The 142,117-nt window shown below is 39.7% G+C and overlaps 11 protein-coding genes across 13 annotated transcripts in view; 5 read left to right on the top strand and 6 right to left on the bottom strand.

Moving 5' to 3' along the window:
• Positions 1 to 21,446: 21,446 nt before the first annotated feature.
• LOC130165197 (sterile alpha motif domain-containing protein 3-like) lies at positions 21,447 to 26,844 on the bottom strand. Its single transcript, XM_056370210.1, has 7 exons — positions 26,708 to 26,844; positions 25,944 to 26,045; positions 25,485 to 25,515; positions 23,626 to 24,607; positions 23,255 to 23,413; positions 22,956 to 23,045; positions 21,447 to 22,249 (listed from the first exon to the last, which is right to left on the bottom strand). Coding segments are annotated over exons 3-7 (1,536 nt in total). The 5' UTR covers positions 25,487 to 25,515; positions 25,944 to 26,045; positions 26,708 to 26,844; the 3' UTR covers positions 21,447 to 21,946.
• An 11,728-nt stretch (positions 26,845 to 38,572) lies between these two features.
• LOC130166671 (CCN family member 1-like) lies at positions 38,573 to 44,817 on the top strand. The gene is made up of 6 exons (XM_056372376.1): positions 38,573 to 38,752; positions 39,752 to 39,965; positions 40,774 to 41,021; positions 41,731 to 41,869; positions 42,348 to 42,529; positions 43,476 to 44,817. Exons 1-6 carry the CDS (start codon positions 38,702 to 38,704, stop codon positions 43,779 to 43,781), a joined length of 1,140 nt encoding a protein of 379 aa, XP_056228351.1. The 5' UTR covers positions 38,573 to 38,701; the 3' UTR covers positions 43,782 to 44,817.
• Positions 44,818 to 45,085: 268 nt separating this feature from the next.
• On the bottom strand, positions 45,086 to 51,855 carry LOC130166670 (ATP-dependent RNA helicase DDX39A-like). The gene is made up of 10 exons (XM_056372375.1): positions 51,755 to 51,855; positions 50,614 to 50,821; positions 50,264 to 50,391; positions 49,042 to 49,318; positions 48,594 to 48,712; positions 47,314 to 47,445; positions 46,986 to 47,095; positions 46,488 to 46,632; positions 46,249 to 46,396; positions 45,086 to 45,355 (listed from the first exon to the last, which is right to left on the bottom strand). Exons 2-10 carry the CDS (start codon positions 50,819 to 50,821, stop codon positions 45,339 to 45,341), a joined length of 1,284 nt encoding a protein of 427 aa, XP_056228350.1. The 5' UTR covers positions 51,755 to 51,855; the 3' UTR covers positions 45,086 to 45,338.
• Positions 51,856 to 53,851: 1,996 nt separating this feature from the next.
• evi5l (ecotropic viral integration site 5 like) lies at positions 53,852 to 91,683 on the top strand. 2 transcript variants are annotated; one of them, XM_056372008.1, is made up of 20 exons: positions 53,852 to 54,223; positions 65,241 to 65,636; positions 68,812 to 69,001; positions 69,868 to 70,092; positions 71,258 to 71,332; positions 71,643 to 71,768; positions 71,932 to 72,075; positions 72,181 to 72,270; positions 73,836 to 73,933; positions 74,267 to 74,327; positions 74,586 to 74,639; positions 75,241 to 75,273; positions 76,243 to 76,383; positions 80,216 to 80,332; positions 81,303 to 81,443; positions 81,557 to 81,733; positions 82,205 to 82,351; positions 82,780 to 82,875; positions 83,230 to 83,325; positions 86,968 to 91,683. In XM_056372008.1, the coding sequence occupies exons 2-20, from the start codon at positions 65,395 to 65,397 to the stop codon at positions 87,283 to 87,285; spliced, it is 2,571 nt and encodes an 856-aa protein (XP_056227983.1). In that variant the 5' UTR covers positions 53,852 to 54,223; positions 65,241 to 65,394; the 3' UTR covers positions 87,286 to 91,683. The 2 variants fall into 2 exon arrangements, with proteins under 2 accessions (XP_056227983.1, XP_056227984.1); XM_056372009.1 differs by lacking the exon at positions 75,241 to 75,273.
• A 2,141-nt stretch (positions 91,684 to 93,824) lies between these two features.
• On the top strand, positions 93,825 to 100,443 carry LOC130166418 (zinc finger protein Gfi-1b-like). The gene is made up of 6 exons (XM_056372010.1): positions 93,825 to 94,149; positions 97,290 to 97,598; positions 97,805 to 98,049; positions 98,816 to 98,935; positions 99,048 to 99,213; positions 99,894 to 100,443. The coding sequence occupies exons 2-6, from the start codon at positions 97,334 to 97,336 to the stop codon at positions 100,070 to 100,072; spliced, it is 975 nt and encodes a 324-aa protein (XP_056227985.1). The 5' UTR covers positions 93,825 to 94,149; positions 97,290 to 97,333; the 3' UTR covers positions 100,073 to 100,443.
• A 1,493-nt stretch (positions 100,444 to 101,936) lies between these two features.
• On the bottom strand, positions 101,937 to 106,573 carry LOC130162773 (lysozyme g-like). Its single transcript, XM_056366587.1, has 5 exons — positions 106,369 to 106,573; positions 106,097 to 106,216; positions 103,710 to 103,930; positions 103,457 to 103,607; positions 101,937 to 103,366 (listed from the first exon to the last, which is right to left on the bottom strand). Exons 1-5 carry the CDS (start codon positions 106,370 to 106,372, stop codon positions 103,230 to 103,232), a joined length of 633 nt encoding a protein of 210 aa, XP_056222562.1. The 5' UTR covers positions 106,373 to 106,573; the 3' UTR covers positions 101,937 to 103,229.
• Positions 106,574 to 108,871: 2,298 nt separating this feature from the next.
• On the bottom strand, positions 108,872 to 110,464 carry LOC130166410 (lysozyme g-like). The gene is made up of 5 exons (XM_056371993.1): positions 110,260 to 110,464; positions 109,837 to 109,914; positions 109,473 to 109,669; positions 109,220 to 109,370; positions 108,872 to 109,125 (listed from the first exon to the last, which is right to left on the bottom strand). Exons 1-5 carry the CDS (start codon positions 110,261 to 110,263, stop codon positions 108,995 to 108,997), a joined length of 561 nt encoding a protein of 186 aa, XP_056227968.1. The 5' UTR covers positions 110,264 to 110,464; the 3' UTR covers positions 108,872 to 108,994.
• Positions 110,465 to 113,823: 3,359 nt separating this feature from the next.
• On the bottom strand, positions 113,824 to 116,714 carry LOC130166576 (lysozyme g-like). Its single transcript, XM_056372263.1, has 6 exons — positions 116,364 to 116,714; positions 115,019 to 115,057; positions 114,828 to 114,905; positions 114,503 to 114,717; positions 114,256 to 114,406; positions 113,824 to 114,177 (listed from the first exon to the last, which is right to left on the bottom strand). Exons 1-6 carry the CDS (start codon positions 116,614 to 116,616, stop codon positions 114,041 to 114,043), a joined length of 873 nt encoding a protein of 290 aa, XP_056228238.1. The 5' UTR covers positions 116,617 to 116,714; the 3' UTR covers positions 113,824 to 114,040.
• A 1,675-nt stretch (positions 116,715 to 118,389) lies between these two features.
• Positions 118,390 to 122,926, bottom strand: LOC130166575 (N-acetylmuramoyl-L-alanine amidase-like). Its single transcript, XM_056372262.1, has 5 exons — positions 122,663 to 122,926; positions 121,262 to 122,116; positions 119,871 to 120,081; positions 119,098 to 119,436; positions 118,390 to 118,459 (listed from the first exon to the last, which is right to left on the bottom strand). Exons 1-4 carry the CDS (start codon positions 122,745 to 122,747, stop codon positions 119,133 to 119,135), a joined length of 1,455 nt encoding a protein of 484 aa, XP_056228237.1. The 5' UTR covers positions 122,748 to 122,926; the 3' UTR covers positions 118,390 to 118,459; positions 119,098 to 119,132.
• An 853-nt stretch (positions 122,927 to 123,779) lies between these two features.
• trappc5 (trafficking protein particle complex subunit 5) lies at positions 123,780 to 127,435 on the top strand. 2 transcript variants are annotated; one of them, XM_056372265.1, is made up of 3 exons: positions 123,780 to 123,828; positions 124,078 to 124,365; positions 125,403 to 127,435. In XM_056372265.1, exons 2-3 carry the CDS (start codon positions 124,096 to 124,098, stop codon positions 125,697 to 125,699), a joined length of 567 nt encoding a protein of 188 aa, XP_056228240.1. In that variant the 5' UTR covers positions 123,780 to 123,828; positions 124,078 to 124,095; the 3' UTR covers positions 125,700 to 127,435. The 2 variants fall into 2 exon arrangements, with proteins under 2 accessions (XP_056228240.1, XP_056228239.1); XM_056372264.1 differs by lacking the exon at positions 123,780 to 123,828 and adding an exon at positions 123,838 to 123,853.
• A 471-nt stretch (positions 127,436 to 127,906) lies between these two features.
• mcoln1a (mucolipin TRP cation channel 1a) overlaps positions 127,907 to 142,117 on the top strand; it is an 18,177-nt gene continuing 3,966 nt past the window's right edge. The window contains exons 1-8 of the mRNA XM_056372837.1: positions 127,907 to 128,071; positions 135,842 to 136,119; positions 137,076 to 137,243; positions 137,793 to 137,949; positions 139,980 to 140,061; positions 140,615 to 140,711; positions 141,372 to 141,471; positions 141,785 to 141,891. Of these exons, the coding sequence (XP_056228812.1) occupies positions 128,041 to 128,071; positions 135,842 to 136,119; positions 137,076 to 137,243; positions 137,793 to 137,949; positions 139,980 to 140,061; positions 140,615 to 140,711; positions 141,372 to 141,471; positions 141,785 to 141,891 (1,020 nt within the window). The 5' untranslated portion in view covers positions 127,907 to 128,040. The remainder of the gene's footprint in view (positions 128,072 to 135,841; positions 136,120 to 137,075; positions 137,244 to 137,792; positions 137,950 to 139,979; positions 140,062 to 140,614; positions 140,712 to 141,371; positions 141,472 to 141,784; positions 141,892 to 142,117) is intronic.

Here is a 142,117-nt window from a genome sequence, read left to right as displayed (position 1 = left end):
ACTATCTTAACCACCGCACCACCATGGTGAACTAGTACAAAGGTAGTATATAAATAGGTATGAAAACATTTTAATATAGTAAGGTATAAAATGTCAAAATACGTCATAGTATAGTAAGGCATAGAATGCTCACAGTGGGATTTGAACCAAGAATTCAGTGGATGAGGGATAACTATCTTAACCACTGCACCACCATGGTGAACTAGTACAAAGGTAGTATATAAATAGGCATGAAAACATTTTAATATAGTAAGGCATAAAAATGTAAAAAACTGTCACAGTATAGTAAGGTACAAAAATGCCAAAAAAATATCATGGTATAGTAAGGCAGGAAATTGCCACAAAACGTCATAGTATCACGAGGCATAAAAAGGTCAAAGAATAGTATAGTACGGCATAAAAAGTCTTAATATTGTAATGTACAGAAATGTTAAAAAAAACATCATAGTAAACTAAGGCATAAAAACGTCATAGGCATGAAAACATTTTAATATAGTAAGGCATAAAATGTCAAAAAAACATCATAGTATATTATGATATAAAAGGTTGTGAAAACGTCATAGTATGGCAAGGAATACAACAAAATAGCGTAGAAAGGTATAAAAATACCAAGAAATGTCCTAGTATAGTATGGAAAAAATGTCAAAAAAACATCATATTATATTATGGCATAAAAGGTCTTAAAAACCTCATAGTATGGTAAGACATAATACGACATAGTATAGTAAGGCATAAAAATGCCAAAAATCGTCATAGTATAGTATGGCATAAAACGTAAAAAAAACATCATAGTATATTATGGCATAAAAGGTCACAAAAACGTCATGGTAAGGCAAGGAATACAACGACATGGTGTAGAAAGGCATAAAAATGCCAAGAAACGTCATAGTTTAGTATGGCATAAAACGTCAAAAAAACATCATAGTTCATTAAGGCATAAAAGGTCATAAAAAATGTCATAGTATGGCAAGGAATAAAATGACAGTATATTAAGGCATAAAAATGTCAAAAAATTTCATAGTTTAGTATGGCATAAAAATGCAAAAAAAAACGTCATAGTATAGCATGGCATAAAATGTCAAAAAAACATCATAGTATATTATGGCATAAAAGGACACAAAAACATCATAGTATGGCAAGGAATACAACGACATAGTATATTAAGGCATAAAAATGTCAAAAAATTTCATAGTTTAGTATGGCACAAAAATGCAAAAAAAACGTCATAGTATAGTATGGCATAAAATGTCAAGAAAACATCATAGTACATTATGGCATAAAAGGTCATAAAAATGTCAAAGTATGTCAAGGAATACAACGAGATAGTGTAGAAAGGAATAAAAATGCCAAGAAACGTCATAGTTTAGTATGGCATAAAAATGCAAAAAAAAATGTCATAGTATAGTATGGCATAAAATGTCAAAAAAACATCATAGTATATTATGGCATAAAAGGTCACAAAAACGTCATAGTATGGCAAGGAATACAACGACATAGTATATTAAGGCATAAAAATGTCAAACAATTTCATAGTTTAGTATGGCACAAAAATGCAAAAAAAACGTCATAGTATAGTGTGGCATAAAACGTCAAAAAAACATCATAGTACATTAAGGCATAAAAGGTCATAAAAATGACATACTATGACATTTTTATGACCTTTTATGCCTTAATGTACTATGATGTTTTTTTGTCGGAATAAAACGACGGAATAAAACAACATAGTATATTAAGGCATAAAAATGTAAAAAAAAAATGTCATAGTTTAGTATGGCATCAAAATGCAAAAAAAATGTTTTAGTATAGTATGGCATAAAACGTCAAAAAAACATCATAGTATATTATGGCATAAAAGGTCATAAAAACGTCATAGTATGTCAAGGAATACAACGACATAGTATATTAAGGCAGAAAAATGTCAAACAATTTCATAGTTTAGTATGGCACAAAAATGCAAAAAAAACGTCATAGTATAGTATGGCATAAAATGTCAAGAAAACATCATAGTACATTATGGCATAAAAGGTCATAAAAATGTCAAAGTATGTCAAGGAATACAACGAGATAGTGTAGAAAGGAATAAAAATGCCAAGAAACGTCATAGTTTAGTATGGCATAAAAATGCAAAAAAAAATGTCATAGTATACTATGGCATAAAATGTCAAAAAAACATCATAGTATATTATGGCATAAAAGGTCACAAAAACGTCATAGTATGGCAAGGAATACAACGACATAGTATATTAAGGCATAAAAATGTCAAACAATTTCATAGTTTAGTATGGCACAAAAATGCAAAAAAAACGTCATAGTATAGTGTGGCATAAAACGTCAAAAAAACATCATAGTACATTAAGGCATAAAAGGTCATAAAAATGACATACTATGACATTTTTATGACCTTTTATGCCTTAATGTACTATGATGTTTTTTTGTCGGAATAAAACGACGGAATAAAACAACATAGTATATTAAGGCATAAAAATGTAAAAAAAAAATGTCATAGTTTAGTATGGCATCAAAATGCAAAAAAAATGTTATAGTATAGTATGGCATAAAACGTCAAAAAAACATCATAGTATATTATGGCATAAAAGGTCATAAAAACGTCATAGTATGTCAAGGAATACAACGACATAGTATATTAAGGCAGAAAAATGTCAAACAATTTCATAGTTTAGTATGGCACAAAAATGCAAAAAAAACGTCATAGTATAGTATGGCATAAAATGTCAAAAAAACATCATAGTATATTATGGCATAAAAGGTCACAAAAACGTCATAGTATGGCAAGGAATACAACGACATAGTATATTAAGGCATAAAAATGTCAAACAATTTCATAGTTTAGTATGGCACAAAAATGCAAAAAAAACGTCATAGTATAGTGTGGCATAAAACGTCAAAAAAACATCATAGTACATTAAGGCATAAAAGGTCATAAAAATGACATACTATGACATTTTTATGACCTTTTATGCCTTAATGTACTATGATGTTTTTTTGACGGAATAAAACGACGGAATAAAACAACATAGTATATTAAGGCATAAAAATGTAAAAAAAAAATGTCATAGTTTAGTATGGCATCAAAATGCAAAAAAAATGTTATAGTATAGTATGGCATAAAACGTCAAAAAAACATCATAGTATATTATGGCATAAAAGGTCATAAAAACGTCATAGTATGTCAAGGAATACAACGACATAGTATATTAAGGCAGAAAAATGTCAAACAATTTCATAGTTTAGTATGGCACAAAAATGCAAAAAAAACGTCATAGTATAGTATGGCATAAAACGTCAAGAAAACATAAAAGGTCATAAAACGTCATAGTATGTCAAGGAATACAACGACATAGTATATTAAGGCATAAAAATGTAAAAAAAATGTCATAGTTTAGTATGGCATCAAAATGCAAAAAAAAACGTCATAGTATAGTATGGCATAAAACATAAAAAAAAACATCATATTATATTATGGCATAAAAGGTCTTAAAAACCTCATAGTATGGCAAGGAATACAAAGACAGTATATTAAGGCCTAACATATGAAATTACATCATACTATAGTAAGGCATAAAATGCTCCCAGTGGTATTCGAGCCAAGAACTCAGTAGATGAGAGACAACTAGCTCAACCACTGCACCACCATGTGAACAACTGCAATGACACTATATAGTTAGGCATAGAAAGGTTTTAATATAGTAAGGCATAAAAATGTCAAAAAATGTCATAGTATATTAAGACATAAACAAATCATAGTATAATAAGGCAAAAAAATATCATGGTATAGTAAAGCATGAAATTGCCACAAAACGTCATAGGATCACAAGGCACAAAAACGTCAAAATATGTCATAGTATAGTAAGGCATGAAAATGTCAAAATATGTTATAGTATAGTAAAGCATAAAAACGTCAAAAACTGTCATAGAATAGTAAAGCGTAAAAAACGTCAAAAACCTTCATAGAATAGTAAGGCATAAAAATGTCAAAAACATCATAGTATGGTAAGGCATGAAAATATCATAAAAGGTCATAGTATAGTTAGGCATAAAAACATCAAAAAACGTCATAGTATAGTAAGGCATAGAACCGTCAAAAAACTGTCATAGTATATGGAGGCATAAACACATCATAGAATAAAAAAGGCAAAATAATATCACGGTATAGTAAGGCATGAAATTGCCACAAAACGTCTTAGTATCACATGAAAACTAAAATTCATAGTATGGCATAAAATGTCTTACTATTGTAATGTGCAGAAATGTCAAAAAACATCATAGCATAGTAAGGCATAAAAACGTTACAGTGTTGTAACGTCCCTCGTCAAACAGACGATGAGACGTTAGCCAGTTGTCGCTGCAACTTTATTGCGCACAATAACACAGGCTACTGTGGGCCGTAGCCAACGCCAACATAACACAAGAGCTGCCGTAACTTTTTCCAACTAGCCTCTCGTACATACGCTAACACACCGAGCGCCAAAAACAGGGACCAGAGAGAGGGACAACCCCCCCTCACTCTCAGCCAATTACAGGTGTGCTATCTCCCGCCGATCACTGTTACAGGTAGCTCACATGACGGACAGGCTTCACAGTGTCTAAGCTGACACATGTTCACTGATAGTCTTGAAATAGCAGTACTGTGACTCAGACTTATGACTGAACTAAACTATCATTTCTTACAGAAACGATCATTACAGTTAAACATTACCATGAACACAGTGCGTTACACTACCCCCGTCTCAAAGTCCCTCGCCCCCGAGCGGTGGCCTGAGATCCCTCCAAGGGCGTGCCCGAACTGGAGATGGGGGGGGGGAAGGCCCGGGGCAGAGCTCAAGGAAGGCAGTGTCCAAAGTTTCTTGTGTCCCACACCCCGGAGCTGGTGGAGAGGCTGTACCCTGATAGGAGGCCAACCTATCTTTATGCAGGGCGACTCTCCTTCCCCTTGGCGACAGCTGGACCCTATACACAACCTCACTAAGTCTCTCCAGGACCCGGCAAGGTCCCACCCATTCACTGCCCAGCTTTGGGCACCTGCCTTTCTTCCTCTGCGGGCTGTGCACCCAGACCAACTCCTCCTCCTCCTCCTCCTTGAAATGCCGTCCTCTGGCCCGCACGTCGTAGTTCCTCTTTTGTTTTGCCCCTGCACTCCGTAGCTGTTCTCTGGCGAATTCGTGAGCGGACTCCAAGCGGTCCTGGAGCTTCCGGGCATCGTCAGGCCCAGGAGGGTCCCCCTGGGCGTCAGGTGGTTTATCCACCATCATCTCAGCCGGAGTCCGGATCTCCCTGCTAAGCATGAGAAGGGCGGGGGAGCAGGAAGTGGAGTCCTGTGCAGCGGACCGGTACGCCATTAGCACAAGGGGCACATGGGTATCCTAGTTTGGTTGATGTTTAGCCGTCACAATGACCAGCTGTTGTGCCAGCGTGCGGTTAAATCTCTCGACCAGGCCATCGCTCTGCGAGTGGAGGGGTGTGGTGCGGGTCTTGTGGGAGCAAGTTTTCAGACATGGCTGCAAACACACGGTACTCAAAGTTCCTGCCCTGGTCACTGTGAATGACTTCAGGCACCCCAAACCTGCTGAACAGTCCCTCCACCAGTGTATCCACTATGGTCCCTGCTTCCTGGTCTGGCCGACAGTATACCTCGGGCCACTTAGTGAAATAGTCCATGGCAGTGAGGATGTAGCGGTTACCTCCCTCTGTGTGAGGAAATGGACCGAGGACCCACTCTCTCCATTGTGCACCCCGCTGGAAACTGCTGGAGCGGGACATGAGATCTGTTTGTGGGCCCCTTACGGGCCGTGCAGCTGTCGCAGTGTCGGCAGTAGTCCTCCACACCTCGCTTGTGCTGGCCCCAGTAGAATCCCTGACGGAGGCGGCGTAGCGTTTTGTTGACCCCGAAGTGACCAGATCCCGGGGCTCCATGTACCGCCCGGAGCACCACCTCCCTCAGGGCCCTGGGCACCACCACCTGCCAACAGCACTCAGTCGCACAGGCGCAAGGCTTCAAACATTGACCAGAGTCCTTTTGTGGCTCGAGAGCACATTCCGACCTCCTCCCATGAGGGTCGGGACTGCATTGCCACCCACCTGAGTACTGTCCTAATGTCGACGTCGTCCTCCTGTTTGCGCCTCCACTCTGCTGGACCCATAGCTGTTAGTTCATGCTCAGCCAGCTGCCCCTCCGGCCCCGCCGCCGCGCATTTCACCTCATTTTGCAGCTGTTCAGCCTCCTGTGCTTCTTTCCTCTCACAGTAGCGGCAGTCATCAGCAACGCAGGGCCGGCGGGACAGTGCATCCGCGTTTTTATGTTGTGTACCTGGCCTGTGGACCACGGAGAAGTCATATGCCTGCAGCTCTTCAATCCAGCGTGCCAGCTGGCCCTCCGGCTCTCTGAACGAAATGAGCCACTGCAGGGCCGAGTGGTCAGTCCTGAACGTGAAGCGGAGACCTCCGAGGTAGTATTTAAACTGTCGGATGGCACTGACCACTGCGAGCAGCTCCCGCCTGGTGACACAGTAGCGACGTTTGGCTTTGCTGAATGTCTTGCTGTGATATGCCACCACCTTCTCTCCTCCGGATGTCACCTGGGTCAGCACAGCCCCTGAGCCGACGCTGCTGGCGTCAGTGTCGAGGACGAAAGGCAAGGTGGGGTCTGGCGGGGAAAGGACCGGGGCCTCCACGAGGGCTCTCTGTAGTGTGGTGAATGCTGTCTGACACTCCGCTGACCACACAAACGTCTCCCCCTTCTGCAGCAGGCGGAACAGGGGTGCAGCAGGAGAACCCCCTCACAAACCTTCTGTAGTAGGGTGACAGCCCCAGGAAGCTTTTCAGATCCTGCACAGAGCAGGGGGTGGGCCAGTCCTTTACAGCCTGCACCTTGTCGTCCATGGTTCTAACACCTCCGTCTCTGAGTCTGTGGCCCAGGAACGTGACCTCCCGCCTCAAAAAGCGGCATTTCTGGGGATGCAGTTTCAGTCCCGCTGCTGACAGCCTCTCCAGCACCCGCCTGAGGGCCTTCAGAGCCGACTCAAAGGACCCACCATGAACAAGAATGTCGTCCAGGTACACAACACATTCACCCACACAGAACCGTCATCCTCGACACTGACGCCAGCAGCGTCGGCTCAGGGGCTGTGCTGACCCAGGTGACATCCGGAGGAGAGCAGGTGGTGGCATATCACAGCAAGACATTCAGCTCACCAGGCGGGAGCTGCTTGCAGTGGTCAGTCCCATCCGACAGTTTAAATACTACCTCAGAGGTCTCCACTTCACGGTCTGGTGGCGGGGGGAGCGGCGGAGCACAGAGAGCGGGTGAGAGGGATGACTGTCAAAATGGCTGCCGAGGCCGGCCTTGGCTGCTTTAGCTTCTCGGACAACTGTGAGGAAACAGCGGCCACCAGGATTATTGTTATCAAGCCGCACTGTGAACTGGGACCGCCCTCAGTAGATTCCCAGGTATGATGGCAAGGACCCTGCGATGGACTGTCTTCCAGTGAACAGGGTCTGCTGTGGCAGCTCCTACTGGAGTTCAAGGACTGTTTTTCACTGTCAGAAGATGACGTTGGCCGGACAGATCTCATCCAACACAACATTTAAAAAAAAAAAAAAAAAAAAAAAAAAAACTTCATAGTACAGTAAGAAATAAAAAGGTTGCAGTGATTTGACCTGGAACCTTATGAATGAAAAACAACTGTCCTAATCACCACAGTTAACTTGACAAACTATGTATTTAGCCATAAAAATGTCAAAGTAAAGTATGGTATAAATTTGTCAAAAGATATACTATATTAAAAAGGCATAAACCGTCATAGTGTAGTTAGGAATAAAAAAATCATAGTATACTAAGGCATAAAATGCCAAAAAAAAACATCACAGCATAGTAAGGGTTATCATAATGGGAGGCTGGAGACGTCTTCGAGGGAGCAGGAGGATCGGAACCAGGTGAGCAGTTAGCGGCGCAGACCAACCAGGAAGGAGCAGGCAGGCGGGTAATCAGAGCCTGACGAAGGATCGGGAAACCAGCAGGGAAGCACTCACGTGGCTACGTCCGAGCTGGAGAATGCCAAACAGCCACAGGGACAGGCAGACGGGAACCAGGAAGTGCACAGGCAGAACTCGTTGTCGGGGATAGAAGGCTTAGGCGGTTACCAGGGCAGGATGGTCAAAGACGAGCAGAGTCGATACCAGGAAGTCAGTCTGGAGATGAACGCTATAAAGTCTTGCATGAGTACTGAGAACAATCTGGCAACGAGTGAATGAACCGGGGATGGATACATATTGGCTTGATGAGTGATGAGATGCAGCTGAGAGCCCAAGGTGGAGCTGAAGGTGCTGATGAGGTAGGTGTGGCCGGCCGGTGGGGTAAGACGGAGGCGGGGTAAGTGGAAAAAACACTGAAGTACCAGGTGATGGCAGAGCAGGCTGTGACAGTCATAGTATAGTAAGGCATAAAAAGGGCACACTGAGATTTGAACCAAGAACCTTGTTTCTTAGAGATAACTGTCCTATCCACTGCACCACCATCGTGAACAGTCACGGAGGCATTATAAAGGGGATAAAAATGTCATAGTATAGTAAGGTATAAAAATGCCAAAAGTATGGAAATGCTACAAAACATCATAGGCACAAGGCATAAAGTCATAAAACGTCATAGTATTGTAATGTAAAAAAATGTCAAAAAACGTCATAGTAAATTAGGTCATAAAAACGTCAAAAAATGTCACATTATGTGGAGGCATAAAAATGCCAAAAAATGCCATAGTATATAGTAAGTTATAAATTGACATAGTAAAATGGTCGTAGTATAGTAATACATAAAAATGTCATTGAGTAAGGCATAAAAATGTCAAAAAACATTATGGTATAGTAAGGCATAAAGAGGTCATAGAGGGATTTGAATCCTTATGTTTCAGGGTGGAAAACAACTGTCTTAACCACTGCACCAACATGGTGTACCATCAGAAACTCATTATATAGTTAGCCATAAAAACGTCGTAGTATAGCAAGGCATAAAGACATAATTGTATAGTTACGCAAAAAAACCAACATGGGATTTGAACCCAAACCTTCTGACAATTGTCCTAACCAGTCCACCACTATGGTGAACTAACACAAGCTTATTATATAGTCAGGGAGAAAAAAGTAATTGTACAGTACAGCATAATATGTCATAGTATAGTGAGGCACAAAAAGGTCATAGAATCACCAATAAAATTAATGAGCATGTTTCAACTATAGTTTCTAGCAGCAACGCAGCACAGATGCAGCCAGTGTGAACACACACTGCATCAGGTCAATGACACCAGCCACCACACCCACGCAATGCAGGGAGACAAAACCAACCAGTGTTCAGTCTTTATGTTTATAGAGACCAGCAATGTTGTAGCCAATCGATCGATTCAAAGGCAGATTAAAATGTGCAGTGTGAGTTAATGTGATGCACAAGATTAATAAATAAATACCATGTCAGTCCACCTTAACTATGGCTCCTTCTTATGGTCATTTCAGTGTGTTTCCTGAAAAAATATTATTGGGCTCGCCATTACTGATAAGCCTTAAGAGGAAAGCATCCAGAATCTGAATCTCTGTGGGTTCTTCTGCCCTTCATGCAATGTTTTGCCTTTGAAGGTTATTCAGTAGGCTATCAGATGGCCACTCTAGTGGAGTGTTTGTGTGTCTGTGGATGTCTTTGTCCATGTGTGTGTGTGTGTGCGTGGGTGGGTGCGTGCATGCGTGTGTGTGTGTAAGCTTGCTGAGGTTAAGTCCTATCACAAAGTGTGGAGCCTCTTATCTTTATACTGAATAATGCAGTTGTCCCAGGGGCCAGAGAGCAGTCAGACCCCCTGACTCTTTACACACACACGCACACTCACTCACTCACTCACTCACTCACTCATACTCATAAATAAACACACTCATAATCAAACATAATGGACGGATACACTCACCTGCTTCACAGTTGATCTTTATCTTTGCTGTGCCTCACTTGGTTGGGAGCAGAGGAAAAACAGGAATAGGAAGTAAAAAGTGATTCTTTATCTCAAAGTCAGTTGATTTTACTCACTTCTTTTGAAGCTGACCTTTCACTTTAAGGGTTAGGGTTACTCCTGTCTGACCAGGAGACAGAAATGTGTTCAATACAATTATGATTTCATTCAAAACCCAATTAGCATCATTAAGTTGTTGTTATGGTGCTCAGCACTCTGGCAGCTCTAAGAGCAGAGCAGAGGAATAAATGTGCTTATGAGTCAGCCTACAGGTCCATGAGCTCAGAGCACCTAAATTACACGGCATGCTTTAATCCCATTTGACCTCTGAGCCTCTATTTTCACAAATCAATTGCACATGGAGCAAACTGTAGTCGATGACAACAATTTGATTATGGTTTCCAGTAATTTGTTTGGTTAGATTAAATAAAGCTCCTATCAGTATCTGTCATGTTTCATATATGTGAAGATATGTAACATATTCTCTATGTTTATATATATTACATTTACAGTAATTATTGGCTGGACTGCAACAGAGCGGGGCCAGCCCTATAATCACGAATGTCACTGACTGACTAACTGACTGACTGGGTGATGATATTTCCACCATTAAGAAAGAGAGAGGTCATCGGTAACGAGGCTTTGTACTAACCGCTATTACCAATTCTACAAATCAAACAGAGGGAGTTAGACAAAAAGACCTTCCTCTAATAAAAGTCTGTTACATTCTGGAGTTGAAAGTAAATAAAGGCTAAACTATTGTTGATCCCAGATGAAGGCTGTGCTCTGTTTGAGAGACAAAGTAAGATATATAGTCTATATAAACTCTATCTCAGGGTGGCTGCCTCGTGGCTTACCTGGTGGAACACGTGCCATTTGGGGGCATCCTCTTTCTCTCTCTCCCTCCAATTTTTTTATCTCTCTTTTACTATGGTTGAAATAAAGATAAAAGCCTTAAAACATAACTTTAAAAAAAAGAAACATAGTCTTTATTTGTTGGTGTTGTGGTGATTTTGTAAGACGATGTCGCAGTTATAAAATCAGGATTTGACTGTAGGTGGTCCAGCCATATACAAGGTTTTGACCTAGTCTTGTTACATCATTGTTGCAATGCTGCAATACACAGGTAATATGTCTTAAAACATCACTGCCACGAGTCTATGTTTATACCCTTGATTGTCTTTTGTGTTTTTTCCTTTAAAAAACACTTCCCACGTCTGTCAGATCACAATTATTCTTCTTATATTTTCTCCATTATTGATAATTGTTCTGCAGAGCTGAATGTTTTCATTTTATCCTAACTATTTTTGAGATTCCATAACATGAGCTATTATTGATAATTATTTTCCAGAGAGCAGGAGAACATCACTTTGTTGTCCAAGGCCCTGACTAGTGTGTCAATCCAGGAAAGAGCCTCTTAAGTGCCAATAGTACCCATGTGATTTACTTGTCACATTGATAGACCAAGTCTGTGAAACTTTAAACAGTAGTTTCTTCATCCTGTACAATATATTTATGGCACTGGTGTCAGAAGACACTTAAACTAATGGTGCGGACTCAGACATAATATTTTTTAAAAAGAAAGTGTGGGGTAATTATATTGTGTTGATTAATAATGTTAATGGTGCAACAATTATTGTGAATTAATCAACACAGAGGCAAAAACCAAAGTGTGAACTGTGTTTTTAATTCAACATGCCCCAGTTCTACTGTAAATTTAGCACACGACAGGGGCCCAAAATGTTTCTCATATTACCAAGTGTTACAGATGCCCAGTGGCATTTTCTTGCAAACAAACAAAAGTTATATTCAAAATAATTTTTTGGGTTTTTTTTTTTTTTACCAAAATGTATTTTGTGTATGCATTCTTGAGGTCCAGCAAATGTGTCAAATGCATTTCATTCCTCATAAACCTTTTTTAAAGTAAATTTTCCTAATATTTTATATCATGCATAAATATTTTCTTGCTATCAATTTCAGGCTTCTTTGTGTGCTACCAGAACCAAATTTTAACCTATTTCAAAACCATAATATATAAAAGGTAGTGTTATTAGGCAGAAGGGAAGCTGGTATTAAACAAATGGCTGCAATGAAAGCTAAGATGTAATTTCTGAGATCTGTTCTTAAAGGGGACCTATTATGCTTTTCTGAGTTTTCCCTTACTTACAATGTGTTATATAGATTTTTGTGCATGTAAATGGTCTACAGAGTCATAAGGATCAAAGTTTACACCAAAGGGAGTAACTGTGTTAGGGTAAAAACCCAATTTTCTCCTTTGAATGAAAAGCCTTGTTGGGGGCCCAGACATCGACACCTCTCTTGGTGCTGCCCACCTGCAACCTGGACACCCCCTGCAAGCTCGGCACGCCCCCACACAAGGTAAAGACTTTTCTTTAGTTTTGTAGCCATGCCAAAAAGACAGTGTTATCAATTGCCTGCAGAAATCAATATAATTTTTCCACGGTTCTCCACTGCTCCAAACATTATAGGAGAACTGTCTCAGAAAAAAGTTAGACACTTCATTTTCATAACAATTATTTCTGTAATTCACACTTAATGTAGTTGACACTTAATGTGGCCAAACAGGGGACTCAGTTCACACCATGTCAGTCTGCATGCTGACATGCGTTACTGCGACCTGATCATGTTAGTAAGAAGCAGCACAGCAAAGATATAAATGCTTATACGTTTGTATTAGCATGCTGTACCTCGTTAGCTCAGATAAATTATCCATAATTTAACCGCTGAGTTCATTTTTCAGTAGCTATGCACACTAAATTTTAATTCATTCAGATTTACTGGCATTGTAAACCAGCAGGAGGTGACATGTTGGAGACTCCCTATCTGTCACTATCTGTCTGTTCCTCCATTATTTATATTCCTTTAGTCTGGAATTGTCCATACATAAGAAAACCAGCAGGGTTTCTCATAAAAGTATTCCAAGTTATGAATATTGTCATCTGAAGTCTTTGCAGACTGTCCAGCATCTTGATTCGCAGCGCTCTTCATATTTCTCCCTCCTTCCGGCTGCCTGACAGTGGGTAGGCTTGTTTTCTGCTCCAGTCCAGCTTGTGAAGGTGGATCGGGTCTGTCATCTTCTGGTTCAGGACAGGACTCTTGCTCAAACCAATAAGGCAGAGCCGAAGCCGCCACAACCATTTGTTTACACAAGACATACGGATCGTGTTGTTGCCATGGTAGTTACCAGCAAGCTGTTTCAGAGGGAGGAGGGGGCTTTAAAGAGCCCTGAGTGTTTCAGACAGAATGTGAATAGAGTACAGTATAAAATGTACAGAAGAAGAAAACTAATGTCTTTTCAGAACATTAAAGCATGTACATCTATTTTAGTAGACACCAAGAATGAAATGATTAACACTAAAAATGGCCATAATAGGTCCTCTTTAATATTGTCACTGCCTCTTCTGTATACAGATACCAATTGCTCCATGATACCACTCCTATCAATGTCCAAAACCATTGAGTATATATGCAATGCCCAGTTTCACTGTCTAGATATTGTGATAAATATTGCATTTGTGTAAATCCTTTGTTTCTAAGTCTACCAAGAAGATGATTTGCTTGCCCAAACAAACCACAGTGCATGCAAACACATGTCCCTAGCAACTCTCAGACTTAAGCAATACCATTAGAGCTAAGAAACAGCAATCTCTGCTTGTGCTACAGAGCACTGACCACCATCTTCTTAATTTTTCTTTGAACAGCTGTTAAGGGGAAATAGGAAAACATAAAGTATTATTTATACAAATAAGAATTGGCTTGATGCTCAGACTCACTGTAGACAATATGTCATTGATCTTTCCTTTGTTAGTAGCCAGAGTGATCAAGACAAGCTCCTAAGAGCTGCAGGTAACAATAATAACAAGAAAAATTCCATGCCGTTTTAATGCATCAATATTACTGTGTTGGAAATGTCCTGGGATGAGGCTTTGGAGCACTCTGAGACAGAGCGCCTACTGGCCCAGAAAGTGATCCAGAAAGTTGACATCACTGACCCTGTTGGATCGGCCTGCGTTATTTGAATGACTGCTGGATATGGATGAACAGTGACCCTCTAATGTATCAGGACTGGCCCCAAGGATGAGATCAGGACCACCAGTGTCCAATACAAAATCGCTTAGGTGCTTTCACCAAAAAGGAAGGGTGGGAGAAGTCCAACAGCCCGGAGAGACTCAAATTCATCTGTGTCTCAGAGATTCACAATATTATATCTGGTGTATTACTTATATTGAAATCTATCATTGTTACTGTCTTCTATGACAACAAAGGAACTGCAACATATAGAATATAGAGGTCAAATGTCTAATGAAGAAATAATATCTCTCTGCAGAAGACTTAAAAATCTAAATCTAAATCATCATTTTATATAGCTTTTTTGTTGAAGCAGGGTTGGACAGGGTTGTATTTTCCTTCTTGACCACCATCCCCTTAGCTTGGTTTCCATATTGGTTACACCTTTGCTTTGTTATTTCACAAGTAAGACTGTGTAAGCCTGCAAATACTTAATTTTTTAACATGAAATAAAGTTGTTCTGTGTAAGTTGAGCTTCCCTTTAATATAGAAAAATGTATAGCTAAATGTCATTTATTGACATTTAGAGATTGTTATGATGAGCTGACTATAGTTGGCCTGATTTGATATCAGGTCTGTCTTCATTTTATTTGAAATGGCTGGACAGAAACTAAGTTGGAATCTAGTGCTGTTAATAGTTATTTGGTCGTGTGATTGAGCTGAAAACTTTTATATTGTTTTGAATATATTTATTTATGAAAACTGGCCACACAGCAGCACTCTGTGCATCCAAACAACAAAAGTCTGAAGTGTAGTTTAGTTTTTAGTATAGTAGCAAAACTTTTGTATTGTATAGTATCAATGCTAATCATTTACAGGGACATCAGCAGGTGACTGTTTTTTATGTTTGTGCTTTCAGGAAGCTAGACTGTGCACTGGGGTTTCTGTTGGATTAGGAACAGCCTACATAAACACACACCAAAAGAAAGCTATAGTCATTCTCATGAAAGGAGGGGTTTACAATCCAATCTGCTACAAACACTTGATGACTTTACAAGAGGATAATGTCAGCAGGAAAAAAAACACTGACACAAGCACAGCAACAATAGAAACCACACTTTGTGTCTGGCTGACTGCCAGGCATCAGGCAATCCAGCTGTCTCCAAATATGGGAACAGAAACCAAAAACCAAGTCCAGCAAATCTGAACTTTCATCTTCAATTATGCCAGCTGCTTACAGGACAAAGATTCACCAATACAGGTTAAGTGCAACAAATGACATTATGTTTACATGTTGTATAGAGCTGATAATAATGCATGCATGCAGAAAATGTGACTGTCGGTAGGTCTAATCAAGCTTTCAAAGCCCAAAGCCTCATATCTTACTGCAACCAGTCCTCCAAATTAGACAACAAAATAATACATCGTTGGTTCATGTCCTCCTCCTCCTCCCGCATGTCCTGTCTGATGTCACTGTTGTCAAGTGTTTTCTGATCTCACACCTCTGTAGTTAAGGTTTGATTTAGTTTAGGCAAAAAGACAACTTAGTTAGGGTTAGGGACTTTCTATGGGTAGGAGGCGTCATCATCATGGTCATAACAATAACCATGTGGTTAAGTTTAGGGAACGATCAGGGTCATGGTTAAAAGAAATAATGTTGAAAGCCAGAAGGAAATGGGAAGCAATGCCCATCCACCCCCACCTCCTCACTCACCCCCTCAGCTCTCTTATATCATCACCTGAGTGCCTCTTTTACTCACCACAAGCAAGAGTCATAATTACTAGAGGGCTTGTTGTTACTTGGACGTAAACATATGTAGCTTTTGGACCTACTCTGAAATATTTGATACCATAATTTTTAATGGGAGGACAGTCTCCTTATTGATATCACAGATTGAACAGAACTGAGATAAAAACTTGCAATAATCATGTAAGAATAAGTAACAAGTCCTTTGCGTATTTAAGTACAAAGAAGCAGTAAGCAGTTCCCCAGTCCCACTGGGGAATAAATTGGTTTAGTAGAGTTGCCAAATTGCCTTGGTGCTAAGCGGCTGACAGGTGGACAGTAAAACTTAGCTTCTGATTTGAAGTGGGTCTTTGAGGCCAACAGCTGATAGGCCTATAGCAAATTGCCTACAAAGAGCACCAACAGGGAGCATGGTGTAGACAGAAATCCTCAGCTCCTGAGGTCCTTCTGTTTGCAGGTAAGCTGATATACTGTGGCTTCAGACTTGTTATTTGCCCATCAATCTGCACTCAGTAATCCATAATGACAAATTGAAAACGTGGTCTTAGATATTTTTGCAAATCTATTAGATCTTAAAAGCTCAAATCTCAGATTTACAAAACTATTCAGAGCCTTTGCTGTGGCACTCCAAATTTTTAGAAAGTTTAAAAAGGCATACACGTGTGTTTATTAAGGTCCCACAGTTCACGCTGCATGTCAGCACATAAAAGCCATTAAGTCCAAGGAACTCCCCAAATACTTCTGCTATAAAATTCTGACAAGACATAGATCAGGGCAAGAGTATAAAACCATTTCTGTTCAGTTTGTAACGACCTGGACTCTGAGTGACCAACCAGTGACTCTAACAGGAGTCTTCAGAAGTCCTCTGCAGTGATGGGATAATCTGCCGGAAGGACGAGCATCTCAGAAGCACTCCATCAATCAGGCTTTTATGGTAGAGTGGCTTGACAGAAGCCACTTTGAGTAAAAGGCATATGACAGCCTGCTTACAGTTTGTCAAACACAATTAAAATGACTCTGAGAGCATGAGGAAAATTATTCTTTTGTCTAATGAGACAGAAATTGAACTCCTTGTGCTGAACTCCAAGCACAATGTCTGCAAACACAAGGAACTGCTCATCACCTGGCTAATACCATCCCTTCAGTGAAGCATGGTGGTGGCAGCATCATGCTATGAGGGGTCTTCTCCACAGTATGGTCAAGGAGACTGGTCAGAACTGAGCGAAGGAGGAATGCAGCCAAATACAGAGAGGTCCTTGAAGAAAACCTGCTCCAGAGTACATGTGACCTGAGACAGGGGAGACGGTTCACATTTCAACACGACAATGGCCTGAAGCAATGCTGGAGTGGCTTTGGGACAAGCCTCTGACTGTCCTTGAGTGGCTCAGCCAAAGCCCAGACTTAAACCTGACGATAGTAGTTCGCAGACGCTTCCCATCCAATCTGACGGAGCTTGAGACGAACTGACACAAAGAATGACATAAAATGCCCAAATCCATGTTTGTAAAGATTGTAGAGACTTACCCAAGAAGACGCTAAGCTGCAATTGTTACCGCTAAGCAGCTTTTAAGGATCTGAATATTATGTTATTGAGAGATTTCCTTTTTTGATTTTTAATAAATCTGCAAAAACTTCTAAAAACATGTTTTCACTTTGTCATTATGAGCTATTGAACGTCACAAAAATTTCTCAATAACAAATAAAAGAATTTGGTGTGAGGCTTTCATTTTTCCATTAAATAAATGACTTTGTAAGTTCATCACACTGACAGAATTTGTATGAGCATGCAATGCAACCACAAAAACTCTGAAAAGTGTCCTCTCGTTTGTTCATGGAAAACATTAAACCAAGTGTTGAGTTACCCTTTAACACCCTGTGTTGTGATACCCAAAATAATTTCTAAAATGTCACTCAACAAGTTCAAATCAGAAAATCTGCCATCACTCCGCAATCCCTGCTGTGTGTTTTTGTCATTGTGTGTGTGTGAACATAGACACATGCTGGCAGCGCCTTCTAATGATTTTCAAAGCCATTACTGAATCCAACATGCTGTGTTATGTTAGTTCAGTAAGTCCAGTATGAAGTAAGCTTTCCGAAAAACAATAAATGTGCATGAGGACACAGAAATGTGAACTATTAAACCATGTGTTTCAGTTGTATAGGAGCCACACGCATCCATGGCAACCACCAATCTCCAAGTTTGTAGCTGAAGAGATGTTTGACCCTCTGCAGGTCAAGTGTCAACACCTCTGTTTATGGAAACCACCAACAGCGTGGTCACGAGGCAAAGCCTGTTATAAGACCCAGCAGCTCTAGTTGTAGCAGTTGACCTCTAAAAGCAGTGGCAGCCTAAGGTTAAAGAAGTGGGCTTGTGGCTGTTGGCAGTTTAATCCCTGGGCAGTCCAGATAAATCTGAGTGGATAAGGTGAAACTGCATTGCTTGACCCTCCCTCATTAATGCCAGGTCAAGTTTATTTGTATAGCAGAATCTCATACAAAAGCATAGCGATAAAATAGTAGTCTACAGACAAGTTGGAACACAGACACAGACAAATAACTAATTAAAAAGCTAAACTAAACAAACATGTCTTGAATTTGTTCTTAAAGGGCAGGAATAGGGATGCAAATCTAAAGTTGTCAGGCAGGTTGACTCATTACAACCACTGAGCTGCCCTTGTGCAAGACCCGAAAGGCCCAACTGCTCCAGTGAAGCAGCTCAGTGGCCAGCCAGTCAGACTGTGGATGCACTGGGCTGCTTTTAACTGTGAATGTGTGTAACTGAGTATGGCAAAGGAAAGGGGAAAAAAAAACATGTCATCAAACTTCAGCCAGTACAGTAAAACCAAAATCTCCTGCATCGCTATATTAAGCTAGGGGTAAGTAAGAAACTATGTTCTTTTTTGTTTGGGTGAATCAGCTGTTAAGTAATTCATTGTTTCAGTATCTACTCAGAGCATGTTTATCCTCATGCAAAATTTAATTGAATAAATGGCTTGTTTGCGGTTGCCAGTAATTTACGGAGAGGGTAACATCAAGGGGAAGGTTGCATTTGTCAGACGAAGATGTGTTGCATTGTATCTTCATTGATTTCAGACGTGAAATCAGATGGAACATCTGCCCTCACAGAAAACCTGACTGGCAGCTGCTGAGGCTTGAAATCCCTCCTCACACTGCTCCTCTTCTCTGTGTCAACACCAAGCTATTACTTATGTTTTTGTGTGCATTCACCTTTGGTCCACCTCCTACAGATCTACGTTTCTAAGAGCAAAAGGAGAAGAAGAGCTGCCAGGAGCCTCACCTTACTGTATATTTCTCTCCTCTCACTCTGCCTGGCCAAGGAGGCCTCGACATAGAGATCAAAAAGTGCAGCGATGGATGCAAGCTCAAAATAAGCACTATATCAAACACTCCTCTCAGTCATTTCATAATTGTGTGCACACACACAAATTCCATATAAAAGCATTTATCACACACTTTGCTCCAAGCTCACCATCACTGTATGAGCTACTTCCAAGCATCAGCTCTTCACATCAAAGGAAATCAAATGAATCTATTGACAAATGTTCTCATTTCTACCGTCTTTCAATTGCAGCTAAAGGAAAAGAAAAATATTGCACATCTCAATGTGCCCATTGAGTGGTGCCATTAACCAAGGCGGCCAGCATAGCCTTCATTCCCACTCCTGCCCTTCTCATTCCTTTCTCATCCAGAGTTTTTCACTTCTGCAATTATAGCTGGTGCAAGTTATGAACCTGCCATTGCACCTGTATGTGTATTTACATATGTTTTATTATAAGAATGATTTCTGCTCACCACAGACTTGGAACTGTGTAGGATGCTTTATTATTTTATTCACTTAACAAATTTTACTACATTTAAAAAAAAGTAAAACAGGCCCAACATCAAGTGCAGAGGTATCAGTCTGTGTGTCCATTTTGTCTCTACAGTTCTGTTTACTTCCCGTTCACCACATTGCATGAAGCGGAAAATGAAGCGGAAAATGAAGCTCTCTGGACTAATGAGTTTATTAGTTTAGCTCAATCCCTAATGCGACAATAAATCCATACGGTTTGTTCAAAAGAAACACAGAAGTTTCACCAAAGTTGATTTTTACATATTCACAAGGATTAGTTTCATCTCCTCGAGGGAATCCATTCATCACACCAATTCTATTGAATTGACCTGTGAAAGTGAAAAATTTCAACATGCATCCTGGTGTGATCAGGCCTTTAGTTCCTTCCATTACAACCATCTCTGAGCCAGACCTAATAAAATATGAGTAGCATGATGCAAACTAACATTGTGCACATAAGAAATCTGTCTCAAAAGTACACTGTAAATTCTAACAAGTTGAGTTTACTTAAACAAATTTAGGAAACCGATTACCTTGGGAAAATTAAGTAAACGAACTTAATTGTGTGAAGTAGTGTGAAATTATTGGATTTAAGTGAGCTCTACTTTTTTTGAAGTTGTGATTACTTAATGGATCTCAGTGTAGTTAAATTCAAATCAAGCTGTTACAACTCATATATTTTGAGTCAGAGTAACTTAATATATTCTGTCAAAACAAGTGGCCATCACTTGAAATTTGTCAAAAACTACACTTGAAGTATCTTAGTGTAAGCCACTTCAATAAAGTTGACCGTAACTCAATAAAGATAAGTTACATTAACTTTATGTATACTGTGCCAAAGTAAGTGAGCAGTACTTAATTTCAAATAAATGCACTTAACATACCTTAGTTAAGCTAACTTAGAAAATAAGAATTCACAAAATGGCATTATTAAAATTTTTATTTCAGTATTTGTAAACAACAACAATCAACATGCTGTTCATTCTGAAACTTGCCAAGACCATCAAATGTCGAGTTTGGCTGAGCATTTAACACAACATGAATTTATTTACTAAATTTGACCTTCATCCAAAAATTGCATATATTGTATTGAATTATAGTAGGCCAAACCCTTCTGTTAGCAGAGAACCAGGCCAGTCAGTGCAGGGCAGAGAAAACAGGGAATAAATTATGCTATAGCCAGTTCGAGGCAAATCCTTCCTTGCAGTTTGCGGATTGGTTCAAATTCTTGTAAAATTATGTATTTGCTCATGTGTTTGTGAGAGGGACTGAGTGTATGAGCGTGTATGCATGCGAGTGAGTGCTAGACAAAAGTATGTCAGAGAGTATGAGTGAAAATCAGAATGTGATGTATGACAGAATGAGTTAGACTTAAGAGAATGAGTGTAAGAGTGAGGTGGTGTGCTGGTTGGTCTGGGTATAAGCTAACAGAAGGCTCTTGATGGACACTTTTCTGAACGTCTCAGAGCAACAGACACTTGGGAACATTTAGTCCAGATTATTACATTGAACAGCACTTGTACAAACATCATCAATACATCAAAGCAGCTAAATCTAAGTCAGCTCTTTAGCAACTTTGATTTTTTTCAACCCGTGTTGCAAAAGCACACTACATTCTAATACTAAACATCATATACGGTATGCTCTTTTTCAACAGTTTTAACTCACTGGAAATTACTTAACACCTGCGCTGATGGCAGGGTCATGTGACCTACATAAGGATGTCTTCTGCTGCCTTTAAACTTTTTTTATGCTTTCCAATCGCAAATGCAAAAATCAGCAAACAAATACAACAAGTAAGTATCTCAATAGATACTTATACTAAGTTTACTTCTGGTTTTATTAACTTTGTTTTACACTGTTGGCTCACCAAGTACCTCCACCCTTTTTGCAATTGTGAGGTAACAGTAACTGCACACCCATAATACTGAGTCAGATTAGTATGGAATGAAATGAGGCTGAACAAAAAAAACAACAAAGACATTGCAATTCTTTTGACAGTTATTGTGACGATTCATTCATTTTTGTTAGAGGGATCAATCTCACTGTGTTGTGTATTTTCTTATTTGTTCAGAATACAATATCAAGACCTCTTCAGCTCCACAAAAAAAAAAAAAAAAGAGTATTCTGTCATAGTTTCATTACCACAACATCAAAAAAAAAAGCAGCAAGCAAAATATAATATTCAATACATTAAAAATAAATACTTATCATACTAAATAACGCTTTGTTTAATTGTTCAGCCCCATCACACTCACACTGATTCACACACCACAGTTGGGTAAAAAAACAGTAGGCTATAGCTATCCCTAGCCATAACATCTAGCTCAACAGAGCATTTTTTAATGTTTGGAGTTTTGGGCTGAGCTTTTGTTGTCCAAGGTTCAACAATGTCTTCTGGATGAACTCAAATGTGTTCTTCATACCTTTTGGGTAATCCAGATGGAGTGCATATATCAAGCCGAACAGAAGACAAAGTCCTAGAGAGGTTGTGGGAATCTCATCCATGACTATGTTTCCTTCAAGGATGATTGCAATGCTGTTAATCACTGGTGGCGTGTCATCAGTCATGACTCTAAGAACCCCAACAGGCACCTGGGAGAAGTCTTGTGCAGTGTCCGAATCCTGCATTCAAAATAAAAGAACACAAATAAATTTAGGTAGGATGTTAAGACCCGTGGTTATAGTGTGTTCACTCTTATGATCAAAGTGTCTGCAGCACTCTGGAATACTGTTTTTGAGAGCTCTTAAGATTATGAGCAGGTAGAAATGGCTGGATTTCAGCACTACACCTTAACAAAAAGCATTTTAAAAAAGCTGTACAACTTATTCTGGGAAGCTCAGATTTGGCTCAAACGTTGAATGCATTGAAAATCATATAAAACACATATGTGTGATTGCAATTTAGTGATATAACCCTCTAAACCCAAATTTTATATCAGGCAGAAATGGAAATTAAACATTTTCACCTTTCACTAAGATGGAAAATTACTTTCCTTCAGCATCACATGTGAGGCAACAAATTTGTTTATAACTCCCAACTTATTAAAAATTTGTCCCTTGTTTAATGTTGTAACATCCCCACTTAAATATGTTTGGTTTGGTCAAGTGTGAATACAGGCTATAATACCTAACTTGACCTTAGTTTGGGGGAATTTAATAATAGTTAAGTTCAGGTGCACTACACCTAAACCTTGACAAAAGTTTTTTTTGTTTTTTTTTTCGTAAATCAGACCCGAACAAATGAAAACTGAGAACTGAACCTGAGGTATGATGTCCTAAAATGTACATTGTACGATGGTCATATCATTGTCATTATAAATGTACTTACTGAGCAACTGAGGAAGAATTCGCTGGAATTATCTCCAAGATACAGGGGCAGACATTGCAGGACAGCAGTGCGTGTTGTGGTGATGTCAGTCTCATGGAAAAGATGACAAAAAAACAATAAGCAGAAGAATATATGAAAGAAAAATATGAGAAAAAAAATCTGTGGATATACGTGTGCTCGAGTTCCAACATTGAATTCTAAAGAATTACTTGTACTTTTGTAGCAGCTGTAAGCCTACTTGATGCTTGCAAGCACACTACTGTAAGGTGGTAATGATGAAAATCAGAAACAATACTTACTTGTGTATTGATTGACTGGAGGAGGTGATCAAGTGATTGGCCTACAGCTCCTTTTCTGGATTTGAAGAGGTCAATGAGACGAGCGGTATGGTGGTCCAGAGCTTCATAGAAGTCTTTCTTGAGGTTCTTACTGCCAATTCTGTAGAACTCTGCAAACACCTTAAACAAAAAAAGAAAAGAAAAAACACATCCAAAGGATTGTTTACTCCACCATGGCAGTCATTTAACACCAATAGTCTATTTGACTGTCATATACAATACATTTGTGATACATCAATTAATCATTAAAAGAACCGAAACAACAGTGAAACAATGAAAATATTGATTACTTGTGGTGTGGTTCAGTATAGTGCAGTATAAGTGAGCCATACCTGACTTTCTGTGAACAGCACAGGCCAGCGTTCCATCATCCTTTTAACTGGAGGCTGTTCCTCCACAACTTCTTTGCGTCGCAAAGCAAATGTCTTGTCCATCATTTTCTTCACATCAGCTGAGTCCGGAAGCCTCTTTTTTGCTTCATTTTCAAGCTGTCTTCTAACAGACTCGAGCGAATCTGCATTTTCACCATCAGGAAAATTTGGCAAGAAATTCGTTTCACTTCTTTTTGCCCTTTTTATGTTACTACATGATGGTGCTCCTTCTGGGAAATCCCTTTTTCGCTTGTTGCCATTCACTGTGACATCGGCCATTCCTGATCTTCTCATTTTTGTACGAAAATTCCCCATCTTGAATTTAATGCTATTTTTCCATCCACAATATCCTGTGGGTGATCCAGCTTCTTTCAGACAGGGATGTTTCGCAATCAGTGCAGCGGCAACTTCTTGACAGTGTTCTTCTGTGGGGTATGCTGTGTACTTGTACATTGCCTCTGCAAGTCTTTCTAAGATCACATGTTTCATGTCCCGAGAAACATCCATTCGAATTCCTTCCTGCATACAGGCAAGGTCTCCCTGTCTCAGTCGGAAATTTACATCCACAGAGAAATCTGGAATATCAAACGCAGAAGGCCAAGGATCCGGCCTCATCATTGGAGATTTTTCTTCACTTGTATATAGTATATCTGTGTCAGATGTGCGTGGTGAGGACAGTGTGCTAGAGACTGAAGAGAAGGACTCAAGACTTATAATTTTCAGCGTGGCTCGATCTGGTAGTTCTGATACATCTGTCAGATTACAGAGGGCATTGTTAAACAGTGGGTCTTCAAACTGTAGTGTGAAGTCATATGGTAGTGCCAGTTTAACTTTCAAATGATCCAAGAGAGACTCAAGGTTGCCTGGTTTCTGATCAAGACTGATTCTTCTAATGTCACAATCAGTGACGATGACTCTGATTGGCCACTTCTGTTCCATCATCCTACAAAAAAGAGAGCCGTAAAGTTAGTGTTAGGCTAGCATAATATGTAATGCTTCAAAGAAACAAACAGTGTGCCTCTCACTCGGTAGGCTGACAAAGGAAAAATATCATTGAACTCAGTCAACTGAGTGGCAACCAAGCCTGTGCCGCTTTGTGTCAATTCATAAGCACGAAGATGCTCATGATACCACGCAATCATTGGTTTGCACAAGAAAACAATGTCTGCATTAATCACTAGCACTTGCTTAATCTGCCTGAACTCTGGAAGCCCTCCACATGAACCTACAGAAACCACCATATCTGCAGCATAGTTCATTCCATCAATATTGACAGACACAGCTGACAGAACTGTGTTTTGGAGCCCACATCTTCGGTGCAAAATGCCTTGAATGTTCCCTGGGAGGGAAAAAATCATTATACTCTTTACTTTGTTTGCTTGAAGTGTTGGTTTGAAAAAGGAAGCACAGTCCAAATGGTACGCCATCATCTTTTGATGTCGTATGGTCATGGTTCCTACTTTTGTGTGTGTTAAAAGTAGAGTACACATTTGTCTCAAAGTCACAATACAGATAGGGGCACTGCACTTTTTGCATCAACTTCAGATGCTTGCGTGAATGTGTAAAAAAATCATTTTCACTGCAGGGCTCGTTAAACTCACACACTTGACAATTAAATGTTTGCACATCATCTTTTTCACTGGTCACCTGCGAGTGAGATCTGGATGAATGAACCTTCAGTGCATTGAATGATTTGAATGTGCAAATACACTGCTGATGAAGACATGGTATTGGGGAGGTTCTTGTGAAGCCACCATGCTTTAATCTATAATGCTTTAATAGATGGCCTCGTTTTGGAGAGACAAAAGTGCAGAACTTACATGTCCACTGCATCCCTCTTCCAGTAGACACCTGAAAAAAAAAAAAAAATTGAATTAAAGAGACCACCTATTGTTGTGTCTAATGTTGAAAAATTTGGGATTAGAAAACTGTTACAAATGATTTATCATTGGTATTATTTGTCAACATATTTTATATTTAAAAGCAGCCACAGGAAAAAAAAAAGTATTATATTAAGACTGTAGTCACCTATATTGTACAGTCATTAAATCAGTTTGCTCTGCTAAATTTTGAGGTAATGTGAAAATACAATATACTTCAAATGAGCTGCAATATCAGTGATTTAATTGTATTACCTTGTTATATTTGCCTACATCTTATTTTACTGATAGCATGAATAAAATAATTAAAATGCTTAAATTTGAAATGCAGCACAATAATAATAAATGAATAATTTCACAGAAGTCATGAAAAGAATTCCTAAATGAATAACAACAAACCTGATTTTCTCCTCGGGTGAGGACAGTTCGCCACAATCCAAAACTTTTTTTTTGAGGATGGTCCCTTCTTTACTTGTGAACAGTACAGTCTGGAATCTGGATCTGTTTCGGAAAAAGCAAACAGTTGTCTAAGACAATAGCAAAAAACTTTTGTTACATTATCATTATTTTTCTTACAAAGGTTTTTAATGTAATAATTTTGCAATGGCGGATCAAATTAAGACACAAAAATAAAGTAGGGTCATAGCACTTTTACTCGGAGTCCTCAGGTTGAGCTGCTGCGAACGTCTGCTCTGTGAATCCACGTGTAGACACGGCAATGAACAAACCTTTACCTTACTGACGTACACACACACACACCGTCAGGACGTCTGACCTGAAATTATTTTTACAGCCCAGCAAGAGTTCTGCTTCGGAGTGAAATAGGAAGCCGCAGCCCGCCACCGCCGTTACTCCCCCGAACATGTTAAACGGGCTTAATTCACAGCTAAATTAGCAGCGGAAAAAAGCTAAATTAGCAGCGTGCGCTAATACAACAGCTAACAAATTAACAGACAGGAACCGGCCGAGTCAAAGCACTTCTATTCGCATTCGCTCATGTTGAGCTGCTGCTAACTTCTGCTCTGTGAACCCATGTGCATACACACACAAGTAAACATGCTAACAGACGGTCGGAGAGGCGGAGTGTTGTTGTTCGAAACAACTCTCATTTCAAACATTACATTATATTGCCAAGTTTACAAAAAATAAAGGTGTACACTTACCGAAATCAGTGTTAGAGAAAAACTGCCGTTAGAGCGCTGGGACCATGTGCTTGGCTTTGACCTCTCCTGCATCAGTTTGCCTCCAGTGGTAAATGGCGCTAACCGGAAATGGACATGCGCACTGGGGTGCACAGCTCAGTAACTTAAGTCTCATACCACGAACCATGCCACACACTCAAAAAAACTAAGTTCATATACCTTAATGAAACAAGTATGTATATAAAAAGTGCAGAAAACTTGATGTAAGTAAGTAAACTTAAAAAACTAGTATGAATTAAGTTAAATGCACTGTTTCATCTTAAGTCAGGACAATGTTTGCATTTACAGTGTAAGCAAACAAATATATTGAAAATATTACCCAGGGATAAAGTCAAAAATTTAAAACCTGAAAAAAACAATTAAAGGAATAAAGTCATACACATATAGCAACTAATGGCAATCAACTGGGAATTGAATGACACACACTCAGTTTGATGCCTCTGTACCAGATAAAGAGTCATCATCGTTCACACTCAGCACCTGGCCAGGAAAGATGCGTGTGTGTGTGTGTGTGTGTGTGTGTGTGTGTGTGTGTCTGTCTGTGTCTGTGTCTGTGTATGTGTGTGTTTTACAGATTATTATAAGAAAGACTCAGAAAGAGACAGAGGGAGGATGTTCTGTTTGTTGAACTCACTGATGCGCTTTCGCATCTATCCCATCTTTATCTATCTACAACACAGAAAAAAGCTTTTTATTCATCAAGCCAGTTCAGCCCTAACATTCACTGATCTAACTGCAGTGACTGCTGGTTCATCACTATGTGATACGTGTCGGCTCTAGCATAAACTATCCATGACATAGTGCCTCATCAAGACTGTGAATGTATTATCACTTTTCACTGAGCAAAAGAGAGGCCACACTGAGTCCTTGATACATTTTTTGAGCTTCAGGGTTACTGCCTCTGTAAGTAGCTCAAGGTGCCTGGGTGAGTGGAATAGGCTGTTTTCCTCGGAGGCAGTTCTCTGTCTTCATTTTAAATTAAACATTCCCTCTCCATCTCATAAATTCACTTACATATCCCCACATGCACACCAGCCCTCCTGACTACAGACTTGTAAGGAGTTTGCTCATTCTTTGATTTATTCATGCCCTACTGCTCAATGGGTGGAAAGGGGAATTAAAGAAACAACATGGCAATTTTTGTCTCATCCCTTCGTTCAAGTATCAAATTCACCGTGAAACTGTCTTCAGGTATAGTACATGGTCTGAGTACATTTTATAAATCTAGAACATTTTCTCTAAAGCTGGGCATGCACTGTACAATTTCAGAAATGTTATTAAATTTCAATTCATACTGTACGAGTGATTCGATTTTAGTTTTTAAAGGTACTTTGCCCTAGTCAGTGGCGGTTACAGCTTCTATAATAATATTCCTGTGATATTATTCCTGAAAACAAGCTGTTAATCCTGCAAATATCTCTGCTAAAGTTCTTAAATATTCTGATAATATTCCTGTTAATCTGGTAAAATATTACCGAAAATATTCTTGTAACAAATTATCATAACTTTTAAAAACGAAATAAATGATAGATACCAATTATGTTTTTTGTCAGGCCTGGACTTGAAAGAGGACTCAGATGCAGAGTAACAATTGGCAGACTTTATTTATCTATTCCAACCTCAAGAGAGAGAGGGACGAAATAAAAACAGCTATGAAAATTATGCTATAGAGAAAAATCTAATAAACAAAAAACCACTCCAGATGGAGGGACAAAACTGCTAAAACAAAAGGAATAAACCAACAGAAAATCACTCCAAAAGGAGGCAACTAAAACTGCTACAAACTTGACAAACAGAAAACTCTAGACTATGAAAATACAAACAAAAATCACTCACTTGGAGGTAAAGAATAAGTGCGATAATGCAGAGACAAAGGCAAGGCATGGACTGGACTGTGATAGTAGGCCGGGGATGCACGACAGGATGAGACACTCTGGCACAAGACAAAGGGAGACGCAGACTATAAGACACATTAGGGCAAATGGGGAACAGGTGGACACAATCAGGAATCAGGGAAGACACTCAGACAGGTGACACATGAGGAAGGGCAAGTGACCTGAAACGAGAGGAGAGTTAACCTTTCAAAATAAAACAGGAAATGACAAGACATGGAGACAGGACAAACCCAAACTTGACCTCACCGTGTGACATTTTTTACTAAAAAGCACAAATCCTTCATCCCACAAATAGATGAATAGAAAGAGCATCTACTTATTATTATTATTATTTTTACACTATCACACACTTCAAACAAGACATCTCATTCTAAATTGCACAACTGTCATTTAAAGCCTGCATAAATACCAAAATATAAAATATAATATAGATCTGGCTTTCTCTCCAAATCAAAGAAATTGCTGCAATAATTTAGACATGGATTTTTCAATTTACATTGCTTGATTTGTTTTAGTTTTACATCACTCAATCATAGGCTTGAAATCTGAAAAAAAAAACAAAAAGAAATCACTAAGAGGATTGAGGCCCTTCAGTTTCTAGCTTCAGACTGATCCCCTCATGTTAAAGGAATAGTTTGCCATTTATGGATAATTAAATAAGGGGATTGATGCCACTCTTATATAGTTAAATAGCAAGCAGTCAATTTGCTTAACTTAGCATAAAGACTGGAAAGTCATTTTACACTTCAGTTTTCGAGTTGCTGGTAGGAAGACTGATGTCTTCAGACTGATCCAGGCTAGCTCTTTTCCCCAGTTTTCAGGGCTAAACTGACAAGCTACTGGCTGAAGCCTTAAATTTACTATACCGAGTGATATCAATTTTCTCATATAACTCTGAATGAATGCATTTCCCCAGATGTTAAACTGTTACACTGTTTAAGTGCCTGATCTAATACCAAAGAGTAAGATGTAGGCCACCTGATTTTAACTGCATTGTCTCTTTATCTGCCAAGTCACATCAGAGGTGTGGTGCCAGAAAAATATTCAGTAACCTTGATTATCAATAGCCTCTTCAGATTTTCACTTCATTTCCTCCGTAATTGAAACGTGATGAGCTTCAAGCTTCTGAATCATTATCATGGCAGCCTAATGTCTTCAGCTGCTCCTGTAAGCCAGGTATGGGCCTTTCTCACTGTTCCTCCTGGACAAAAAATTATGCTGTGAACCTGCCAGGCAGGAAGACACTCTGAGGAATGAGTGAATTCCAGGGGAATTCCCCACCGCAACCATGAAGGAAGCAGAGGGGAGTAGGGTCTGGAAGCTGAGAGGCGTCATTTATCTTCATAAGACTCTCATTTCATCAGGGTAGGAAGGAAGCAGAGGAAGAGGAAAAAGGGGAGAGGGAAATGAAGGATGGAGGGAGGAGGAAAGGGAGATGTGGGTTATCTGTAACTGTTGCAGACTGAGATATCTGTGTTAGTCTGTGTTAGTTAGCCACTGCTGAGGGAAGGTTGCCTTCGTTGTCAGCTTGTAGTGCATCTCCATGGGGATGTGGAGAAACGGATGTGTGCATGTGAAGAATGGAAAGAGGAGATGGATGAGGAAGAGGGAAAGGACAGAAGCAGCAAGAGAGGGTGGGATGCGTAGCTGGGAACAGATGGAGGGGGCTCAGCAGTAACGAAAAGAAGACAGCTAAGGAGAGGGAGCATGAAGTGTAGTTCACTTCACCTTTATTGTCAGTGCATTTGCAAGTGAACCTATGGTCATTCCAAGACAGTGCAACTCTAGAAAGTATTCAAAGATAAGGACTGTGTGCTCTGTTTACACTGCTACCGTGCTGTATATACAGGTTAGTGTAACACGACTCACCAGCCATGCAAGCGTCGCTGTGAGACTGTACTTCAGTAATTTGAGCCAAAAGCTAATGTCAGCATGCTACCATGATCACAATGACAATGGTAACATGCTGATGTTAAGCAGAGATGAAATTTACTTGTGAGATGTAAATAGGAAGCTAAGTCCACTGCCATGTTATTCATGATGATAGCGGTGTGTCTGCAGCTTTTAGACTTCCTGAGGTCTACAATGAGCTGGTATCATCTGCAAACGCCATGATGGTGTTTCACCCCTTCTTCACAGGTGAGGAAGGAATAAAGGAGGGGGCTCAGCACACATCCATGACGGGCTCCTGTGCTCAAGATTAAGATGAATGAGGGTGTGTTAGTTAAAAAGCCCAGAACCCAGTTGCAAAGGAATGTGTTAACCAGAGAGTGGAGTTCGGTGGTCAGCATGGGAGAGATTATGGTACGTGGAAAGGGAAAGTTTTAAAAGCAAAAGGTGAAAGATGTTCCTTGGGTCATGGATTAAGTTGTGTTAACATGAGGGCATAGCCATCAAACATCTCTTGTTCTTGTTCCACTACACTCCAACCTGTATGTAATGCTGTACTGTGTATTCGAGGCAGGTAAATGCATGGCTAATCATAGCTTTAAGGGAGCTGAGAGGCTACACAGTATTTCTTGCACGGCCTGACCAGCACAGTTGGCAGCAGGTCAGCATGTCTCCAACTAACATGTGATGATTTGTTTTTCGGTGTAATTCTATAAATTTTCATGCAACTGGGTATTAAGTACCATGGGCTAAACCCCTGTAAAATGTAAAAATACATCTCTCCCCACAGCAGCTTATGTGGCACAAGCTTCCATATTTGTGCTTTTCAAATCCAATACTCCCATATGGGAAACGAAGGATCGAGCAGCTGGCCAGAGGGTAATCCCCACCTCCCAGACGAGCGGGATATTTAGGCTTACAAGTCTTCAGGCCGAGCTGCTACTCTACCTGGGAAAAGCTTTTTCTTTCCCTGTCAGTTGGCTGCTGTGAGCCCCAGTGACTGCTGAGGGGTGGGGGGCAGTCTAATCAGAAGACCATGGGTGATGGGAGACAAGAGCGTGCTCTGAATAAAACCAGGTTCAAAGAGGCTGCGCTCTGCTGTCTCAGTCTGGAGAAAGACAAGAGAGAGAGGTGAAGAAAGAGGTGGAAAATGGGAAGGGAGAGACAGAAGGGAAAGGGAGTCAGAGAGCTTTAGTAAAAAGAAATGAATTGGAAAAAATGGGAAAGGGGAAGAGAAAGAGAAAAAGGGTGGATGAGGAGCAACGAATATCCTTTATTAGCTCCACCACCTACTCACAGTCTGTTGATAAGAGTTTAATTAAAGATCAGGGTTGGTGAGCATGTGATGGAGGAAGGATGGAAGCAAAAAAATAATAATTTAACAGTGATATAGCAATGGATATTCTCATGAAATCATCTGATATGGACATGATCATGTAGATCTGTAACCAAAGAATGGCTGGGAAAGATATTCTGTGGGTTTTCACAAACAAATCTGGTGATCTCATCGATTAGACTCTCTCTGTGTCTGGTTGAATGAGTGCTAATTCAGCCGGTGTGGCTGGAGTGAAAACTTGCTGTCTGTGCTGTCCAAAACCATGGAAAAAGGTGAGCTATCAACATCAGGTTTCACAGTTCTCTGTTGGTCTTTTGTGTGTCTGCACTGCCAATGTTGACTTCACAGCTCGGTACATTCGTGTTAAGCATTGGATCAAATCCTGCCCTGGAGGAATATACTTTTTTTTTTGTAAACTGTGGTGTTTGGCTCCATCTTGTGGAGGTTTAAGGAAAGTCAGTCTTTAACAAGCAGCAAGTTAATATTGAAAAAGAGCAAGTCTTAAAAAGTTTATAGTTATGACAGACATAAACCAGTTGCATTTTGTGCCTTTAAAAAACAAAATGCTTTCATCACAGAATTAGAGGCCTGATCTAAGACAGGTTTTCGTCTTAATCCGAACAGTTTTCCGCACTTGTATTCTTGGAAACCAGGCTCGCAGGACAAGTTTTATGTGTAATCCATTATTCTGTTCTAAAACTTCCACCAGGGGGAGAAATTGCTCCAAAGAAGTTGTTTATGATTCAACTTGTCATTACCAGGCCTTTCTCTTCTCTCTAGAACGCCCAGTCCTGCTCTCCCTTATGTAACTTTACAATACTCTGTGAGTTTGAACTGCACAGTTCATTAGCACAGGAACCATGTGTTGATGCCAGATTTAGCACATACCCCACTACACATTATAATATTATATGAGGAGTGCGACATGCGGCTCATGCACAAAAAAAAAAACTAGGCTTTCCCAGGCTTTTTTGTCTCTGGCACGGAGTCAATACTTAAACTTATGTTCTGTTTTTCTTTTTTTTTTAATTAACACACAAACTCAGACATCGTTTTCCTTTCTGTCATCTCACACACACACATAAATGAGATTCCCATATGCTTAACTTTTTCCACTGTAGCTGCAGAGAAACCAGTTTAATCACCCTGTCACCACCACTTGCACTCTTTCTTCCTCTCTTTTCTCTCAGGACATGACTTTTCTCCACAAGTCTCAATTTCATGCTCCCATTTGGATAATTACATTGGAATTATATAATGTAACGTGTATTTCTTTATGTCTGTCTGAATGTATTTATGTATTTTAAAATATATGACCTTAGTATCATGTAATTTGGTTCATGTGACCTTAAAAGTGGTATGGGTTGAAATACCAGCAGTCTGTTTTTGTGTGAAATACCATACTGCCAGACTGCCAGAATCCCATCGGGGCAGACCAGACCAGGCAGCGGGGCACTTGCTCACTCCTCCCCTTGAAAAAACAAACTCTCTTACCATGAAACACCTGTCACCCCCTCCTTTCTCCACATTTCTCCTCCTCCCCGCTGCCTTTGCTTCTTTCTTCTCTGTCTCACCATCCCCTTACCTACTTTTATTCACTGTTCTTTCCTCTGGCCCTTTCCTGTTTTCCTACATCAGCCCTTTCTCATAAAGCTGTGTCTCACTTGATGTTTATGTGTATTGTGTTTCACCCACCTCTCAGGTGACAGGCCATGTGAGAGAAACAGCACAATACCAGGCCTTTCAGCTTGTGACATCAATTTGTTTTTTAGTGCTTTTCTAGTCTGTTTTGTAGTAGATTACGATCTTCAAATCATCTCAGTACAACTCCTTCAGGGGGCACCATGTAGTTACAGAAAGGCTGGGGTTAATTCACATTAAAAATGTAAAACTATCAACTAAAAATATATTGTTTCCTCTTTTTCATACTTCTATAGTCCACAACACTTCAAGGGGAAATATTGTAATTTTTTTGAACTACATTTATTTTACAGTTTTAGTTACTAGAGCTGTTGAAACATAATCATCTTGTAAAACATGATATGATTGTTTTAGATCAAATAACCAGACAGTATATAGTATATAGTATATATATTATTCAAAATGAAGTCCACCTCAATGAACTACAACATTAGAATATTACATACACATTAATGCATCCATAAAAATAATCTAATATCATAATAAATATACTAGCATTCTGCAAGAGGCCCTTTAGTATGATGGAGACATTTATTGTGAAACTTTAAGAGGATTCTACATGTTAGTACCTCTCTACTTTTACTCTATTAAAACTTTGAATGCAGGACTTTTACTTGTAATAATGTTTTTTTATAATGTGGTATTTATAGTTTTACCCAGTGGTGGAAAGTAAGTAAAGTGAATTTATTCTAAGTATCATTATAGGTACTTGTACTTTACTTGAGTAAACTTTCTTCTCCACAACATTTTAAAAGGAAAATATTGTAATTTTTAATTGACTACATTTATCTGGACGCTGATGTAACTTGTTTCTTTTCAGTTGAGGATTTTACATTTAAAAAGAAACAAATGCTAAGCTCTTAAAATACAATACATTATTAAAGATTAAACCAGTGGTTCTGAACCTTTTTGGTTTATAATCTCAAAAATCAAGCCTCCTATCTTGTTTCAGGTGTATGACGGTTATTAATTTAATGCTCAAAACCATAAATATCAGATTTTCTACAAAAACCAAATGTTAAAGTGAACTACAAAATCTATAGATACAAATTTGTGCAGTAAAACATTGTTTTTTCTTCTTTCCTTTCCCATTAATCATCTCACAACCTCTCAGATTTATCTTGTGACCCTTTGAGGGGCCTGACTCCTGGGTTGGGACTCAGTGGACAACTACCAAACTGTGGGCCTATATAAAGTAACCTAGCTCCACTTCGAGCAGCTATAACAGTAAAAGGCTGGTTATACATCAATCCATCAATTTGACAATCTAATAGTGCCAAATATAATAGGTTCATCAGTCACAATACTTTTACTTTTGATACTTGAAATACATTTTGCTGATAATACTTTTATTGAAGTAAAGCACCTGAATACACACTGAAAGTACTACTATTATGGCAAAACTGTAGTCCACTTCCTGATTAAATTAAAAGCAACTTCACCTCAACAATGACTCGGAGCCTGGATAGTCTGTACTGTATGAAAGAACATTTTTAATTGTGTGAAACTCTGTTAAAACAATGCAAACACAACAGAAATAACCATAGAACCTCTCACAGACAAGTGCTTACATACAGTGAATTATTTTCCTATCTAAAATGACAGGCCTACTTCATCACATCTCTGTCAAACTGAGGCTAATGTGCTTCTGATCTCTCTCGTTCAGCATCAGTGGAGAAGCTGAAAACAGAAGCAGTCACAGGACTTTCAGAACTCCCTCTGTACCATGACCACTGGTGGATTAAAATAGATGGGCCATGACTTTGTCTCCTTGGTCACACCATTAGAGCTATGACTGACAGCTTCCTGAGGTGGTTTCCTTTTTTAAATTGAGAGTCATGACTTCAGCCCACAACCTCTGATGTGTTTTACAGTGAAACACTATAGTCAGACAGGTAGCCGCAGAACAGAGATGGATGTTGGTTGTGAAAGAGGGCTAACCAGCAAGTATGATTTCTTTAAAGTATATTCGGGGAAAGAAAATAGGTCTACTGGCTGAACACAGGTCAGTAAGTTAAGATTCAAGATTTTTCTGACTTTGTGGTGTAATTCTTGGAGTTGTTTTTGAGCTTGTAAGGTTACATATGATAGAAAGAGTTAGATTTTTTCTTTCAACATGTGCAGTTCGATACTACTTTCATATCTGTAATATCTCTGTTAAATATGAAGCTGTAGCCAGGAGCTTAGCTTAGCATAAAGACAGGAAATGGGGTTCTGTCCAAAAGTAACAAAATGTGCCTACCACTATCTATAAAGTCCACTTATCAACACATCATATCTCTTTATCGCCATACAATAACCGAAGAAATGTGGTTTTACAGGGGTTATGTGTTTTACTTTTTCCTGGCTTGGGGCAGTGACTTTCTGGAGTCTCTGTTGGTTGCCTGGCAACTGCTGCCTTAGCTAAGCTAACCGTCTGCTGGCTGCAGCTTTACAGTACACACTTGAGAGTGGTATCAATCTTCTCATCCAAAGCAGCGGTCACACCACGAACTGACATTCATGGAAGCTTGTTGACATGGTGACTATGCTCACAGCTAATGCTAAATGCTGAAGCTAATGAGCTTGCTAAAAGTCAGTTAGAGAGTTAGTCAATTAAACTCCCAGTTTATTCAGTTTATTCAAAAGACATATTTGTGCCATCGTCTCCTGTCTCATAACTGTCTGCAAACAGCTGCTCTTTTGTGGAACATATTTTTCTGCAACAGAGGAGGTTAAATAAAAGTTAATGGCGCAACACAGCTAAAAGCTACAATAGTTTCTTCTATTTTGACTCTCAGTTCCCTCAAAGTCACCACTACCAAGCAACTTGCTCTTGGTCAGTGATGCACATTCATGCATCAAAGGTCACCAAAGTTGAATTCGCCAAAGGAATTGATTGATGTGATCGCAAAATGTCTCCATTTTAAATTCTGGCCTTTACTCTCTGCAAGAAAGAGAATACATGTATTTCCAAAATGTCAAACTATTCCTTTGAGAAATGTTTCCTTAAGCACCTTACCACCTGGACAAAGTTTATCGTATCTGTATATTGGTGGGTTGAAGAAACTCTATCCCACCTTAATGAATAAGATTGATTTTGAAATTGCTGCAATTACTAATCTAATTTAAAAGCTTTTTGCTTTTGAGAGGGAAACATGGGTTTGTCAGGACTGAAATCAGTTCAGTGAGTCACAAAATCTGCACATTTTCCAAAGGCTGGTGAAAATTTATTTAGGGTAGGAACAGGAAAGATGAACAGCCATTTGTTGTGTCTGTAACTCATATTCATCTGTTTCGCCCTTTCGTTAGAAGTGTTCATGTTGTAGCAACTGCAGTAAGACAGTGATGAGACCTGCCAAATCACCATGGGCTGTGCCGATGTACTCTCAAACTGAAGAGCATTGCTTGGCAATGTACTGTAAACACGTAACATCTGTCACATGGCACAGTCTAAATGGTGGGTCAAGGAATAGGGCATCCATAATACAAGTAAGGAAATCCTCTCAACTTCTGAAAGAAATGTTTTTAATTCATTTCATATAATATATAATCTTTATATATTTTTGTTCTAGATTCAAGATTTATTTGTCACATAGACTACTGTACACTGTGAAGTATGCAGTGAAATACTTAGTTACCATCTCCATAGACTAAGCATAGTGCAAGTTACAATAAAATAGACAGAAATGCAAACACATTTTTAATCAGAACATTTTTTTTTTTTAAAGCACATTTAGACAAAAAATAGATAACAAATGAGCAAATGTACAATACAGAACATATTAGAATAAAAGCAAGTAGTTAAAAGTGGTTATGGAAACCAGTGTATGAAATATGAAGAAATATTATATTGTTTATTCAACAGGATTATGCTTAATACCCTACTCCTATTGCATCAGTTATAGCTAACAGCTTATTTTCATCTACTTCAACATGTTGGGGGCTGCCAGTGATGCACAGGAGAATCAGTCACCTTTTTTAAGCCTGAAATTGAATATAAGGTGTTGATCATTACCTCTGAATGGTAAGCACAGAAATTTCCCAGCACCTCACATAATCACAGCTCATGTGAGAAACCATGTGAGATGTTTAGCTTTTTTTTCTTTTTTTTTAAAGTCTAAGCCAAAACTTTGCAAGTATGGACATTCATAGCAGGAACTTAACTTCCAAACCTCTGCATATCACATTTCTCTCATCAAAGGAGGTCTCTGTGTCAGGGCAGGTGTGGCTGAAAACCTGTGGTTGAAAAGGAAGACAGCAGAGGAGGAGGTGGAGGAGGCCAGCCCTCATATGAGCTGCCCTTAAAACAATAATCCTGCTTTCACCCTCAACTCCGCCGTTCTCTCCAAGTGATCATATCCTCATCATTCCCATGTCAGCACCATGTGGTTAGGAATAATAGTCAGAAACAGCCAGGACACCTGAATTCAAGATGAAGAATATGTAGAGCAAAACAATCATAACCTACCTTTAAAAAACAATGGAAACAGATTGTGATGGATACCGACAAGAGAGGTGTGTTCTCTCTCTCTGACAACTGCTATTATCTTACTATTTTCCTAATACACTCCACTTTAATTTTCTGTCCTGGCACCTACATTGGTCTGGAAAAACAGAAGGAATTGCCCCCCCCCCCCTTTTTTTTCCCAGAGGTGGAGTTCTTATTAATGTTACCATGCTGTCTGGCCCAGCTGAATATATTTACTTAGTGTTAGAAGAGTGGTGGCCACAAAAGCAGGAATGTGCCTAAGTGTGACTTGAAAGCGGCTGTTACATTTTAATTTTTAACCCATAAAATAAATACAGAGCAGTCCTGCAATTTTTATGAATGGCTGCATTCATTCCAAAACACGCCCACCAATCAGCAAACCACCCCCGTGGTAAAGCCACGCCCGCTTGGAATGTCTGCGACGTTGCCTGCACGCCGATTGGTTAGAGGTATGGATGGGGGCGGGGTCTCAGGGAGGCTCATAACTGGTATAAAAAGTTAACACAGAGTTTATCCCGGTAGAAAGACAAGGACCAAGGTCCGACAAGAGGCAGAAACTCAGCGTGAAACTACTTAATACTAACAATCATTCAGCGGAGTGTAGCTTAAAGATACTATTTTTTATTTATTTGTATTTTGCTGAAGCTTTTCATCAGTTAATCATGGCAACTCTGATCTACCTGACTGTACTGACAACAGCTGTCATCACACAGGTAAGTGTTTCTCTCCTGGCTGACAGAGGCTCATGTAGCTGTGTGTGAGCCAACAGTCTTAAGATTAGTTTGGTCTGTCATTTGTTATGGATAATTTAGGTACGAGTATAAATGTGATTAAACTTTGACCTCCATGGCATGAACAGCACAAACATCTCTGGTGTAAACAAAACTCTAATGTTTTTCGAGAAAGCTTTCAGACAGGTTTCATCTTCAAAGACATATTCTCCACTAAATCAGCATCAGACTGATGGTAATTACTGAAGATTTCTGTCTGCCTAAAAAAAAAAAAAAAAAGATCAAATGAAAAGTTTGATCAGTGGAGTGTTAGTGGAGTTATCACTACTATTTATAATGTAAATACTGTTCTTCTGTAGCGGGTTGTCTTTCCTGTTAATTTGCGTGTCGACTCATGTCTGCTTTTTTAAGCACAGTGACATGTTGATTCCTACAGACTGGAGCAAGTTGGCTCCAGTGCTAAGCGATGACTCAAATCATGAGCCAGCAGTGGACTGGGTACAAACCCCGAGCTGTCTAGACTCTCAGGGATGACTGGCCAGCAGTGACTTGACTTACTGTAGAGGCGTACCGCGGTGCTTTTGTGGAAGAGTTCAAAATAAGCCACAAACCCTGGGGATCCTGAGAGATAACACAGAATCAAAAAATAATGGTGCCAGAGTTCTACCACACACTTTGATGTTGGAAGAAAAGTTGAAACTGATGCACTGAACACCCCTGCGGACAACTGAAGCTCTCTGGTTGCCATACAGTTATTATCTGTACGTGTGTGTGTGTGTGTGTGTGTGTGTGTGTGTGTGTGTGTGAATCTTCCAATCAAGTACTGTCTAAAATTGCTCAAGGAACTGTTGATGTTTGATGAGCAAGGCTGTAGAGTTCACTGTCTCCAGTTTTGACATGCTTTCCCTTCATAGTACTTAATCATCTGGTTCTTGTCTGAAGATGTGACCTCCCTCTCTGTTCCTCCCCTCATCCCTCCAGGTGACTGCTAGCTGCCCAGCGGTGTGTGAGTGCCCTGCAGACCCCCTGGTTTGCCCTCCAGGGGTTAGCACTGTGCCAGATGGATGTGGGTGCTGCAAGGTGTGTGCAGCACAGCTCAACCAGGACTGCAGCCCCATGAGGCCTTGTGACCACCACAAAGGGCTGGAGTGTAATTACGGCAACGATGTAACCATGGCCTGGGGCATCTGTCGAGGTGAGGGTGGAAGGAACAATGTATGCCGACAGGGAAGGAATTTCATTTACTAATGGCTTCCTTGTGCATAGTGCTAACGTGCATGGGAAAAATGTTGCATATATTGTGAGGTATATAGTGAATGGGATATGTTATAAAAGTTAGAGGGTCATGAAGCCTGTGCATCAATGCACATGAAAATGGAAATGGATATTAATTGAGCCTCTTTCCCATAAAGTCAAAACCATCACAACACGGTGATCAAGGAATGTGTGATCCTGAGCATCCGGGAACAGGACAGGGGATATTTTAATGAGTAGTGGATGTTTTATGACAGCAACAGGGGGTTTCAGAGCTAAAAATACACTTCTCATCTGCACCATGCCAGTGCTGTCCCACAAACTATGTATAGCTGGTTCCATGCTTAGGAGACAAGGAGTCTGACACTTCCTGTCTCCTTATTTCCACTGACCTTTCGATCTTAGTGGTCCTCTGTCTGATTTTGTGTGCTGTTGTGATGTTAAGTCATTGTGTTTGTTTTGATGAAGTCAAGAGAAACTTTGTTCAACAGGTTTCATTTCAGGTGCTGAAATGAGATAATATGGGAATTCTTCTTAACATACCTGATGTTAGCAGAAGCTCTATCATTGGTCCCTTTTTAAAGCATGTCCTGTCCTGTACAAAGAGATGCATCTCCAACCCACAGAGTGTACTCAGAATATCCTTGTTGCTCTCTGGTTTATGCATAACCACAGCCAGGTTGTGTACCCTTAACTAGAAGACATTAAGTGTTTTGTTTCAGCTAAGTAATATGTGTGTGTCTCCCCAGCTAAATCTGAGGGACGCACATGCGAGTACAATGGCAGGATCTACCAAAATGGCGAGAGCTTCCGTGCCGGCTGTAAACACCAGTGTACCTGCATTGACGGTGCTGTTGGCTGCGCTCCTCTCTGTAACAACAAGCTGCCACCAGCTTCACCATCCTGCCCCTACCCACGGCTAGTCAGGATACCTGGGCAGTGCTGCTTCAGTGTGGATTGCCATAAGGGCACCTGGCGCCTCCCACCTAAGCATCAGGTGTGTTTTTTGATGTAATGACTACTGTCTCCCTTTTGCAATTCAGCACCTGCCGCTGTGATATCCTCCTGATAGAAAACAAATGTGATTAGTATGAAAGACACTTCTACAAAACAAAACAAAATACATTTTCACTAAACAAGGAGCAGTTAGTCATTTAATGAGACATTTTTATTTATATATAGTAGGGCTGCAACTAACTGATTATTTTCTCAATTAATCGATTATTCATTTGGCCAAAAGAATCCAGAAAAACTACAAAAAATGCATTTTTGCTTAGAACTTAACGTCGATCGTTTATTCATTTCAGCTGCACTAAAGCATGTTTAATTATTATAAGTACACAAGACGAAGAAGATGGGCATCCTGTCAGGGGACTTTATAATTCAGTATTACTTGAGAGGAATTTTTTAGAAACAAGGGCAAGTCATTGAGCTGCTTTCTCTTGGCAGTGGAATAAAGACAGATGAAAGACTTATTAGAAGTTGTTTGAAGTTTTGAAAATTCTTTATAAATCTTCCCTGTAACTGTTTACACAGACAAGATATTGTTCATTAGGTGCTTTAAATCATCACCCTGAAGTAACCCCTTAGATAACCAGAGTGTCATGGTGATAACACCGTGAAAAACACACACAAAAGATAGACATGGCTGCAGCACAGATGACTCCCCAACAAACCGCACTGACTCATCTTATCTCTTGTCACAGGTGCCTCCACCACAGCAACACCTGCCCAGACCTGAGCACCATCCAGCTCAACGCCAGCCTGAAAACGCGCTGGCCAACGAGCTAGCAGATGTTAAGTCCAGCGGCTGGGAGAGTGAACGTGGCTACAAACACCTGCCTGGTGAGAGAGAGAGAGAGAGAGAGAGAGAGAGAGAGAGAGAGAGAGAGAGAGAGAGAGAGAGAGAGAGAGAGAGAGAGAGAGAGAGATTTGACAATTTTTAGTATTTTTTATAACTGGTTGTCACACGTATTCCTGTTAGTTTGGGTAGTTGCTAAATTTCTCTGTGACACTGAAATAATATGCAAATAATTAATTTTCACTAGGTTTTAAGGCAGAATCTTCTTTGATTACTTTATGTAAGAGTTTCGTTGTTCATAACACTTTATTCTGGGATTTTGCCATGCAAATAATACAACAGTAATCACAAGAAATGATTAAATGGTGTTTTTTTTTTCTCTTTTTCCATCTTGTTAATCCTCTTGCAGCCCTTCAGATTTATCTTGTGACCAGGTTGGGAACCACTGCTTTAACTTTTGTGTATTATTTTTTCTTGTTCTCCCTGCCTACCACCCTACTCCGTGTTTCCGATGCTCCTCAGTGTGGAACCATCTGAAGGAAAAGAAGTGTCAAGTGCAAACCACAGACTGGTCCCAGTGCTCTCGCAGCTGTGGGATGGGTGTTTCCTCTCGAATCACCAACAAGAACCCTCAGTGTAAACTGGAGAGAGAGACGAGGGTCTGTACCGTACGCCCATGCCAAGGCCTGAACGTCCCAGCCAAGGTGAAGTAGATTGAACTTGACTTGAACTAAAGGAGAGAGAGGCAGACAGAGAGCATAGGTTAACCTTCTTAGCACACCAACTTATCTCAACCAGTAAAACCTGGATGCCTTGTGATAACACTTATCAGTATGGAATTATTTCACCTCTTATCTACCCATGTCTAGCTACACAGGGAAAAACAATACCTGCTCATTTTTGCTCTGCTTGCATGTTTCCCTCTCTCAAAAACATCAAATCTGTGCGGCAAAGAATAAAAAAATAGATGTTCTGGCCCTGAGTAAATATGCTCTTAGTACTAAAGCCATCTTTATCCCAAGCTTAAGAACAGAGATTATCTTAGCGGTACTTTCGGGAAGCTTCACATCCAGTGGGAACCGGGCAGTGCTGATTTACTCAGCGGTGTTTTGGTGGCAGGCAGGCGCCTTTTTAAATATAGTCCCCCACCCCCGGCATTCCTGCCAAGCAACTGTCCATAGCTTGGCCCCGTCTGTGTACTCAGAGTCCAGGGAAGTGGTGTGTCTATATTAATCCTCCATGTTGGACACACACTAAGAACTCTTTTCTCTGCTCTACTGAGTTAAAAGCTTTGGTGCTAAAACAGGTGTCAGTGTGTTTAACAGAGGACACTCAAATGTTAAGTAAATGTTTAATCTTTAAATTAATCACTTAAATCTAAAAATAATCCCTCTTTCTCAATCCCTGTTTTGGCACAACAAGTTGAAGTCTGGTTCTCTTAATGTGAAACTAATGAGTTTGAGCGCAAAGCCGCTTAAGACTGTTGTTATGTAAAATGACAGGGCAGATAAAAGTCAAAGCTTATTAGTGGGTTTTTTTTCAATTAAAATCCTCATATGACTTTTTTGGTGAATTTCGCTACTCAAGCCAATTAGGAACAACACCCGACTCTGTGACGCTCATCTTTTTGCTTTTATCATCTAACCACAGACAGGGAGGAAGTGCTCCCCAACCCAGAAAGCCCAGGAGCCCATCCACCTGTCCTACGCAGAATGCGTGAGTGTCCGCCGCTACCGGCCCAACTACTGCGGTATGTGTGCAGATGAACGGTGCTGCTCCCCACGCCGCACCCGCACTTTACCTGTGACCTTTGTCTGCCCGGACGGAGAGCATTTCCAGAGGTCGGTCATGTTTATCCAATCATGTAAATGCAGTCATGACTGCGGCCACCTCAATGAAGTGGCCCTCCCTCCTCAGCACTGGATGTACGGAGACACACACAAGTTCATAGACTAGTACTGAGGAGTCTTTTTTTTTTGTTATAATTTCAATGTGATGAGGTCATCTTTCTTGATGAAGGAAGACACTTCAAGACGAGGAGCCATTTTTCTCATCTGGCTCCAAGTGAGTGAAGACCACAGGCACCCACCTGACTGCAAAGACTGCAGGCAGGAAGGGCCGCCTCAGTTTTGTTCACAATCATGAAGGCAACCCTTAATGTAATATGTGTGACCGGAGAGGATTGTACACTTCCCTGCTCCTGTTCAAACAGATGTGGGACCTAAAATTAGAGCCCTCAAGTGCCCCTGGACTTCCTCCACTCTACACTGATTGCTGGTTCAGGGGTGGAGGATATTTTTTGAGACCCTCAGATCAGCCTGAGAAGAGAAACACTACAAGAGCAACGAAGCACTTTGTTTAGCACTGAAATTTACTGAACTATAACTTTGGCAGCAGTGCACAAGGATCGCCATACCTGCATCAATAGCCTGGTAATGACTACATACCCCACAATGCATTGCAACTACTCAGTGACAAGCAGCAAGAGAGTAACTTTTGCCGCTTTTATGTAGAAAACCCTAGAGTATACTACAAATTGAGGACAGATTATTCAAAATATATAAACTGAGCATGCCATGAAAAAACACAGACTGCACCAATTGTGCTTTTTGTGACATGCTGACCTGTCAAGCCATCTAAATTTACAAACACCAATTAATGACACTTTCCACGTAACACAGACTGTTAAATGATAAGGAACACTACCTGGAACTGAAACAAGCGTCAACAGGGACTGGACCAACACCAACGTAATTCCCAAAGACATCTGATTTCTTTTTTGTGCATTTAATGCAGCTTAAAGATATGTCTTACACAAACCTGTTTTTCTTGAGTTCATTTTGGATCACACTGTATTCTGTTAAATGCATTTTCTTTATTTTGATCCAAGTTTGTATTATGGTCACATTTATCCACTTCTATGGATTGAGACACCACAGTAGCTGTCACAAGTTTTTGTTGGTCCATCCACGTGATAAAACTGGCTGCTGGGCTCAAGTTTCATGTGGTTTTATTTTAACTCAACTTGTTCAGTTTCAAATTATCCTACTTGGCAGCCAGTTCTGAAGTCATCAACTGTTTGGGAAAACAGTGACAGAGTCTTCAAACTATGATAACAGCGCCCTCTGCTTGTGAGAATAATTACCTACAGTCAAAAGTGACAACACGGACTTTGTATTTTATATGATACCATTTGTGTCATTTTATCTTTAATGTAACATCTAACATACATGTGCAAAATTAAATCCAACATCATCCAATGTGGTATAAAAAGTTTATTTCTTTAACCAAAACAATATTTATTTTAGGTTTTAACAAGAAAAACATTAAAACAAGCAGCAAGGATGTGATAAAATAAAAAGAAATGTTTTATCAATATGAACTTGCCAACAAATATGGTGGGAGGGGGACTTTAAAATAAAATGTTGAGCTTTTTTGTGTTTTTTTACCTCCACCAAAATACAGCAATAACAAAGGGTCACACAAAATCTTCACTGGAAAGACACTTCAGACTCATCTGGACTGTTCAACTGCAAAGAGAAAAAGCAAAGGTTTTAAGATGTGGGAGAAAACATAGGCTATGTACAGTCATACGTATCCTATCAAATGGGGTGTAGCAGTTTTGTAGCAGTTGTATTTATGTACAGTAATGTGCTGCCTTTGTGTCAGCACGTTTTTGTTTTTTTAAACCAGATTAAGCTGAATTTTACAGCCAAATTGAGTGACTAGTATGAGATGACATGCACACTAGTATCCTGTGATAATGTAAACCAGGTACAGACATGTCTTCAATTTCTGGAATCCCTGTCTTTTTCTACCCACGATTGGCTTTGTGTGGCCACTGCTTCATTTCTCTTGAGTGTCTTCTCCCCCAGTGACAAGAGCAAAAAGCCTTAATGCATCCACCATGTTTACAGCGAGGAGATGACATACGCATGTACACACATACATGGGTTACTCAAAAAACCTGTTATTTACCAGGATACTCTACAACACCACACAATCAACAATTTTCTGCACCAAATTTAACAAATGAACAGTGTCTTGTGCCTCGTTGAACCTGTTCTCCTGGACTGCAGCAGAGTCAGGAGGAGTGACTGTCCTGACCAAGCTAAAACCGCCGAGGAGGATCACTTTCCCCCTCTGATATGGCCACTTATGACACTGACAGCCACAAGTGGGCAAAGCTACGAGGGGTTTCACTACAAGCACCGAACTACCTTAACTATCTCATTTGTTGATTACACACAAGAATACATGAGAGGACCTTAACAATGCTAATAATGGGACATTCATAAAATAATAGATATAATGTTTTTATTGATTAGAAGATAATCAGCATACATATCAACAAATATGGTCACTAAAAAGTGGGTATCTTCAGGCCAAGTGTAAAACAGCTGTAAGTGACAAGAGAACTTACTGTAGGAGGAAATATCAATTTCCTCTGGTAGCTCTGCTACGTTGACCTCAAAGCGATCTTGGACCTCATTGAGGGTCTTGGCATCTGTCTCATCTGACACAAAGGTGACGGCCAGACCTTTGGTTCCAAACCTGCCGGCACGGGCCACCTGAGATACAGAGAAAAAAAGATGGAGCTCAAAACAAGTCTCGAGCTCAAAACAAGGCTCTTTTAGTAAACTAAACAATCGCTGGACTGACTCTGTGAAGGTAAGTGTCAGAATCCTCTGGCATGTCGTAGTTGAAGACGATGTTGACTCGCTCAATGTCCATGCCTCGGCCAAACAGGTTGGTTGCAACCAAGATCCGCCGCTGGAAATCTTTAAACTGCTGATACCGGGATAACCTGCGGGGAGGAATGAGCAACAACAGGAGAAGAAATAAGATAATATTCCAAGGTGAAGGAGACTAAGCACATAAACTGCCAACCTCTAATACAATCTCATTTTCCACACAAAACTGGTTTTAAACCCTCACTAGCTAATTCACTTTCATATTTCAGCTTGAGGACAATGCTGATGTTGTCCAACACACTTTTCATGTTAAGATTTTAAGCAGGGGCTCTAGCCTAAATACAATTTACAGTGCAATGATGTGCTGTTTTCTACATTTTGTCATGCTGTAGATACTGAAACTACCAAAGCTACTGTCAAATTCAAAGCCTGAAAAAAAGACTAGAATCACAGAGAAATAATCTACCTCTCCTCCTGTGCCATGCCCCTGTGGATTGCAATAGCAGGGAAGTTCTGCTCCACCAGCAGCTGAGACAGAGCCACACAGCGATGCACCGACTTCACAAAGATCACCACCTAGGAACCAAAAGAAGAAGCTTGCATATTTTTACTGAGAATGACCAGAATTAACATAACTATCTCCCCCTAGAGGACAAGGGACAAAACTTTAAAATTATTGGTGAAAGACCAGGGCTGCAAATGTACATTCACAAGGAACCAAAAATACTTAATATGTATACTTATGTGAACATAACTGATCCTAACTCATCATCTGTAACGATTGTACACTGTACCTGGTTGAACTCAAGCACATCAAGCAGGTCGAACAGCTTTCGGTTCTTCTCACTGTCCTTCAACTTGCAATAATACTGCTGTAAGCCGTGGAGCGTCAGCTTGGTCTCGTCATCCACAAACACTTCCATCGGCTGCAGAGCAAGTTAGAGAAGTCAAACACACACACAAGAAGAAATCTTGTAGCATACACATGAAAGAAGTGGTAAGGACCATAAAGTGAGGGGAAAATTTGATCAGAGAAGTCAGAAAACTTCTACCTGAAATTCCCCATGATTCATGTTTTCCTGAGATCTACATATGAGAACTCAATACAATTTTCTGAACTTGAACCAAATGAACGGTGTCTGGTGGCTCATTGAACCTGTTCTCCTGGACTGCAGCAGAGTCAGGAGGAGTGACTGTCCTGACCAAGCTAAATCTGCCAAGGAGGATCACTTTCCCCCTCTGATATGGCCACTTATGACACTGACAGCCACAAGTGGGCAAAGCTACGAGGGGTTTCACTATCAACACTGAACTACCTAAACTATCTAATTTGTTGATTACACACAAGAATACATGAGAGGATCTTCATAATGGTAATAGAAGGACATAGATGAAACAATAAATATAATGTATTTATCAATTAAAAGATATTCAGCTTTGCTATGTGCTAAAACAGCCATAACCCCAGTGAATACATTTCTAGACCCAGGGAGATGTGGCAGAGAGCCGTGCTCTCTTTTTCAGGGAGGCCATCAGCAACTCCCCTGGAGGTAAAGGCCTTGTTCAAAGGCGCCTCATAGGTGGTAATGAATTGCTCTTTCACTTTCCAGGAATCAAATGGGCAACCTTTCAGTCACAAGGTCACTTCTCTAACTTTTATGCCGCCACTGACTATAATTAATGTTTGTAGTGACATGCATAAAAAGGAGGAACTATTTACAGCCACCTCACTGGTCCCAGCAAAACACTGAATTGTCAACTTATGCAACACAGCAAGAATGAAGTTTCAGGATAGCTTACTTACTTGGGAATTATCAGCATTTGTTGAATTTTTGTCTGCCGTTTAAACATGTCTGATCAATCGGATGATTGAATCAATATTCCTGTTGTAGAAACACTACCAATGCCAGCGACTATTTCTTCTATTTGGCTATATCAAAGTGATGTATCAATTTTCATCAACAAAAAAATTGGTCTTATTTAAGATATTTATATTTTCTCATACATTACATATAGCTGAATCGAGTACCGTGGGTTCAATATGAAACATTACTGAATCTCAATGATAACTCACATCCTGCATGAACTTGCGGCAAACAGGGCGAATCTCCTTGCTTAGCGTTGCACTGAACATCATAACTTGCTTCTCATGGGGTGTCAGCCTGAAGATTTCCTGGACATCACACCTCATGTCTGTGGTAAAAAAACAAAAAAATTCCAAATTTGCATCTTCATTCTTCTTTGTATGGAGGAAAAAGAAAATTACTTTACTCAAATTTTTTTAAGCTAATGTTTAAATTTTAAAAATGCATATTAGTTACATTTACTATTAGATGACAGTGAGACAACCAATTTTCAGATTAAATGCTCATGACAGCTCTATAACTTGGTTTCCTATTTCAGCTAACAGATGAGCAGATGAGATACAACCACAAGGCGGATATGAAATTACAGAACATCTGATTCTACTGGATGCCCCCACCACCACCACCACTCCCCTTCCTTCTGTTGCTCTCACTCACCCAGCTGCTCCAGCATCTTATCACACTCGTCCAGCACAAAATGTTTTATGTTCTTCACACTGAGGGTCTTGTTGCGGATGAGGGCCAGTGTACGTCCTGGAGTTCCCACGACGATGTGAGGGCAGTTCTTCTTCAGGACTTCCTCATCCTTCTTGATGGCTAGGCCACCAAAGAACACTGACACCTTGACACTGGGCATGTACTTGGAAAAGCGCTCGTACTCTTTGCTTATCTGGAAGGCCAATTCTCGTGTGTGGCACATCACAAGGACAGACACCTGGCATACAGGGAATGAGGACATTAGTTTTATTAACTGTTTAGGCTTTATGTAGTGTGTCTGCTTTTGGAACGCCATTAAATGTTTTACTGATCCAGGATTTCACTGATTTTCTAAAAGACTTTATGGACTTTTTACCAATACTTCAGGAGTATTTCAGTAATGTTTGAAAGTGTTAATGTTTTGGCAATCATCATAATATTGTAGTTTCTTCATAAAACCTAATTATAATGAAAGATTTCAAACAGCAAAATTAAACAACACGCTGTTGTTGTGCTTAACATACCAAAAAATAATTAGAAGAATAAAAGAGTGGTATTACTCTGAAAATCATAGTAAATAGTCATAGTCAATAGTCACTAAATTCCACACCAACATGCCCATTTATATTTTGGTTCCAATTATTGTGGGCAAGCCTGTCAGAAGTGCCTTTCCAACAAATGGCGCAGACAGAGAACTTGGCAATCAATTAATCTGATGCTGAATAAGATAAACCAAGCATTCCTGTCGTTCTCACAAAGAGCAAACAGGGTCTACCTTTATAGGTGACATGTCTTCTTAACAAACTCATCAAAAAGCTCTGATATGATAAAATACGGAATCAACTGTGTGAGAAGTTTTGTTGTTCGTGTCACCAAATTTCACTCTCTCCGAAAGCTCTTCACACATGGATCCATTTTGTTTTCCCAAACACTAAAGTTTCCATAGAGTTTCTTTAATGAAAAAGGTCTCAGGTCCGAGTACTAGACTCAAGGTATTTTGAACTATTAACTATTTTGAATTTATCTGACAGCTACAAAAAAATTCTCCAATTTTACAAAACAGAATCATGCCCTTGCAAACATCACCTTCCTAGACAGTATATGGTCATAAAGAGGAGGTATAATGACTCATGAAGACTCAGTTTGAAAGATAAGCTTGTAAAAAGCTCAACAACCAACTCACCTGACCATCAACAGGTTCTATCTGCTGTAAGGTGGCCAGTACAAATACTGCTGTCTTTCCCATACCAGACTTGGCCTGACACAGAATGTCCATGCCCAGGATAGCTTGAGGAATACATTCATGTTGAACTGTAAATAAAACAAATAGCAACTGAACTGTTAGTGAGCGAAAATTTCAAAAACACTGATTATTTTATAACCACATCAACCACATTGTGATAAAAATTAAGGGAAAAATTTAGGGTTTCTATCAAGGTAAAGGTCCCAATTTAATGTGTCTAGCTGTAATTTTTAAGTGGGTATTATGTGCAATTTATTTTGACCTTTAAACAACCCAAAACTGCCAGTCACCTTCTGAGGGATGCTCAAAACCACAGTCGACAATGGCACGGAGCAGCTCTGGTTTGAGGAGAAAGTCTCTGAAGCCCGAGCTGTGGATAGATACATAGGATCCCTTGACCTCCTTTTTGTTTGCTGGGGTCCCACTCTCAGGGGCTCCTTGGGGTTCCTCATCCTCTTCATAGTCCAGAAGTTCATTATCAACGTCGTTTTCAGCCATCTGTATGGACAGCATGTAATTAAAGTGGTCTCACAACTTTTATTAAGCAACAGACTGTGTTAAAGACCCCTTTATTGGGAAAGCATGTTTTGAATGAAGGCAAGACGGTCTTACAATTAGATAAATGAATATAAGCAGGTTCCTGTGATTATAATATCTGTTAATGCTGTTATGGTTCATACTCATTTTCATTATTGTGTAGCACTTTAAATAAGTTAATCCAGGAGCTAACACTGATGTTTTATGAACTCACTGCAGAATAAAGTGTAGATACTAACTCGATGCTGCAATGACCAGAAACCTAATCAGCTGTCTCAAAAGTCATCTAAGTTAGCAGCAAGGTCCAAGCATTACTCGGCTAATATCTGCAGGCCGCAGCCGCGGTTCACATCAGAATGAATGAGTTCTTCTGACATTAACCACGGCGAGTCCAGTTTTTAATAAAGACCGTTTGTAATTACGGGGAGCATTTTTTGGCATTAAAGTTGCGCTGATTCAAAACTATAGTCGACCAGTGTGTGACCAGGTAAAGACAGTGCACTCATCAACAGTGGACCCTCTTCCCTCTTGTTCATTCAAACCGGCTAGTTAGCAAGCTAGTTGCTAGCAATTGAATGGGACGCACGAATTACTTTTAACTAACTTATCTAACGTAGTACCGCTACGTATGTGGTATTTTAAGTGTATTGTAGTCAGACAAGAAACAATAGTTATGCACCACTCCTAAATAACTAAAGCTAATTGGATAACTGAATAAAAAAATGGCAATCAAAATCAAGCTAATGTTATTGCGTCTCTTACGTGTTAGCTACAGAAGCCAATATCAAAACCACAACTTTAGCTTCTACGACGAAATATTTTTAAATTAATAAACAACCCAAATTTTGACATGGTGGCGGGGGCATGAAAAATACAAAGGCACTGCAATATTACCTTGCTCTTATATTTTATGTCTTGCCGACGTCTATGTGCGTGATACAGGCTAGCTAGCAAGTATTCATAGCACAGTGAGCACACATGTATGGTGTGTTCAGGAACACCTCGAAAAACCTCTAGTTATTGTATCGTTGTGAACCAACAGTTGTAAAGGCAACATGTTAGTATGCTTTTGCGCAACAAAACAACAACAAACAACAAAATAAAGCCCGCAAAAAAATAAACCGTTTTCGTTTTATTTAATGAACCATATCATGAAAGTACAGAACTCTGAGCTGTATTGTAGATAGCCTATCAAATAAAAGTCACAAATGTTATTAACAGGGCTTTCAGGTTTTTCGCCACGTAAATTGACTTATGGGCAATACTAGCCAAATCTCCAATCTCCATAGCCCTATATTTAGTAATCCTATAATTTGTACGCATGTCTGTGTAAAATAATGCAGTCCACATTCTACAGGTCATAATTACGGTATTTGAAACAACACCTTAAGGCATCAGTCGCAGGACAGCACCGCCTACAGAAACAACCGTCGAGTTTTCTATAGCTGTGATTGGACAGCGCCATAGAGGTCGGGAGAAAGGGTCAGAGCTATGATATTTGATATTACATTAAATATTATTGTGCCATACTATTTCTGTAAAAAGAATAATGTTGCAACACGTTTACAGTGATAGTTTTGTTGGTACAGACAATATGATGATCTTATCCATATGTAATCTTATCATAGGAGGAAAAGATATTAAAGACATTAAATTGTCAGCCTATCTTTTAATTAAAGGATTCTTCTTTGTAGTTTTACAAAAACTGTACAAAATGAAGTTTTCGATTGTCTATTGTAAAATACATATAACTTTATTATTGAATATATTTTGTTAATATCATATGTGTACATTTGCTTTAGTGATGAAATCTCTCTCTATTAATCATTTTTTTCCCAGTCCTGATATGCTCTGTGGCCATGTTCCCCATTTTTCCAGCCCTACTGTTGATGGATCACAGCATGTGAACAGATCTGGCTTTTCCACAGCATAGGCAGAATCTGCTGCTCATCTCCTGCAGTTAAATCATGCTGCACCTCATACACCACTGCAATGGAACTGGATGTGTTCTAGTATTGGCAGCCCTGGTATTGAAGTTGGACAGGTAGGCCTTTCTATGCCTGTTTTATTTAGGAACTGGTCCATCTTGGACCAAGATTAAGGACCTATAATATAACTCATCTTGAAAATGATCACAGTGCACAGTGCATTGATTGCCTATTTCTTTACATCGTTTAATTGATCTCACCAAAGATAAGCAATGCTATTTACATGTTACATTGCAGAGTTGAAGAATGTGGCAGATAAGTTGGCAGATATTAAGGTAGGTAGGTAAGGAGCAGTGTTTATGTGATTTTTATGAGCTCGGTGTCGTTAAGAATGAATTTCATTTTTTGTTCCATTGTCCCATGTGCAGTGTTTGAAATCATATGTTTCAAATAATTAAGCTGAAGAACCCTGTTTCGGGCACAGGGCCAAAGAACAACTTTTGGCCCTGGGCCCTCTGGATGGTTAATCCAGCCATGCCAATAGTCTATTTTACTGCTAATCTCAGGACAATCTTTTGTCAGTTTACACAGAACAGCTACGCCTACTTCAAATTTTTTTGTGTGCAAAATCCATGGCTATAAAAAAAATGTAAATGACGTGAAAATTGGGCATTCATATATTTTTTTAAAGCTAAAATAGCTATAAAGAATGCAGGCGATTGTAGCTTGTCATGAGACTACAGTTGGTTGCTCGGGTTGATTACTCACAAGACCAACGATTGTCCGAAAATATTACATGTAACATTTTTGTCACATAGTTAATAATTCAGTTGTTATATACACAGCAAAATCCGTTAAAGCTGACACCGCTGTATGACACCTGCGTGTTCCGCCTTCTCGCAGAATAAAAAACTAGGATGATTGGCTCTCTTTGTTGTCCTTCGAAAGGGATCCCGCGATCCGGACAGGCCATTGGTCTGCGACATGCCACTCACACGTCATTCTACACCGTGATTGGATCGCCCCACCTCGTGCTCAACAGAAGGCACAGAACGCCAGCCATTCTGTGTGATTTAGTCGCTATGATTGATGCTGCCGTTTATAGCCTACCACATCCCTGTTGAACCGCAGGCTACATCGCACGGCTGTCATGGTTATTTAAGCGGATATCTCCAGAAAGATTTCCCTCCTCTAATTCAGTTCACACACACACACACGAGCCTCCAGCGCACAGGGGCTCGCGAGCAGCTGTGAGACGCTGCCTCCCGGTCGTACGGCGGCAGGGGGATGGCACTGCGTTGGACGGTCTCTCTGTATTTGTCCTCAGCGGTCTATTAAGCTTTTAATTAGCTGATAACATACGGTTGACATTTACGACGGACTGGTGTGGGGGCGACGACAAACGCACCGCTCCGATTATGGAAAAGGAGTTCAGGTAAGCATGTATGGTTTATTTGTTTATTTTAGGTGTTTATTTTTAAATGTAATATCAATGTTGCCGCGTGGAGTCTATTGACGGGCCCACGAGCTTATTAGTTTCTATAAATTCATCTTTAAAAACAGGCCCCATATATAGCAAAACACTACTGGTCGTTGGTCGTTGAAACCCCATCAACACCCGCTTCATCCGTCTGCTCCATTTATCCCGGTGTAAAATTCCACTGTACAGCATGCCAACGGAGACACGGCCCATTCATTAGCCGATAAACCGTATTTATTGTTAAGGCATGGCGTGTTGCTGCGTGCCATGTCCATGTTGTGTTTCCTCAGCGTCCCGTTCTCATTTTTAATGTCGTTACACAATCGTGTTGTTGTCGGAAGCCGGGACATTTGGTGCCGCAAAGAGGGGATGATGTGTCATTTTGGCCACAGATGTTGATCCAGCCGAGCCATGAGTCGACTGCAGAGCATGTAGGCCTGTTGTTCAGGCATCCTCAAGCAGCAGCAGGAGGCCAGGTCTGAACGGGATAATGAGCCGATCTTGTCCAAACAACTCAGTCAATAGGATTACAGGCTCTTCAAGTATGAAAGTGGAGGACAAAGGATTACAGGAGTCACTTTCATCTTTCGTACATAGCTGGTTTCATCTGGAACAACAGTGGATGGATGGCGGAGTGGCTGCTATGTTTTTTTTTTGTGTGTGTGTATGTATGTGTGTGTGTGTGTGTGTGTGTGTGTGGTGTGTGTGTGTGTGTGTGTGTGTGTGTGTGTGTGTGTGTGTGTGTGTGTCCATATGTCTGTTGAGCTGGCACTGAGCCCCTACCTGCCCATTCATTAGTCACCTTGGATAGGATTGTCATCTAAATCAATGGCTTTCAGTGGTGTATTGACCCTAAATCCAACTGTTTTTGCTGTATTCATCTAATGAGAGAGTGAAATCCTTTTAAACATGCTTGGCTAGCTTGTATGACAGAATACCAGGAGCTTACTACTCTAAACCCTGAGCACCACTGAGTTAAATGACTCTGTACTTTAAATCTAGGCCCAAGCACGCATCATTTTACCTCCCAAGTGGGATAAAAAGTAGGGAACTGATATAGTTTTTGGGGTATAATGTGGATGAGGATACTGCTGACTAGTCACTAAATAAAAAAGTTTCCTCAGGCACTTATCTCTCTTTTTTTTTTAGTGAGTTAAGAGGTTATTCAAGGTTTTCTTTATCTTACTCTGTTGATTATGATTATGGTTTAAATACCCCATGACTAAGGACACGTACCACTGAGTAATTGGTTCATCAAATCTTCGTATGTGATACAGTGACAATGCCTTTAGGCTTATCTCTGAAAACCACTCACCATGCAAAAGACATCTCACTAATTTCACCGTCAAGGAAACAGGTATCTGATTCTCACATCCTGGTGACCTTGTTTTTGAGCGCCTCAGCCTCGAAGCTTCTTCTTCTTTATCTGATCCCATATGCTAAAGACTGCACATGAGAAAACCCCTGCTCATTCCAGCTAACCTTTTTTTTCTGTGCTCTTTTTCTCTACTGCTGCTGCTGCCATATTATTCATCTGTGTGAGAGAGTGGTAAGCTAATAGGCTCTGGAAGTGTTGTCAGGATAAACAGCCTCTGAGTTGTGTGTGTGTGTGTGTGTGTGTGTGTGTGTGTGTGTGTGTGTGTGTGTGTCTGTGATTGTGTGCGTGCATGCATATGAATGTGTGCGTGCATGTGTGTGTAGCCTCCAGCAAGAACAGGAGGAGGGATATCATCTCGCAGCTTTCTCCCTGTACTGTACAGTTGTCTCCCTGCTGCTGTCCAGGTTTATTATAGTCTGCCACTGTGTTTGGTGACAAACAGGAGCCACATGCCCAGGTCATACCAAGCATGTTCTGATTTATTTCCCTCACACCTAAATCAAGATTTATGTTTGATAAATTGTGTGAATGAGATCTAACATCTACTCCACTAGTGACTTAATCTAACAAGAAAACCTGAGATGAATAATCAAAGAGGAGCATTATGACTTTTTAATAAACTGCAGTTGTAACTGCAGTTGTGTGGCCAATCATTATCGCATATGTTCAGCGTCTGTATGTAATTCTATTTTCCTGTAGGACTGCAACTAAGGATTATTTTCAGTCGATTTAATCCATCAAATTTTTCCTCAATTATATTACACATAAACTCCAGGTGACATCTTAAAATGTCTTGTTTTGTCCAACTAATGGTCCAAAACCCAACATTCAGTTTACTTTCATAGAAGATCAAGAAAACCAGCAGATATACACATTTAAGGAGCTAGAACCAGAGATTTTTATTTTTATTTGCTTTTTTCATAAAAACATAACTCAAAATGATTTTCCAATTTCTTTCTAAATAGCTGCCAATTAATTTCAACTACAACTATTCCTCATAGTATAGCTCTAAGCCTTATTAAGTGTTGAGGTTAATGTAGATGTTTTCCCTCGGGGTGGCTAACTGTTTGATTCAGTCCTGTAGCTGAAGTACAAAAATTATGAAAATAATTTAAGGCTAAAACTGCCAAAAATATAATTATTTTCAGTGATTGATCTACATATTATTTTATTGATAAATCTATAAATTGTTTAGTCCACAAAATGAATTGCAGATTCATTTTCTGTTGATCGATTAATCACTTAATTGGCTCATAGCTTCAGCTCTAAGCAAGTACAGATCTGAGTTGGAAGATCATGCCATTTTTTTCCTATTTGCAATTTCTGGGTTGTTTCATTGTTTGCTAAATAGCAACATCAACCACACAAAAGGTGGTCAAGAGAAAGATTTTTCTGTTTAATGGGGTTGATTTTTTCTATTCAAACATAATATTGTCCCTCATCTGCCCTGGCCCCTGCACGTCTCCCCGGCTGGCTTGCTGGTCGACTGTTTTGGTGTTTGGACTGTGCACGGCACTGCACTTCATCTTCTTTGCTGACACATGGAAACAGGGAGCAGCTTGATGACCTGTCTGCCACGGTTCAAGCTCTCTACGACTGCAGCAACTCTCCTCTCTCTCGCCAGTTGTTCCTGTAGTTGATCTCGCTGCAGATTTGTAACTGGATCTGTGTAACCCTGCAGATTTTACACTGACTGAATCGTAATCTCATTTACAGACTGCTGCATGTTGGATTTATACCAACTTGCAAATTATATTCAAATAATGAGGCCGAAACTACTACTTCCTGACTATTAATTCACCTGTTTCAGTCGTAATTTGAACTGTCTCCAACAATGTCCAACGTTATTTCCTTGGACAAACTGATAGTTACCTGAAATTCTCTGATTTCTATAACATGCTGCTTTTCTGAACAAAAGGTCAGAGCATTTCATCAGCTAAGTCAAGTTATTGTTTAGAATGAACATGGGAGGGTGAATCTGTGGTATGATTAACAACGCAGATGTGTTACTGAGTGAGAGACTGTGTCGTCACACCGGGCTGTTGATGATGATGATTCCTTTGCACAGTGAACCTATAACACGATGTATCCTGTGAGCTAATGGACCATCTGTGTCCCCTGTGCTTTGGGGGGAACAATGTGGAAGTTACAAGGTTTTTGCAGCTCAAATAAGGTAGAACTGAAATGTGCTCAGATTGGTTTATTTACAGAGGAGGCTTTCTTCTCTATAGATGCCAGAATAGATGAGGGCCGTAAATCATATTTCATATCTTTTTGATTTTTCTGCTTTCAAATTGAAACTGATGTAAGCGCCTACAGTGTAGTCGCTGTGAACACCTGCTCAGATCATTTTACTGACAGGACTGTTTGTTTAGTTTCCTCATTTTCCCACGAGGCCTGAGGTAGTTATGAAACACAAGAAACCAAGCTTTGAATTTCATTTTTTTCATTTTTAAGATGATGTTTGTGGATTTCACTGTTTTTTCTCGCAGTAATTTCTAAGGCAAACAACAAGTTTATAATCAGAACAGATGAATAAACAGCAGCACGGCTACTGATCAGTGTTTGTGACGACACTGCTGGGAAAGTATGAACTGGAAAACTAATGTTAGTCAATGCTTTAGCATCACATTAAGCAATGCAAAGCATCCACTTTGTACCATGATAATCCAGTTTCGAGTCTAGCATGTGATCAGTGGATGTTGCAGTTTGTCTTATCATGATTTTTTTTGTTGTTGTAAGACGTTAATTAATCTGTAGTAGTACCAATGCACTGAGTATTTCATGGTAGAAAAAGCAAAACAGTTGCCTGCAGTCGAAAGTAATTGATGGGTTGTGGTAATGGCTATTTCTAGACAATTTCCTCTCACAGTGGCACTCAGGGGAACCGAATCATCTGGAGAGGGATACTAACTAAATTTAGAGCAGGAAAGCATTAGTCATACAAAGTGGTCAGTAGATTTAAGGAAAAATGTCTTAAACATTCATCAGCAATGTCGCTTCAATTGCTCCGAATGTGTCTCCCCCTCCTTCAGGTTCAATGTCGGCACAAACATATCCAAGTTAGCAGTTACATCTCAATAATCTATCCAGTGCAGTTTGTGCACGAGGGCTGTTTGGAGAACAGACCGCCGTTACTATAATGATGATGCTGGAAGGTTAATGTTCTCTGGGTTAATAGGTAGCCGTTCCTTGTACACAGACATGAACATGAACCACTGTGCACAGTCAAATTCACTACACAATAACTCATGCAGCGGTGGTAAAGTACCCAAATCCTTGACTTAAGTTTATGTTCCAGTACCACAATATAAAAATACTCCATTACAAGTAAAAGTCCTGCATTCAAAAGCCCAACAGTAAAGGCAACAAATGCACAAGTATCAAAAGTAAAGGTACAGTATTCATAATTCAGACTGGCCCCTTTCAATGTTATATTATAACACTATTGGATTGTTATTATGATGCATTAATAGTTGGTCAGATTTTAAATGTACTTATATGAGTATAATGCATCATATTTTATAAAGTGATCATATGATTTATACGTAAAATGTTTACCTGAAAAGTAATCAGTAACTGTTAAATAAGTAAAAAGTAAAGTATTGCCTTCTGGATTACAAATTGTTGTTACTTTAAGTACAGTAGTAAATGTCCTTTCCACTACTGCCATGCAGATGCTATAAGATCATCTAAAAGCCTTGATCATATACAAACTGATTCGGATCACTTTACACACCATTGCCCTTTTCCACTGTATGTGGAGGGCATTTAACTTGTCAATATGTCTGTGTCAGTGCAGTTCCATGCATGTTTTAGCTAATAGTCATTTTCATTCCAGTTATGGCTTTCACAAACAGTAAGGGAGAGAGCTCGGAGCAGCAGTATCAGAAAAAAGACCTTTACAACGGGATGCTTTGAGCAACGTGGAGCCCAGCAGCAGTCACAAGCACAGTAGGTACAGTGTAGATGAATAGAGTGTAAATGAACAGTCCACGTGTCAGTAACCCATCATGAGTTGGAACAACAGCGAGGTTAGCGGCTACGGATTAACGAAGGGGTCGCTCTTGATGTCAGGGCTGAAAGGCCCCCCGGGCAAGACACACACACACACGCTCACACACAGATGGAGGTGGGGGGGGGGGGCAATAGGGGGGGGGGTGACACATCAGCAAGGTCGGGGTTCGTATGAAAAATAGCTGATTTTTCTGTTTTTCTTTCATCAGATGCCAGTCAGGGTTTTCCATTTTTGTGTTTCTATGTTTTTCTTGGCTGCTGGGGAAATAACTTTACAGCATAGAATGTCAGTGATAGCATGTAACATGCTAGCAAGATGGCGATCTTTGCTTATTTTGCAAGAGGGAAAACATGGATGGATCTGTCTGTGGTGGGTGTTTGGAGATCAAAGGGAGCATTTGCTATTTTTTTTACCCTCCTTATTCTTATTGCCTGAGGCCAGCTCACTCTTTACAACAGGAAGCCCAGATGGTGACCCTGAAAAGCGTCTTTACACAAAAAAAAGTACTTTGTAAATCAGACACATTTTACACTAAGGATTGCATGTGTGTGTTGAGGGAGGTCAGAGGCTGAAACAGTAGCACTGTTTATGTAGACAGTGAGAGCACAGAGAAGATGTGTTCATGCATACACTTTGCACAATAGCATAATTGTGCACAGTGACATCAGTCAAGGAGAGACTAAACATACACACACAAAACTGTGCATACATCCATCTATCACACTGCAGAACTCCTTCACAGGTCACACACTGCCAACACGCATGTATACTGAGGCGGAACATACAAATGGATTCAACAAGCATGGAGTACATGCGAAATGGTAACCGTTCATGTAGTGTATACACACACACACACACTAACACACACACACACACTAATAGTGCTCAGAAACACAAATATAAGTGGATTACAATGACCCCCTCCCTTTCTCTCTCAGTCCTCTGCAGTTTCTCCCGAGTACACAATGACAATGGAGCATGCGAGCCTGCTGTCATACAGAGCAACAGCCAAGCTCAGAAAATCTGGCTTGTTTTGCTTTGTCAGAGACCTTCACAGTGTCCTTCCATTTTTGTGTGTGTGTGTGTGTGTGTGTGTGTGTGTGTGTGTGTGTGTGTGTGTGTGTGTGTGTGTGTGTGTGTGTGTGTGTGTGTGTGTGTGTGTGTGTGTGTGTGTGTGTGTGTGTGTGTTGTGTGTGTGTGTGTGTGTGTGTGTGGTGTGTGTGTGTGTGTGTGTGTGTGTGTGTGTGTGGAGAGACAAAAATCCCACTTTAGTGCCACCACTCTTCTGTAGTCCTGCATGACTCACATCTTTTAAAGTATTGGCTGACCACAGCAGCACAGCTGATTAGCCCTTTGTCGTGCTGAAACCTCTCTGAAGCACCTCTTCTTTTGTGCTATCTTCCCTGAGAGGATGATCCTGAACAAGATTTTTTTTCCCCCTTAAATGCAATTATTTCTTTATTAACAGGTCTACATTTTTATTTTTTTTTGCACCAAAAGTGTAGTGGCTTTTTAAAAAGATGAGATGGGATATGCAGTTTTTAGCCACGCTAGCAGCTTGGTTCCATGGTTGGTAATGTCGGTCTTTCAGACGGTCAATCTGCCACTTTGGTCCAAACTCAAATATGTCACCATCTTTTATAGTGGTTTTCCACTCTGGCAGGACACAGTCAATAGGAGAGTAAATTTTAGTGGCACTTTTCACTCTGAAAACCACTCAGATTTGGGTGTGTGAATTGTAAGTGTCACTTCAAGTTACTTTGCTTGAAATCAGAGCAAGTTTGGTAGTATATTTAACATAAGGAGTGGACAAATAAGAAATCACCTCTCCATTTTCCTTGAAAGTTCCTCTGCTCTTGTGTGGTTTATAGCTGTGTAATGCTGTAATCCCTTCTGCAGCATCTTCTCTGGATCTTAAATCTCCTCATTTGCCACACTGCCTTGTTTGTCACCCTCTGGTTTGTGACTTTGTTTGGTAAGAAATCAATTAATTGTTATTGTTCATGCAGTACATGTTAGCTAGGATGAGATTCTGCAATAGGCACACTGGTAACGTTACTACACGAGTGAGCAGTGTTGACAGATTTGTGACAGTTTCCAATAATTCAGAAGCAAGATTAAGGAATTTAGTAAAAGCTCAAATATACATGAAAAAGGTCACATGCTTATAGTTCAACAGACTTTATATGTAATGACACAAAACTTTGTACAGATACTCATGGTTCCCAGATGATGTAACCTATTGACTCTTTGGGATCCCTTGACTTTTCCTTTACTGCCTCCATGAGGTTGTCATTTGTTGTGAGTGAAATGTCTCAACAGCTACGTATTGTACAGCCATTAAATTTGTTACATACTCTCGGGATGATTTGTAATGAAGTAGGTGATCTCATCACCAGGTCAAAAATGTAATCTTTGCAGAATTTTGGTTTATAGCTGAACACGTTGAAACCTTATCACATTACCATCAGCCTTTCTCTTCATTATTGCTTATTAGCAAATCTTAACATGCTAAACTAAGATGTTGAAAATGGTGAACATTATACCTACTAAAGATCAGTTTTTATTGCCATTGCTGGAATGTTAGCATTGTGATGCTAGTATTTAGGTCCAAGTGCACCCTCAAAGAGCCTCTAGCATAACTGTAGACGGTTACCTTTGGTCTCTCACTTTTTTGTGGCATCTCATGTTTGAGTCTTGTTTGCTTCATAAATAAAGTGACCAGTTTGAGGTTGTTATTGATTTTTTTTTCTTTTAAGTTAAGATGTGAGGTGATAAAATGTTCTGCTCAGATTTGACTTTGCTGGGAGCCATACATAGCCTGGCGGTAACAGCTGCCATGTTCATCTGGCCTCAGCTTATGTAGTCCAGTGCAATCATTGGTAAAATCTACAAGCATTCTTCTAGTTTGTTGTGAGGCACAAAATTGCAAGCTCTCACGAGCAGTACTGGGATTGGTTGAATTCACATTCAATACTGCAAATCTTTATCACAAATTTCTGCAGGGACTGTGACTGTGTATAGTCCTATGGTACATTACTGAGCAAAAGACGATGACTGTGGCAGCTCAGAAAAAAAGTCACCCTGTCAGCAACCATTCAAGCAGAGCAGATCTGGCCAAATGAAAATCTGATGTAGAGATTTGCACATTTTTCTGAAATCCGAAAAGCAGCAGTGAGCGAGCGATTCTGTCCAGAGAGAGCCGATCTCAGCAACATTGTATTGTTCCTCTCTTGTGTGCCTTTGGTGTAAAGCATCACAGACTGCCTAGTATGGTGAACATGTGCCTCATGTCCACACCTTTACTGTCCACTCATTGAAGGGTTTCTGGGAGTTGAGATGAAGGTGAAATAAAGTTATAAATGTTGTCAGTAATAGAGCTCACCTCAGTCTCACTGCTGGGATTGAGGTAAATATGTGATTGACAGGACAGATGCATGTCTGCCTGAGGCTCAACCTCCCGTCAGATGACTTTTTGAGAAAAGGCACACTGAAGTTGTCAGTGCAGCAAATTCAAATGAAGAGGTATTACCTTTGTCAGATTAGCTTGAGTAAGCAACTCCTGTAATTTGGAAGATCTGTTCTATCATTATTTCATAACATTAAAAGGATGTTACTTCCAATCTGTCCTCTGACCAGACCCTTTTGCAAATGTGATTTGGTCTCATTGGCTTGTTAATGGCTCTTTTGATTGGGCTGGTTTCTGTGCATGAATGTGGTCCTTGTCTCTTCCCCATGCAGTGTTTTCCCTGTTCAGACTGTTATTATGCTCCTCTCCTCTCCTCTGCTACAGGCTATGTTTCTGCTCTCCTTGTTTTGTTGTGTACGTCTGCGTCATATGCTTCACATTATACAGGCTAGTGAATATCTCTCTCGGCCTTGATGGTTGATTACAGCTGAAATCAATTCTGCACTGCATTATATTGAAGTTTTCTAACACAACAACAGTGTGATGTGGTATGTGTTGATCTGTTTACTGTATTATTCTTACCGCTACTGTGTGTGTGTGTCTGTCTGTGTGTGTGTCTGTGTTTGTGTCTGTGTCCAGCTGCTAAACAATGCACATGCTATGTGTATGCAGCACAACATCCAAGCTCTGTGAAGTTTGTTTGGTATGAGTGAAATCTGCCCCCTCACATTCAGCTATGTATTTTTTTGTATGTATGTAAAGATGAAAATGATTTGAGTAAGCAAAGCACGGGGCTTCGATGTGCTGTCTCACATTTGCAAGTTGAATGTTGCATCAAAGACACAAATGCCTTTACACCCTTAATCACTGGAAGTAACAAATGTAACCTGGAACACACACACACAACTTTGTTTTTTTTTGTTTGTTTTTTTAATATAATTTATAAAACTCCAGCCAAACAAGAATCTGTTCGCAGTGCCTTCAGCCCAAAGAGTAAGGTCAATTTTCCACTGGCTGAAAAAGCATTTTCACTGCTGTAATATCACACCTGGCTTTCTATGGGAAGGAAAAGCTGCCCTAACCCTTCTGTTCCTCTTTATAAGCTGTGTGACACCTGCCTTATCAATCTGAACTCACTCAACGATTAATCTGAGTTATTTAATTAAGCTGATCTTAATAAAGTCTACAGCTGTTTGCAGTAATTTTGTAGCACCACGTCTGAATGCACATTAACCGCATATGTGTGTGACCAAGGCTCAGTCCTTTTGAGAGGCCTGCAGTCAGTGTGACTTGAATAATAGTGTATCAGGTCGTCAGCAATAGCTACTCAGGTTGGGTCACTCACTCCTCTTTACGATGGTGGAAATAATGCAACACAGAGGTTATGGGTATCCGTGTAGGTCAGTGTCACATCAGCAGCATTGTTTCAGTGTGAGGCATCACTGGGCAGATGATGATGAGACCACCGTCTTAGTGTGAACAAAAACAGCTCCCTGACAGCAGAGTGTGTCTGCAGTGACGAGCCACGATGCTCTCAGACAGAATGATGTCATTACAGTGACTAAGGGCCACTCCTTCAACGCAGTTATTTGAGCCAGGGTGCGGAGCGGCATTATTGGCATCTTTAATATGGGTTGGAGCAGTATGACTGTGTCTTCAGCCCATTTAGCCAAGCATGACATCTTACGTTGTTGCTCCACCTAATATTTAAGGAGTTTTGTACATGGGCAGGAAGATGAAGTCTCCTTCATTCCTTCATCAGTTTGGTTGCTTTACACTCGGCCCCCAGTTTACAAGGTGTACCTAGATATTGCTGTCGTTTAATGCTTATAGTCTAATACAGAAGCCCAGCAGTAAGTCCTGCGTTCATGAAGACTGTAATGTTTAGTGTTTATTGTTTTTGTTTAAACTGTTTGAAGAAAGTGTCATTTCAACCTTCAGCCTTTGGAAGCTGCTGCAGGTGAAATGTATAAGTTATACTGAGAGATGTTAAAAAAAAGAAAAAAAGGCTAGACATATGACACTGTAACCAGAAGTTTTGTGCAATTCGAGGACGTATATGTCACATCAGTTGTGGTGATGACATGTTCACTACTGCATTGATCATTTTTCTTTAATTATCTGTTGTCAGTCGCATTCATTCAGCTTTTTTCTGCATCCATGATAGGTTTGCAGACCTCTGATCGTATTGGCTCCACGGCCAGCCAGGTGGCCAATCAGGCGACAGCAAGGCTCACTGATCACGGAGACCAACAGTGAGACTGGGAGACCCTCTTACCGCACCCGCACTGCTTCACCCATCCCACTCCATCGTCACCGCCATGTCTATACCCAGCGGCAGCCCAGAAAGAGAGGGATCTGGTGGGGCTCTCCCTCAGCTAGAGTGCCCCTCCTCCCCAACCGGCATGGACCCAGACCCCCCGTCGACAGGCAGCCCAGTGCTCAGCCCAGACTCATCTTCCCATGATGCAGTGCTGTCAGCACCAGCAGCCTCTCCAGCAGACTCAGAGAACCTGAGTCCTGATGAACTGGAGCTGCTGGCTAAACTGGAGGAGCAGAACAGGTGAGACCAGCAGCCGCTCTTATTTTGCGTATCTATTGGAGTGAAAACAAAACAGTTTTTACAGTTTCAATATGACTGAGTGGGGCCCAGAGTTCACTTGTACAGTAGCAGGTTCAGTTGGTTGACCTTCACTAAGCTACTTTTATTGCACAGTCCAGGGTAGTAGTAATTATATAGTATAATATATGTAGTAGTTGCAGTAATTATCAAACAATAAGTCTTTGGATTCAGGTTTTAGGAGAAGGACCAAGCAATATATTGTGCAAGCGAGATTGGCCAGAGTTGCAGGAGCATAAATTTCCCTAAGCAGGGCAGAGCCATTACTGTTACTCTCTGTCCTACTCCAAACTCTGATGTACAAGCATCTTTGCACATACATGTTGTAAAGCTGACTTTCTAACAAAGGTAATGTGTCACCTCAGGGCAGGTGTAGCCTGTACAGTAGGGTGAATAAAGCACCAAAACCTAAAATAAGAGATTCATTTGGAAACCAAAGAACCCGACGATGAACAAGAAAAGTCCATGAATTGTAGACACTTGATGTTTGAAGTAAAATCTCTTGATCAAACAGGAACACAAACTCAGGAATTTAGATGAAAGAACGGACAAATAGGTCAAGTTAAAAGTGAACTTAAAGTTTGACTTCAGCTGCAGAAGCTAAAGTGCAGAAAATAATGAGGGTTGAAGGTAGCGTTAAAACAGCAACTAATTAATGAGATGGTCTAATGTGGGAGATAATTAGAACTTCATGATCGCAGATAAAAAATAAAAAAAAACATCTCTGGGGGCCATTTTAAAACTAACAGTAGTGCCACAGGTTATCAGAGTTTCATCCTCAAAGTTTCATCCAGGAAATATCAAAGTGTGTGATCACATACAGAGAACATTTAATATTGTGTCATAGCAATCACTGATATTACTGTTCTCAATGAATTACCTTGATGAAAATTAAGAGAATATTGAGCATCCTGAAGTATGTCGAGCTGAAGAAAAAAGTCTCCTTCACAGGCTTCACAACAGCTTTTAAATTAATCTTTCCGGGATTTTCAAGAGCACATGTGCAGAACCAGAATTCAGTGTGTGAGGCTTAAAGTGACACTTGAACCCATGATTGACTGATTTAAAAACAAAACAAAACAAACAGTAAGCATACAGATGGATAGCAGAGACATTAACAATGCAACTGGTAATTTAAAAAGTTTCTGAGGATATTTTGATAAATTTTTGCCATCTTACCATCCAAAAATCCAAGCAGGCTGCAGCTGCTATGCTCCATAAACAATGAAACAAAATGTTTTACACAGGAGGTGAGTTGAAAATTGACTTTACATCTAGTATCACTTTATCATCACAAGCCAATGTTATTTTGACCCAGAATCACAAATCTGCACGGCCTATATTTGCAAGAAATACACTAGGTAACAAAAAATGGGTATGTAGGTTAGTGTTTTAGAAACCTGTGAATAGGTGATGTTTATAAATGCGTACAACCCTGTGGGGGGGGATTACAAAACTGGGGCTGGGCACTATGTCAGTTTCTATCTTTTTAAAACTTAGAGCCTGAGATGCACAACAAGAACAGAAGGACTAAAACGAAGTCAACGATTAACACAGACACAGGTGAATTGTATATATTACATGGGCATGGCTACTTGGCTGAGTGGAGTCACGTGACCAGTGCCATAAAGGCCAGAAAAGCTACGCTGGTTAAAATGGAAATGCTCTGTCAAAATTTTATAATTCTCAATGATTTATAGTTTGACGTCTGGGTCTGGATAGAACATTGTCTGACTCTGGATCTGGACTACGGTCCAACTATTAGTGACCTCTGCATTAGACTAAAACACCTCCTCTCACTTAGAGCATGTACGTATCTTGGATGCGGCTGTGTGTTCTTTCAGGAAGCTCATCCATTTCCTCTGGGATTATATCTGAAAATGTATTCACCTGGTTTCACAGTCATGTTTTAGACTTTTCTTTCAAGGGTAAAGTTTAATCCCACACAGCTAAGAGCACCAGATTCTCCATGGGAAACCCCAGCAGGAGCACAGTAGTCAAATTCAAGGAGACACAAAGACGGAGCGTGTTCATCCAGCCATCACATGTTTCAGCAGAGGGGTCAAACTGCAGGACGTAGGAGTCAAGTGACTTAAAGGAATCAGACATTTGGGGTCAAAGTGGAACTGAACTTGCCACCCTCGGGGGTAAAGAGCTTTCTCTTTAATCACATCATCTCTGCTTCCTGCCGTCATTTTGTCTCAGACTCAAAAGGATAAGAAGGATTAAAAAAACAACATTTAAAGGAATAGTTCTGGGAAATATGTTTATTTTGCTTCTTTCTGAGCATTAGGTAAGAAGATGGATATCATATTAGCTTATCTTAGCATAGTAAATGGAAACAGGGGGAAACAGCTAGCCGTCCTTTAAAATTCACAAATTAACATGTTATACCTTGTTGGTTTAATCCTAACATAAACTGTGGTGTAAAAATGATAACTTGGCGTTTCACAGGATTAAAAATGGTGTAGTGGAAATGTGTCCCATACTGGCAAATCTCAGCTGACCGACAGATGCTCTACCCACCTCCTTTACAAAAAACAGACTTATTGTACTGTATGTTGAACAAAGTCTAAGGCTACAGCATGAAAGACAGTATTTTAACATTTCTACTGTGATTATACCAAAAACACAGACTGTATTTACAGAACCTTTTTGCAGTACTTGTTTTGTTTATATTGTTTATGTTGGCTCAACATCCAATTCTGGGATTTCTGTGCCAATAAAAGTAACATATTAATTTAAAAGGCTGAGATAGGTTGGCAGCTTGTAATAGATGAAGTGGGGTGTCTGTTTGCGTTAACTGGCCCTCCATAAACAATAAAAAAAACTCCCATTAGTCTGACCCCTGTATACAGCCGTGTGTGTAACGTCCTCGTGGTTCAGCCTCTCATTCTGTAGTTTCAGATAAGGTGCCCGGAGGCTGCTGGTCTCTCAGGGAGGCCAGTCGGTCCGCCATGACTGTTAATGCTCGTCTTAGCTTCCCTGTCACTCTCCAGTGTGTTTACTTTCTTGTATGAGACAAACACGTTGTTCAGTGTGGTCATGTGCCTTTTCCATCAGAAATAATCGATTGTAATTTGATCGTCTTAATCTTATGAACTGTCACTTCATGCAGGTTGCTGGAGGCCGATTCCAAGTCCATGCGGTCGATGAGCGGCTCACGGCGCAACAGTGGCTCCTCACTGGTGTCCAGCTCCTCGGCCTCCTCCAACCTGTCACACCTGGAGGAGGACACCTGGATCCTGTGGGGCCGCATCGTCAACGAGTGGGAAGAGTGGAGACGCAAGAAGGACAAACTCCTGAAGGTAGGGATTGTCTCATGTAGCAGTTTACCAAGAGTGAGTCATTGAATATAATAAAAAAATGATTCACAGGAAGTTTAATGGATAACTTTACAAAACAAAACAAACAGGGCACTGTTCATTGCACCTTTTATTCAGGGGCTGGTTGGCCACATGTATTCACAGACACAGACTTCGTCACTGGTCTGTTTTAGCTGTGTGTATATGTGTGTGTCAGGAACAGTGTTGTCTGAGACCACAGGGTTTGTTTTTGTTGACGTTGCCCCACAACGGAACAGTTTGGGAAGAAAACCCTAACAATCTGCCTGAGTGTTGCCATGTGTTAATAAGATAGTTTTGATACGATTACACCAATGCCTTTCAGTTGCAATGCACCACTATAGCTCTCTCTTCATCCTATTCTCCCCTCCCTTTGTCTTTGTGTCCCTCTGTGTCCTCTGTGACAAAAAGAGAAAACCCAGGGGAAGAGAAGATGGATGAGAGAAGGGACAGCAAAAAATAAGTCGGGGCAAAATGGTAGAGAGCAGACAAACCGAGCAAAATGACACTGGCTGAAAACTCTACAGACATGCAAAAAAATGACACGCAGCTTTTCTAAAACGTGGGGTTAAGAATTATTGTGAAGAGCGATACATCATAATGTACTGAGTGGCTGTAATTATGAAATAGTGCTAAAGGGTGCTTGTAAATATACATCTATTCATTGTTCCATAATTGATTCCTCTTCCTGCTCTTTGGTCTCCAAGAGATTCTTTAAATTGCATCCCTCACTACATAAAGGAGCAAGGTATTCATCATTCGTCCTCTTTAATCTCACTCTCTCTCTCTCTCTCTCTCTCTCTCTCTCTCTCTCTCTCTCTGCCCTCCAGGAGTTGATCAGGAAGGGCATCCCTCATCATTTCCGGGCCATTGTCTGGCAGCTGCTTGGCAATGCCACTGACATGCCAGTGAAGAACCAGTACTCTGAGCTGCTGAAGATGTCCTCCCCCTGCGAGAAACTCATCCGCAGAGACATTGCCCGCACCTACCCCGAGCACGAGTTCTTCAAAGGCCAGGACAGCCTGGGGCAGGAAGTCCTCTTCAATGTCATGAAGGTGAGCACTGCAGCATTTCACATCACCTCAAGGTCTGAACTTCTCAGTTTGATATTTAGTGTCTGTTAAAAGGTAAGACTTGTGCCTTTTAGAATAAATGTGTCTTCAACTCTAAGTTATGTTTTCTTTGATTTAGTTATTTATGAAGTGATTTAGCATGTGATCACAGTGTGACTTGGTGCTGCTCGAGGCTCAGATTATGTTGATTTAGTGCCAGATCAGATATTTTTCTGCTCCTCTGGTAGAGACGTTGTGATGTTAACACTAACAACCCTAGTATGTCCTGCTGGCAGGTGATAGGGGTTAAACTTGCTGACCATGTAATTGCACTGAGACCTTAATTTCACCCAAAGTTATGTTTACATTCAGTGTGACTCACCAAAATGCATTGTGTGTATCCTTGAGGTCTAGGTTAAATGCATTTCCTTCCTCATAAAAAAAATTGTAAGCAAATTTTTTTTTTATGTTTTCAATTATGCATTGTTTGCTATCTCGTAGTCTTCTTCTTTACTGCCTTTGATGGCACAGGAATGTATTTTGTGCTGCCTTCATGGTCATGTGCATGCACAATGCAAACAAACATCCCCACACAAATGCATTTTTCCTTAGGGTATATTTAATATGTCAATTACTTCTGTGATTAATTGCTTGAAATCCCATCATGTTTTCAGAGCCCAAGGTGACAACTTACTTGTTGTTTGTCCAGATCCCAAAGATATTCAATTTACAATGACATAAAATGGAAGAAGGCTTTACATTTGAGAAATTTGATCCACCATGTGTTAGTTCATCAAAATTATTTATTTCAGCATGACAGGTAAGTAATATGTAGCATTAATGAAAAATAAAACAGTGTGTCGTTTTTTTCCTGCAAACATTCAGAAAAAGATGAAAGTAACTCTAAAGACCTGAATGACTGTAATCACTCCAACCTTCCTGATGTGATTTTGTTCCTGAAAGTGAATCTGTTGGGAAACAAGGAAACGTGGAAATTGGTTGTTGATCACCATTCAGACGAGCTTATTGACGACGTCTACACAACAGTCAAGTTTCCCGCCTGAGCTCCTCTGGAAATGAAAGGACCTCTGGTGACTTGTTGAACCTTGCTGATCAGTCTGAATGTTCGAAAACGTAACGTGAGTGTGTGTCTGTGTGTGTTTTTCAGGCATACTCCCTGGTGGACCGAGAGGTGGGCTACTGCCAAGGCAGTGCATTCATAGTTGGCTTGCTGCTTATGCAGGTAATCAAACATATCAGGGAAATGATCCATAATGAGGGTATTTTGCCTAAAGGCTGAGTACATAACTTCACCATGGGAGTCATGAGGTTTATCACAATCCGTCCCACTAGATTTCTGTGATTAATACAACTAAAAACTGTTGATTATGTGGTTTTTGGAAAAACTGCAAGGCAATTAGGGTTAATTAGGGTTGTCCCTGGAGGTTAAGTCAGTGATCAGTGAAATATGAGTCATATACAGTTCAACATAAGCAGTGTCTGATTGTCTAACTAATGAGGGAACTTTGCTCACCCATCTCACCTCCTCCCAGATGCCAGAGGAGGAGGCATTTTGTGTTTTCGTGCGTCTGATGCAGGAATACCGTCTGAGGGAGCTGTTCAAGCCCAGCATGGCTGAGCTGGGCCTCTGCATCTACCAGTTTGAATATCTGCTACAGGTAAAGAGGAGATATGAGTCTGTAAAGAAAGAGGCTTGCAGTGTGAAACTTGTCCACAGAGGGGCAGCAAATCATCAATTGATATCTCCAGCACATCGATTCATATTTGGACATGGCCTTTTGAGTTTACTTTAGTTATTTGAGTGCTCTTTTGTAACCTCAGGAGCAACTTCCGGAGCTGAACGTCCATTTCCGGTCCCAGAGTTTCCACACATCCATGTACGCCTCATCCTGGTTCCTCACCCTTTTCCTCACCTTCCTCCCTCTGCCTGTCGCCACTCGCATCTTTGATATTTTCATGTATGAGGTAGGAAACAGTTTGCGCATGTCTTTTGACTGTGTATACTCTGTCTACTAATCTGTTATTTCAGTTTGCTAAGCACAAATAATGAAATACATGACCTGTCTGCAGGGTCTAGAGATTATCTTCCGTGTGGGCCTGGCCATCCTGCAGTACAACCAGACTGACCTCATTCAGCTGGACATGGAGGGCATGTCGCAGGTAAACAGCCTCAGCTTTGTACCATCAAATGAGTTTCATGTACAGATTCAGTCATGAGTCACAGGCTTCACATTTCCTTTTGCATGTGAACCCTCTGAACTACAGAATTAAAAAAAAGAAAAAAAAAAAAAAAGAAAGCTTCACTCACTTCCAGTGATTTAAAACATAAACCAGCACATATTTGATGGTGCTATGAGATGCTTGTATATCAGTGTTTTATATGTAGTGAAACAGGCATGATGGTGATTTTGACACTGTTTGTAAAGCTTGTCGTCAGTTACATGCATCTTTCATGATCCGGATGCAGTATCTGCATAAACAGTCACAAGGGAGAGAATTAACACAGAAATAATGTATTTGTTTCTCCTTAATAAAATCCCAACAAACGGATGATGTATAATTATTCAATCATCTAATCATCATCATCTTATCTCATCGTCATGGTAATGATAATAATAGACCCCCTTTGTCAGATCCCTGATCAGAAAATACTGGACTACAAATTCAAAAGGATTGCTGTGACACAGACACTCACTTGTATTAGGTACACCTACAGTAGATAAAACTAATGCATCCAATACAACAGGCCTGCAATAAATCCTCCTTCATGAAGATTATAATGTTTTATTGACTCTGTTTTGGAGCATGTTGGATTTATTTTAATCGTCATTTCATGGAGGCTGTAATTAGTGGAGTTCCTATTATTTTGTCCATCACATTTATATGAATTAAGGCTCTTAAACCACCGCTCAGTATAGCCCAGCACAGTTCAGCAACTCCACTAATTACAGCCTCCAAAATGACCATTAAAGTAATCCAACATCCTCTTAAACAGATTCAATAACAAATGAACATTATGATCTTCATTAAGGAGGATTTATTACAGGCACGTTGTATTAAACTGCATTAGTTTTATCTAGGTGTAGCTAATCAATTTTATTCCAACAGTCCAGAATCTGAAGAAATAGAAATTTGAGCCCTTTTATTGATCGATTATCAGATTTAGCTGATAATTAATTTTCTGTGCATCATTGCATCGATTAATTGACTAATGATTCAGCTCTAGTATATAATAAAAAAGATACTGATAAATTGTTTTATATTAAACAATTTATCAGTATATATATATATATATATTTATTTATCTGTTGCCAGTCCAGTACAAACTGTTGTCAAAGGTGTCTCACTGCATTTTCCGTTACTAGACTTTGGACTTCTCAATTTTCTGGCATTAAAGTCTCAACTCAGTTTATGATTCAGTACTTTATACCTCAAAATAAATATATCAGCAGGCTGAAGTGGTAACAAGTGATATCATGAAGTGTATCAAAGGTTTGAGTTTTTAATTATACAGCATTGTCTGTTAATCACAGAAAACCAGAACAATCATTGTTTTCCAAAAATGCAGCAGCTGCCGACTTCGCCACGAAGGCAGCGTGGATCCTTTGCCGCTCCTGTTCACTCTTTCACAAAGTATCTGCCAGCTTCTTCATAAAATATGAATGAAATTCTTTGTCAGTCTTGAGCTCTCTAATCTTGTGTCTGTCTCCCTCTGGGTCTGGCAGCATTTCCAGAAGGTGATCCCCCACCAGTTTGACAGCTGCCCAGACAAGCTGATCCTCAGGGCCTACCAGGTCAAATACAACCCCAAGAGGATGAAGAAGTAAGAGCACGTATTACTCAACTAACAACTAGTGCAACTCGGGTTGGCCGGGCCTTATGTGGCCCAGGAGGATTTGTATTTCTGTCTTACTAATGCTGAGGTTTTTACAACGATGCACGCTCATATCCGGTGTTTGATGTGTGCTTGTTTTGTTTTTTTATAAGTATTGTGATGAGTGGATGGCACACCAGGAAGAGGTGTTTTCCAGTTCTATCCTCTTCTGATTTTAGTTTTTTAAGCATTGATGCACAACAGTAAAAGGAGGAAGCGGTCTTTTTGTTTCATTGAATTGAGGTAATGCGTCACAATCTGCTTTTGTTTGTTTTTCCTCAGACTTGAGAAAGAATACACCACGATCAAGAACAAAGAAATGGAGGAGCAAATTGAGATTAAGGTGTGTGTGTGTGTGTGTGTGTGTGTGTGTGTGTTGGTGTGCACGCGTGTGTGTGTGCGTGTGTCTGCGTGTGTGTGCGAGTGTGTGCGTGTGTGTGCGCATGTGTGCGGCGTGTGTGTGCGCATGTGTGTGAGCGCTTAGCAGCTTGTGTTTAATGCGTTTGTGCATGATGTCGATATTACATTAAAAAGTACAAAAATGAATAGGCCATACACAATGACTCCTCAGCACCTCTCCCCTCTGACTGTCTCTGCTCAGAGATTACGCACAGAAAACAGGCTGCTGAAGCAGAGGATTGAGACACTGGAGAAGGTAAGAGATGAGATTTGATTCCAGCTTATCGAGATGCTAAAATGAATCCGTTTTATGCAGCATCATTGAGATGAAAAAGCAGAGGACTCGTCCCATTTTAATCAGATACTGTAACTTGATAATGCTGCAGGTTTTAATTTGTGAACTCACTTTGTGGTGTTTGTTCTCGTATCCTGAAGAGATTGGTCTTGTATGTGGGTGTGTGTGCGTGGGTGTGTGTGCGCGTGGGTGTGTGGATTAAAGTATAGAATAGTGTGGATGCTTGTGATTGGTCCTATTTGCACGCAAGGTTTTTTTTTTTTTTTTTAACCCTCTGAACCAGTACTCTGCTATTGAGAGAGACTCCCTTTTTTAATCTTCTCCTCCTCTGTGCAAATACTTTTTTCTGAGTGATCTCACTGCTGCCTCTTTTCTCTTCACAATCACCTCCACACTCCTACATTTGTTTCGAATGATTGGTTCCTCAATCTTTGTCCCATTTCTTTCTTTTCCTTAAATGTCCTCTTTGGTTTTGTGGTTTATCCTCCCGGGTGTCCCGCTGTCTTTCACTCTCTTCATCTCTTTTTTCATCCTCTTGTCCCTCTCCTTTGTTGCGCTGTAGGAGAGTGCTGCTCTGGCAGACAGACTGATACAGGTAGAGTACTGTAAACCACTTTCCCACTGACCTCACTGTCCTCTGCCCTACTCACACCCCCCCCTCCTCCTTTTTCTGCTTATCTCCCTCCTCTTACCAATAGCCAGCCAAAAGTGCATGAGAGAATGTTGTTAATTTTGTTTATCTGTTCAGTCAACAAGGACATCCTGTGATCCCTGAATGCATGTACTGTTATTTATCCATGATGGGAATTTTAATGAGGTTGTACAGTCCCTGCATGTGGCATGTAAAGGTTTATTATTACTGCTATTACTATTATACATTTTCATTATAAATACCTGTAGGTCACCAAAATGTCAATAAAATATCCTGCATATTAGACATTTGGAGAAATTTGTTTATTTGCTTTTGCGCAGAGTTAGATAAGAAGAAGTACATGTCTGTTTGTTAAATATAAAGCTACCACCAGGAGACAGTTAGCTTAGCTTAGCATAAAGACTGGAAACATGTGGAAACGGCAAAGAAATCCACCTACTAGCGTCTGTAAAGCTCAATAATTAACATGTTATATCTTGTTGTTTAATCTGTACAAAAACTTAAGTGTTTAAGTGTAAAACCTATATTGGTTTTACAGGGGCAGCTATGACTATTTATTTGCTGACCACAGCCCTTTTACCACTAATTTTTGAAGGATTAAACAAAATATAAGATAGAACCTGCTAATTAATGAGCCTTAAAGGTGCTTGTAGATGGATTTTGTCACTTTCAGACAGATATCAGGTATAAGGCTTCTCAGCTAACTCTCGGCAAGAAACTGAATAAACTTATTTTTTAAATATTAAACTTTTCCTTAAAAAATCTACCATGTACCATGTAATAAAGTTCCCCTTAAGCATAATGATGTTACGTTTCCTCAGAATCATCCTTCACCCTACATTGGTATAAAGTCTGCATTTTAAAGTTTAAACTCCACAGCTGATCTAGACCCTTGTCCTGCTGCTGTTCCAGGGTCAGGTGACGAGGGCACAGGAAGCAGAGGAGAACTACGTGATCAAGCGGGAGCTGGCGGTGGTGAGGCAGCAGTGCAACACAGCCAGCGAGAGCCTCGAGAAAGCGCAGGACACCATCAGAGAGCTGCAGCAACAGAGGGTAAACACAGGGTACACAATCTGTACCCAAACACTGTGGTAGCACTATGAACGATGTTGAATAGGGGATTCATGCAATAAAATTATCTGTCAAGGCCGAAGCGGTTTATCTGCGTATGGGACAATGTCATCTTGAGTGTGTGTCAATGTCCAGATTTCAGAATCTGGGCTGCTTTTCTATGCAAAATCATGCTTCCTGATTCAGTTGATACCAGTTTGTTAAAAAGACAAAACTAAAAATGAAAAGTGAAAGTATTTGTTAAAGTAGAAAAATACATGTCAAAAATATATGTAAAAACACATTTTTTCAATCTTACTTTCTCTTACTTAAAGCGCCTGTTGGACTTTTTCGGATGGAATCAGTTGGAAACAGCTAGTCTGGCTCTATCTGAAGGTAGAAATAACCACCTACCAGCAGCTTGAAAACTCACTAATTAACACGTTACATTATCTTGTTTGTTTAATCCATATGAATCATAAAAAAAATGGTGTTATATTTCATATGGATTAAACAAACCATCTCTTTGTCTCAGGTCAGATTTAGGGCAGCCAGTGTTTGACTTGAATAAACTACTTGCAACACTGATTGTCTAAAGACTTCAGTGGAAATTTCTAAGTTTAAATGTTTGCAACACAAGCCACCAAAACATCTGTTTTGCAACAGGGGAGTTGTGTTGGCCCTGTCAACAACACCAGAAATTTTATGTATTTTTATTTATTTATTTTGTAATTTACTTTTTATTGGTTTTCTTGACATTTTAAACACACACTTTTACGAGGCAGCCCAACAGGCTTAATTCCCTCTAAAACAAAACACACAACAAACCAGAACAGAACCAGGGGAGGTTACATCCTTAAATTAACAAAAGTAATGGCTTTGTACAAAAGAATATCTGCTTCATTGATTGTCCTAGTTTGTTCTGCCCGAGGAAGAAAAATAAAAGCTCTTGGTATGTTGAGGTCCTATACAAAATCAGGCCTTATTGTTAACGACAGCCAAGCAAACCAGTTCCTGTTAAAGGAGTCAGTTTGAGTTCTTAGTGTGAATGTGATTCTTTCCATAGTATAGATATCATGCACCAAGTCAATCCATTCATTTACAGTTGGTGTATCCTTCTTAAGCCATTTTCTAGTCAAGCCTTTTTACCTGCACCCAACAACACTCTCATCAGAGACCTGTCTCTCTTTGTACCTTGAAGACCCTCCAGATCACAAAGATACAATATTTTGAAATCAAAATTAATTTTCAGCCTGAAAACTACCTCTAGGATGCCGTGTATATTTCAGAAATTTTATATATTTTTATATAGTTTGAGCATGTTGGACATTATGGCATATGGACATATGATCTCTTCAGTTAATATTTCCACAGCAAAGCAATGATAAACTTGAATCACATACAGTGCTTTTACTTGTAAGAGTCTGAGTATTTTTTTAAAAATGCTCTATAAATTAAATGTGGAAGTAAGGCAAGACAAGGCAAATTTATTTTATGGCTGTCACAAACCGGGCCGTACGGAGGGTTGTCACAATGGCACATGAGAAATCCACAAAATATAAAGTTTTCACAGGGAAAACAAGTTAGTTGTATGGTGATGGATGCAGTTTGTTGTAGATCATTAAATTTCTGTTTTATGAAAAAATGTGTAAAAATGTCGAAATACATATGGACTGACCTTGAAGGTTAAAAACTTAAATTTTTGATTGCTTCTGATATTCAGTGGTTTTCTGGGTTTTTTGTACTCCTTGGCAGCAACAGCTATGACTGAAGGCCTTATGTATTCAGATTGTCCGTATGTCTGTCCTTCCCATTCTCATGAACGTGATATCACAGTAACGCCGTTCTTCAAATTTGGCTGGAATGATGAACTGATTACAATTTGGTGGTCAAAAGGTCACTGTGACCTCACAAAAGACTTTTTTGAATCAACACGCTAGTTATGACACAATTTCACACGGATGTGTTATAGGATAAAATGATGAAGTGATGACACTTTGTATCGAAATGGTTAAAGGTCAACTTCCCTGTGACATCATAATGTTCTGCGAAAACACTTCTGGCCATTATTCAAGACTGTAACTCAGGAAAGGAAGATTGTGAGATATTTCCTGCAGCTCGGCTGGTTGCCGGAGCCATACAACCACAAGGCAGTAATTCTACTTTTTCTTTCACTTTTGATAAGTAAAGTACCTTTTTAATAATAAAATTTGTGTAACATTTTCAATGCAGGACTTTTACATATAATGGAGTATTTCTACTTTGAAGTATCATTACTTTTACTACAGTAAAGAATCTGAAAACTCTCCATCACTGGGTTTTGAAACATTCCTGTCTGTCCTGGAGACTGAATAATCTTCTCTGCCTCTACATGATATGTGGTGCTACTATATAATAAGACCATATTAATTTCTAATTTGTAAAGAGCACACAGGGGCTTCTGTTTTTATACATACAGTACACTCACAATTTGTAATGAATATGCCAACTAACACTTTGCTGTCCTAGAAAAAAATAAACCCTTTTGGTGAGAACCAGGGGTCTTCATAAAGACATTTACAGTTAAAATTCACCTATGCTTATCACACTCTTCTGTGACAATGACGTGACAAAATTCATACATTGTATTTCTCTTTTTTAATGTTACGTACATTCAGACAGAATGAAGAACAAGCAAAAGATGTGTTACTTATAAAGAAAAAAAATGCAAGCCTTTTGATTCTTCTGATTTAAGGCATTTTAAGTGATGCCGTTGTGGTACATGATTTTATTCCACCTCAGATTGCCAGCACCCATCACCCACCAGAGTTCACACAACTCCAGACACTCACAGTTCTCTTTGATAACCAAGACTGAGATGCCCAAAATGACAAATCGAGACTCTTTTACTCACACCATGTACTTGCCCAATTTCAACCTTTTGTATTTTGCCTCGTAGGAAAGTATTTTTCCACTCAGCCGCCTGAGTTTTTTCTGCTGTTCTCACGCCTTTATCTTTGTAGTTGCACTTTGATGTGGTGACTTGAAAATGTACAGTAGCTTTCTATATTATGACATCAATCTGAGTCAGTGGGGCAAGAGTGTCGTTGGATACCAAATTCATTTTTTTTCATTAGCAATTTTCAAGTTGGGCTACTCTACAGACATGTGCTAACAGCTGGGAACATCAGTCACAGAACAGACAAATCAACTGACGTTTGACGGCTTCAGAGAAAAATAAAACCCTTAAACAGTGTTCGTTCTGTTGCCGTATGCAGACCAGCTGCAGATAATCATGATCGGGGGTTGAAGTGGCATATTGCAATTGATGATCTTGATTTATTTCTTACAGAAGCTAGGAATAACACAACGACTCTTGGTTGTTTTGTGGAAGCAGCCAAGGAATCAAATGTAGAACTGCTAATTTCCTACTGGCTTCATAATATGTAGCTTGTGTGCAGAAAACGTATTGATTATTATTATTGATGACAATGTTAGCTCCCAGAAAAAGAAAAAAAAAAGACAAACAGCATGCAAGGATTCAGGAGTCCAAGACAGTGTCTGAATATTTAATCTGCTGTTAGATTTCTCAGCAGAAGAAAATGAAAGAGAAAGAGATATAACACCAAAGGCTTGTGGCAGAATTCACACCCAATGAAGTGCTGTGGAACTTCTAGCTGATCTAAACCCCTAGTCATGACAAATCCCATCATCTCGTCTGCATATGACAATAAAACTGACCCAAACAAGGTCTGTTATAGTGACCACTATTCTTCATAGTTAGTACGAGCTGATGTCAAGCCCCACTGACCTGGGAAACAGTATACCTGTGTAACACCAGTGATGTTTGTTTCAGTACACAGAGCAGTTTGTGAGCAATCTGCAGACCCAGCTGGAGCAGTCCAGACTGCGAGAGGCTGAACTGCTCGGAGCGCTGAAGGAGATGCAAGACAAGGTTCTGGACCTGGAGAAGGTGGGTGGACACACAGACGTACATTTTAGTGTGTGAGAGAAAACACTGTGTGAACAAAGAGCAGAGACAGCAGGCATGCACCTGTGAATGTGGTAAAGATTATTTTACTGTAAGCTAAATAGAAAAAGTGTTAATGTCTGAGGTTTCGCTTTTACTTCTTGAGGTGTTAGGACACAACAGCTCTTCCTCATTTTAATAATGATGGTTTCACTTTAATGTAAAACTGAATGTAAGAAAAGGCAAATATGTCTCAATGCCAATGTTTGTTTGTACGATTTTTTTTTTATATTCCTGGAACTTTTCAGTCCCGCTCGCTGCTCCATCAATGGCAATGTCTGTCTGTTGGCGAGCTGTTTAACTGCTTTGCTCCAGACTGAAATATCTCCACCATCTCCATGAATCCTACTGACTCTGGTGATCCCCTAACCTTTCCACTAGCTGCATCAACAGGTTTACATATGTGGCTTTGAGTGAAGTGTTTCCACTACTGTTAAATGAATTGCTATGAAATATTGTATAGACATTCATGTCCCCTTCAGGATGAACTGTAATAACCTTGTTGACCCCTTCACTCTTCCTCTAGTGCCATCATGATGTCAAACTTTTAATTGGTCCAGTACTTAAATCTCCAAATACCTGGGAAATTAAAATTCCTTAGCAGTATTTGGCGCATGCTAACACACAAACTAAGGTGATGGAACATAATATTGTTTGGCAGGTATAATACCTCCTTAAAGGTGCACTGTTAAGTTTTCTCATAAACAAACAAAAGTCACTGTATGTTTACATTCAATATTACTTTCCAAAATGCATTGTGTGAATCCTTGAGGTTAGCAAAAACCTCAAGGATTTCCTTTCTGGTACAACAGTGCATTTATTTTCCCATACAGCAGCCTCACAGAGCCGCTAACATGGCTGTGGACTAGTTAGTCTTGCTAAACTGTGATCATGAAAAATATTTTCCATCCAGAGGAGCAGTTGCCTGCCTGATGAGAACAACATGGCGGCTCTGCAGGAGGAGGTGAAGCAGATGAAGCTGAGGGAGCTGGAGACGCTGCGCTCCTTCAGAGAGATGCAGGACACAGTCACTGAGCTCAACCAGCGCTGGCAGGTAACGCACACAAACCTGTGCTGTTTTCTCTGTAAACTACACATGCGTGCATGTTCATGTGTCCCACCTGTACAGCGGCAGGAGAGTTACACCTGTTCACTCTGTTTCTGCAGCATCATATGTCCCGTGGCAGCAGCACTGGTGGTGGGGGTGGCCACTGGAAGGAGTCCCCGAAGAAGAACGCCATGAACGAGCTGCAGGACAAACTGATGACGGTCAGACTGAGGGAGGCCCAGGCCCAGGCTGAGCTCCGGGAGGTCAAACTAAAAGCCCTGCAGCTGGAGAGCCAGGTCTGTCACACTTCACAACTACACACTGTCAGTCAGTCAGTCATAAAGGGTATGCAAACAGTCAAGTCCTCTTCTTGCATACACAGATATATGGTGTAGAAGTCAGTGCTGTGTCATTTGTTTCAAGCATTTCATTAGAACAGTGTTAATCAAAATGATAAAAGCAGATCATCCCTGTGGTGTCAGGATTATGCAGCAAATAATAATAATAAATTACATTATGTTTTTTTCCCTTGTCTGGTGCTACAGTGATTAGTCAAATAATCAATAAGAAAAATGACAGACATATAACTGACAACTTTGATAGTAAGTTCAACTGACTCGACTGACTAAGTTGCTGACTGGACAAAATGAGTCATTTCAAGATCTCACCTTGGGCTTTATGAAGTTGTCATTGGCATTTCACAGACAAAGTGGTTCATGAATTAATCAGGAAACTCACCCTCTCACCTTTGACCTTCTTCATTCTAGAACCAGATCCACAGCAAGCTGATTGGTCGCCACGAGCAGGAACGTTCCGCCCTGCAGGACCGGCTCCAGATGTTGGCCAATCAGAACAAAGCTCTCCAGGCCCAACTCAATGAGATGAAAAGGAAGCAGGCCGAGTTCGACTGCAAGGTCTGTATGGAGAGGAGAGAGAGGAGGAGAAGGAGTTGGCAACAGGGGGGAGAGTGGAACATGAGAGAAGGGCTGGTTGATTTAAATACTGATTCATTTGAAACGTAGAGACAGTATGAGACACTAACAGCAAGATGGAAAAACACCAATAAATGAGACAAAACTGATAAAAGAAGACAGAAGAGGATAAAAAGAAAATAGATGAGAAATGGGCAGAGTCTGACTATAAATTCTGGGAATCATATCCACAAAAGAAGGACACATGCAATGTAAGATGCCTGGATTAAGAGATGGGGGGGGGCAGAGGAGGACTAAGACAGTTTATTATCAACATACATCACTGAAATCCAGCATGTCATTGTCAACCACAGTGTTCTGCTTGAAATGTCATCATCTTTCTCGCTCTGTCTTCCGACTTCCACGTGTAGAGTAAAGAGGAGGTGATGGCTGTGCGACTGAGGGAAGCAGACAGTATGGCTGCCGTGGCTGAACTCAGGCAGAAGATTGCTGAACTCGAGATACAGGTGTGTGTTTTATGTATTAAGACTATTCATGCATGGATCGCAGTTATATTCCCGCTGTTTGCTTAAAACCAACCTACTTCAGTGTAATATGTCACCATATCATCACACGTAATATCCCACTGAGAAATAATGGTAATGTGTGATCAGGTGCGAGCCTCTAAATCGTGGAAAATAATCAGTTCAGATGTGTGGTGGGTGGATTATTTACGCATACTTGCAGATTCAGATTGACATCAGAGCCGATCAGCGCATCGCCATGTAGACGTTTGGATCTGTATATACAGGGACTGTATAGGACTGTAACAGTAAAGAGACTCCGACCTTGAACTTGTGTTTGTCAAATGTGTTTTTCAGAAGGAGGAAGGGCTGATCCAGGGCCAGCTGAACCACTCAGACTCCAGACAGTACATCACCCAGCTCCGGGACCAGATCGCTGAGCTCAAGAATGAGGTTGGACACACACACACAAAACTACACTGTTTACAAGATTTCTTCATAAATGTGGACCAATAAACCATTTAACACCCTTTTAGATACGATTGAGACTGTGGTAACAACACTAAGTAGTTTCACAGCGTCCCTTTGGGAATTTCCTTTAATGAATACCCGCAGTGTGTTTTCCATGAGCCTTTTGCTGCTCTTCCTGGAACTGAAAATTGATCAACTAATTAGTCGATATTTTGAAAAACACTTGAAGATAGATAATCAATAGTTGCAGGCTGAATTGCCATTTTGTTTCACTTAATTCATTCAGCCTGACGTGTTGATGTTAGCCCATTTGTTGTTGGTTGTAACCAATCTGCGGCAAGTGATTTCAATTAAGATTTTTCATATTACAATACAAACAAACAAAGAAGAGTGGCTGCCATACGTGAGAAAATCTATTAAGTTTGCCCATCATAACATATTGAAATTTCTCTAAGTGCAATATAGCATTGAGCTCAGATAAGCAGGTCTTGAACTGTGACACAGTATCTGTCTTCCAGAGCCTTAAAATTACTTTCTTTGTTGTCACCATTCCTTACATAAGAGTGCTTTGCACAGAGACACTGATTTAGTAAGGTATGAGAATACCCAGATTTTTGGAGGGTGGGTCCAAGGTGGGTCAGAGAGCCATCTGCAGATGTGCATCAATCACACAGAGGACATGACAGGAAGAATTCAATGCAAGTTTTTGAATAATGAAGCATATGCGAAATGAGAATCATGCTGCTGGTGTGAACAGCAGGTGGACTGAGGACTATTTCAAACTTGTTCACCAACAGCAACAGGAAAACATCTAAATGACAACACAACTTTTTTGGGGAATTCGGCTGTATTAAAATACAGATGTGGAAACGGTTGCTAGGAAGAGTTAACCAAAAGCTGTTACACTAATAGGCACAACCCATTTGGATCCTATCTTCTATTTCTACCAATAAAAAGATAATGTAAAATGTAGTTTAGCCCCTGCAAATATTGTTTGCTTTAATGTCCATGATTTATTAGTGTCACAATAATATAGCTGACGAACCTGTAGTAAATAATTCTGTTCAGGATATGTTGGTGTTGGTAGATGCGTCGAAATGGTGTCAGATATGTCTATACATATACATACATAGATATTCTGCAGCCTTGGTAACCACCACCACAAAAAATCTTCTCATCTACATGCAGCCTCACAACAGGCACCACTTCCATCCGACACACTCACAGTTGTGTCAATGTCTTTCTTGTAATAAGAGACCACTGCTCTTCCCCAGCAACTGTATTCTCATCATTTGGTTCTCAGTGAACTTTAATTCTGAAAGATGAGTGAGTTTCAAAAGAATAAGTGCGTAACTGTTTTTTTTCTGTCATAGGTGAACCCACAGCTGCGTGGCTTCTGTACACAGTTGTTCACTCAACTGTGCACAGAACTCACTGTGGGATTGGAAAAAAAAAAACAGTATACATTGTGTAACTCAAGTTTAGCTGATTTCCAAGTTTGGCAGCTTCTTGTGGTCTGAAAACATTCAATGACCTCTCATGTTTCTGAAGATCTCTCCAACGCGGTTTTGGAGTCACAAAGTTCTCACCCAACATACAACTGAGGGTTTGTTCATTCAGAGAGTGGCAGTGCGTGACTATGAGGGAACTGTTTAAACCTTTAAGTGAGGGGGTGTGATGACACTGCCCTGCTCTTTACCGTTCCTCTCCTCTCTTTTCTTTTCCTCTCCCCACATTTTTTTGCTTTTTATCAAAGCAGTGGGTTTTATAAATGAGACTGAAACTTGCGTGAGCGCGGATGAGGAAGCATTGAACCATTTAGAAAAATCTCAGTATAGTGCTCTAAGCGATCACCTAATGATTATGAGATGTTTTGACAGTCCTGATACATAATGATAGATTCTATAGAAACTAGCTGGGATGATTTTACAGCCTCATTTATACTGCAGGTTATTTATTGTGATTCAGCTTGACATTAATTTAGTAATGTGCATTTAGCATTTTGACAGTTCTCTGATATTTTGATATTAAATATTAGTATAATTGCAAAAAACAAAAAAGAGGAAATGACCCAAAAAAGTTTAGCCTCTGTTCTTTAATTTGCTGTAGCTTGAAGAGCAGTCAGATACAGTCAAAACATTTCCAATGGTTAACCACTGGTTTCCCCCTCCCCCCCACCCTGCAGCTCGTCTGAGTGTACCATAGGGGGAAAACAAAAACCTCTGAGATTTGTCATGAGTCACTGTGGGACATGCAAGACTAACACGTGAAAAGCATGCATGCGTAAGAACAAGAGCAGCCACCGTAACCTGAAAGCTGGACATGAGAAACATGCAAACACACACACACACATCTTTTTTTATTTATCTATCTATCTAGTCCAGTTTTGTTTTTTACTTATTTGCCTATCTGACATCACAGTCAGGTGAGAAACCTCCAGTGCTCTGATTTAGCTTTGTAGGCCCTACCGCTGAAATTGCACAACCTCTAAATGGTAGCTAGGATACAGGTCAGTGGGTTTCACAGTTTTTTCACAGCCTGTCAAAAAGAAAATTCCCAGCACCTGACATCTAATGCTTTTGCAAAAGCTCACAAACAGATTAACACGATTTATTTAGTTTCTCATTATTTTTAACATTGAAAATAATTTATAAAACCGAATCCTTGAATTCTCACAACTCACAGTTGATATTTCGAAACTCACTTGTGAACTTCAAAACAGCCATACAGAGATGTGAGGAGCTGGGCTGTACTTTTTACCTTACCTCACATTCTACATAGATTTGCGTATATACTATTGAGTTTCTATGGAAACAAGGCATCATCATCATACCTGCAGATGTTTCGATGGAAATGAAAACTATAGATTACAAAACTTAAAGATTATTTTTGTGTTTTTGTTACTCGAAATATTATCTTTGCCTTCTTGTCATGCCTCAGCCAATGACAGCCAGGGTTGGGTTTTCTCTCTGTACATCCGTCCCATTCTGATGAATGTGATATCTCAGTAACATCTTGACTCAAGGACGAAATTATCAGATTTTGGTTGTCAAAGGTCAAGGTCACTTTGACCTCACAACTCTAGTTGTCTAAAAATGATTAGATATGCAGTATAGGTATAATATACAGTAGAGGAGCCACACTGTGGCTGACGTGTCTTCATTGCAGTGAACGTGGGCGCTGTATTTTATTTTGAGTCAATCCCACATACACCATCTTGCTGTCAAACACCCACGATAGCACCTACTTTGTATCAGTCCAGTGTTGAAACTAGTCCCCAGTCACAGTTGTCTCCTGTTTGAGTAACATTTACTAAAAACTAAAGTGCCCCACTGTTTTTCTGAAAAAGGGTCACCTATTTAGAAAATGAAGCTCTATATTGGTGAACCGTTTTGATAGATTTGCATCTTCAGCTGGCATGAGGAAAGAAAGAAGAAAGTATTGAGTGACGGTAACACAGTGTTTGTTTGGTCTTTTTTATTTTATTTTATTTTTTTTTGACACAAAAAATACACAATAATGTCAGCCTTCAAAATCCGAGCGTTGCTTCCTTTGAGCAGGATGAAATATAGACAAAACCTACCTGTAGGACCCATCAAATTAAAACCGTCTTCTCTGTCTCAGATCAGGCAGTTGCGAGGGCAGAAGGCAGCCCCCAGCTCCAGGGTCAACAGTGGAGGCGTAAGTACCAACTACCAGGACCTCTGCCTGGCCAGCCCCGCCTCCGCTGAGGGAGACTACCTGAGCTCAGACGAGGACCTTCTCCCCAGCCCGCTGCCTCCCAATGCCCTCTACCCTCCCCTGTCCGGTCCGTGTCACCCATCTGCTCGCCTAGATAGCGAGGGCAGCACAGACAGCGAGGCGGAGGAGCGCATGCGGACACACCCGGACCCACAGCAGCTGTACGGCAGCATGGTGTGCGCAGAGGGTCTGGATAACTGAGGCCTGGAGGGGGTGTGAAGAGTCCATTGGATTTCTTTGACCTAAAGAGACGCTGGAGCTCTACAGGACAGGACTGCTACTGTAAACTGGGACTGCATTATCCAATCCAGTCCTCCTCCTCGGCTTTTCCAGTGTTTACCTTTTACTTGATGCAGCCATAATGGCATTGATCGGAACTCTTTTGGTCATCACTATGTGTAGTCTCCGCCCCTGTTAATGCCTCCACCGCCTTGTTCCCGACACTGTCCATTCCCTGTCAAAGAGGAAATATAAAGCCTCTCTCCTTGTTCCCACGTGTAACTGCGCCAGAAACTGTCCGTCAAAATACATATCCATCCAAACACAAACATATGACACACAAACAAACTGAGTCTGGACCATAAAGGCTGTTGCTGCTCGCTGCTTGAGATCAACCATGGGACCTGAATCCGTGACCGTGACGAGGAGTGAAACATGGGTAGACAGATAAGAACACCTCCCTCTCCCTGTAAACTGAAGAATAGACACTTGACATACAGTATGCTCTGTCTACCCTTATATAACTCTCCTCCCTGATTGGTTCAGAGTTAAATACATCTTTATCCTCTCTTTTCCCTTTTTATGGCTTTCTTTAAGAAGACACACATCCATCGTCACTGCCTTCAGAAACAAACTTCTATCAGCCATCCATTCACAAAAAAAAAAAAAACTCAAAATGATGAGTAGGAGAAGGAAAGGTACAGTGTAGGAACATGTACACATCAAACTATTTGTTTATCACAAGGTGGCATTCATGAGTGATTCATGAACACTTTAACATACTAAATATGTGTGTTGTCTGTGTCTGTGGTTTGCAGATAACAATTCAACAGCTCATGTCAAAACATATTCATCATAACCCACAAAAAATGAAGGAAGATACTCAATGTTGCCAAATGTTTTGTTTTTAACTTATTTATATGTTGTAATTTATTTTGATATTTTTTTTATTTTTTATATATCTATATGAAACTATAGGAGCGTAGAGATACTGACAGAGGCCAAACTTTCTACAGCGTCCTTTGTGCCAACAAGTCGTCTGTTACAGGTTTACTGTGACACTTGAGTGTTTCAGAGACGGAAAATGTGCTGCTATGATTTTGAATTTTACTTCTTCCATTTTGTTCTTTCTGTTGTTTTTTCTTTTAATCTTTGTGAACAGTTTAAACGTGATTTTCCTCCCTGGAGCTCTTCAAAATGTATTTATGATGGGAACCATGTGGGGTCCTTCAAAACCAAACACTATCATTGTCTATGTGTGAGTTAAAGTTTGACATTTTGGGAACTATATTTACTGTATATTGCTGTCTGCCTGAGAGTTAAATGAGTAGCTGGGCTATTTCTTTTATACTGGTGACTTCCTGCACACAGTCAAGAAAAAGGCCAGCACATCACCTGCCCACCCCACATTAGACCCCAACTTGTTTTTACACTTAAATTTTTTTTTTTGATTTTTTTTTTTTGATTAACTGTGGCCACAAGTAATATAGTGGTAGATGCTAAAACGTAGCGTAACACTGGCACAAGTAAAGAAAAATGTCTCAGTAATGTCAGTTACATAACAACATCTAGCTAACATTATCCAACATAAGCTACTGGTCAAACCAGACCAAGTGAGGCCGTAACAGCTAGTTAAACCCCAGAGAGTAATAAATAGAGCAAGGGTGCTTTTTATTGCTTATTAATTTAGCCTTAGAGGTGCTGGTAGGCAGATTTTTTTAACCTTCGGACAGAGCAGTTTCCAGTCTTTATGCTAAGGTAAGCTAAGCTAACCATCTCCCTGCTGTAGCTCCACAAGTAACAGACACACATGAGAGTGGTATCAACCCTTTCATCTAAGTGAATAATCTTATTTCCCAAAATGTCAGACTGTTCCTTTTAATTGTCAGTGTCCCATACAAGCAAAAGGAAAAATCCAGGTAACAGTGCTGATCTGGAGTCGCCCAGTTCATGTGCACATATCACTTTCTGACAACTAAAACTGCAGCATGTGGGCCAATGAAAGTGGTGGGAGCACTTCATATCGTAAGGACGCTGACAAAAAGGCTGTCATCATGACTGGAGAGCGTGTGGGTGGAAAATATTTTACATATCAAACATTAATATATTCTGTGTAGAAAAAGGGTGTAAAATGTATGGAGAGTATGAAATATACAGAGTGACAGGAACAAACTTATATAGATAAGATTTAAAGCTGTATCACTGTCAGTCAAAATGCACTGAAGATGGTGAGAAGAAGAGTGTGTGTATTTATCAGACAGGGTGTCATATGTAGAGCAATGATCTCTGCTTTTTGCACTACAGAGAGAGAAACTCTCTGCTCATGACATTAAGCAGTGAGAGATGGTGTGGATTAATGGATTCATTGTGGGATCATTCCTTATTATATTCAGCTCTTCGGAGGGACCTTGATGCGATCTAAGTACTTCACTCCAAGATTAACATCTTGACTTTCTATAGTGCTATAGTCTATAGTATCATTATTCCTCGGACTGATGTTGGAAGTTTCTGTAAATGCTCTAAAGGCCAACCTCACAATTCTGGCATTGTTTTTGCAATGGAAATGAAAGAATGGTAAAGCAGAGCATTATTTTCATTGTGTCAGAAATAAGGAAATTGGATCTTCCAATAAATGGCCATCCAAAAACTAAAGAGGATGTTGGTTTGCCCGCCAGACTGTTGCAAATAACAGCTTTTTAGTGGTCATTGGTGGGTGTAGCAACTGAAATCTTAACACTGGAATCAGTGTTTTGATATCATCAGACCATATCAGTGTCGTACAAACGGTTTCAATTCAGTTCCTTCTGGTTCTTAGTATATACAGAATGTAGACTGGCGTCAGCTCTGTTCAGCATGAGATTTAAGCCCTTAAATCCATTTACTCCATAACTGGCTGAACTGGTCACTTAAAGTTACAATCCTTCAGACTTTATTATATCAAACCCAATTTTTCACCACAGTCAACCACAGCCAGGTTTCCATCCAAATGTGGCAAATTTTAACCAAATTCCTATAAAATCATCAAAAGAGAACACAAATGAATTATTATTATTATTTCAAATAAAACTGAAAACAATGTAGAAAATATAATGGAAATAAGGAATTTACATTTGTTTCATGTTTTAATATGAGGAACGTTACAGTGTCCTCATATTTTTGACTTTCACTGTTCTGCCATAGCTGAATGGCACCTTACTGGAGAGTAACGGCACTAAATTGCTGCTCTTCTGATTATTTCTATGGAAATTCTGTTCAAATTTCTTCCACATTTGGATTGAAACCTGGCAGTTGTTGACTGTTTTCTTTACTCTTCTCGGTTAAAATATGGAGATGATAAATCATCTCATCATGTGTTTGGCTGCACTGTAAACATATGCACAAATTGCTCCTCTTCTCTTGCATTTCTGACAGGTTAACCCTTCAAAGCATATTTCAAATTTAACTCTGGGCCCTGCGTTACCATCAGTAACTACAGGTTTTGCCAAATCTACTATGACTAAAATCTAGAGGAATATAATTTAAATATTTTATTTTGGATTTCAGTCAGAAACTACATAAACTGTTTGTAGGACTGAGTTTCCTTTCTGAAAAATTGAAACTAATCTGGACCCAGATCATTTCTTAGTGTCCTTAAACACATAAACACATTTGCACACTGCTGTTCAGTGATGGTGCTCTGTTCTCACCACTGTCTAAATACCACTCTATCTACTGTGATGAAACATTTTGATATGTTTGTAAATTACTTTTGAATATGGTACTAGCTGTCATCCTTAATATTATTTTTATAATTACCATCAGTATTTCATTTTCTCCTGCTAACAGCATTACATGAGATGATAATGATTAAACATCATAATGTGCCATAAAAGTAGGTAGATTTACAAACTATGCTCAATGACTTCATGTGTGTTTAACAAGGGTTTCATCAACAAGTCAGCCACTACAGCCCTTCATTAAACAGCCATGTAATATAAAGTTGATTTTGCGTGGATTGTAAAACGATCACACTGTGTTGCTCCAGATGTATCGTGTTGAACCTGGAACTCCCACCACACGTTTTCCCTGATTTAAAGCGGGAAATGCAACAACACAGTGCTAAATGATGAGAGTTTCTCCTTACAGACAGTCCTGATCCTGGTTAGTCTGGTGTAGGATTTCTCAGATTTATGTGCTGTATGTGACAGCTGTTTGATATCCACAGCATCATACCCAAGAACCTTGTCCACCCTCTCTCTTTCTCTCTTGCAGTTCAACTGATGTTGTTGTCAAATATATTAAATGACAGTAAAGATTATATAAATTCCAGTATGATGGGGAAAAAATACATTTCAGTGTTCTGTATCCTATGAATGATACAAAATAAACTTTGACATTGCACCTTTGCAAAGGCCTGATTTTGTTGCTGTTGTTTATTGCTGGGTGATCATATTTACTCAAAGCTTTTAAGATGCAAACTTTTATGCATTTTATTGATCTTGATTTTCTTCATTTCAGGTGCAGGTTCCACCACACAAATTAGTTTTTCTACGAAGAGATTAGATGTTATTGTATATTTAGACACAGACTGCCAGGTGACTAACTGAACTAACAGACAAAGCTAACATTAGCTTGCTAATACATGACTTGTTTAGATTGAATAGTGAAGGAGGCAACATAAACTATGCTGTATTTGTCTGTTTAACAGTCATGTAAAATAATGTTTAAAAATGTATAATTACCTCCACCAAGGAGGTTATGTTTTCACCCATATCTGTTTGTTTGTTTGTTTGTCAGCAGGAAAAAGTACTGAGCTGATTTGCACCAAACTTAATGGAAGAATGGGACATGGACCAGGGAAGAAAAATGATTTTGGTTTTCCTTAACATTGTGAGATTTTCCAACATTTTCATCAATATCTCAGGAAGTAATGTTTGGATCTTGATATAAAAAGATCTATGACTTTGTATAATTGGGTTTCAGTATCAATAACTAGCTAAATAGTATTGGTTAGATCAGTATAATCAAATATTTTTGACTCAACTGCACAAATACCAATAACTCTAAAACGTATACTTCTCAACATTTAAAAAGGATTATTTTTGGAACTTATGTGACAATTTGTGATGGTGCACTGACCTGTAGTTTACTGCTAGAAAATCACTGGATATACATATATATATATATATATATATATATATATATTATACACAAACATAGGGATGGAGTTGTGGGTAGCTGGTAGCTGGTACAACCAAGTTCAGTCACTCATAGTTTCGTCAAATACTGACACCCTAGGACGGATTTTGGGTTGGACAAAAATAAAAGTCAGTGTATTATTATTATTTGTTTTCAGATTAACATGAAGTGCCCGAATTCATCCACTCTCTTGACGTCTTCCCTTTGGAGCGTTAAAACATTTAAAACAGACTTTTGTGCTGAGACGGTTTTAAAATGAATCCACGTTTATTTCTTGATGCAACAGCCAATGTTAGCTCTTCCACTCCATCAAACTTTGACAATGTTATGTCTTCACATGAAGATTTCTTTGTTGTTGCACAAGTTCAGCAAAACAATATTCAATATTTCTCTAAATGCCAACAAATCTGACCAAAAGCTACGAAGCAACAATGCATTAGCCAGTCTCACAATACTTTCAGACTTCTCTACTCTGTCTGTGTCGCTCGGGCCTACACAAAAAAGACTGTAAAAAGTAATTTCCTGAAACAAGAAGGCACCGTAGTTTTCGGCAAACATTACTCAAACAGAAGTAAACAGTGCGTTTGTTTGGGACTATTTTCAGCTGTGGATTAACACATCTGGTTTGCTAGTGCGTCTTTCTTTCAGCAGGATGGTGTATGTGGGACTGACTCTAAATAAACTACAGTGCCCACGTTCATCCTAATGAAGCAACATGTCACCCAGTGCAACAATGTGGTTCACTGATGTGTTTTTTGTAGTTTATATGACAACAATGGAGCTCCATGGCACAGAGGAATAGGATATATCAGGGTTTAGCTACACAGACGATGCTTAATAGCAGGATCATTTAATTGTTGATTTTGTTTTTCTTTATGGGATTTGTTGTCAAGAAATATATAGATTATTCTTATTCGTAGTCTGCAAGCAGATTCAAAAAAAAATAAAAACCTTAGACTAAGAACAATAAAGGTTGACGAGACAATAAAACCAATAAAAACAAGTTGCCCATCCCGTCCCGAAACATCCTCAGGTTTCTCACATTTATTATACAGAGAAGTATTCACATTTTCTCTTTCTCGGGTGCGCTATGGTTTCGCTGAATTCTATAGAGGGGAATCTGTCTATTGCACCAGCCAGCTTCTTTTAAAGTTGACCTCAGTGGTCTTGTTTTGAAACACAACTGTGTCAACATAGTGTGTCAACACTTTCTGGAGAATTTTCAGCACATGTCGTCCGGCCCCTTCCTCTCACATCGGTTTTATCTGTCCTCCAAAGATTAATCTGATGCAGTTTTTAGTTTGCACATCACGGCAACATCTCCGCAAATGTGCACAGAAAGGTTTTAAAAAGCAGAGTCAGTCAGGTTCAGTGCTGCTGTGAGTGAGTGTGTAGTGTTTGTGTTTTGTGTGTGAGGAAACAGTGTGGTTAGAGTTGTCGGCTCAGAGGTGTCAGAGCTGAAACACTTCCTCATCCTTCTTTACTCTCATCACTCCGACCTGCAGTGAACACCAACGGCTCACAGTCCACCTCAGAGCAGACTGACCTCATGTGACACACTGACTCACGTCGTCTTCTCTAACTTGATATAAGACTCCTTTCTCAGGAAAACTACTTGTGTGAAGTTTGTGTGTGACGTTGAGAAGCACTGGGGGAATGTGAAAACTGGTGAGTATTTGTATATTAATAAACTATCTTCATGGTTTTAGACTGCTACAGTTTTGGTTTGGTTAAAGTTGTTTTTTTATTATTTATTTTTTTTCTTTTTAACATGATGATTTAAAAAATACTTTTGGACCGTTTGACCAGTGTAGATTTGATCTGTGATCTGTCTTCAACAGTGAATTCAGATGGCAATCACCCTGTTTCGTAATTATCTCCATGTGACTTTGTGGATCATTTTCTCAAATGTTTAATTTATTAAAAAAGCAAATAATAACAATAATAATAACAATGATGATCTTTTAATCGTAAGTGACTCAGGCAGTTATCATATCGTCTTATACTGATCATCGGAGTTCATAAACATAATTGTTTACTAAAGCTGTAAACTGTTACTAAAGCAGCTCAAACGGCTGAAAAATAGAGCTGCTTATTTTATCACAACACCTTTGCTTTTCTGTAAATGTAATGACGCACACATTTCAGAAAGCTTTTCTAAACTTTTTTTTTATTTATCTGTTCGTTTTTTGCTACTATAGACACAAAAATGCAACGAGACAAAAAGCAAGCCAGTTTTCTTTGATCATCGCTGAGAGAAAGTATCTTGATCAGAGCCCAAACACACAGCTGTGTGTATGTCAACCCAAAATCACTGTAGAAATAAATCATTGGATGTACTGCCACTCTAAAATGAAAGACTGGCATGAACCGCCGAGCTGGTCGTCGAAGCAAACTGAGTGTGTTAGGGAATACAGACAACTTTAAATCTACCTCCATAGCTTATACTGTGATAGTGCTTATATAATGGACCTTTGTTTGAATGTTCATATTGTGCTGTTCATTCTAGTCAATATTTAGCACCAGTTTGAGCATGTCAAAAGTACAAAAGACACAGATGTAATACCAGTCCCTCATTGCTGGATTTATCGTATAAAATGTGATTTAGCACATAAAAAGAAACCCTTTAATTCACAGTCACATCAGCTTCAATTTCTAAACAAATATGCTTATTGAATTTTTAGTTTTATAGTATGTGTGTATGAGTATGTACAAACAAACAAGCAAATAACAGGCACACAACACATGCCAAAGAAAAAATCTTAACAACACTTTGTTTTGACAACACATACAAAACATCTCACGGTAAAAATGAGACGAGAAAAACAAACTTTTAAGGAAATGTGTGTTTATAATGACATATCATACAAGGCAAAACGACCACTACAGATTTCTCCCCCTCTAAAAGAAAATATTTTCTCCAAAGATAAAGCGTACTCCCGTACTCATAAAAGTTGGTCTTAACTGATTTCCAAAACTGGGCTGTAGTACGTTTAAGTAGAGAATAGTAATTTTCTTGTCCGTGTTGATTATTTTACATCTAAGAGGAAGGAAGTACATAGTTTCGGGCATGCAGGTAACTGTAAAGAGGTCGGAAGTACATTTACTCAAGTACTGTAGTTCCGTTTTGAGGTACTTGTACTTTACCCGAGCATTTCCACTTTAAGTTACTTTGTACTTCTACACTGCAACATTTCAGAGGAAACTCTTATGGCAAGTGGAGTTACTCATTATTTTCAGATTAAGATTTTATTTTTAAAAAACATACGATAATCTTATTAAATATTCTGCATAAATCAGTGGTTTCCCACCTTTGATGGCTTGTGATTCCTATAAAAAAAAAATTACAATTTTAAAAAGCCACATTTAGCTGCAGAATCTTGTCACATTTCACAAATACATGGTTGTTCGCGTTTTTATTCAGGTTGGGAACCACATTACTAACTACCTAGATGCATCTAAAGTGGTTAAACTGATCTTGGGCAGTGCCTTAGACAATGAAGTAATGAACCTTTCTGTCTTCTGCATTACATATATCAGGAATACCGGCTTTAAACCTAATAATCTGTTCATACTGGTGTGTGTAGTCTCTGTAGTAATTATAAGTTTATTTTCTGAGGGGACCTGGGCAGTGTCTTAAATAAGTAGCCACTAATTTATTTATTTTCTAAAAAGACCATTATAGCAGGTCTCAAGATCTTTAAACTTGAAGTTTGAACTTTCAGTCATGTCACTTTTTAGTTATGAGGTCTTACACCTCAGTGTCCTCCACTGAACTCCTCCACTGCAGCTTCACCTCTGCTCAAGTGCAAGCACTGAGTCATGAAATGTGTTGCAGTTAAGTGATATAGTTGCAATTCTCATATGACTGTTTGTGTCATGTTGTCATAAACCAAGTTTAGATCCAAATGTCAGTTTCAGTCAGACTCAGGCTGCTTTCACCTGCAGCGTGAATGTCACTCAGAAGAGAAGCCCCAAATATGGGAGAGTCTGTCAGAGGAAGAACCATCTCTGCAGCCTTACTTTGTCAAGTAAGCTGCTGATGACAAAAAGGCATCTGACAGGCCATCTGGAGTTTGTCAAGCAGAATTTAAACACCTGAACCAGAGGAAAAAGATTCTTTGGTCTGATGTGACAAAAACTGACTTCTGACTTCAATGCCAAGTGACCCTGAGGATTCTGGGAGACCGAGCAGCAATGATCAGAGCAACACAGAAAGGAGGAAAACCATGCCTGTTGTTCAGTGTCGTACAGGTCAAAGATTCAGCTTTCAGCTCGACGCAACATCACACGTGTGACCAAACCAACGGATTCAGGATGAAAAATCTGCGCAGACCGAAGGTTCACAGTTCTGTATACAGTCTGAGAGAGCTGAAGTAAATCAGGTCTTTCATAGTATCTTCATTTCCACTTGTTATTATAAATCTACACGTTTCTTATAAAAACAGATGATTTCAGGTTTTTTTCTCAAATTTCATAACAAAAGTGAAAAAGTGAAAAGGTCCCTAATTTCAGAAACAATGCAGTAGTCAATATTTTGATAACACTTTTTCTCCGCTCAACAGCAGCAACATATGTATAGTATATGTTCGACCAGTATTTGCACAGATTCAACAGGAAACAAACCACTGAGTGAACAGTTCTGCTGCCCTCTTCTGGGCAACACAAACTTCTTGTCTACCCCTTTGGTCCTTTGGTGCCTGCCTTTAGTCAAAGCTGGTAGTAACTACTGATATTGGAGCTGTATGTTTTAATGCCTTTATTAACACGGGCATATTTAATTTTATTTTTTTATTTCCCCCCTCTAGATGACTTTAATTTCAGGTGTGGAGCAAGTCCTTCTCCCTCCTGAATGATGCCTCGCTCTTTCTTGGTGAAGCGCGGAGGGCTGCACCACCCTCGGCCCGCAGCAGGAAGCCCCAGCCCAGGATCAACCCCAGTAACGTTCAGCCAGCTAAAAAGAAAGATGGGGTCCTGGAACACATCTCTGGATTACTCCACAGCAGAAGCACCATATATCAACACGGTGTCCATCACATTATTGCAGCAGGACCTTCCTGCTACCAGTCCCTCTGATTGGAGTGGGAACCTTCAGCCACTGAGTCCCAAATCTTATGGTGGGTGACAGAGCTACTTCATGTTTGTTGTTCATTTAGACAGGCTTTTCATCACTAGAATGTCTCAAAAGACTTTAGATAGAAAAAAAAAAAAACGTGTTTCCTATATAACTACAAATAAAAGATTATTCACAGTGAAAAAGCAGAAGATGATGAACATTACAATCTAACTTTTCATGATTTTACTTGTCTGTATTTCTTCTCAGACTGTAGACCTGCTCAGCCCTTCAGTCCTGTCAACTCAAACACCATTAGCCCCGTGGAGAAAGTCAACTCAGGCCCTCCCACATCAGCGGTATGGTCCAGACCTCATGTGAGCTCAGGATATCCAGACAAACTTTCAGCGGGACTGGGAGACTTGACTCAGCACCCTCAGATCCTGAGGGAGACCAGGAGTAGTGGCTGCTCGAAGATCAGTGCTCCGAGACAAGAGTGTCCAGTCTGTAGCAAAGTATGGCATCCCTCCGTTACAATATCGTAACCTTCCTAAAATAATGGCCTAAGTCATGTTTTGACAAAAATGTTTTTTTTGCCTAAATCACCCCCTCATGATGCTGGCCACCTCTGGTAAAATCGCCTGAATCCTCAGTTGAGGGGAACATGCAATTCTACCCCCGGTTGTATAATGGCCTATGTCAAAAGTGTGACTCTTTTGTTGAGTTTTTTGTGTTTCCTGAAAAACCTGAAAAAATGACTTAGGCCATTATTTTAAGAGGGTGTCGATATGTTACATTTGTCTGACAGACAAACAACAACTGTGAAGGTTTACGACTCGGCCCCACTTGATGATTATTACTGCTAAACACATAGAACAGCTGAGCCTGATGGGAACTGTCATTAGTTTTGTGGGTATACATTTTTTTTTGACCTGATGATGGTGCTGATGGAAAAGATAAAGGTTGACCAAAGTTACTACATTTCATTCTGAAGGAGACATGAATACATGCACCAAATTTCAAGTCAATCTATCCACTAATTGATGAGATATTTCAGACCAACTTTACCATCCTCCCTAAAGCCACTCCACTAGCATGGCTAAAAACCAAATGCACCTTAAGGGGCCAAAGATTCAACATTCAAGAGTCAAACAGCCTCAGGAAATGAACTTTCCTTTACTTAAATGTACTTTAATTACTTTAAATGGCCATTTCTAGTCCTGACATCTACAATTATGTCTGTTTTTTCAGTGTTAAACTATGTTTATTTTGTCTTTGCAGATGTTTTCATGTCTGTCTAGTTTGAAGACTCACATATGCAAGAGTCATGGAAGCAGAGTGTCATCAGCACACATCAAGTCCAGCAGGACAAATACTGCGCAGTCACCATGCAGGGGCAAGGTCAGCATCACATTTCTCTTTAAAGTGAATTATGTGGTTACTTTGGACAATTTAATGCACATATGATGTTGCAACACTTCTGAATCCATAACCACAGTGCCTGTTGTTTTAGGAGAGGACGTTTGGCTGTACGGTGTGCGGGAAAGTGTTCAAGCGCTCCTCCACCCTCTCCACTCATCTGCTCATACATTCGGACACTCGGCCGTATCCCTGCCAGTACTGTGGCAAGAGGTTCCACCAGAAGTCTGACATGAAGAAACACACCTTCATACACACCGGTGGGTTGACGTGTACCCTTTGGTTGTCCGAGTCCACATCTGACTTCATTCATATAAAATTATTAAAGTGAACCGCAGCTTCATTTTATATACATCACTAATGCATTCAGCACGTAGCCCAGCCTTGTGTTTAAACCCAAGTTATCAGTGTTATCTGTGGGGCGTTGTGTGGCGTAGTGGTCTAAGCAGGCACCCCATGTGTAGAGGCCACAGTCCTCGCTGCAGTCGGCCCCGGCTCGAGTCCCGCATCGGACGGCCTTTGCTGCATGTCATTCCCCCTCTCTCTGCCTCCCCATTTCCTGTCTCTCTTTACTATCCTGTCCAATAAAGGCACAAAAGCCCAAAAAGTGTTATCTGTGACTCAAACTAATGTTTATTGTCTTAGACATGAGTGACATCAATCTTCTGCCAAAATGTCAGAATTCCTTGAAGTTATTTCTTAACATCCATTGTTTTGTGCCCCTGAAATATGAGGTTTTCTTTAAATATCTTTGGTTTTCAAAATGTTGCTTTGACAAAACAAGCAATTTCAAGATATACAGATATGTAACTGAATTAAATAAGACGATATATAATAATTTTACGTACTATCCTGAAATGTTAGAGCACTATCTGTTTCATCTATATACGGCCCGAGTTTCCTGTGTATTCAAATGACCTGTGCTGTGTTTGTGTGCCAGGAGAGAAGCCCCATGTGTGTCAGATATGTGGGAAGGCATTCAGCCAGAGCTCCAACCTCATCACCCACAGCCGCAAACACAGGGACGACCGGCCCTACCGCTGCCCTCGCTGCCTCTACAGCTTCCAGCACAAAGGGGACCTGCGGCAGCACCAGGAGCAGCACTGCACCTACCGCTGACTCTGACAACAGCAGAGTCATCGTCTTCAGCCTTTTGCAATAAGCGGTGGAAACACCTTCAGGAGAGAAAGCTACTGACTGTGTTGTTTTTAATGACCATGTCAAATCTTTTATCCAAAGCTATAGTAGTTTTACATTTAGATTTAAGTCTTTTAGGACATTGAGGAAAGAAAGATACTGTTCTTACCCTGTGCACAGGTTTCCAGTGCAGTAATGGGAGATTATTTCACCGCTCTTGCAGCAAAACAAAACTTGGAAGCAGTGGTTGACTGTAATCTACTGTGTACTTCTTGAGTTGTAAAAATACTAGTACTAGCCTACTAACTATTCTCTCATGTGTTTTGTATAAATATACAAGAGGTTCACGGTTATTGGTGATTTTCTTTTTTTTAAATGAAAAGCACATCAAGAGCTAAAAACATGCCATCATGTGGTTCTTAGCTAAATAATGAATGTCATCACTAAAGATGACAGAAGACTGAATTAAAGTTTTTCAGTGAAATACTGTATATTTCCTACATGGTTCATCAATCTTCTCTGTGCTCTGTGGTCATGTGGCGGCAGAACTCCAAGGTTTATGTGCTCAAACCTTGTAGAAAAAAAACAGGATTATGGCATCACTGCATTAAACTGTATCAGTCTTCTGTGAATGTATTGATATAGTTACACTGCAGATATGGATAGATGGTTAGATTTAAGAAAAACTTAATGATTACTTCTAAACCATCAGATCAAATCAGCTTTTGTATTTCTCAGCTGCAGGGTTTACCTAAATTGTCCTGCTGAGCAGTTTTATCTGAAGCTCCAGTGGGTTCATGTGACATATTTCAAGGCTGACAACATGTAATCCTTTCAAATTAGATTTTTGGTAATTGTATGATAGATTGTAATGTTAGAAAATACCACAGAAAAATTATAATATTTTTCATATATTAGCAGGAAACACAAATATTCCAGTGTTTCCTCTGCAGGGAGGTCCAGGCTATGGGTCCCAAGCGCCCTCACAGTTGAAAATCAGCAGAAGAGTACCATTTGCTATTTTCTCCTTGGATTGTCCACATGAAGCTGAGCTTGAGACCTGTGACCAACAGAGCTGCTGCACACTGATCCTCTGTTTCTATCGCAGGATGGGTGTATTTAATGGTAAATTTCCCCCGCTGAAGCATTCCTTTCCTTTTTCAGGCCTGGATAGTTTACTCATGAAAAAGGGGAGGGAAAAAAGATCCATGTGATTTACAAGAAACAGCTCCCACTGACTGTAACAGGCACAGGCAGGGCAGGTTTATTTATATAGCACCGTTCAGACACAAGGCAATTCAAAGTGCTTTACAGAGGTATGGAAATACATTAAGAAAGCTTAAAAAAATAAAAAACTATTTGAATAAATAATAAAAATTAAATAAGACATTAAGATTTCATAAAATCAAGTAAGAAACTTGAGGACTCTTTAAGATGAAAACTTCTTTTTCACCTGAGTGGACACTCTGCTATGAAATGTCATCTCAGCTCAGAAGCAAACAGCACTACAGAACCGATGGACACAAGTGCACCACAGGTTTTAATTACACCAGGGTCACTCTCTATCAGCTACCACAGAACATTTTTCCTACGAGCGCTACGAATTTGCACCTTGCACAACTCAAAGTTGCGCTAGAAATAACCACCCTCTTTGGTGGTGCTGTGGCTTTCTTCTACACGCCTGCACATTGAAGATAGATAGTCAATACATGATAACAAAGTCCTGAAAGGACTTTACAGTTACATGTCCAACACATCCTCAAAAACAAGAGCCACAGTAACGTGTGGGTACACAGCGTAACACTTTAGTAGCTTTAAAAAGAAAAAAAGAAAACACACACACACGTTTTTATTGGTTTAGCTTTTTCTTTGTTTACATTCCTTACGGGGGAGGCATTACATATGAAAATCAAGACCATCACACAGGTTTTCTTTCCTGTGACAGGTAATGAAACTGGAATGTCCAGCTCTCTCTGACCTCTGGAAATACCACAATTATACATTTGCTCTTTCTTAACAGGCACACCTATATCAAATAGGTAGAAACACATACCCTCAATTATTTCTAGTCTTTCTTCAGTGCTTGAGATAACAACATTTCCAACAAGCAGTTAACAGAAAGACTGTTTAATGCTGCTGTATACAGATGTAAACAACAGAATCAAGAAGGAAACAAGATAACGCAGGTCGTCAAGTTTAAGAGGTCAGTGTTGTTTTGAAATATTGCACTCTTTACAAATATTGTTTCATATAGGATTTTTTTGTTTTGTTGTTCTGGCTTTGGGCTTGGAGAGCAAATATTTTTAACAGAAACTGTGTTAGGAAGGACTAATGAAAGATGCTACTGAGGTTGCATTGTAGGAGATGTATGATCCAGAGTTTGTTTGCTTTTTTTGGTCATTCTTTCGTTGATATATCTCTTGCTAGACCCCTCAATCTATGGAACTACAATACTAAATCGCTAGATAATAAGCTTAGTTTGATATTTCTGATTTAAAAGAAGATTGGTCTGCAACTGAAACAGAAAGCTGGTTTCACCAAAACTGAAATTAAGTCTCTTGGAGTCATAAACTTTCCTACAGCCTATTTCATGTGCAATTTAATTTTCTGTTTTATTATCCAGTGCAGGGTCATGGCCATCTATGTTCTATGTTGTACTTGTATTTTAGACAATTTTCATTGTGTTTATTGTGTTTTCATTGTGTAAACAAGAACACAAGTAGACAAAGATCTTTATGCATGAGACAAAACAAAATGTAAAATTATGATAGCTAATATATGCGATATGATACAATTATCAATGAGAAAGGAACCCCTACCAACAGAGAAAAAGAAAGCAGATATGAATCAAATCAAAATAAAGGCATTTGAAACAAACTGCTAGAATTAATGTGGTGCATCATCAGTATCAACTCAAATTATCCAAATCCAGAATCTGCCTCAACAGCAGAGCAGTTTACTATACAATGCTACAGTGAATATTATCCTTCTGCAAATTATCACAGTGAGAGTTTACACTGAGCCAAACACACAGATATATCATTTGTTGTTTCCCATTATGGTTATTTTGTCAAATTTTGACACGAGACGTGCATTACACAGTGTTGCATTCATCAAAAGACTCTTGTTGTGGACAGTTTCAGTTGTCAAAACCATTGTCGTTGTACCACTGAGCTCTGGCGACAACATCATTGGAGTAGTCTCCACCTGTTGTCCTTTCATCAACGTTTTTGGATCTGACGTTTCCATCCCCCATATTGTAGGCTGCTATCCCTCCTGCAGAGACCAATAGAAATGAGAACAAAGCCAAACAAAGCGTGAAGAAAATTGATGCCTGTACAAGTCGACTGAGTCAGTAAAACAAACCTTTCAGCTGCTCCTCTCTGCTCCAGTTTGGAAATTTATCACGGATCTTGCCAATAAAATCAACCAAGATCCCAGTTGCTTGGCGGAGGTGATCTAAACTGTCCCATTCACCTTCAGGTGTGTGGTTACCTCCATCCGGATTAACATCAACCTACAGGAATGGGAATGAAATAGGATGAACACTCCTGTCATTGTATTGTGATGTGAGGCTCTACTAAGAAGATGTGAGTAAAACAATAGTAGTTGTTACAACCTGCATCAGTCCAAAAGCGTTCCACATTTTTCTCTTTGGGTTCCAGTCTCCCCAGCCATTATTCTTTTCAATTTGTTTTCCAGCCCTAGACTCTCTGGAGATGATGGCAGCAATGAGAGCTGGATGGATGCAACATTCCTCTGCTACTGTGTAGATTATTGACCTGTAGTTTTCCATTTCGTCTTTGTCAGTCTCTGCCATGGTTTCTGATGCCTCCACACCTTTCAGAAAGAAATCCAACAGAAAACAGGATCATTACATCAGTGCAACAAATGCATGTGTTTGCCTGTCTGTGCACAGATATAGAAACTATAGCATTAAATTAATCTCAAAACTCCATCTGCATACACATGACACGAGCAAAGAGAACAGCAACCGAGAGCAGAAAACCATTCTCTTGAGGGAGCATTTCTGCTTCGCATGCACAACTGTGGTCGCGTGTGCATCACCTCAACACCAGGCGGCAACCTCCGGGCGTGAAAAATTAAGCCAACAAATAAGTGCCAAAAAGTGCACTTCCTCGAATGTCCGCTTTGGGCTGGCTATAAGTGAGTCGATCCTCAAAAACTACCATGTTAAGTACTTAACTTGTACAGCCTGGTACAGAAAACGGTTTTGGTCTTTAAAATTTCCCACTTTGTACAGGGGGTGAATTTTTATATAACTCGCCCATTGAAGTTTATTAAGGCTTAATGTTCTGCATAATTGAGGGTGTGGCCGCTCTTTGAGTGACAGGTGGGTGAGCATAAGCTCGCCACAAACAGACGTGCACCAAAGTGTCGGCTCAGTTAGGTGGGGTCAGGCACTGCCTAGATTACGATGGCAGAGCAGCCCACTTCAAAACCAAAGTCTATGGGTGACGTCACAGATGCTACATCCATCTTTATACAGCCTATAGAGTGCCACAGGGATGACATATATTTTTGTAGGCCAGCCACAGTTAGTTTTATCTAAAGCTCCAGTGGTTTCATGTGACATATTTCAAGGCTGACAAGGCTGAAAGTTAAAAATAGTTTGCAAGAGCACAACACAACAAGGCTGTAGAGGTGGTCCAGTAGACCGGTTAGACCACCAAAGTCTAATCAGTTCATCCTTGAGTCCAAGTGACGATGCCAAATTTGAAGAACTTCCTTTGAGGTTGTCACTGAGATATCGTGTCCACGAGAATGGGACAGACAACCCGAAAACAATATGCGGCTCTGGCTGCTGCCAGCATTCCCGCAGCAGTCCACACTCGCTTGCTCGGCAAGTTTGACTTTTGAGACTTTGGAGGCAAATAAAGTGGCTGAGGTCTCTGCTCCTTTAAGGAAAAGTGTACTGCAGATTTTTTTGGCAAAGCACCAGCTAATGAGAGCACAAATTAAACTTTCAGCCGTGCATTTACACCATCTTGGTTTGCTAAATGTAAGTGGCTTCATTGCATGGTGGAGTGTGGTCAGGTTGTGTGTTTCGCCTGCCTGAAGAGGCAACAGAGGGAAACCGGTTGATTTGATGCCTCTTCACTTCCCAAGGAGTCAGACCCAGGACGTCCTGATAGCCACATGTGGATTAATATAACTACTAGAGCACACTGTCTGCACCTTTGGGTAAGTTATTTGGTTTAAGCTGCCACCGAGCAATATTCAGCTGTCAATTACTTTTAACATCACACTGATATAACTTTGTTGAAAAATTGGGCAGATTCGGATATGTTCTTGTGTGCCGTGCACAATGGGCTTTTTGACTTGTGTATTGCGATGTTATGCTATTATTGTGAGCTATTGTGCAATAGCATTACTGAGTCCCTTTTTATAGACCTGGCTGCTGTTGTTGTTACTGCTGCTGCTTTTGTAGTGTGTGTGTGTGTGTGTGTGTGTGTGTAGTAGAAGTTTGGTTGTAGGCCTGTGTTGTATTTGTATATGGGTTGTATGGGTTGGGGTAAAATGCTTCTCCCACCACAGCACCACCAACTTAAAACATCCTCCCACAGCCCTGCGTGGTAGATGCTGCAGTCAATTTATGGCATGTGGAAAAGAGCATTTTATGTGTTGTACTGTCCCTTTAAAAGTTATTGAAATTGGTAAAAATGACTGGAGTGGTCATAATCCAGGGCACAGAGCAGGTAAAATAATGCAGAGTCATAAAGATAATTGCAGATTATTCTATATTTTATATTTAACCCATATGAACAATTAGACAGAGCAAACACATATAAACATAACGGGAACAATACTATAGTGTTGCCTGCAAATTTAATGCCTGATTAAGATATAAACTGCAAACATTTCTTTTCATATCCCGTGACTACTTAAACGGCAATCGAAACACTGTCGATACAGGTGATTAAGTGATCACTTTTTCTATAACATGTGAGAGCGGCTCCTGTGCTCCACTTCTGCAATGTTTACCTGTGTATCCCAGGTTGTCCTGCTGCGCAGTTTTCTTGGAAGCTCCAGTAGTTTCAACCTTCATGATGTTTCCATAAGTAGAAGACGAAGATGAAGAAGAAGATGAAGAAGAGGAAGAACCTACAAATGATGGGTGTATTAGATTATTTTTCTTCGACAAGCCTGCACATTGACACTAGCACAAAGATCTCAGGAGGATCTGAAACAGTTAGTCATGTCAAATGCATCCTAACACATCAGCCACAGTAATATACGTGCGGATTTTAACTCACCCATGACTCCCGGTTTCCACGTATGGTTGCTCTCTTGAAACAGGAATGTGAGAATTGTCGCCCAGTGTTCCTCTGTGCCTGTTTGTAGCTTTCGATACTAGATATATAACATAATTACGCCCACTTCTAGTTGCGTCATGCACCAGAAAGCGCTCGACATCCACAGTTCACATCTTAGTCGAATCCAGCCAACTACCACCATTTGCTTATCTTGTTGCTGTTCTATTTTTCGCCTGCAAAGGTCAGACCTTTCCCATGTGTGCTGGGTAGTTCACCTGTTAAGAGAAAACAGGGCATTTACAAGAAACACTGCAGCTGAATGTCATTCATTTGTTCTGCCTAATGTGACAGGCTGTAAACCAGGGACAGCAGTGAAGGCAGCTTGCAGAAAGCATGCTGTGCATGACTTGTGCAAATCTTTAATTAGGAAACTCCCTCTCATTTGCAGAATGTTGGAGATTTAGAAATAATAATGCACACAATTTTTCATCTGTTCATTTTTATTCTTTGATGGACATTACTGAGCTCACATTTTGGATTATTTATAGTAATTTTATTCACTTTCAATATGAGTTCATCTTTAACTTCATTTTGTTTTACTTTATTTTTAATTCTCAGTATTGTGGTGTGTTATGATGATGCAGTGTAAAGTACATGAAGAAAATGGAGAATTCCTGTGAGGGATAATGAAACGCTAACGTCCAGGCTACAGACGACACCTCTGTAAATGCCACTGTGAAACTTCAAGATTAAACCTTTGCTCTTTTTCAATGGGCACATCTGCATAACACTTGAGAAAGCACATCAGGTCATATCAGCACGCAGCAGGCCACCACTGTCGATGTTGATTGTCACAATCTAAGTAGCCAACACCTGTATTTTCCTTTCCAACTAAAATCTGTCTGACGTTAGAGTCGTTAGAATCAACGTCTTCCTGACTTTACATTGAAGTACGGTGCCAGCTGGGAACCCTTTTCCATTTTAGGAAAGTGGAGATTTGAAAATAATGATGCACACACTGTCAGTATGAGTTACATTTTATTAGTGTTGAACTTGGGATTTTTTGAACTTCACACCAAAGAAGAGATACCTTAAACTTTCATTTTCAGTATTGTGGTGTCTTACAATGATGCACTGTCTAAAGTTCAGCATTGCTGATTGCATATGGAGAATGTGGAACTTAAAGATTAAACCTTTGCTCTTTTTCAATGGGTACAGCTATATAACACCTGACATATCACATCAGGTCACGTTTTAGGTCAGAGGAAAACGGATTATAATTAGTACCAGAACCTTTTTACTGCAGATCTGTGCATTAAGTCCTTGAGCATGTCGATTGAAGCCGCTTAATCATATCCCTCATACTGGATGTGAATATTCTTGGAGGTTATTTGACAATGCTAATAAAGATATTGCTGGAAAAAGTATTGTCCAGGATTGTTCCACTTTCTATTTTTGCATCATGTTATCATACACAATCAAACAATACTGTCATCGTACAAACTCCATCATCATCGAGCTTATTCAGTCATTTGGCATCAACATTATTTAAAGTAATTTTATTAACTTTGAATGAGTTCATTTTCACTTTCATTTTGTTTTACTTTATCTTTCATTCTCAGTATTGTGGTGTGTTATGATGATGCAGTCTAAAGTACATGGAGAAAAATGGAGAATTCCTGTGAGGGATAATGAAACGCTAACGTCCAGGCTACAGACGACACCTCTGTAAATGCCACTGTGAAACTTCAAGATTAAAACTTTGCTCTTTTTCAATGGGCACATCTGCATAACACTTGAGAAAGCACATCAGGTCACTTTTTACTGCAGATCAGAGTGCTGTGTATTAGTCTGTGTAAACATATACCCTCCATTATTTACAGTCTTCCTTCAGTGAGAAAGCAACATTTCTGACAAGAAGTTAACAAGAAGACTGTTGTATGCAGTCGTAAACAAAAGTAAACAAATGAAAGAACAAGAAGGGAACAAGATGCCAGGATGTTGGTGGCTTGGTAGAGGTGTTCCTCACTGTCCCATGAGCCTTTTGGTGGTCATGAACCAAAAGTGTTGGACAAACTGAATTTTTGACCTGAATGTGGTGCTGAAGGAAAATATGAAGGTTCACCAAAGTTACTACATTTCATTCTGAAGGAGACATGAAGACATGCACCAAATTACACGTCAATCCATCCACTAGTTGATGAGATATTTCAGACCAACTTTACCGTCCTCCCCAGAGCCACTCCATTAGCATGGCTGAAAACCAAATGCACCTTAAAGGGGCCAAAGATTCAACATTCAAGAGTCAAGCACCCTCAGAGAATGAACAACAGAACAGTTTATGGCTGCTCCCCGACTGCATTTCTTCACAGAGAGGGCGAGCGAAGGGTTTTGATTGGCTCTTGCAGCCAAACAAAACTTGGAAGCATTGGTGAACTTAAGTCTACTGTGTACTGCAACTTATCAAAGTGAGATTTCACACTGAGCCAAACACACGCATATATCATTTGAGATTTTGTATTGTGTTTATTTCATTTCTCTTTGACATAGGATGCATATTACAGCAATTCATTGATCATTATCAGGAGATTCTTTATAAGACTCTTGTTGTGGACAGCTTCAGTTGTCAAAAGCCATTTCTTCTGTACCACTGAGCTCTGGCAACAACATCATTGGAGTAGTCTCCACCTGTTGTCCTTTCATCTACGTTTTTGGATGTGACTTTTCCATCCCCCATATTGTAGGCTGCTATCCCTCCTGCAGTGACCAATAGAAATGAGAACAAAGCCAAACAAAGTGTGAAGAAAGTTGATTCATGTACGTGTCGTCTGATCCAATAAAAAAAACAAACCTTTCAGCTGCTCCTTTCTGCTCCAGTTTGGAAATTTTTCGCTGATTCGTTGAATAAAATAAACCAAGATCCCAGTGGCTTGGCGGATGTGTTCCTCACTGTCCCATTCGCCCTGTCGAGTGTGTCTACCTCCAGTGCTAGTTATATCAACCTACAGAAATGAGAATAAAATAGGATGAACACTCCTGTTATTGTATTGTAATGTGAGACTCTATTAAGAAGATGCAAGTAAAACAATAGTAGTTGTTACAACCTGCATCAGTCCCCAGGCTTTACCCGAGTCTCCCCAGCCTCCGTCCAGTGCGTTTCCAGCCCTGGACTCTCTGGAGATGATGCCAGCAATGAGAGCTGGATCGATTCCAGTGTCATTTCCCACTCTGTTAATCTTCGACTTGTACCTTCCCATTCTGCCTCTGTCAGTCTCTGCCATGGTTTCTGATGCCCTCACACCTTTCAGAGAGAAATCCAACAGAAAACAGGATCATATCATCAGTGCAACAAATGCATGCATGTCAGTGTATAGATATAGAAACACTGTGGAGACAGATGGTTAGATTAATATTTTTTCTACAATATTTGATCACTCAGCTCCTGTGTTTCTCTGCTGCAGTGTTTACCTGAGTATCCCAGCCTGTCCTGCTGAGCAGTTTGCCAAGAAGCTCCAGTAGCTTCAACATCCATGATGTCTGCATAACCTACAATTGTTCAGTACAGTTTAGTACAGATTATTTTTCTTCTACATACACAGACATATTAGCGCAAACCATGAGGGCCTGAGAGGACTTTAGAGTTACATGTACAACACATCCTTACAAACAAGTGAGGAGTACTGTGTGTACAGATAGTAGCTACAAAAATACAAACTCTAAGAAAATGTTCAAATCAGGTGGAAAAGAACCAGATGCCATCGAGGCATTTTTTCACAGTCATAGTGAGTTTAAATGTATGAAAAATTCCATGCTGAAGTGGTAAGACACTATTCTTCCTGCCACAAGTACATTCAATGAAGATCAAGGTAAATCATCAGAAAAACAACTCACCCATTGTTCCTGTTTCTTCGTCTGATAGTCCTCTTCAAACTGGAATGGGAGAGCTGTGACTCTGTGCTCCTCTGTCCTCTCTTTGGCGTGAACACACAGAGAAGCTGTACTTATACAGTTACTGTACTTTCAGTTTCACTACGATGTCCTTATCTTGCTTCTGATCTGTTCTTCACCTGCAGGAGGCTTTTTTTAAGCAGCCCTGCTGGAGAGTTCAGCTGATTTAAAAGAAACAGCTTTCACTGACTGGAACAGGAACAAGAGTCTTCGTGTCAGAAACACTACAGCCCTATGTCATTTCCTTTATCTGCTCAGTCAGCAGACAGGCAAAGCAGTAAATCAGCTTTCAGAAAGCATGTTGCATGACTTGTGCAACTCCCCCAGCAGGCATGCAGCAGGCCACCACTGTCGATGTTGATTGTCACAATCTAAGTAGCCAACACCTGTATTTTCCTTTCCAACTAAAATCTTTCTGTCGTTAGAGTCGTTAGAATCAACGTCTTCCTGACTTTACATTGAAGTACGGTGCCAGCTGGGAACCCTTTTCCATTTTAGGAAAGTGGAGATTTGAAAATAATGATGCACACACTGTCAGTATGAGTTACATTTGCAAACTTGCACTTTTTCATGTACATATCGTGTGTATTGTGTATATGGTATTTATTAGTGTATATTTAGTATATTTTTGTTGTATATTTCCATAGATGTTTATTCTATAGATGTTTATTTTTCTGCTGTGGTAAATTAATTTCCCAGTTGTGGGATTAATAAAGTTAATCTAATCTAATCTAATCTAATCTAATTTAATTAGTGTTGAATTTGGGATTTTTTGAACTTCACACCAAAGAAGAGATACCTTAAACTTTCATTTTCAGTATTGTGGTGTCTTACAATGATGCACTGTCTAAAGTTCAGCATTGCTGATTGCATATGGAGAATGTGGAACTTAAAGATTAAACCTTTGCTCTTTTTCAATGGGTACAGCTATATAACACCTGACATATCACATCAGGTCACGTTTTAGGTCAGAGGAAAACGGATTATAATTAGTACCAGAACCTTTTTACTGCAGATCTGTGCATTAAGTCCTTGAGCATGTCGATTGAAGCCGCTTAATCATATCCCTCATACTGGATGTGAATATTCTTGGAGGTTATTTGACAATGCTAATAAAGATATTGCTGGAAAAAGTATTGTCCAGGATTGTTCCACTTTCTATTTTTGCATCATGTTATCATACACAATCAAACAATACTGTCATCGTACAAACTCCATCATCATCGAGCTTATTCAGTCATTTGGCATCAACATTATTTAAAGTAATTTTATTCACTTTGAATGAGTTCATTTTCACTTTCATTTTGTTTTACTTTATCTTTCATTTTCAGTATTGTGGTGTGTTATGATGATGCAGTCTAAAGTACATGAAGAAAATGGAGAATTCCAGTGAATGATAGTGAAACCTTTGCTCTTTTTCAGCAGGCACAGCTGTGTAACACTGGAATCACATCAGATCACTTTTTACTGCAGATCAGAGTGCTATAATACATCCCCCGTTATTTCTAATTTTTCTTCTGCTTGAGAGTGTTTGTTTTCCTCTAGTTATGATGAAAATGTGCTCAGTCATAATTTGATATTGCATAGTATAATAATATCATATTTAGCCTGATATCATCTTTTATCTAAACCTCACTGACCCTCTGGTGGATCACTCATTACAAAGTGACTGTGGGGCAGCCCAACTTTGTTTAAACCCACAGAACTTTCAGTGGAGTCAAGATTTTGACAAGTTTCCACAGATACTAAATATGTCAGGCTGAACAATATGTGTACAATGATGCACATTAGAATATTTCTTTGACACAACGGTGTTTCCTTATTTAAAAAAGAAAACATGGAGTCTTACATTTAAATATAACATGCATTTGAAGATGACATTTTTTTATTAATCCAACTTCTTATACTACTCATTTTTGAGTGACAAGATGCATCTGAGCTTGACTTTGGAGAGCTCAGCTTCAGTTCAGAGCAGTCAATTTGGACTTCAACCAAGGAGGTAACATAACTCTTATCTCATGGAAGTGGCATTGTCCAGTATTTTTTTCTCTGCGTGATTATTGAACTCTTGACATTTCGGATAATGATTCATTAGGTCAGCTTACTAGAATTAGCTGGCTAACAGCAAAGGTGTCGTTTCCAGCATGTTCATGAAACAGTTCTGTAAATAAGACACAGTATCCTTAGATTCAACTGAAGCCAGCAAAAACAGCCAGTAAAGTTAAGTTTATTAAAGTCACTCGCCAATTGTAATGTGAAGAAGTCTCTAAGTTGTGTTTACTTGTGCAACTACAGAGCTGACTGTACAACTGCAAGGGGGAAAGGCTGGAAAATTTTCAAAAGGGAGTGGGGACCTGGGATTAAGTCCTCGAGTCTCTCTCTCTGTCAGCAGATGGAGAAGTGAGGTGTGTCAGTGTGTTCCCCTGAATAAAATCAGTTAACACATTTTATTGTGTAGTCCATTGTAGTAATGTCTATCTTTCTCATTTAGTTATATAAAAATGGAAAAAGTCTGTTCATTTAAACTGTACGATTTAGTTGTATTAGCCGAGTATTGCTGTTTTGCTGTTCCTAAATGCCGTAAGTTTTCCTTGTAGCACACTAAAGCTGAAATGTATCTTTGTTGTCAAAGACAGATATTTAACCAGAGCAAGATGATACCGTGTGCTACGACTTGATATGTTAACATAATGAGGCACATGCAGACCCACAGTTGTACACCCAATGCAGAGTGTGTTTATGCCAGATGTCGTGGACCTTTCCAAAAGTTCAGAAGTTTGTTGTTTCATATTCTTATATTTTACCAGTGACATTGTATTGTTCAATTTTTTTATTGTGTTTGTTTGTTTTAGACATTCGTCACTGGGGAATGAGGATACCAGCCACGCTCTCCTATCAAGTCTCACCTCTCTCACTCTTCACTCCCTCTTCCTGCTCTCTCTCTACCAGCCTCCTCCTACTGGAAAACTGTTCTTGATGCTATTTTAATTCAGCACGAGGTTGTGCTTATGAGTTCAGTAAAGTCTGTCATCAAGGATTTTATTGGAGACATTTGATTATGCAATATTTTATAAGTTTTGTAATACAACTGCTTGAGGACATGTTATAAATTAGAGTAATATTTTATTAAATGTGTATTCTCTTGGTTTACCTTTTTTAATTTGTAATTTATATTAATTAAATTCAAAAGTAGTAGATTGTAAAGAAACAGTAACGTGCTGGTATATATATAAATTACAGTAAAACATATACTGTAATCCAAAATACAGTAATATACTGTTAAAATAAATTACAGTGTTAAACTGTAAAATAACAGTAAAATGCTGCATCCAGTCAAATTCTTTGCAGTGTACTGTGCATGATACTGTCACACAGGTGCTTTGTCAGTGACAGGGCTCGAGGAAATGAGCTAAAAAAGTTTATAGTTCAGAGAAATATCAAAGTAATACAGTGAGACTAGTCCGTACATTTATAGGTACACTGCAAACAAGAACTACAAACAACAAATAGATTATTCAGCATTATTCATCATATTTTATTTATTATATTAGCAGATTTGATGGTGCCAATATGCAAAAATATCAACAAAGACAGGCTCAAAACTGGAGGCATGTTGAAGCCCACAGTGGAGATGAACTGAATCCCTATATCTTATGTTTGGACATATTGCTTTCATTACAGATAAGGTTTCAGATTTTTAGGACATTGTGGCGGCCTCAGGATTTTAAAAGCCACCGTTGGATTTGTACCACTGAGCCCTTGCAACAACATCATTAGCGTAGTCTCCATTTGAGGTTTTGGAGTCCACATCTCCATCGGGGCCAATGTTCCCATCTCCTGCGTTGTAGGCTGCTATCCCTCCTGCACAGACAAATACAAATGAGAACAAAGCGTGAAAGGAGTTGTGTCATGAAACTGTAGCAGTTGAGTAAAACAAACCTTTCAGCTGCTGCTCCTTGCTCCACCCACGAAATTTATGCTTCACACGCATGATGAAATAAATCAGGATGTCGGTGGCTTGGCAGAGGTGTTCCTCACTGTCCCATGAGCCTTTTGGAGTGTGTCCACCTCCATTCGGACTTACATCAATCTATGGAAATATTGCAGTTCAGATGGAAATCACTTCTACTGTAGTGTAACATGAGGACACTATTGAGAGGGAGTGAGTAAAACAGTTTATTATAACCTGCATCAGCCCAAAGGTGTTATATTTTTGTCTCTTTTCGTCGTAGCCGCCCCAGCCTCCCGTCAGCCACTTTCCAGCCCTGCAGGATCTGGAGATGATGGCAGCGATGAGCGCTGCGTCAACTCCTTTCTGACGAGCTACGTTTTTGATGGTGGATTTGTAGTTGTTCATTTCTACCAGATCAATCTCAGCCATGGCGTACGACGCCTCCTTACCTTTTGAAAGTAAGGAAAGGAGTATGACTTCAATGCAGCTTTCCCCTTATCAATCTCCTGATATAGTTACACTATGGGTGTAGATAAGTGTGTTTGTACTGCCGGTTTACCTTCGAAATCCAGGTTGTCCTGCTGAGCTGTTAGCATCGAAGCTCCAGATGTTTCCACCTTCATGATGTCTCCGTAATCTACAAATGATCAGTTTATTCCATTATTTTTAATCGACACACCTGCACATCAACATGAGCTCTTAGCACGAGGACCTGAAGGTGTTTCACATCATCCAAAAACACTCACTTACTGGAAACAGATGTCAGTGATCCTTCACCTATGTCCTTGGCTGGAAGTAAAGACATCATGTTGAATAGCACTGAAATAATTCTATTAATATTGTTATGAGCAGTAATAAGCAACAAGTACACCGTATGTAATGAAAGTAAAAATAAAAATAAAATAAAAGTAAAACTAACTGACAAAAGATAAGAAACAGCTGAGGTTAGAACCATTTTGTTCTCAGCTCAGTTATTACATGATAAAACTGTTGTGAAATATCATGCATGACTCTGAAACTAAGTCTCTTGGAGTCATAACCTTTCCTACAGTTCATGTCAGCGATCCATCCATCCAATTTCCTCTGTTTGTTTATCCTGTGCAGGGTAATCTATGCTGTCTGGTTTTTTTTGGACTAGTTTTTATTGTGTTTTAAACAAGCAGAACACAGTGAACACAGCTCTTTATGTGTGACACAAAACAAAATGTAATATTATGATATATGTGATAGGATTCAAAGGAACCCATACCAACAGAGAAAAAGAAGCCAGAGATGAATGAAATGAAAACAAATCTAGATAAACATGTAATTATTGTATTATATCTTTACACTGGACATTGATGGCCCTTGCTGATAATCAAATTTGTTTTGCCTGTAGAGGGTTTGTCCCCAAGATTGGGAAAAAGTGAAAATATGGAAAATGTGTTTTTAACAGTGGTAAATCCACTTGACGTCTGTCTTAGGCAGACTTGGTAAAAGAAAGAAAATACTTAATATCTGCAAATGTTAAAGAAACTTGAGGATTCAGTAAAAACATTTCATCCAAAATATCTTGTCCTCCTCATGAATATACAACTAGAGATTGATACTAAGATGGTTCATTGTGGATTTCTGTTCTGAGAAGCACACTGGCCAATGAACACGTCTTAACTAACTTGATAAGTGGTCAGATTTCTTCACAACGTTTTCAGGTCAGTGTATTGAATATTTGCGAGCATATGTAAGTCAGAATTAAAAGATCACCTCCATATTATTATTTTTCCACAAAAACTCAAAATACCTGATTAAAAGTTCCAATATATATATATATATTTGCTACGTGATTATGTATAATATGCTAATGCTGTTTATTTATTTTATGAGTATAACTACTATAAGTTTAACTGATGGACACAAAATCAAAAATTGGCGTCAAACTAATTGAATGTGTCACAAAGTCTTGCTGCGGGGGAAGTGCGCACTTTCACCTTAAATAAAAACTCTGCACAAACATTCATCCTGTGCAGTGATGCTCAAACATCTAACAAGTCAAGAAACAGTGTGGAGGGGGACTGAAAATACGAATGACATGTGAATGAAGGGCAAATAAACCCACCGAACTTCTCTTTCTGAGCGTTGCAGCCGATCTCCCCCAGCGCCTCCAGAACCACCTCCACAACACCGGACTCTGTGAAAGTCGAGATCAGAACATGTGCAAAATGCACCCGACTTCTGTCTTCCACGTCGGAGCGTCTGACCTTCGGCTCCTTCTGGCGGTCCAGGATCGCGTTGAAGAACAGCTCGTATTGCATTTTGGCCAAATCCCGCAGCAGGTCGTTCAGAGCGAGATTAACGGTCTTGGTAGACATGTCTGACTCCTCACTTCGCTGTGTCGCTCTCCTCTCAACTGCGGTGGAGCCTGTGTGATGTTGAGGCAGTCTGTTTATTGGATGGGTTGTGCCTTAGACTGTGAGAAGGACTGTGGGCAGAACAGATCACATAAGAAACTCACTGTAACGGAAGGAGAGAGTCTCACTGACTCAGGGAGGGGGGACCAGGGAAACTGTATTTCCTTCCTGACTTCCCCAGTGGAACTTTGTGATTATCTTAAATCTTGACTTATAGTGCAGCAGATAAGCTTGTACATGGAAGGTATTGTGTATTTTATGACTAAAGCACGAAACGTTTTCCACTGCTTCTATAAACCATGAATTTTATTTTCAAACCTGGAGGTCTTCAGATGTGACCTCTGGGACAGGGCAGAACCCCCTGGACTACTGAGTGTGGTCCAGAACAAACTAGCATGCTAACTTCTGATTAGGATGTTTGTTAATGTGCTAGCTAGTGATTTAGGTTCATAGAACACACAGCAGAGGTTGTCAGTGTTTTTAACAAGCTATAGCTACCTTAACATCTGGGAGTAATGGGGTCTGCTGTACTGCTGCAATTGATCACTGCTCTAAGCAAAATTATATTAAATGGCCATAGCAGCAAACACACATCGTTATGTAATTTACAAAGATTTACATGATTACAATGGAGAAGTGGTGCTAAAACTGAAAAGATGCAATACTGAGGTCAATGACTGAATGTCAAGGTGACCAGAGGTCAGATATAAATTGCCTCCATGTCTGAATTAAAACCTTGGGGTATGTATATTAAATGCTGAAACTTTCATGCTTTAATCATAAAATGCACAACTGTTTTGTCTATCTGCCCCACAGTCAGTTAGAAACATTTTTCCAAAGCTAAACTGTTAGGGGAGACAGGTGCCATGACTTTTGGTGCAGACATGTGTAACAGTTGATTTTATATGATTTTATATGATTTTTTTGAAAAAAAAAACATGATGTCAACATGATGACATGATCAATGCGAAAGATGATAGCGTCACCATGTGGTTAGAAAACACCTAAAAATATTTTGGCTAATATCTTAGAAACCATGAGGTGTAGAAAAATTCCGGTGTCAATGGGTTCGGTGGGTGATGCTGAAGAGATCGATATACGCCAGGCCCAAAAACATCCTGCCATTTTGACATTTTTCTAACATCTTTGATCCAAGTTTCACCAAACTTGGTACATATCATGGTTAGATGACCCAGAGCAATGCTCTCATGTTTGATTCGACAAATCATTTTGCGTTTTTCCATGATTAACTAACAAACGTTTGGGGGTGTGGTAGAATCAGTTCAACCTGCTGTAACTCCTGAATGCTTCATCTAATTCCAACTAAATTTGGCTCGACAGATCGGGACTATGAATGGGACTGCTGAGTTTCATGCAATGCCCCCACTAGGGCTATGGTAATAAAAAAAAATATTGCTTCATACAAATCACTATTCTCAGATCCTGATGGCTAAAAAAACATTATCTTTAATTTGATAATATATCGCTGTAGAATTCAGCCTCTTTGCCATGTTGTTGCTGCACATGCACCATACATATGTTATCGTGCGTGTAATTTTTAAGACAAATTAATGTGGTGGTAAAGCATTTGCTGCTCACTTTGAATCAACATCAAAATTGTAAAATGTTTGTCAAATGCAAGAGAACATCTGTTTGTGCTTGTTTCAGTTGTACGAGATGTATCTGGCAATGAATCCTGTTGATAGAAGAAGTGATGAAAATGAACAAGACAGGTAATAGAAACAATCATATTTATTACAGTTGGCCAGCCTCTTTATTGTTCTGTTTTTGAGGAATCCATTTCCTGTGAAATCGTAAGAGGAGAAAGAAGATAATTGTGAAACAAGGTGTGAAGAAGTGCTCTTTTTTTTATTTTTGGGGGGGGGGGGGGGGGGGGGGTTGGTCCTGCCTACTTGGAACTGGGAACAAATTTCTTCTTACCCCTATAGGGAAATGAAATTAATATTTACATCCATTAATTCATACATCCCTGAAAATGTACACATTGATAAATTAAAGGTTCTTAAAAACCCAGAGTTAGTAGAATTAGTTAGTCATCTTTGTTGGCCTAAAAAAATTATGTCAACTAAGTTTTCATACTGTGAAGATCTGCCTAAAAAGGTGAATAAACTCCAGATATTAAACAGCTGGATAGTCAAGATGGTTCGTGCTACATGACCTCCTGACCTGATCTTTGTACCTCTGATGTGCACTGGATCTAAACTCATTTTAGTCCAAAGGTCCTTTCAGGCCAAAAAAACCTGAATAAGCTCTAAAGTGGCTGAGTCTAACTATTAAACCCTTAGTGCCCCACATGTGAGGAGACCAGAAAGATCCATGTGGCTGACCAGATTTTAATTAATCCTGCAGAGAGTCTGGAGGACTAACTCAAGATCCATTTCATAAACTGAAACTACTTAAAAAAAATAAAACTTATCATACCATGAAGAACCATTAACGGCGTTTAAGAATCCCTGTCATTCCCCGAAGTGTTCCCAGCTTCTTATTTCTGAAAAGAAGGCATCTCCAGGGCAGGAGGTGTAGTTCACCACCTGTCTGTGGCCATGGAGGGTGAAGTTTGAAGCCAGTCCTCCTCCATCTACTGCACATTGCACTAGACGATGGCGCAACAGGTCCATTGCATGGCGAGACGGCAGGGTGGCAGTGTAGTTACCAATGATAGACACGCCATACCCAATGTCATTGTGCCCCCTGGTGTGAGTGCCGAGGTGGTTCCAACCTCTGCCCTCATAGATGTAGCCGTCAGAGCCGACCACAAAGCTGAGGGCATGAAGAAAGTACATGACAGATGAATGCACAGCAAGCTTAATAAAGGTTATGCCGAAAATTGGAGGGTGGTGTTAAGAGACAAATAGTGCAAATAGTCAGAATTAATGGAAAATAAATTTTAAAGTTTTCAACAATATGTGCTTCTGAGCATTAAAGACAATAAATCAGCAGCATTCTTACGAACAGTTCTTCTAACATTAACTGGTAATAGTTTGAGATTTTGGAAGATTTGCTATCTTGCTGAATTAGATCAGATTCAGGTTAACTCTTTCCCCCAGTTTTTATGCTAAGCTAGTCTAATTGCCTACTATCTCCATGTCCATTCTCAATGCAGTGACATGATCAATCTTCTCATCTTAATTCACAGCAAGAAAACAGACAAATGTATATCCCAAAGTAAGACTATTCCTTTAAATGCCAGTTACCTGTATCCTATGTCGCCCCAACGACGGTCTTCCTGGTGGAAACGCTGCATGGCTCTCATGTCGCTAGAGCACTTTGGGAAGGACAAACAGGGCGAGGATGGCTCATAGGTGTGGTGAACATACAGAAATTGGAGGGGCAGAGACAGCGGGATAGGTGTACCCTGGTAGGCTTTTGCCCCCCACTGACAGCGAGGGATGATTTGAGGGCAGTCTGAAGAGAGGAGGAGAGAGGATGCAGGTTAGGATACTGAGACCACTACAGATTTTGTGATGTCACAGTCAACGAGTCACGACTAGAGGTCTCGAGCCATACATTGCCTAGACCTATATAACAGCCATTATTACAGTGTTCCTCCACAGCATGGTGCTGGCTCTACTCAAGTCGACTCGACTCTACTCGCTTTTGGTACCTGGTATTTTTTCTTTTTCCACTGTAGATATAGCATTTCCTCAATGTAGGAGTGAGCAAGACAAACACATCTGAAGGTACGCTAACCTGGTAGCTAACGTTAGCATATGTGTTTATGCTCAAAGTCACTTTGTACAAATAGTCAATTGATGATGATGATGATGATGATGATGATGATGATATGACAGTGAGTCTCTCTGACCAATCATTAGTCTGCAGAATTTTCACATCATCTTTCCACATCGCCTCAGCACACAAAATTTATCTGACTTGCAATTACAATACATTTAAGTTGCAGACCATAAAAACAAAACAAAGAGTTCAAAGATGCTAAACTGCTGTCAAATTGAGAGGAACTGCAGACTCAGGTGATCATTCTCTGTGTGACTATTCTCAATATCAATTAATCTACAAGTTATTCAATAACAAATAGTGCAGCAGTAAAGAGAAACTTAATGCCCCTTGAAAACCTGTTTTTGCTGACCTCCAGTGGTTTAACTTCTCAGTTTGCTGCAGTGATGTCGACGCATACTCCTGGGTGTGTCAGTACACCCTGATATTACTTTTTTTTCCTGTTGTGAACTTACTTTTTAAGGGATCCTTATAAAAAATGTTTGTTTATGTAATGTAGAAAAAAGGACAAAAAACACTGGCTAATTTATTGTTATCTGATTTTTTAAACTCTAAGCTTGATATTGTATCAATAGACTACAGAAAATGGCAATATAGTCCTATATAATAAGAAATACTATTTTACACAGGGTTCTTTAATTAATCGATTAGTTGAGTGACATAGAATTATTCAGCAATAATTTTGATTACTGAATTACTGTTTGAGTCAAAAAGATTTAAAGATTTTTTTTAAATCCACTGGCTCCTTGTTCTCAAATGTGGATATAACTTGTTTTTTCACAGTTTGCTAACCATGGTGCAGCGCTACCTTGCACCCAAGTGTACTTTTTTTGATCACTTCATAGCTCACCCCAGTACTTGTGCACGAACGCCCGCAATCCATCCTTCACCGCCTTCCCCACTCCAGTGTCCATAGCAATCCATTCTGTCCTCTCCAACTTCCAGACCAATGCTAGTGTCTCCATCACCTGGCTGTAAAGATCAAGTGGCTCCAGAATGGATCTAGAGAGCTCCCTTCGCCTTGGACTAATATGGCTGGTCACAGCATCAAGACCCTGTCCCTCATGCAAAGTAAAACTATAGTATCCTTTCAAAATCTCACTGAGGGCCTGCGCAGATCCACTTAGGTTGCTGAGGTCCGTGCCCAGTATAGCTCCATCCATGCCCCCATTAATCACAGCATCAGTGGCCAGAGTGGCAGGCCGAGACAGCTTGAACATCTTAGGGTGGTCCACACTGTCCCAGCACCCGTTAGGCCCCAGGCGATGAGATGGCGTGAAGTCCTGGAGGCTGAGGAAGGACAGGCCCAGCGTCCTGCCTAAGGTGAGAGGGAAGATTCCCGCAGCTGGCGTCCCCTCCATCTTTGCTTTCAGTCCTAGCTCGATTCCTAGCAGTAAAGGCGCAAGAGCTACCGTGGTGCCATCTGGAGCGAGAATCACCCCTCTTTCCTCTCCATGGTCTGTCACAATGTGGTGGATAGCCTTGTCAAAAAAGCTGAAGGACGAGGCATTGAGAATGGCTGTCTCTAGGACCTCAGCATCAGTGAGATTATACGATGCACCCAAGAAATGGATTGTCATCGCATCATCATGGCCAGCAGTCCTGCGCAGGGCCCTGAGCAGAGCCAGCGGGGACAGACCACGGTTGGAGTCTTCAACCTGCCGCACAGCTCGGATGAAGCTGTCCATGTTACGCAGGTGGACACCTGATAACAACACAAATGAGGATAAAAAGAAGTGAGGGAGGAGTGCATTCATAAAGCAGCGAATGAACATTTGGCCTGTGGCTCTTCCTGGAAGACATGTAAAAGCCATTTTAGAAGAAACTTCAGCTTGAATCGCTGTGTGAATTATAACAAGAAAAAAAAAAGGGTTAGGCAGGGGACAATTTGTTTCACAATTAATAACTAAAAGAGGAAAGCACCAGGACTATTCATACAGCGATAGTTATACAATTTTCATACAAAAACATTGAGAAGTATATGATATTCATCTTTAAAAGTTGTTTGTTTGTTGATTTATATTCACAAAATTCTATATTTGCATAATTATAAGATAGTGAGCACTCTGAAAACCTGCAGTTTGTTCACGTTCTTAGTGAATCACAGTATGAAAGGTTGTCTAGACAGAAAATATTCCTTACCAGCACACCAAAAGAAAACTATTTGCATAATGAAGAATTTAACTGATAATAGTCATAATGTTGTCAACAAAACACAAACGTTTACATATTTTTGAATAGATGAACTTACTTGTCGGCCTGCTACTGACAGAAAAGAAGCAGAATAAAGCCAGAACAAAAATCGATAGTCCAGACAAAGTCATGTTCCTAGTCATCTCCTAATTGTTGCCTCCAAAAAAATGAAGTAGAAGAATGAAAAAAACCTAAACACTGAGGAATGAAGGAATCTCTACAATAATCCTTAACATGCAGGCTTTACAAAAATGTAAACTCAGTAGCACAGTTGTGCTCCCCACAACTTCTGAGATGAATCTGTGTGGGTGTATTTGTGTAGGTGTACGTGCATGACTGCAGTGTTGTGACCCAATAGGGGAGAGTACTCTTTGTACACTGATGGCTCCAAATATTGATTTAGTCTACAGTACCTTAAAGTGTGTCACAAGCAAAACAAAGTCTGGGCCGCCTTGCAAGGTTTTTTGTTTTTTTTTGTTTTTTTTTTTACAAATCCATGCTTTTTCCAAAATGTTATTGTATTATATTGTCACTCTTTCCTCAGTTGTTACAAAGCCTTGTACAGAATCATAATGCAGTATGTCATTCGTTAAACAATTGAAGTGAAAGACAAACCAGATTCGTGGTAAATGTTTACCATCTCATGTGATGTGTGCATCTGTTTGTGTGCTCACCAATGTCAGGAAACATTTTAGTCACTAATGATAAGGAGTGATAAGCTATATGTGAACTTTAAATGCAGGTAATTACAGACTAACAGTATTGTTCTGACATGAGGGGGTGTTGATAAACCATGAAGCTCGCCTATAATCATGTAGTCTTAACAACTTGTCACAAAATCCAAAAAATATCCCCCTCTTAGTAATTGTATGCACTTTTTAATTTTAAGAATGATCACATTAAGCGCAGATTTGACATTGTAAGTCAAAAAAGTCAAAATCATGGGACATGACAACATTAAAAGTTGTGAAATAATTCCAAGTTTAAAAGATGAAAAGGTAAAAAAAAAAAAAAGGACTTCCGTATAATTTGGACTTACTATGTTTAAAATGTACTTACAGTTTAGTCAGAATAGTGACTGTAGAAGTCATAATTAGTTGGGGTTATTTTTCTTTTGGGGGGGGGGGGGGGGTAGACATGGTTAAGTTTTATGTTTGAGTTGTGGTGTCATGTGACAACCGTCACCGCCGGAGCAGGAAGTAACTCGACCGTCAACAAAAGCAGGTGTAGTAAGCGTGGATGTATGGTTGTAAGTGATTATATGAAGTCTGACTGTAGCTAGACTGTGTTATTGTGAAAGCTGAAATGAGAAATATTTCTAAGCTCACCTCGATAGATGTTATTTTGGTGTCCCGCACATGACTGCAGCAGTTTGGTCTTGTTAGCACTACCCTGCTAGCCTGAGTTACAGCAGCGTGTGTCTTAATTATTTCAATTTAAATTACACCCCTCTGTGCCTTTGTACCGCTGCAGCCGGTAATTAAAACCATAATGGAGACTCGCTTCACCAGAGGCAAGTCTGCTATTTTGGAGCGGCCTCTGAGCCGACCTAAGACCGAGGTGAGTGTGAGTGCCTTCGCCCTGCTGTTCTCGGAGGTGGTGCAGTACTGCCAGAGCCGGGTGTACTCGGTGTCCGAGCTGCAGGCTCGTCTGGCAGAGCTGGGTCAGCGGGTCGGAGGCAGCCTGCTGGACGTGCTGGTGCTGAGAGAGAAGAGCGGCAAGAGGGAGACCAAAGTCCTAAACATACTGCTGTTTATCAAGGTACACATCAGCTCTGTTTGTGTGTGTGTGTGTGTGTGTGTGTGTGTGTGTGTGTGTGTGTGTGTGTGTGTGTGTGTGTGTGTGTCTGTCACAGACATGGCCCTACACATACGTCACACCTAATGTTAATGTACTTGTTTATGTAAAAATTTTAAATGCAGGACTTTTCAGACTATTTTCACTCTGTGGTACTGATGGCCTACTTTCACTTGAGTAAAGGATTTAAATCCGTATATATGAATATGTCTGACGTGAATACCACTGGCTGTAAAAGGGTATAAGAACAGATCAAAGAAGGAAACGTATGTGAGGGGAGAGGTCAAGAAGCGGTACGTAATACAAAGTGTTTAAGTCCTCTAAACTTTAGAATCAGAATCAGCTTTATGGGCCAAGTAGGTGTACACATACAAGTAAAGGACTTGTGGAGACATTAAATAGTAACAAAAACACCAATATTTAATGCTATCAAGGTAATATTGATTCCTGCTGAAAAATGTGTTCATTGAACGTCTGCCTGTTTAGGCAGACGTTCAATGAACACATTGATATTATGTCATATTACTGGGGGGCCATCAAGCATGTGCATCAATGCTTCCTCTCCAACTCTGTTTTCAGTGTCATTTTATGTTTTATTCCTGAAGTACATCACAGAGTCAGAGCATATCAATTACAATGTGTTTGTGATGTTTTGTGTTCACATCATGCTGCTCTGCACCATTCAGGCAACAACATGATTTCCTGGAGAGGCATCTTTCCATTTGTTGAGCTGTTGTCGTCATGCATCACTGTGATTGACACAGCTGTTTCAGAGCTATGGGACCAGTTATGTCACCGGCTAAGAGTGTATTTATTTATCACCATACCCTCAGATTTATATTCATCTCACCCAACCCAATAAACAGGTGTGATATCAGCACATTTGAATATTGGGAACACTATAAAACAAACACTCATTACATTTTTAATGTTGTGTTCATGAAATCCCAGTGTGAACCTCCGCCTGCATGTTTCTCAGTCATTTTCTTTGTACTCCACAGGTATCTGTGTGGAGAGCCTTGTTCGGCAAGGAGGCAGACAAGCTGGAGCAGGCCAACGACGATGACAAGACCTACTACATCATCGAAAAAGAGCCGCTCGTCAACACCTACATCTCTGTTCCTAAAGAGAACAGCACCTTGAACTGTGCAGCCTTCACCGGAGGGATCGTGGAGGCCATCCTCACCCACAGTGGCTTCCCCGCCAAAGTCACCGTCCACTGGCACAAGGGCACCACGCTCATGATCAAGTTTGATGAGGCGGTGATTGCCAGAGACAAGGCACTGGAAGGCAGATAGTGGAGATGGGAGATTGAGAGGGTGTGCGTGGGTGAAGGTATGATGTTAATTTAACTGCTGGAATGTCTCGATCAGACAATTAACAATTATTTATATTATTGGTTAATGGTCAGACTTTTTTCTTTATTAATCGACTGGTTAGTGAACAAAATGTCCCATTAGCGTTCCCCAAGATGCAAGTTGACATTTTTTTTTTTTGCTTTTTTTTGTCTAATTAACATCTTAAAACCCAAAGAAATTCAATTTACTTTTAGAAGCATAACAAAAAAATAGCAAATGTTCACATTCGACAAACTGTAATCAGTCATCTTTTGTTATTTTTACTTTAAATATTAGTTGATCAATTATCAAAATTGTTGTTGATCAACTTTCTATCACAAAACTAATCGATAAATGAACATTTCAGCACTAAGGGAAAGTGTACTGTGTTGAATATATTGAATGTATCTGTTACTCTTTATTGATTTCACTCCTTTGCAGTGGAAAGTAAGACTTTCCTGGACAAATATAAAATGTAAACATCACACAAAGTTGTCTGTTGATTTAAGTGATTATTGGTTAATCTTGTGCTGCATATGAGCTTGTTGTTTTCTTTTTGTACATCACATTTCGCTGACACCAAACATTTCCAAACCAAACAGCTGATGGGAAATCTTCCATTTCCTCATATTACCATATGAATCAGATTAAAGGTTAATTGACAGGCCTGATGAGATTATAGTTGTGTCCTTCACAGACTGCCTGCTCGTGTTTGTATTGCAGGAATAAAACAACACCGTAACACAGTAGCAGGGATGTGTTCAAAAGGTGGGGCTGCTTTACTTGTGTCACATGTTAAGCCTTCATCTAAAGCTTCACTGTTGGCATGTGTGTTTATGCAAATTAATGTTTATACCTGTATATGTTCTGATATGAACATGAAATGTAAATAAATACATGAAGGAATGTTTTGGAAAAATATTTTTATGATGTTTTAAGAAATGATGGATGTTTTGCCACAGAAGTTACTGCAACTGGAAAATTAAGTGTTGGGAAAGTAGGGAGGGGCGGTGAGTCATTTGTCTGAGAGGGAAAACAAAGAGTTCTCACTCTGCTCCTGTTTCTGAGTACCACAAATGTGCGATGGCAAGGTATTAGATTAATGCATTATTTTTGCATTTACCCTCAAAAACTTTCAAGGTAAATTGAATGAATTCAGTAGATAATGACACTTTTAAAGACATTTGACACTATTACAAAACTGTTCACAGTTTGTCCGGATCAAAATGTGACTCAAGATAATTGTAGTAATGGTGGAACTTATGCATACGGAGCTGCAGCCTTTTCACTGAGTGATCAGTTAAATAGAAAGACCTGTACAATAAAATATAATTCAGCACAACAGTCTTGTAATTATTAACTTATTTTATATCACAGACACTGGGCTACTGAGTTGAAATCATATTAGATATGACCCCTGCGTAATTTTACAAAATGAAAATGTACAGCTGTAGGTTATGCTGTGTAGGCATGGCTAGATCACAAACTGGACACAGCAGGGCACTGCCCTCAAAAACCTCAGGTTTATTCTGTATCATTTATGGCCACATAGTTTGATGAATTTGTCTGAAGTAGGCTACAATACAAAGTAAGACAGGTCCTCCATCTTGTGTAGAGCAAACCTGTGGTTTAAAGCTTTGTTTTAGTTTATGTTTTGATCACTTGTAAAATTGTTTTATTAAATTGCTTTAATTTTTTCTCTGAGTGTGTTCAGGAAGTAATTACACACAGAAAAACTCAGGCAGTCACATTTTTCCATCATAGGAGAACTGCAACCAACAATTACATTCTTTATCAATACGCTAACAATTATTGTCCTTAATAATTGAGTAATTATGAATTATTGAATTATTTTGTTGTTGTTTTCAACTATTTCTATAAAATGTTGAAAATTCCATAAACCTATTGATGATGAAAAACTTATACATAAACATGGATGCAAGTTTATGACTTAACTAATCATTTCGCCTCTAGATTAGTGGGGAAATAATGAAACTGCAATGAGAAGTGGATAACGGCATCACGTGCATCATTGCACGGGATCGTCTTAAAAAAAAAAAATCTGCTAAAGATCAGTCATTGTGCCAGACCCCACAGCACTTCTCTGCCCATAGTTGGCTCATGTGGTCACATGGTGTTGGTCACATGACCTGAGCGGAAGCCAGCAGCAGCAGTTCGGCAGGACTCTTCTGTCAGGACCGTAGTCTGCTCATAAACAGTCACTGCCACAGTGAAAACATCGGATACTTTTGGGTGTAGCTGTATGATTCGCCTATTTATTGTCTTTTAAAGAATTAACTTCATGGCTGCGACACGACACCGGGACTCCTCAGGTAATGTAGCGCCAACATTTAACTTTTCAATTTTTTTAATATAAAACATACAACTCACAACTCATTCGTGTTTTCGCAGGGGAGATTGTTTTGCTCGTTAATAAAACACAGTTCAGGTGTTTCTCCTCTGTATTGAAGCTGGTGTTAGAGCTGCTTTCTGGTTTCTACACGGAGCTGTTGTTTTTGTTGAGACGTCCTCAACATCACGGTTATCACATGTATGTCTGCTCTCGGTGAAGTACTGCAGTCATTATCAACAAGTATGTTTTTACATCAGGTTTATAGTGACTCTGTATTTTAATCCTCAGTGGGGTTTTTACCTCTCCATTCCTCTACTTAATACAGAAACTTTAGAGCGCAATAACAGAGTTGTTAACGTGACATCCTCATGATTATCATCGCTGCAATAACGACAGCTTGGTCGCAAATTATTGTTTACCATTACAAATCCTTCGTCATAAGACTTAAATTCACAGAACTGAAACAATTAGCTGACTAATAGGTCAGTTGCCTGGCAGAAATGTATTATTATTTTTGACAATCATTTAAGTATTGAGTCTTTTTTTATGCAGAAATGCCAAAGATTCACTGCCTCCATGTTCTTAAATGTAGAGATTTACTGCATTTCTCCATTTTATGTCAATATGAGTTTAGTACCTCAGACAAATCAAGAATATATTTTGGGTTCATTGAACTTGTGATAACTTGTGTAGGGTGGCATTGTGGTGGAGTGGTTAGCTCTGTTTCCTCACAGCAATCAGGTTCTTCTTTCTGTGTGGAGTATGCATGATCTCCTGTGTGGGTTTCCTCCACGTTCTCCAGTTTCCCCCCACAATCCAAAGACATGCAGGATAGGTGAATTGGAAATTGCCCATAGGTGTGAATGTGAGCGTGAATGGTTGTTTGGCTCTAAATGTCAGCCATGTATAGAACTGGCAACATGTGCAGGGTTTACACGAACGATGTCAGCCCCCCTTGCGACCCCGAACGGCCAATGAATGAATGAATGAATGAAGTTGTGAAGGTCATTTTTTCATATTCAGTTTCTGATATTTTAGACAAAGAGGCTGGCTTACCTTCAGTTACATGTATGGCAGACTAGAATAATTGAATGACCCTTTGCACCAAGTCAGCTGACTGAACATCAGTGCTGATTGGGGAACTATACTGCCGCGTCCCATGTGTGAATTACTCGCCCAAGTTTCAGAGGTTGCAGTGGTTGTGTGATTTCTTTGTCTAAAAGAGACTGTTGTTAAATCTCTCTCCCATTAAGACCCAGATGCTACACCACCACCACATCTAAACGGCCTGACTCTTTCACACATAATAATAGCTCTTTCATAAGCTCCTCTCATGCATGGTTGAGTGAGTCTGTAGTTTTTTGCAGGATTGTTTTTTTTTTGGTAGATGAAGTAGGACTGCACTGAGAATATCGACCCTCTGTATTGGGAGGCTTACTGACTTTTTAAGCCTGTGAAATGTGGTTGAAAGCCCTGAAAAAAAAAAGTTAGTATGTAGACCTTGAGTTGAGATGTTTTTGTATTGTGTGTTTGTATTTTAATAACAACTTGTGTTTTCATGATCAGCTCTGAGGAGCTTTGAGACACACATACAGACTAACGCCTGCTTCATGTAGCATAGTACTAGCACAGTATATGATCAGGAAGCTTCAAGTTAAAGGGTCAGCGAACCCTAACCCAAGTTACAAAAACATTTTACTTCCTAATGGTATCTAACTATGTATGTGCAGAGGTTTTGAGATAACTTTTTCAGATTTTTCCTGCCACCCCCAGTATAATTATATGCCATTAGAGGTAAGTAAGAATATACACGATGTACATATTTTCTCTTGTAATTAGGCTGAATTGACCATTTAAAACTGTATGATCGGGTTTATTTTTCTCTTCCTCCGCTGATAGTCGAGTGGTCATAGAAAAGTGATGTTAAACACATTGCTGCAAAAGAACGAGGCATTTCAAATTTCACAAAAAAGATATCGTCCTTCCAACATCTAACCTAGATTATCAGTATGTCATCTGTTTTTTTTTTTGTTCAAGATGTCTCCTTTAACTCAGGTAAAAGTGGAAGTTTTGGACTCTCCGCCTGTGGGTGGCCTTCTGCTCTGGACTGCCAGACTAGATCCAGGCACTGATACCAAGTTGTTGACAGATTTCTTGTTATCGTAAGGATTTTGATCGACAGCGAGGTAGCTACATCAGTGCTTCTGCCATCACTCCACAGGCGGCGGTGAACCGGAAGAGCCAGATATTTTCACAGATTTATTCAGCTTGAGCGACTCAAAGTGTCAAACATGGTGGCACGGTCAGTAGCCTGCACCCACTTTTGTTTGTCCGATTGTTATCTGCCGTGACGATCGACACGCAAAAAAATATGTGTGCAGTCTGAAACGTTAAGTGGTTGGATTCATTTGGCTGCTTTTCATGCTTCTCACCGAGGCACGCAACCCCTGTCAAAGCCAGGGCACCTCGTCCGCCTCCTTTGTAGCCGAGTTAATGAAAATGCTGTCACTCACAGCAAATTTTGTTGAAGTCAAATGCTCGTGGATTTTATTCATACAAATACAGCTAGAAATTCTCACAGGTTGATAACGGGTGTTGGTTAATGTAGAAAGTGAACCATAAGAAAATGGGTTTGTTTACTGTTGGCAAACAAATCATAAAATCTCCGGTTACAACTGTTTTCCTATGCTGAGTCACGCACAGTAAGCATTTCCGTCAAACTTGGTTTCCAGATATTGAGCAAAAAAACAAGGTAAAGACTTAAAGATTTGAGACTTAGTTTAAGACCGTGTAAGGCGCAGTTAAACTAAACTAAAACTAATCACCTGCCTCGGTGTTAAAGATATTTAAATCTGTGGAGATGGATAGTTAATGTTATGCTTGTTTGAAGCTGCAAGCCATTCTTTTCTTTTCTTTTCTTTGTTTGGGCCACATGAATTTAACGTAAAGGGCAACTCCACTTCATGAAAGTCTGTTTATAGGTCTTAAGGAGTGCTGCTGCATATGTGAAAGAAGTTGTGTAAAGTGTTTGTGGCTCCAGAGGGAGCGATGTTTAAAGTGATGTCACTTGAGTCAATGTTAGTTGGGTCTGAAAATTACAAGATTAAGAACTTTTAACAAAGTTAGTTTACCAGGCCTCTGTAGCTCGCTCCCCATCTCTGCTTGAGGCTAGCATAACACAGCAGAATCTCTGACCAAACAGTCACCGGACAAGTTGCATTTTGCGCCAATGTAATCGCCGGATTTTGAAAAGGAAGATAAGTGAACAGGGAAAAAAGACAATATCTCTGGTTCTGCTGCATCGATTTCGATACTGTTCCTGAAACTTTCCACCACGAGTCTGACGGTGTTGCAGGAATGCAGTGCTAAATCATTGTAGCACTCTTTTACGCAATATTCAGATACATACATAAAGCTGCATTTTGTCCACTGATCATACACAGAATAAGCCTCTGTATCTTCTTTGTGTAAGTATTAATAAACCAACACAGATGAAAACATGGAACCCATGATCACTACCAAATAGATCGATTGGTTCTTTAACACACACTAGAAAAGTGCTAAATCTGTGTAATTAATTTTCTGAGACACTTGAATGTATGTTTACATCAGTAATAAGCTTGTGTCATGAAGCAGAATTCATTGTAAATTAGTTAGATAGCTGCCTCAAGTAAAACCCAGAGGAGTCCATGTTTCAGATTTTAAAAAAAAAAAAAATGCTGATTACTCTTTTAACAGTATCAGAAAACATGAACTGCTCCAATTTAATTGTTCAGTCTTTTGACTTTTTGGTAGTGAGGCTACCCATTTGTCACATTTCATGTGGTGGATTGTTATCTATAAAAAGGAGCCTCTCCTTTTAGTAACTTGTGCTGAGCTGATCCTCTGAAGAAATAAATTATGGGTAAAGAGAGGACTCTAAGTATTGCACCATGTTGAAAAACAGGAAAACTTGACAAATGTCATTTGTGTCATTGTTTGAGTGCAGTGCAAGGAAATAATGCGCGACATGTATTTGGAGTTGTGTCAGTCCCAAACTTTTCTGTGTCATGCTCCTCTGTTGAACTTTCATCTTGTTTACAGTTAGTGCTGACTAACATTAAACATCAGTGGTGTATTCCTCTTGTTTCACTTCTCATTTCCATTGGACAGCTCTGCCCAGCTGTTGCCTTGCTTTGCTGACTTATTGTGTCTGTTGAGTTTGGATTCACCCTCAGCAGTTTATCTGACCTTGCCATGCTGACTTTGACTTCATAGTAATACTTAAATAAGGTCCCTGTGTCTGTCAAACAAAGAACAGTAAACACATGCTCTACAATCATCTCTTCGTGTGCAGCGATCAGTCGTTGGTCCAGAAAGCTAAAAACATGTGACAGCATGATTAAGCTACTTGGTGATTTGTGATTTTCCTATGGGTTGTAGTCAGGTCCTGCAGAGGTATGACACATAAATCGCCTGCTGTTAGCTGAGTCACACTTTTATGATTTATAAAAACAAATCGTGGTTAAATTGACCAGTCTGTCCGTCTCTCACTAACTTTTTCTTTTTCTCTCCAAAATCCATTTTTAAAGTTGAAATTCTTTCAGTTATATCACTAATTATTTAAAGACAAAGTCAGTTGCACACGAGTTGTAAACATTAAGTAGCAGTCCGGATCCTGAAAAGTCTTAAAAAACATGGTTTAGTTTCCTTTTTTATTTAAAAAAAAAAAAAAAAAAAAAAAGGCCTCAGCGGGATTAAAAAGTCTTAAATTGAATTCACAATAGTCTGAGATGTTTTCTGTTGCCTACAGTAGACACTGTTGTTAGTTATAATATGTTTTTGGATCAGGTTGCAGGCTGTTAGGAGACACCGCACATCTAAAAACTAAAAGTGGGATTGTTGACCTCAGACTGAAGAGTGTCGGTCAGCAGCATTAGACCTGTAGCAAACACTGTCCCTGCTGCTAGCAGCTGTAGCTAGCAGCTGTAGCTAGCAGCTGTAGCTAGCAGCTCAATGTTCTCAGTGCTGATTTTAGCAACAACCTACATGAACTTAAATAAACTGATTTATTTAAGATAATAAATCCATCTATTTTTCTGCTGCTTATTCAGGTCCGGATCATGTTAATATAATTAATTTATAGAGAGTATGATATAGTAAATGATTCTAGGTTATATTCTGCCTACTGGTTTTCAGTCATAGCTTGATACTTGGCATGATCATGAAACAGGTATTAAATTGTATATTGTATGGTATTAAAAATCTCTTGAATTTAACTTTGTGAACCCTGCAGAACTTTACAGTTACTGTTTACCACATTACACCCTTTGTAGTAAAGTCAGTAATAACCTTATACCCCTTTCCCCTATTTCTTTTTCTTTTTTTAACCATCATTAAGTTGAAATTATCTTGTCTGTGATTTGACTGCTTTTTTTTTTTGATTGGTTGGTGCAACCTGAGGCGCTAGTGTAAGGATGCTGCTACTAATTGTTTGAAATTTGATTCCTGACAAGGCTCTATGAGCTTTGTGCGAGAATCCAACACCTCATTATTCAGTAATTGAAAGTACACAATGAGGCAATACTACAGAAATTGTGGTAATAATCAAATAAGAATATAATATCTGAATAGAAGCCAAAGAATATACATACACAGTTTAACCACAAGGAAAGGCTTAAATATCAAATCAGTGTAAGTTCAACTGAAATCCCAAATACTGTCAAATATTGTGACACCTTGGATTTAGGAAAAATATTAGGCGTAAAGTAATGTGTCATTGTTTCTTAATATTTCTTAAAAGGCCTTTTTTTATTACGCTCTGGACTCTGGACTTTGTTCAACAACATGTAATGTCCAAAACATATCTCATACATACTCTCCTCAGTTTCTCTTGTTACCCTCGTCAAACCCAGCGAGGTCAGACTCCTTAGATTTGTCAGCTCTTGCCAAACCATCCCAGGAATCTGCCTCACTTCACCTGCCACACTGATGTCTGCAGTAACTAGACTTTTCTCCCTTTCACTGTCACTTTTTGAAAGGGTGCCTTAGATTCATAGTTTAACCTTGGCTTCAGATATTTCCCATATTTAAAGAGGAAGAGAGAATGAAGAAAGCATGACTCCTCTCTAAATTTAATAAAAAATAAGAAGTGTAGCAGTGTTTTCAGAAATCATGCACAGTGTAAAGACAACTGTAAAAATCACATGGTTGTTATTTTTGTGCCCTGTCCTCAGCAACATTAGCCCTATTGGCTTTGCAGCTGAAAGGGTTAAATCACACGTAAAGCCGACCTGAGCACATGTTCAGCGTGCCAGAGGGGACAGAGAGAGGTAAAGCCAGACACAGTGGGAGACAAAGAGAAGATGAAAGCAGTGAAAGCTGAAGACAGACTTCAGACTCTGGCACACTTGTGGTGCTGACAGGTTGCTGTTGCTGCAAGTCGTCTGTGTCTGTGACAAGAAGGTCAAGTAGAGTTTTGCAGGAAATGACGAGACTTAGGCTCAGCACTTTGGAAAACCAGTTCAATTCATGTAAATGATGCTTTCCTGTTCAGCCAGTTGGTATAGTCACTGTTGTCTCATATGGCAATGCTAACAGACTTGTTTGGTCAAAAACTTTAGTACTGAACAATTTTAAATTTTGACTTGATGAAAAGATGAAGATTCAGGGGATGACCAAAGTTATTACGATTCATCCAGAGGGCAACATGAATGTCTGTCATGGAAATCCATCAAACGGTTGATGAGATATTCCAGTCAGGACCAAGGTGGTGGAACGACCAACATTGCCATCCTTGGAGCCGTTTCTAGCAACCAACTAAAAATAAACACACTTTATCAAATTAAATGTTAACCTTTAGGGGGAAACAAGCACAGGCGCTACCTTGTATGAGAAATGCTATGTTTTTTAAAAAGCGTGGCTGTTGTTATTTAGACCATCATCCACTAACTAAATTGACCATGACATGAGATGCATCAGGATCAGGGTGGCTCACCTCAGCTAAAGAGTTTCTAAGAAGAAACCCTGAAAGCAGTACTGACTCTGAGCCACATCTGCCACACTCAATAAACACCAGCCTGAATGGGTTAAACAAATAAGACAGTATCGATCGTAATGAGGAGGGAAAGACAGTAATGTTAATTTAGAAGAATCCGTCTGTCACTAATTGCTGAAAGAGTAATGTGCATGGTGGGTTTGGCTTGAAAATGTTGACACATACCAATGTTCAGAGTAAATGTAGTATGTGAATGAAGAAAATCTAAATCAGAAGATGTAGAAATGGAATTTTAAGGAATTTACCAATATTGATATTTAAAAGTTAAAATGATCAATTAAAATGATGTGGGCTGTTATTAACTTTCTACATAGACTGATAACACAGAAACACATTTGCCAAGGATCCCTTTGTTCTTTGATCCTTGTGTTTGTAAAGCAACTAAGATATGTGTTAGTTAGTGTTTCTGAACTGCCTCATGAATCTTTGGCGTTTCTGTAATCTCTTGTTACTTATTGTGCGGCATTTCATATTCGATGTGTGGCTCTTAAATAATGATGACATGCAGGACTTTGAGTACTCGTAGCTCATTGGGAGCTTGTACGTCAGGTGGAGATTTTCTCAGTCTGCTTGTCTTTGAGTATTAGTCCTGATCAAAGATTAATTCAGTACTTTTTTAAATTAATAAATCATTTTGACCAAGATGAAATCTTGATCAAAATTTGCATGAGCATGAAGAAACAAAAACACTGTTTCATTTTTTTTCTCCTCCAGAACGAGAAGGCCTGTCCTCCTCTGTGACTCACTACGGCTCCACAGACAGCAGCGGCGAGTATGACCATCACAGTGGCAGTCATGGCAACAACCACAGCAACCATCAGTTTCCCACGACGGGAGCAGGTCATTGGGTTGGGGCTGATCAGGAAGAGGAAGCTCTTCGCAGGAAGCTTAAATACTTCTTCATGAGTCCTTGTGATAAATATCATGCTAAGGGCCGCAAGCCTTTTAAACTGATCCTGCAGCTGCTCAAGATCATTATTGTCACAGCTCAGGTACATTGCTCTTTTTTCTCACCACAGCATTTTTATTATCAGGGCTTCTGATCCCATATTTTTTTTAGGTTAATATATGTATAATATATTTATATAAGGTTTATGCCCTGACTCAGTTTGTATGAACTCATTGGTCTTACAGTTTCATACAGTTCCATATTAACTCTTTGACATATAGGACAGAGTGCTGTTTCCTGAGGAATATTTGTTGTTTAATGTTAACGGTGCCCCAATTCCAATTGGTTAATTGGTTAAACTTTGCATTCATTTCATTGTTGTCTTCTGGCACCTAAAAAAGATTACAAATCTTGAATAAACACCATTGTACCATTCCAGCAGAAAACTGTAAGATATAAAAGTATTAAACAGTCTATTTACAGGTAGATAAATTTAATCCCATCTCATTTTGCCTCCGAATCACTGAAAATATAAATATTTTTTTTCTTTTAAAGAAAAATCATTGTCTACAGATCGATATGAGATACTGTGTGAAAGCCCCACATCAGTACTTTCTCAGCTTGTCTGCATGATATTTAAATAAAGTTATGTTGATATAAAAGATGCTGGCTTGCATCGGTCAGTTCTTTAGTGAACTGTGTAGTGTGGTAGTGGGAGAGGCAGCAATGTTGTCACCTCATTGTAAATAACTGTTGTAGTCAGTATTTTTTTCATTAAACTGGATCGGTGCAGAAGTCTCATCTTTACTTCCTGTGTGAAGAATTGATTTATGAGGCACAGAAAGACACATAGGACATTCTGATTACTTGATCGACAAGCCATTAATTAGAGCATAGTTCTTAAACACAAAGCCTGCAGTCTTAGTGTTGCACCTGGAGCGCACCGCCTCAGGGTTCCTCTCTGACTCCCACTCCTCCTCATGACATATCTCACTCTTCCCTCTCTCCTTGTTCTTTGACCTGTCAACTTTTTTCATCACCCTCCCCTCTTTGCTGCAGTTAGTGCTGTTCGGCCTCAGTAACCAGGTGGTGGTGACCTTCAAGGAGGAGAACACGATGACCTTCAAACACCTTTTCCTCAAAGACTACGATGAGTCCACAGATGACTCCTTTGCTGTTTACACGCAGAGCGATGTCTATGACCACATCTTTTATGCCGTGGAGCAGGTAAGCCCTGAGGAAAATGGGAAGCTGCTGAATTGATTAATTGATGAGTCAATCGATAGAACATTATCTGCTGTTTTGATGAAAATCGTTTGTTTCCATCATTTTCAAATGCTGTATTTTCACATTTAGTCAAACTGTGAGTGGGATGGTTTGTGGTATCAGATGTCCTCAGTTAAATCCCAACAAGATGGCTGACGGGGTGGCACACTGCTCAGTCTGGCTCATGACACTAGAATAGATGTTTGGGATATCAAAACCAGAGCCATCAATTTAAACTGTAAAAGACAGTAAAGCAATAAACGAAAGACCATCTTATTGAATCCCTGCACAGGTCAGTAGAAACTGACACTGCAAGCAGAGGCAACAGATACACGCAGAGTTTAGATAATGAGTTTTGTAAAGTTGATGCCAGAAATTCTGACCGACTTTGTGGAATACAGAACAATGCACGAAGATAGTGATTTATCTCAAAGTCATTTTGAACATTTGTGTTATTTTCCTCCAGTCTCTCTCCTTTTTCTCAGTTATTCTCCTCTCATCCTCCCCCAGTATCTGGCCTTACCAGAGACCACAGTGGGACGCTATGCATATGTCTACGATGTTGGTGTGAATGGCAGCGCGCTCTCCCTCTGCCAGCAGTACTACAAGAAGGGACGCATCGACCCAGCCAACGATACCTTCACTATAGACCCTCACATCCTCACAGGTACATGAGCTACATTCTACTGCACTGATTTCCATTAACAGCGCTAACAGTGGTAGAAAGCTGCTCTCAAGTCTGTGTAGTGTGAACTTTTCCTCTCTGTGACAAGCTGTTGATCTGTGAAATGCCACACAGTAGTGGTGGGGGTTGTAGTGGATGTAGGACATATGTGCCGTAACATAAGTTTAGTTATACCATTTATGCAAGAATTTAATAGAATTTAATTGTCACATCACATTAAGTGCACCGTGAGCATTTGTATCACTGCATGTGAACCAGAGCGGCCGATAACTAGATAAAGCCCACTGAAAGCACGGGTGCACCTCTCCTTTGACACTAAAACAAACACATGAAAAAATGGTGATAGTGCTGCAGTGACAGATCACAAGAAGAATAAATTGTTCTCAGAAGGGATGCTCCAAGCAGATTTGCATATAGTTTGGTTTCACACAGTCAGAGGTCAAGCAGAGAACAATTATCTACAGACCAGACTGTCCAGGGTGACAGTTGTTGCCTGAGGGGGGGCAACACAAACATTGACTTCAAAAGGGAACGTCTGAGTAGGAGGAATGTCTGAGGGTGCATTCTGGCTCTTACACAAGTAGCTGTGAAAGCTGGAGTGTATTCTCAAACAAAAGGCTTTTTTAGAATAAGTCCAACCACAGGAAATAAACAGCTGCAATCCAAGAGTCTTGTACAGGTTTTCATGTCACATTCCACTGAAATTAGGTGAAAATACAATGTGATATTTATTTCATTGTGTGCAGCCCCGGTCACATTTTTGGCTTCTAGTAAGTTTCAAATTGTCTGCAAAACAAATTATATTAATCATATAGATCATGGTTGCTATGGAACTGCATTACATTCACCACACTGAAGCCTTATCTCATAATTAATAACTGCAGGAAGGTTCTCTGTGTTCCTTCAGAAGCAGCAAAAACAGTACAGGATTCTTCACAGGCACAAAGTCACTCATCATGAATCATCCAGGAAGGCTTTGAGATGATCCAGCATGCAATACAGTGTGATTAAAAATGTTTACAGCAGCAATATAGCAATTTTTGACTCCACCTAATCAGGTCACTTAATCTGATGTGTTACAAAATACAATGTAGCACCTGATCCTGCAATTATGAAGATACTGAAGTCATAATAACATGATAAGGTCCACTTTATCATTGCATTTGCAAAATGGCTGTTTTTTTGTTCCCCAGAATACTGAATTATTTTGTCCTGTCATGGCATTTCATGTGAATTAATTTACCTTTTGTCAAAAATCTAGTGCTGGCCTTTTTATGATTTTTATCTGTTGTAAGTGAAGCAAGCAAACTAGAGGTGATTATGAACACCAATGGGAACACTTTACTTTAACCCCCCTGCCCCTATTTAGCATTTATAAGCAGTGTATATCCCTCTAATACATGGTTTATACTATGTGTGACATACTATAATGTGCTTATAAACAGATATGTGTTTATGTATTTGTCAACAGCTATACGTTATCATGTGGCATACAAACAGATAGTGAAGGACAATAAAGTAAAACACAGCTGTAGTGATATAAAATATGTCTTCATAGTAAAGGTTATAATGGTTGACAAATACAATACATTAATATTTCATAAATCATTTGATAAATGTTTGTATAGTGCTTATAAATGCTAAGCAGGAGGGATTAAAGAAAAGTGTCACCATTTCCTATTTGCTGGTCAAAGGTTTCTTACTTCCTCATGTTAGTTTGTGTTTGAGTTAAATTAGACCAATTTAAGAGGAAGTAAGATCAACAGTGGGAACGACATCATGTCAACATCTTTCTTATCCTCGTATCACTCGTACGTCAAATGTTTCTTTGTGATCTGCTACTTCTAATAATGCTGACAAGATTTCATATTTGTTTATATTTTGTATTCACTATGTAGAAAAGGAACAGCAAAATGCCAGAGATCAGAAATCCCCCTCTTTGATTTTAGCTTCAGAATATCCCAGTGTTTACTCAACGTGGCATTTCTCTTCCTGTTCTCCACCATCTTCAGACTGTGTAGGTGTGAACCCTCTGTCGGTCCCTCCGGCTCCACTCGGCAGCAGCTACAAGAACTTTACGCTCAAGTTCCACAAGTAAGGCTTCATTTTTCGCATGGCTTTGGCTTCCCCTCGTTTGGCCTCTACTGCCAAGATTATCTCTGTAATATCTGATGACAACCAGTCGCTTATCTCTGCTGCAGACGCACGTTCAAGCATGTGTACAAGGACACTGATACAAGTTTAGATACAAAAACACACACATAGTTCGCTGATTCTGATTCATGCCTGTCTGATCATTTTTAGGCATCAATAATCTTATTGTGTGCATGAATGCATAGAAATATTTCACTTGAACAAATGAAAAATGTGAAATTAACAGTGAACAAATAAACAGTGCTTAGGCCCCTAATCAATTAAATCCCAACGAGATCGCTGATGGGGTGGCGCACCGGTCAGTGAGGTCATCACATCATGACACTAGAAAAGATGTTTGATGCAACAACTAGTGGGATACAAAATGATAATTTAATGAATCCCTATACAGGTTAGTAGGATTGACACCATAGACACTGGCACTACAAACCAGTGTTCACCTGTTACCAAGCTTCCCTCTCAATTTCCATCTGTCTGTTTCATATTTTTCAAGGCTCATTAATGTCACCATAGAGTTCAAGTTGAAGGCAATCAATATACAGACCATCATCAACAACGAGATCCCAGACTGCTACACTTTTTCCGTAACGGTGAGTACAAATGGTAGAGACATATGAATGGTTGATCCAAAGGTAATGTCTGATGGGTTGATTCCAGAGGCTGTCATGTACCCAGACAGTTGATGGTTCGGTTCCCAGCACTGCTGAAGGGCATTTACTGGACATGTCTTGGATTATTTAGTGTATAGACAAATGAATGAATTGCTGAGCTCAACACAGAGTGAGTTATTCTATGAAAACTCCAAACAGACGATACAAGACAATTTGTTCCATTTAATATAATGGGACTGAATGAGACTTTTCAGGTGAAGTTTCTTGGTTGTCAAAAGGAGATCCTGGATTTGTAATAAAGAGACATGTCTTTAGGTATACGGTCATGCCCTAAAAAAGATTGATTAGTCAAGTTATCATGTTGATTAGACTTATACAGTTATCATACATATTTTAGTTTAGTTGTTCTGAACATTTATCTTTCTTACTCATTGAGCATTATGTTTGACTTTCATCATGCAACACTATGACAAACAATATGACAAATAACACAGATCAAATTTGCACCACAATATTTGACTTATGACAAATTAAACTATTACACATTCTATTAGATCATACTCCGTTGTCTGAAATACATGTCAAAAAGTACAGTTCCAAAGGAAATGAATTGTTGTGTCGGCCTCCTTTCTCCTCCAGATAGTTCTGGACAACAAGGCTCACAGCGGCAAGGTGAAGATCCGGTTAGAAAACCAGGCATCAATAAAGGAGTGTAAAGACCCGAGCATCTCTGGACATGGTGAGACAGCACGTGAGCGGATGGTTGGGGCTCTTGAGAACAGGTGTGAGCAGCATGTGATATAAGACTCATAGCAGTCAGAGAAATGCTGCAAGTGAAAGAAACGGGATGTAAACTTGAAGGTGGTAAGGAACATGAGGATGTTAAAAGTTGGTTACAGTTACCATTGCTAAACCAACATGAAGTTTCAGTACATGAAGTTATTTATACAGCCGTACTTAACAAGGGGGGTGCACTACTGCCAGATTGAAGTGAAAGACTGTTAACAGCTCTGTTTTTTGTTGTTTTTTTTTGTCTCCCTTTAAACCCCCAGCTGACAGCTACTCACGCGTAGCTTTTGATATCACCGTGGCTCTGGTGTGCATCGTGTCACTGCTGCTCTGCGGACGCTCCATACTGCGAGGCATCATGCTGCAACAGGTAAGGAAAGTCTGCTACAACCAAAAGAGAGGAAAACATACGACAGAATGAGGGCTCTGAATAAGAGCGTCGACTCAAGCCAGCCCAAGCAGAATCAGGCTTTAGATGGTGAGAATGCTGAGTTAAAATCAAGGGGAAAAGTGACTGAATGTGTGTAGTTAATGTACATAAACGTACAGTCAATAAACCTCTTACTGCATATACCCTCATTCTTCAATTTGGCCTT

This window comes from Seriola aureovittata, chromosome 3, assembly GCF_021018895.1.
Source record: "Seriola aureovittata isolate HTS-2021-v1 ecotype China chromosome 3, ASM2101889v1, whole genome shotgun sequence".
Classification (NCBI taxonomy): Eukaryota; Metazoa; Chordata; class Actinopteri; order Carangiformes; family Carangidae; genus Seriola; species Seriola aureovittata.
Note: the sequence above shows the minus strand (reverse complement) of the source record. Positions and strands in the feature narration are given on the sequence as shown.

What these genes read in the sequence shown, in the direction of transcription:
- LOC130165197 (XM_056370210.1), bottom strand. An exon ending in TCCAGTCAATCAATACACAA is followed by an intron (nt 23,046 to 23,254) that starts GTAAGTATTGTT and finishes CTTTTCCATGAG; the next exon opens with ACTGACATCACCACAACACG. An exon ending in AATTCTTCCTCAGTTGCTCA is followed by an intron (nt 22,250 to 22,955) that starts GTAAGTACATTT and finishes TTTTGAATGCAG; the next exon opens with GATTCGGACACTGCACAAGA.
- LOC130166671 (XM_056372376.1), top strand. Translation starts at nt 38,702, where the DNA reads ATGGCAACTCTGATCTACCTGACTGTACTGACAACAGCTGTCATCACA. An exon ending in GGCCTGGGGCATCTGTCGAG is followed by an intron (nt 39,966 to 40,773) that starts GTGAGGGTGGAA and finishes GTGTCTCCCCAG; the next exon opens with CTAAATCTGAGGGACGCACA. An exon ending in TGGCTACAAACACCTGCCTG is followed by an intron (nt 41,870 to 42,347) that starts GTGAGAGAGAGA and finishes GATGCTCCTCAG; the next exon opens with TGTGGAACCATCTGAAGGAA.
- LOC130166670 (XM_056372375.1), bottom strand. Translation starts at nt 50,821, where the DNA reads ATGGCTGAAAACGACGTTGATAATGAACTTCTGGACTATGAAGAGGAT. An exon ending in TTTTGAGCATCCCTCAGAAG is followed by an intron (nt 50,392 to 50,613) that starts GTGACTGGCAGT and finishes TTTTATTTACAG; the next exon opens with TTCAACATGAATGTATTCCT. An exon ending in GGCATGGCACAGGAGGAGAG is followed by an intron (nt 46,633 to 46,985) that starts GTAGATTATTTC and finishes TCCTCCCCGCAG; the next exon opens with GTTATCCCGGTATCAGCAGT.
- evi5l (XM_056372008.1), top strand. Translation starts at nt 65,395, where the DNA reads ATGTCTATACCCAGCGGCAGCCCAGAAAGAGAGGGATCTGGTGGGGCT. An exon ending in AACCCCAAGAGGATGAAGAA is followed by an intron (nt 73,934 to 74,266) that starts GTAAGAGCACGT and finishes GTTTTTCCTCAG; the next exon opens with ACTTGAGAAAGAATACACCA. An exon ending in TGGCAGACAGACTGATACAG is followed by an intron (nt 75,274 to 76,242) that starts GTAGAGTACTGT and finishes CTGCTGTTCCAG; the next exon opens with GGTCAGGTGACGAGGGCACA.
- LOC130166418 (XM_056372010.1), top strand. Translation starts at nt 97,334, where the DNA reads ATGATGCCTCGCTCTTTCTTGGTGAAGCGCGGAGGGCTGCACCACCCT. An exon ending in AGTCACCATGCAGGGGCAAG is followed by an intron (nt 98,936 to 99,047) that starts GTCAGCATCACA and finishes CTGTTGTTTTAG; the next exon opens with GAGAGGACGTTTGGCTGTAC. An exon ending in ACACACCTTCATACACACCG is followed by an intron (nt 99,214 to 99,893) that starts GTGGGTTGACGT and finishes TTTGTGTGCCAG; the next exon opens with GAGAGAAGCCCCATGTGTGT.
- LOC130162773 (XM_056366587.1), bottom strand. An exon ending in GGACAACCTGGGATACACAG is followed by an intron (nt 103,931 to 106,096) that starts GTAAACATTGCA and finishes TCTTTCTGAAAG; the next exon opens with GTGTGGAGGCATCAGAAACC. An exon ending in CAGAGAGGAGCAGCTGAAAG is followed by an intron (nt 103,367 to 103,456) that starts GTTTGTTTTACT and finishes TGGTCTCTGCAG; the next exon opens with GAGGGATAGCAGCCTACAAT.
- LOC130166410 (XM_056371993.1), bottom strand. An exon ending in GGACAGGCTGGGATACTCAG is followed by an intron (nt 109,670 to 109,836) that starts GTAAACACTGCA and finishes TCTCTCTGAAAG; the next exon opens with GTGTGAGGGCATCAGAAACC. An exon ending in CAGAAAGGAGCAGCTGAAAG is followed by an intron (nt 109,126 to 109,219) that starts GTTTGTTTTTTT and finishes TGGTCACTGCAG; the next exon opens with GAGGGATAGCAGCCTACAAT.
- LOC130166576 (XM_056372263.1), bottom strand. Translation starts at nt 116,616, where the DNA reads ATGTCTACCAAGACCGTTAATCTCGCTCTGAACGACCTGCTGCGGGAT. An exon ending in ACACCTTTGGGCTGATGCAG is followed by an intron (nt 114,407 to 114,502) that starts GTTATAATAAAC and finishes ATATTTCCATAG; the next exon opens with ATTGATGTAAGTCCGAATGG. An exon ending in CAAGGAGCAGCAGCTGAAAG is followed by an intron (nt 114,178 to 114,255) that starts GTTTGTTTTACT and finishes TTGTCTGTGCAG; the next exon opens with GAGGGATAGCAGCCTACAAC.
- LOC130166575 (XM_056372262.1), bottom strand. Translation starts at nt 122,747, where the DNA reads ATGACTAGGAACATGACTTTGTCTGGACTATCGATTTTTGTTCTGGCT. An exon ending in TGTCAGTAGCAGGCCGACAA is followed by an intron (nt 122,117 to 122,662) that starts GTAAGTTCATCT and finishes TGTTGTTATCAG; the next exon opens with GTGTCCACCTGCGTAACATG. An exon ending in TGGGGCGACATAGGATACAG is followed by an intron (nt 119,437 to 119,870) that starts GTAACTGGCATT and finishes TCATGCCCTCAG; the next exon opens with CTTTGTGGTCGGCTCTGACG.
- trappc5 (XM_056372264.1), top strand. An exon ending in ACATACTGCTGTTTATCAAG is followed by an intron (nt 124,366 to 125,402) that starts GTACACATCAGC and finishes TGTACTCCACAG; the next exon opens with GTATCTGTGTGGAGAGCCTT.